General features: G+C 44.9%; 1 protein-coding gene and 1 pseudogene across 1 annotated transcript; one reads left to right on the forward strand and one right to left on the reverse strand.

Moving 5' to 3' along the window:
- Positions 1-15,021: 15,021 nt before the first annotated feature.
- On the forward strand, positions 15,022-102,614 carry BACE2 (beta-secretase 2). The gene is made up of 9 exons (XM_077118951.1): positions 15,022-15,333; positions 61,612-61,700; positions 70,083-70,299; positions 73,272-73,400; positions 74,590-74,724; positions 77,317-77,418; positions 80,927-81,076; positions 91,635-91,803; positions 100,886-102,614. Exons 1-9 carry the CDS (start codon positions 15,022-15,024, stop codon positions 101,137-101,139), a joined length of 1,557 nt encoding a protein of 518 aa, XP_076975066.1. The 3' UTR covers positions 101,140-102,614.
- LOC143648665 (small ribosomal subunit protein eS24 pseudogene) lies at positions 91,051-91,496 on the reverse strand (annotated as a pseudogene).
- Positions 102,615-139,760: the final 37,146 nt, after the last annotated feature.

Genomic DNA, 139,760 nt, shown 5'->3' on the forward strand with positions numbered 1-139,760 from the left:
CCCTTCTCCTCGTGGTCGTGTCTTCCAGTCTGTTCCAGACGTGTTTCCTGCCCATTGGAGGATGAAGAGCCTCTTCCATTGCCTGTGTCACCCCAAGGCATCACCATCTTAGAGATGTACCAGACGTTTCAGCATAACTGCGAGAGAGGCCGCACCCCTCCGTGAGCACAACCCCCCCGCACCCTGGAGAAGCCAGCAGGGCAGGAGCTGACTGGGAGAGTCGCTGCGTTCAGCCCCCATCTACAGCAGCAGTGGCCAAGAGAACATTCAATGGTTGCCAGGAAAAGCAATCTTGGGACCCCTGAAATTCATTCGTTCATTCACTCATTCATTCATTAAGCAAGAAGGTCCTACCCACCTACCTCTGTGCTCAGCATTCGGGATAGGCCAATAGACACAACAGGTAAAGACTGCTGCCCTCCTGGGGGTTGCACGGAGGGGAAGGAGGAGAACAATGGATGGTAAACATAACCACTAGGGATAGCAGATTCATACAGTTTGCTACTGTGCTGGTTTGAAAGGATGTATGTAGCCTATAAAAGTGATGTTTTAATCCTAATCTCATTTTATAAATCCAGCTGTTTCTTCTAATCCCTTCTTCTTATTCAGTACTGTATGCTTGAATCTGTGATTAGATTATCCTCCTGGAGACGTGACTCAATCAAGAGGGGTTGATAAACTGGATTAGGTGGAGACATGTCTTCACTCCTTTGGGTGGGTCTTGATTAGTTTACTGGAATTCTATAAAAGAAGAAACATTTTGGAGAAAGCTGGAGGTTCTGAGAGAGCAGAACAACATAGCCACAAGAAACAGAGAGTCCACCAGCCAGTGACCTTTGGAGATGAAGAAGGAAAACGCCTCCCGGGGAGTTTCATGAAACAGGAAGCCAGGAGAGAAAGTTAGCAGATGACACCGAGCTCGCCACATGCCTTCCCAGATGAGAGAGAAACCCTGACCCTGTTCACCCTGTGCCTTCTCACTTGCGAGAGAAACCCTGAACTTCATCGGCCTTCTTGAACCAAGGTATTTTTCCCTGGATGCCTTAGATTGGACATTTCTAGAGACTTGTTTTAATTGGGACATTTTCTCGGCCTTAGAACTATAAACCAGCAACTTATTAAATTCCCCTTTTTAAAAGTCATTCCAATCCTGGTATATTGCATTCTGGCAGCTAGCAAACTAGAACAGTTACAATGTGTTAAGTGCTGTGCAATAAAAAAAGAAGAGGAAGGAAGGAGGGAGGGAGGGAGGAGGGAAGAAGGGAGGGTGGGAAGGAGGGAACAAGAGAGGGAGGGAAGGATTTGGTAAGCATAAAAGTAGGCAGACCCTGGCCAGGGCAGGGAGACTCGGGAGTGGCTGCAATGTGAAGTCAGATGCTGGTCTTTAGCAAGCACTTAAAGAAGAGAAAGGATGGCAGAGGGTCTATTCCAGCTGAGGAACAGGCCAGGAGGAGGCCTTAGGCTGCAACAAACCAGAGCCTAAAGAGATGAGGAAAGAGGCTGAAGGGCTGGGGTTGAATGAGATGGGGGTCAGGGGGGAAGGGGCCATGGGTGTCCCTGTGAGACCTTGAGACGGGATCCTGCAGTAGTCAAGGCATGGTTTTCAGCAGAGGAGCAACGTGACGTGACCTACTTTAACAGTAGCACTCTGACAGCTGGGCAAGAGCAGAGGCTGGAGGCCAGCCAGCGGCGAGAGCAGTGGGCAATGGCTGAACTGAGGCTTGGGCAAGAAGCCGTGGGTCCCCTAGCACTGGAGGGGCGAGGGGACGTTGGCCCATTGCTGGCACATTTTGAAGGTGGAGCCAGTGTGTTTTCTGACAACTGGATGTACAAGGTAAGAAAAGGAGAAGTCATGGATATCTCCCAAATTAAAGCATGAAGCAGCAGAGTGATGGACAGGATATTTGACGGGGGAGGACCTCAGGCAGAGGATTTGGGTGGTGGTGCTGGTGGTGCTATCAAAGCAGAAGATCCATTTTGGTCATGTCAAAAGTGAGATGGACAGTAGACGTTCCAGTGGCTGTGTCAAAGAGGCAGGGGCTAGAGGAGCCTTGGCACAGGTTGCTCAGTAGAGGTACGAGCTGCTGTACAAGCTGGGATGACATTTGCACCCGTGACATTCTCCAGGTGAGCTTGGACAGTGCCCCAGGGAGGACCCAGCCTGAGCTCTGGTGGAAGTTAAGGAGGAGGAACCAGCTGAAGAAAGGGAGCAGAGACCCAAGAGGTGGGAGGAAAACCAAGAGAGAGAGGGACCATGAAGATCAAAACAAAAGTGGACCAGGGTGGAGGAAGTAGGATTGTCCAAGTAGACTGGTAAAGGCTGTGGCAAGCTCTGGCAGAACCAGCCAGCTCCACTCTGGGGCTTGGAGGCAAAGACTGTGTTCACACTCCCTGATCACCCTTCCTTGGGTGTGGATGCTTATCCCTGAGGTCCACAGTTGGTTTCCAGGTATCCCGTCACATCCAGTGTGCAATGTGGTAACAGCATGGACTCAAGGATATGGGTGATTCCTTTATTCTTGAACTTCCAGTACAAACACCCCAGTCCAAGGTCTTTCACAAGGAGTTAGAAAAATAAAACACTGTGACCATCACATTCCCACCCAAACGGAAAGACAAATTCATCACAGCGTCACCCCATTCATAAACAGAGAGCTGCCAGCCTTCAAGAGCAGATAAGGCAGGTTTGCTTCCATTTCATTAGGGAAAACGATACTGCCCTATGCTGGTTTGAAAGGATGTATGTACCCTTGAAAAGCCATGTTTTAATCCTAATCCCATTTTGTAAAGGCAGCCGCTTCTTCTAATCCCTATTCAGTCCTGTATGTTTGAAACAACTGTAATTAGATCACCTCCCTGGAGATGAGACTTAATCAAGGGTGGTTGTTAAACTAGATTAACTGGAGGCATGTCCCCATCCAATGGGTGGGTCTTGATTAGTTTCTGAAGAAACTAAAAGAGGAAACATTTTGGAGAATGAGAGAAATTCAGAGAGAGCAGAACGACAGAGACACGAGAAGCAGAGTCCACCAGCCAGCAGCCTTTGGAGATGAAGAAGGAAAACGCCTCCCAGGGAGCTTCATGAAACAGGAAGCCAGGAGAGAAAGCTAGCAGTGATGCCATGTTTGCCACCTGATTTTCCAGATGAGAGAGTAACCGTGACCGTGTTCACTATGCGCCTTCTCACTTGAGAGAGAAACCCTGAACTTTATTGGCCTTCTTGAACCAAGGTATCTTTCCCTGGATGCCTTTGATCGGACATTTCTTTAGACTTGCTTTAACTGGGACATTATCTCAGCCTTAGAATTGTAAACTAGCAACTTATTAAATTCCCCGTTTTAAAAGCCATTCCATTTCTGATCTATTGCATTCCAGCAGCTAGCAAACTAGAACAGGCCCTACACCCTTAGAAGGTAGGGATACACCAGAGTACTTTCCTTCAAAACCAAACTAAAGAACAGCTCTTCAATTAAAATAATCTGCAAAGAGTAATAAAGCCAAAAAAATAAAAATAAAAACCCTGAAGAAACATGTTTCATCACATTTTTCCTGAAGTTAAGGACCCAGGACTTCAGCTGAATTCAACATCTACTCCACTTCCAATGGGGGGAAAGTTCCTTGATTTCTCTGGGTCTCAACTGCCTGACCTGTGAATTGAAGATAAAAATGTGCACTGCTCAGGGCAGGGTTGTTTAAGGATGAGATGAAACAAAGGATGTTAGAGCTTGGAACCAGGCCTGGCCGATTGCGGCTGATAAATAGTAATTAATATCTTGGTCATTTTATGGCTTCAAGCCTGCTCCCCAAGAAGAGAAATATCTCCTGGAAGTCCTTCCCTTCTCTCTCCAGGAGGCTCCCAAGTCCAGATTCCTGCGTGGTGGCCGCCACCTGTTGGCCGCCACCAGCACACCCACCCTCTGAGCAGGTGCTTAACTGGATTAACCAGATGAGAGCAACCTGCTCCTGGATCTGGGGGAGAGGCCACTTAGGAAGGCCCTTTTCTCCTTAATATGCAACTGCTTAGGGCTCTTTGCAGGGCCTAAGGGGACCAGTAGGAACAGTTTGCCTTGTGATACAAATCCCATGCCTGCGGTTTCAAAATAATCTTACTTGCAAAAATCTACATCCTGCTCTTTGTTTCATGGGAGAATTTTCATGCAGCAGCTTTGTTACCTGCTTACTTGTCGGCCTCACACCTGCGAGGGAGGGGCCCCAATCTTGCAGAAGAAAGCAAACAACCTCTACCTCACAAACCAAACGAAACCACACCAAACCAAACCCTCAGCCGGATCCGCGTTGCTTGCTCACTGGCAGAGGTACGTCTGCCCACCTCCCCTGAGGCTTTAGGAAAGGGGTTCATTCTGCAGCTTACACCAAGTCACAGGTGTGTCACTGCGGTGGAAAACGTCAAAATTCCAAACCCAAAATGATGACTCAGTAGGGTTTATGGTAAGCTTTTATAACTGCATGCCTGAAACCCTAGGTTTTTAAAGTAAAAAATTAATAAACATTTGAACCTATCTTTTCCTATCACCATCAATAATAATAATAATTATTATTATTAATTAAAATAATAGCTAGTGACTCTTAACGGCTTTAAATTAGGCCTTTTTTTTTGGCCAATTTTGAGGTGATTGACTTTTACTATCTCAATTTTCACAAATATTCCATGATGCATACTTTTCTCCCATCTTACAGATTGGGAAGCTGACACATGAGATGATTTGTTCCAGATCACACAGCTGATGAAGGCCAGGTAAAAGACTCAAATCTTGGTGCCACCAGGAGTGTCCTATATCCCCTCTCCACACCTCCCCTTTCATCTTGTAACCAAAATATTAGGATTTAAGGGATGATTTTGATTACTGGATCATTATATAGGTGCTCTTTTTTTGCATTCTGATATACTGGAGTAGACAAAGGGGAAAACCTGAAATCACTAAATTGTAGCCCAGCTGCCTTGATCTCTGGTCATGATTGCATAGCCCTTATCTTCTGCCCCGTGATTGTGAAAACCTTGTGACTAACCTTCATTTGTACCCACTTATCCAGTTTTTCAACTTTAGAGTCTTGTAATCACTAAAGACAGCCCCTCATGTTTGTTAATGAAGGGTCCTGGGTCAGCCAGAACTAACCCACCCCAAGTCCAGAGTTATCTCGATAACTGACACTGGACCTAACCAAAGTGGACCCTCCTGACATGCACAGTAGCTTAGACTTCAACCTACAAGTCACTTGTACCTCATTCCGCCATTTTCTTACACACATTCTGTGACCAAGCAGGCCATCAGTCTGCGCGTGCTCAATAATCAGACCCCCTCTAATTATACCACTGTACTCCTTACCCTAGACCCTGCCCACCTTTTCTCTAATAAAACTGTCAGAATTACTGCAATTCTAGGAGACAGAGTTTGGGCCACTAGGCCATCTACTCTCCTACTAACGTGCCTAGTAATAAACTCTTTCTCTCTTTGAAACACTGGTGTCTGAGGAATTGGTTATTGAGTGTGTAAAAAGAACCCATGGCCTTTGGCAATAATCTCACCCCCAGCCACACCCCCCACCAAGTTCAGCCTTGTTCCAGGCTTTTTTCCTTCTCCTTTGCCCCTAATTCCCAACCTACCCCTTGCCACCCAACCAAGAAACTTCCTTAAAGTAATCCAGAATTTAGGCTCTCAGTTGTCATATGGTTTTGTTATGTAATTTTGTTTTTCATGCCATGACTCCTCTAATAGGTTCCTCCATTATATCATCAACAATTGTTTAGGGTTAAATATTTAGAGTTAATTCTAAAAGTTTCCATCTTAATTCTTCAATTCTAAATTTTACTTCATCATTGCTCAGTTTTCTCTGTTTTGCATCTTCCTTTTCTTGGTTCCTCCTTCTGATTCATTTTCTTCATTTGGCTTAAGCAGCTCATGAGTAAGAATTTTTCAGAAATGGTACACAGGAGGTAATACTTTTTTTTTTTTACAAGAAAGATCATTTGGACAGATAAAGAATTCTGGCAACCAATCTTGTTTTCCTTGGATCTGTTCTTCTACAATCTTCCACAGCTGAGTCTTCTAGAGAGACTCCCGTGCCTGCCAGAGACTCTCTGCAGGTAACTGCTTTTGGTTTCCCTTCCTGCACACAGGATTTTCTATTTATCCTTGAAATTCCAAAGCTTCTGTTTAAATGACTCCATCCAGCTCTTGATAAGCATTTTTGAGCTGCTATCTTCTTAGGTCATTCCTTTACCTTTTGATACCAATTCACTCCTGACACAGGGGAGTTTAAAATAAGGCAGATGGGAGAAAAAGCCTCCTTTACAGATTTCCTCTGTATTACGTAGCATCTTCCTAGTCTCCAGCTCACTGTAATCTCTGAGGTTGCAACAACTCCTCTGGTCATATCAAGCTCCTTATTCACTCTGATTTAGTTGTGTCCTTGCTGCCATTTACTGCCTCCACTGAGTTTTTCTTCTACTTTCAAAAATTGTGCTTTTATCTCTAATGCCTCTTCTTGGAGCACCAAGTGCTCTTTTTTTTTTTTTTTAACAGTAAAAACTCTTTCTTTGATACCTTCTTGAAATTTTTTGGAGACAAAAAATTGGCATGATTTGTTAAGTTCTCCATTGTCCCTCAAGTCAGTGGCCCCTTTTAGCTGCTGATTCTCCTTGTCTGTCTGGGGATTTCCACTGTCTGCACATATTTATAAATAAAATTCAAGATGGAGGGATCGTAATGCCTAGCGTGGGCTCCCTTGGTAAGAGTTTAGTGGGAGTTTGAGGGGAGAGTAGAAAGAACGGAATTTGGGGGGTTGACTGACATGCTCCCCTTAGGTATGGGACAGAGGTAGGACAGGAGGCAGGTGGGACCACTGCTAGGAACCTGCCCGAGGCTGGTGGCCAGCTTGGGCCCAGCAGGCAGTGGGGACCCTGGTCTGCAGGCAAAGCTTGGGCAGTCACTGGGAGTGGCCTGGTGGATTTCCTAAGCCTCTTTAACCAGTTCTCCCACCACAACTCCAGGCTTGTCCCCCACCAGTCTCTCTCTGCTGGGAGGATCTTAGGGGTATCTGAGGGGTCCCGGGGAGCTTTGTCAGGGGCCGGGCAGCTTGGGCATTGGCCTGCTGCCTGGAGCCCCCTTTTCCCTGCCTTTGTTATCATGCCATCCTAAAGTGAACTCTAGCCCTGCCCTTCCCTTGCGTCCCAGCTGTCCACACCAAGGGTCCTGCCAGTCCAGATGTCCCCATCACTGAGCATGTGGCCCATCGGGCCAACCTAAGCTCAAATGCTGCAGCTGGCTGTGCTGGGCCCCACCACAGGTGTCCAAATCTTCATTTATTGCCTTTCAACTTTCTTCTGTTGTCCCTCCTGCCACCCCGAGATTGGTGGTGGGTGACCTGTACCCTGAGCCAGATGGGGGTGTGTGTAGGGAGTATCCTGCTCCCTGAGCTTGGGGGTGGGGGTGAGTGTGGGGGGTTCTGTGGCCCAGGCTACTTTTCTCTCCAGACAGAGATTGGGCCAGGGGATCTCCTGGGGAGGGCATTAAAATGCACATTTCCAGCCCTACCCTGCTCCCCACTCCCAGACTGACTTGCGTTTTCTCCTGCCCAGTCTTCCTTACATTTTCCTCCTTCACTTCTTCCTTCTTTACTCTTTTACTTGTTCCTCCCATAAACTCATCAATCCAAACAGAAGGACAGGTCCTATTCTCTCAGAGGTCCCTGTCAGAACAGAAGCTTTTGCTGGCTGCATTGCATTTGTCTTCTTCCCAGCTTTTGCCAGGAAAGGAAAGAGGTGAAGACTTTTAGAAAGAGACCAAAATAAATGCAGCACGTTAAAGAAGATGTGTGTGCAGCTGAATGAGTCTGTCTGCTGCTGGCAATCCACTTCTGATGGAGCCACACGCAGACTTTTCTCTGCTTTGCTGTATTAGTATTAATTATGATATTTAAAAGCCACTGAATACTATAGTGAGAGCTGTGAATTCCAGGATTCCAGCTGAATGTGGTAAAAAAAGAATCTACCCTCTCACTTTTAGCATTATAATCAAATGACTTTTCAGGATCTTCAAATTTCAGAGACTCTTGTCTCTACGATGGAAATGGAAATTGTTTAGTGCAATGGGCAAAGACAGGCCAGTGGAAAAAAGAGAGGAATTTAAGCCAAGCTCTAGAAATGAGGACCGAGACAAAGGGTAGAGGCACCCCAAACTCACAGATACACACATCCATGGAGTCATGGACTTAAAATCCAAGACAACATTTTTGGGAAGGGATACTCATATTTATCGAATAACTATAGTGTTTTAATTTCCTGGGCTGTTCAAACAAATACCATGCAATGGTTCAGTTTAAACAATGGGATTTTATTTGCTCATGATTCCATAGCTAAAAGAAAGTCCAAACAAAGGCATCATCAAGGCAATGCTTCTTTCTCAAGACAGTGACCTCCTAGCCTGGCTGTCAGCCATCCTTGGTCCTCAGCTTGCCATGGGGCTAGGCACATGGCAAGCCTTCTGGTCTCTTCCTTCTCTTCCAGGATCCATGGATGTCCGGCTTCTGGCTGCTCCTTCTGTGACTTTCTCTCCATCTGTCTAAATTTCATTTAACTTATAAAGGACTTTTCAGACCCACCCTGATTGAGGTGGCCTCACCATAACTGAAGTCACCTCGCTACGCATATTGGGTTCACACCCACAGGGATGGATTAGGTTTATGAATACGTTTTTCTGGGGTCGATACAGCTTCAAACCACCATATACTCCAAACCTCATAGATGTACCTATCCACAGACTCACAGTCTTAAAATGGGTCTTTATCCAACTGACGTATCCCTGAAAGTGTGCATAGCTTTTTGTAAATGGAAATAAAATTTAAATGCACGAGGGCAGGTTGCGTATTTAAAGGACGTCTGTGGTGAAACGTTAACCTCTCTGTCTCCAGATGCACCTGATTAGTCATTTTAAGAAGGCAACATGGTTTAGTCAAAGGAGCCGAGGCTTTGGTGGCAGACTGACCAGATTCAAATTCTGGTTCGGCATTTACTTGCTGTGATCCTGGACAAGGCATTGACTTCTTGGAGCCTTGATTCCCACCTCTGAATCTTAGAGAATTAGGGAAGGAATTAGAGTCTCAGAATATGGTCAGAACTTATCGTTCCTGTCCCTCATCAATGGGGATACTATTATCTGCCACCCCTACCTCACGTTATTTGAGGAACATAATGGAGCAGGGTTGATGGCACCACTCTGTGAAGTGGATAGTACGATACAAATGGAAATCATTCTTATTCAGATACACACATGAGAGTTCTATAATGCTTCTCCCCTATGTGGCAAAGGATGACTCTCCTACACCCTTAAGGCTAAATCCTCCTGTTCCCTGACCAGCACCATTGCCCTCATGTATCCCTGCGGTAGCCTGCTAATTGGTCCCTCTGTCTCTAGGCTCCTCACCCACAACTCTTGTCCACCGAGAAGCTAGAGTGGTGTTTCCAAAAAGGAAATGTGCTTGTGGGCTGTCTCCTCCTGGGATGTGAGCTCCCTGATAGAAGACCTGCAGCAAGCTCATTCACTTCTGTGACCCAGCTCTGGCTTGGAGCCTGTCCTAGAGGAAAGTTCATTGCATGCCTATTCAATGAATGATTTGAGAATATGTCTGTGGAATCACCCTGGCCATTTTAATTTTTGCATAGTCCCTATGCAGGTGTTGTTCTGGAGATCCTATGCATTTCAACTATCCTGTGAACTTCAGAAAGGTCATGCTGACGGGGTGGCCCTAGCCCGTGGTGAGGAGCATGGGCTCTGAAATCAAGACTCCAATATTTCAATCCTGTTTTCACCACTGACCAGTTGTCATGATTCTTTGCCTCGGTTTCTCATCCATAAAATGGGAATAATAATGGTACACCTGCTAGGACTTTTATGAGGATTATCCAGTTCACTAAGAACACTGGATTTGCCATGAATCCAGATTATTTTGAAACAGATTTCATTTCACCCATAGACATTTCAGCACGTGTCTCTACTAAATTAGTACTCTTAAAACACACACACACAAAATACCATTATTACACTAAAAAATCAACACTAATTCCATAATATCATCCAATCAATGTTCAAATTTCTCTCATAAATGATGTTTTATTTTGTTCAAACCAGGATCCAAATAAGATCCATTCACGGCAATGGATTGATAGGGGTTTTGATTTATAGCAAGGGTTGACAAACATTTCTTATTGTAAAGGGTTAGACAGCAAATATTTTAGGCTTTGAGGGCCATACAGTCTCTGTCACAACTACTTAAACAAATGGGTATAGCTTGTCTCAATAAAACTGCATTTAGAAAACCAGGCAGCAGGCTGGATTTGGCCTGCAGTCTGTAGTTTGCTGTCCTGTAATCATGGCTTGATCGGGTCAGCTTTGATTTTTTGTATGAACATTTCATTAGAGGCATGGTGAGCTTCATCGAGAGACATCCTATGTTGGGTAGTCTCTTTTTTTGTTATGCTGTCCGTCATCTGTGCTCCATGCCTCAATCCGTCAACTCATTAGGGGCTGCAGAGAGACAATATGCTAATTCTTTCATTCATTCTTCATTTATTAGCTGAGATACTTCCATAAAGAGAAACGTGTCCTCATCAACTATTTGGTAACCCTCAGGAATAGTTGATCAGCAAAGCCAAAAAAACAAATGTTTGATTCTTTTCCTTCATGCCAGTTTTAAAAAATAGTAAGTTGGATTCCTTAGCATTCCTCAAAAATAATCAATGTACTTTTAAAAACAACAGTATAAGTGCAGAGATTTCAGCATACTTGAAATGTTTTAATCCACTGCAGATGCTACCTTTAATTGTCCCAGCTTGGCCCCAGCTTTGATAGGACCGTGGGAATCTTTGATAATATCTTTGTTTTCTGCTATGACAACATGATCCAGGGGTGCCTTGTGCATTTTCTGCCCTGGACCTGGAATCAGCCCTTTCCAAGGAGTCCTGATTCTCTTTAGAACCCCTAATTTGGACAGAAGAGAAGCTCATTGTTTCTAGGCCTTTCAGTAGACACAGGAAGGAATATATAGATACATATGTACACATATTAGAGAAGTTGTAGGTTTACAGAAAAAAAACATGCATAAAATACATCGTTCCCACATACCATCTTAAAATTAATATGAGCAAGGAGTATTTTTTAAATATAAAAGCACCTTGGGAGTACAAACTGACATTTCCAAGACAAATTGGGACTTCAGGGCTTCTTAACCTCTTCAATCTGACATCTGTATCTTGTTTCTCTCATCTTTAAATTCTCATTTCACCTGCAGAGATTTAAAAAAAAAACAAGACAGTTTTAGAGCCCCATCCCAAACCAACTGAACAAGGAAGTATGGGGAGGAGGCTCAGGTATGAGGACAGTTTTATAGACACCTAGGGGGGATTTTAGTGAATTGAAAATCCAGGAATAGGGTCTGGTCACCAGGGAGGAATGCAGCTGCAGGACGGATACGAGATAAAGATTGAGAAATGCCTATATGGGCTGCCAATTTCTGGGTTGAGCTCTCTAGAGTGAGAAGTGAGTGATGAGAAGGAAATTGAGATTCGTCTAAGTAGCACTAACAAGAAACGTGGCTATAAATGGGGGTGATATCTGGGCAATGGCCGGCAAGGGGTGGGAGCCTTAGCATATTTGTAGGTTACTGAGACGGAGCAGAGGAGCAGAAAATGAAGTTTCAGAAGCCAGAAGAAACGAATGGATATGCATCTACTAGGCTGCAGGTGGCTGGGCCTACTTGCAGTATCAGGGAAGGTGCTGTGATAAGACAGAGGAAAAATGCTCCTTGATCTCGTCTGCAGGCTAGAGCAAGGACCCTATCTCTTTTAAACTTTTCCTCCTAGTAGTTGAAATAGTGCTTCCTACATAGGACTCAATTATGATATGGTAAAAGTGACTCTAGATGCAAATGTAGAAACCACGGGAATATGGCCCCAAACAACAATTCTCAAAGTGCTGGTCTGATCCTTTCAGGGGATCCTTTAGGTTGGAAGCATTTTCCTGATAATAACAAAATGATATTTGCCTTTTTCACTCACATACTCTCATGAGTGTGGGGTGGAATTTTCCAGAGGCTTCACGGCATGTGCTATGTTAGACTGGATGCAGCGCCAGCTATGAGAATCCAGCTGTTTCTATTAAGCTAGGCAGTAAAAAGGTGTGCAAAATTGTACAATAATGCTGCTCTTCTCATTAATTGTTTTGGAAAATATAGTTTCCATTTAAAAATGTTATTTATGTTGCTGAGTAATAGATTTATTTGTTATTTGTAATGAATTACTACATACTATTAGTTTCCATCTTAATTGCTAATTTTGTAATACTGACAGTAACCATCCACATAAACAAAAGCTCTTTGAGGTCCTCGATAATTTCTTGGATTGTAAAAGGGTCCTGAGCCCTAGAAGTTTGCGAACTGCTGGTATAAAAGAAACAGAACTGATATTTCAGACATTGAGCCTCAGTGGAACACAGGAAAGCAACACTTTCTGCTGAGCGCCCCAGAGGTGGTCGGTTTGCAAAGAGGAAGACAAATCTGAAGAGGAGGCTGGGGAGTGCTGTCCAGGGAATGGGGGCTGGGCTGTGTTGCTCTCCAATAGTTCAGGAAGTGGATTCTTTCTTGGGGAAGTCCTTCAAGGTTGATAGGTAAAAACGCCACCGCCTTTGTGATCACCAACACCTGTGGTTTCAATTAAAATACCTCGAAGGTAAAAATCATGGGTTCCCAAATTCATCTGGCACCATCGACCCTAGAATGGAGCTCAGGAACTTGAACACCCTTCATCAAAATAGAGATGACCAAAAAGACAGTTGCCAGAGGCTGCCACTTCAGCTCGCATCATTTTCTGATGAGACAGCTTTGCCATCCATTAAAATTGCATGTGCCCCTCTCTTGCTATATCTTCGTGAATCCATTTCCCTGCAAAACTCAAGCATTCCCTTTTAAATGAAAACCTCAGGGATATCCACACCAGTTAGAATCAGGGGTTTCATGAGACACAAATCTTAATTAGACTTGATTTCCAAAAATTTCCCTTGTGGTCTTTAACTATTAGGGAGAGCAAATATCTCTAATATTGAGTGTATTCATCCATAGCCCTTCCAGCAACGTCCTTGATGGATTCCATGTGCCTTGCACAAGGGTTATATTCTCCTGGGCACTGTCTGGATAGCTGTTTGAACCCCCTTACAACTGGACACGGAGGAGTATAAACAACCATTTTTGAAATTACACTTCCTCTGCAACCTTGAATTTGAAATGTGGATATAGGAATGCAATAGCTCAGGAATAACTATGCAGATTATTGGGGATATCGATTTAGATTACATCAGTTTAGATTATATCACGGGACCAAATAGGCCTTTGTGTGGCTGGGGATTTGCTAAAATTGGGATGTAGTTTGGGGAAAATGTTGTTAATAGTTAAAGTCATCTAAAAATCAAAAGGCCTCTGACATAAAGGTCCTTTTCTGAGCTAGAATTCTAAAATTGGGAGGACAAGACTAAAAATCAAATCTTTAGTAAAAATAGCTGGAAATTGCAAGGAGTGGCGAAGCTTGCATTTGCCTCCCCACTGTTTGAAGATGGGCTTCTTTGTTTTTAAAACAGCCAACGTAATTCAGCTGGAGGAGGGAGAAAGATTTTTCTATTCCATGTTTCAGTTCAAGTCGATGGACCTCAGCTTGTGTAATGGGTCGCCCCCCACCCCCCCCGCCCCTGCCCCCTGCGTTTAGTACCTAAAGTAAAATAACCCTCATCGCTTGCAGTGCAAGTCTCTGAGTCTTTGGTTAAACAAGTATTAAGTAGATAATCGGCGGAGCGCTGGCAGGGAGCAAGGAGGATGGGCAGCAGCGTGTAGACTCGGTGGCCCTGATCTGGGGTCCTGGGAGCAACTCAGGAGGTGGACGAGGGGAGTCCTGGGGGGAGATGAGAGAGCAGCTCCTGCTCCGTCTGCAGGATGGACAGGGGTGGGGAGCCCAGGCTTTACGCCCCTCGTCCGGCGGGGAGAAGTGGGCGCCCGGGGAGAGCCGAGGGTCTCGCAGGCAGCGAGCAGCGAAGCCTCCTCAGCGTTTCTAGGGAGAAGTCCCCAGAGCTTTCGGTCCTCGCCGGCCTGCCCACACTGGACCCTTCCAGCCTCCAAGCTAACCTACTGAAAGTCACTCGGGGGGCGTTGAGGAAGGGGGAATGGGGCGCCCGGGGTGGGGGTGGTCAGAGGATCGGAACCGCCCTGAGAAGCAGCCAGAACCCCGCGGGCTGAAGGGAGGCTGCAGCTGTACTTGGCGAGGGGAGGCGCAGGCTCCTTGACTCGTGTGGTGCATGTGACTCTTTGCTGATCCCCTAAGCTCCTTTCTGACCCCTCAGGGCTCCCCGGCAGCCCCCGCCCCTGCAGGGCGAGAGGACACCCCGGCGGGGCCCCGCGCGCACGGGGTCAGGGGGCTCATTCCGGCCCTCGCTGCCCCTTTAAGGGTTCCCGAAAGTTTCCCCGCTGGTAGCGGAGGAGCCTCGTCACATCCGTTGGCCGTGGCCGCCCGGGCGCTTTCCGAGGAAATTCGGGACTCGAGTTTCCCGGGGAAGAGGCGCCGCCCGAGACCAGCCAGGGTGGCGGCTGGAGACCAGCCGGGGTGGGCAGGGCCGCCTCCCTGCAGCCCGCGCGCCCCGCCTTGACCTTGGCGGCGGGGAAGGGCCGGTCCGCTGCGGGGCAGCCGCCGCCCGCCAGAGGGGGCAGCGGCCGAGAACTTGCCCAACTTGGCGGCGCGGGCTGGGGCGGGCTCCGGCGCCTCGGGAGCCTCCTCCTCGCGGGCCTCCTCCCCCTCCTCCTCCTCTCCTCCTCCTTCTCCCCTCCTCCCCCTGGCCGCCTCCCGCCGGCCCTGTGCGCGCCAGCCTGCCCCGCAGCCCCGCTGCGCCCTCGGAGTCGCCGAGCCGCCGCTGCCGCCGCCGGACGGGACGGGACGGGACGGGCGGGGCGCGCCCCCCGGGCCCCGCCGCGGGCATGGGCGCGCTGGCCCAGGCGCTGCTGCTGCCACTGCTGGTCCAGTGGCTCCTGCGAGCCGCCCCGGCGCTGGCCCGGGCGCCCTTCACGCTGCCCCTCCGGGTGGCCGCGGCCTCGCCCCGCGCGCCTTCGCCCGCTGCCAGCCCCGGGGTCCCAGCCGAGCCCCACGCCGCGCCCCGCGCAGACGGCCTGGCGCTCGCCCTGGAGCCCGCGGGGGGCGCGGCCAACTTCTTGGCCATGGTGGACAACCTGCAAGGGGACTCTGGCCGCGGCTATTACCTGGAGATGCTGATCGGGACCCCCCCGCAGAAGGTAGGTCGGTGGGTGCCGCGCCGCGCCGCGCACCCCTGCAGTCCGCCGGGTTGCAGCCGCGTGCTTTTCTGGGCGCGTGGGGTGGGGGTGGGGGCTGAGAGACACCTCTGTGCGGCTTCGCGGCGCCCCCAGAAGCATCGGTCCTTGGTCCCCGAGAGTAGAGACGAGGAAACGCCGGGGGCTCGGATGGGCCGGGCGAGCCGGGGCTCGTGGATCTGGGAATGCGGGGGGGATGCCCCGGCTGTAGCCGAGGGGTGTGTGCAGGTGTCCGAGAACTTGGGAGCTGTCGCCCTCCGTGTGGCTGGACAGGGAGAGGAGACGTGTAACTTACCTGAATGTGAGCAACACCTTCCAGCTAGGCAAGGGTGCCCGGCCCTAGGCGAGATGCTCTTAAGACTGGGGAAGAAAACCACTTTGTGTTAACCTTCTCCTTTTCCCCTCCCCAATGCTGTCTCATTGCTAAAGAGGCTGGTGGCCGGCATCCAGCGGCGCAGTACCCTTTAAAGGGGATTTATCCATGAGCTCAGCTAAAAGCAACTCCGGGCCGAAGTGGCTTGCTCGCTGCCGTGCCCTGCACCCGCGCTCGCTCAGCGCCCGCTTTCGTTTCCCCGAGTTGGTCTGGCAGCTGCTTCTTCGCTAGCCCGGCTGCTCAGCCCCTCTGCAGCCAGCGATGCGTCTACACACGCGCATACGGAAAGTATTAAATGCAGGAAAGCTACTAGGAGAAAGAAAAAGTGGGTGGTGGGCTTCAAGGGACCAGGTGGTCTCCTGATGACCAGATGATGCTGAATATTCATACTAAAAGTCAAAGCTCTCTATTTCTTTTATTTTTATTTACATTCACTGGCACTTTCTGTGGCAAGAAACTAATGACCCAGGCATGATAATCTTGGCGGAAAAAAAAATCCTAGGATTTGATTTTGCCTCCCCTCTTCAAACCATCTAATGCCAGTGTGACCAAGTTTTCCTGAATTGAGTACACTGTATGAAGGTATCTTATTTTTAACATTGTCATTTTGGTCTTAATTCAGCTACTATTCCCCCATAAATAGAACATAGTCATTACTTTTGTATAATTCTAATTAAATTATTCATAGCTTTCTTAAGAGGAAAGACATGCCAGGCTATTTTTTTTAAAAAAAGCTCAACTAAAGAACTTCTATGTTGTTTAATTAGTTTCCTTAAAAAAAAAAACATACTTCAAAAGTTTATTCTGCTCAAAACTTTTATTCTAGTTGCCTTTCATCCAAGTCATGGGAATCCCTGTGAGCTTCTGGGTGATTTTCAAGAATGGGTGGTTGCCGGAGGGCAGAGGGTGGAAGGAAAGAGCTGGTCAGCTGAGAAGGCTTAAATTGCCCAGGAGATACTTGGGGCCCTAGCAACAGTCTAGTGTGCAACAGGCCTTAGCAGGGGGGACCTTGGGACTCCTGCCTTCCAGGGCTTGTAAGGAGAAGCCCCTTTTGTAGTCTATTGGGAATCTTTTGGGATAGACCCCAGATGACTCCCCATTTGGGAATTGTGGGTTTTGAAAAAAAATCTCAAGTTTGAGTGGAGTGCATTCTCTCTACTAAGGTAAAATAGATTTTTGACAGTATGAATACCATAATAAAAGGAGCCCTCTGCATCCCTCTTTCACTCCAGAGGAAAAGGGAAGGAAAGAAAGCCTCAAAAAAGCTCCCAAGAAAAGCTTTCATTGGTAATCATTTGCTTTTATTAAATAGTCCAATGATCTTTATTTTATTTTATTTTTGTGGGGGGATTGCATGGGCAGTAGGTGAGCATTCTACCATTGAACAACCCATGTACCCAGACTTTTATTTTAAATGATGAAATTTAATTAATAGGCATGTACTAATGACTTACGCGTCTGTTTTTTGCCGTGGCCAAGAAAGTAGTCCATTGAAAGTTACTTCTTAGTTAAGCATTAGCATGTTTCCAGGGAGGCCTGGTTTCACAATCTGGATTTAATTTTTACATCTGATGAGGAATGAAGTAGTCTCTACCGTCTTCCTCGCTTGATTCAGTGATAAGTAACTTTAGAGCAAATTCCGTGGGTACAGACAGTGTGCAAATGCCTAATATAAACGTTTAGGCATTAGTTACTCGTGCTTCAGAACTTTTCTTGCCTGGCCCCTGCAATATCTCTGAGTGCCAGCCAAGTATTTACAGTAGGCGAGAGGCCAGCAGTGTAGTCACTTCTGAATTCTGAGTGAGTGCTCCTGATCTGTTCATGGACATGGCCAAGAATCGTGTGTCTGTTCTTTATGCATCCTCCACAGCCCGAAATAAAATTGCTGAAGTACAGAGGAGAATGGAATTGTAAAGTCAAGCAATATAGAACCAAGAAGTTTTCAAGAATAAGTAATAGTAATCATGCCTGCGAGTTCCCTGTGCGCCGAGCACGGTGCTATGAGTGTTCGTGTGTCATCTCTAGGAATCTCTGCAGTCACCTAACCATTCTTATCCCCTTTTGTGGATGGGGAAATTGGAAGCTTGGCGAGGCCAAATGCTTGTCCAGGGCAACAGAGCAAGAAAGAGGAAGAGCCAAAAATGGAATTCAGGTGGCTGGACTCCAGAACCCAACTTTTGAACCCCAGGACAAGACACCTGCCCCCAGATTTCTTTGGATTTTGTCCTCAAGTTGTCCTCTCCAGCCATGAATTTCTGACCCTTACACCCCAAGGTGTTAGGGATTTTAATGTGTAACTGCAACTGGACTCTCCTCTCATCCCTGTTCAGCTCCCATCTCCTCCCCTTTCTCTACGCAATACTTAGGCACGAGATGATGAAAAGTGGAATCTAGGTATGATGGGAGAGAAATTGAGGAAAGGATTTGAGAAGTACAGATCACCCCCTTCCTATGGGAAACCAACTGTTGAGAATGTGCTCCATGCCTGAAGGCTTTAATCAAGAACTGGGGGGCCATTGTTCTAGCTGACAACTCTGCAGGAAGTCCAAGGCATCTGCCCTGAAGCCCGAGGGAGAGCCGCAGAGTCCTTCCACGTTGGCATGGAGATGAGGCCGGGTTTCAGGCATTGATAGCCCCTGTGTGACTTCTTCCTAACTGTGGAGAACCAGCATCTGTTTGAACCATGTAATTTGGCCTTATTAATAATAATAATGGTGTTCTAAAGTGATTATAATTACAGCAATTTCCATTATTCAAAAAGAGGAACTTTCATATGAACACAATGAATCCAACAGAAGATGCTAAAGGTCTACTAAAAGCTACCTGTAGTGGTTCAGAAAGGATTCGGGGGTTTCTGTTGAAAGATTTTCTGTCATCTTCACTAATATGGATAAAATGGACAGCGAAACTACTTTCGCATTTAAACATTTGAATATAAAGAGCTAACAAATTGTTTGGGGGAACCATATTTCAATCATGATACCTTTGCCTGATTATCAGCCTATTGGTGCACAATTATTTGGAAGGCTGGTCGAACCTGTGTACCAAGTCTGTTCAGCTTTAAAGCTTGTATTTTTTTTTCAGAATAAGCCAGCCACGTTCCCCCAATTTCACCGTGTGCAGTGTGGGAGAGACTGTAAAAAGGAAGGCAAGGACCAGTAAGAAGAAATCTGATGGAACATAGATGGTGAATGATTAACGGACAATGAAAAATGAAAAATCGCTAAGGGTGAAAGAGCAGGAAAGTCCATGCCAGTTTCCCGTTAGCTGCTTCTATTGAAAGGTGGCAGCTCCTGGGCTTTAGAGAAAGAATTCAACATCAAAAGTCCCTAATGTGAAAGGGGGAGCTAAGGAATCAGCTCAAAACAGACTAGAGGAACAGAAGTCTGATAATTAATCAATAACCACAATAACAATAACTAACCTTTATTTCTTGCTAACCACGTGTTAGGCACCTCGCGAAGCCTTTTGCATAGGTCACCTCATTTAATCCCCACAGCAGCCCTGGGAAGGATGTACAATGATGTAACTTAATTTTCAGATGGGCAAACTGACACACAGAGAGGCCAAGGAATTTGTCCCAGGTCACAAGGCTGGTGAGGGGCAGAGCCAGGCTATCCCACAACCTGCCCCTGGTCCTATCTCTACCACTCTGCCACTGCTGGGAAGGGTGCCTGTCGTTTCATTACAGTGACATTCTTAAAAGAGCATCTTTATTGGCTTGTGAGAGACTTGGGTATTCTGGGGGAGCATCCTGGCTGCTTGCAGAGACCTGTCCCAGTGTGGTCCCCGGGCAGCTGCCTCCCCCACCTCCCTGGCTTCATGAGTCATTCATTCTCAGTATACTATTCTACAGGTTTTCCCCTATTCTTCTATCCCACCTTTTAATTGCCAATAACTTTAATTTGGAATTGCACTATATTTGTCATTAAAGGGAAGCAATGCTGGTTTTGGTGTTGGGTTCATACTGAGACTCAGGCAACACCATGCCCTGAGGGCCAGGTGGGAGGGGAAGTTGAGGGGTTTCTGCTCATTTCCCTACCAGTGAGTAACTGCCTAGAAGTTTTAACTGTCTCCTGATGTTGCAGTGGTTCTAGAATTGCCAAAATTATTGAGTAAAAAGGGGAAAATCCATGCAAATTGCATAAGCTCAGAGACGGTATTTAAACACTTTATGGCTAACAAATACTCATGTTGAGAAGAAAGCCTCGTGCTTCATGTTTTAAAGACTTCGTAAGGCATCTGTTACTCCCTTTTTAATGTGGGTATATTTAATCTGAAATCAACACTTTTTCTTACAAACATTTCTCTCCACCATCCCAGCCCTTTTACCACTTCCCTTTGATTCCCTTTGTGGTGGGTAGGTTAGAGTCCCCTGCCCTGGAGCATGTATTCTCCATTTCCCAGTAGCTTGAGGTTCACCCTGTTCAGCAAATCCCAAAGAGGAAGGAGCTGATTAGCCATTTGTGATTAGCGACTTCTCCTTGGGGTAGCACAGCTTTCACTGGGCCATGAAAACTTAGAGGTGACATCTTCCGCCTTTCCCAGGTGCCTGGCACCTTCTCTCGGGATGTATTTTGTGCCTCAAACCCAAATGTCTGGGTCAGGTGTTTAGCCTCTGGATTTTGTGTCTGCCTGGGCTGGGGTGATCCAGTATCCGGGTGCGCGGGGACTTCTCCATGCTGCATGAGTCTCCGTCTGCATCTCCCAGCTGTCCCCTCCTCCCCGTCACTGTGCTCGGCCCACCCCACCCTGGTGCTCGGTTCCCTTTATGCTTCCATGGTGAGAAGGGGGTGAGTTGGGCTGGTGGAGACTCTGTGTGGGTTCCCTGTAGGTAAGCTGGTGAAGGACACACCCGCGAGGCAGGTGGGTGGACCTCCTGGCTTCGGCAACTCCTCTGGGTGTGAATGCGAATTGATGTTTGGAGTTTGGGTGTGTATAACACGTTCTGGGCAGGTTTCGGGCCACCGTGGAGTCTGTGGGAAGCACAGTTGACCTGGCTGTGACGTGGGGCCCTTTTGCCCTCGCTTGACTCAAATGGGGCATTTCTGTTTTTGTGGTTGTCGGTCTATGGCCGGGCCGTGGCACATGGTCACTTTTCTGCTCTTGGAATTCTCAAAGAGGGGAAGAACTCTCAGAGTGCTGATCTAACCACATTAAGGAAACAAAGCTAGGAGGTTTGATTTTGAGTTAATGCTTTGCTATCCAACACGGGTCTTGGCTTGGATGTTTTCAGATTTCTTATTATACAGCACATCATATACCTGCACCTAGAAATACACAATCTCAGCACTGCCATTTTAGGGAGACAAAGAGGACTGTCTGGAGAGGTGGCTATGCCCAGGAGCCAGGTTCGTCATTCTGGGTGCAGGAAACTGGCTCCTTCCATTTCACACTGGACCAAGGATATCCGGCAGGGGAGGAAAACAGACCTGCCCAGTTAGGACCAGCCTCCTGCTCTCACTGCAGATCAGAATCCCCCGGGCCCCCTCAAACATTGCTCCATAGATGATTCTTAGCCGTGGCAGGGTCAGATTCAGTAGCCCCCCTGCCAGAAGCCAAAGAAAACAGCCTCCCGTAAAGCAGCCCCCTCAGAAAGTGGTGCAGTGGGGGAAAGGTGGAAATTATGGAATCAAAGGGTGTTCAGGGTAGCAGCGACCCCAGGGATAATCGGGTCTGGCTCCATGTCTGGATCCTTTTCAAGGTGAGGTCATGTTGACGGAGAGCAACGTGGCTCCTTCAGGAGGGTGGGTGTGGACCCGCGGAGTCTTCTCAGGGCACCCTGTGCTCTCCCTGCTATATCAGGCTGCCACTGGGGGACATTCACCATCTCTCCTCCGCTTGGAAAAGCCACTGAGAAGCAGGGAGGACAGTTTGGGAATTTGTTTGGGAATTAGGCACTTTGGCTAAGTGGGCTGATTCCAGATCTGCTGCTTGTCCTGTGTTTGATGTTGGAGAACAAGTCATTTAACTTCTCCAGCTCATCTCGTTTGACTCATTGACAAATTAGGGGTGTTGACCAGGTGACTGGAGATCCCTTCTAGAAGCTCAGATACTCAATGATTATAATCCGTTTTGTTTGTAAGAACTTTTGATTGGTCTAATTTCCTCCCCCACCCCCAACCCCCAGACCAGTACTTCTGCCTTTTTATGCACTGCCACCTGGGGATGTGTTAAAATGCAGATTCTGGTTCAGGGCCCCCTGGGAGGTGGATGCTGTGGGCTCACAGACTACTTCTGAAGTTTTTGCTTCCCAAACCCTTTGGTGTGGAAAGAACTAAGAATGCCCTTCAGAATTGGTTAAAAATGCAGATTCCCAGGGCCAAGTCCAGACTTCCTGGGGCAGAGTCTGTGCCATGGTCTGAGAAGATGCATTTTTCATGTTCCCCCCAAACCCTGTTAAGCAGCCAGCCTGGCTCAGTCCTTGCGCTCATCTTTGCAGACCACAGAAGCCAGATTCTGCCTGGTGGTTTCTTGTGTGAAGCATGTACATTCCTTCACCTTCCTAAGCACTGTTGTTTTAGGCGTGTCCTTCTCTTTGCCCATTTAGAAAGTGCACTTCCAGCAGGTTGTGTTCCAGAAGCTTCCTTGTAGTTTGGCAAGTTGGAAACCTGGAATATGTTTTCCCCAAGAAAGTGCTCAGAAGCCTCTGCTGAAGGAGAGATCTCCTTTTGAAATTTCCAGTCTGTCACAGAGAGTATTCTTATAAATCAATAAAAATGAGTTACTAGGAAAACGAAATGAAAAAGAAATAGTCATACAAAATACAAGCCCCATTTTTTAAGTTATTAGATTCCACAGACATCTAATCACTAATGGAAAAGTTTCCTGGCACGTCTTCTCAGAGTCCGCACTTACCTTGCTGCCTGCACAGCGCTCTTGGGTAGTTTGGCTCCAAAAAGTGCACTTGCTGTGTCTGAGGCAGTGAAAATTAGAAGTTGTTACACACAGCTCCAGGAACAAATGCATTTTGCAGACTTCTCGTGTCAGTAGGTGCTCTAGTTTGCTAGCTGCTGGAATGCGATATACTAGAAACGGAACGGCTTTTAAAAGGGGGAATTTATTAAGTTGCAAGTTCACAGTTCTAAGCTGGTGAAAATGTCCCAATTAAAGCACGGCTATAGAAATGTCCAGATTAAGGCACCAACAAGAGGTAACCTTCACTCAAGAAAGGCCGATGACATTCAGGGTTTCTCTCTCAACTGGAAAGGCACATGGTGACATCTGCTATTTTTCTCTCTAGGCTTCTTGTTTCATGAAGCTCCCCTAGGGGCGTTTTCCTTCTTCATCTCCAAAGGTCTCTATCTGCATGGGCTCTCGTGGTTTTTGTGACTCTCTAGGTTTCTCCAAAATGCTTCCTCTTTTCAAGTATTCCAGTAAACTGATCAAGCCCCACCTGGAATGGGTGGAGTCACATCTCCCACTAATGAAAGGTTAATACCCACAATTGGGTGAGTTGCAGCTCCGTGGAGATAATTTAATCAAGTTTCCAGCCTACGATGCCGAATAGGGATTGAAAGAACCGGCTGCCTCCACAAGATGGATTAGGATTAAAACATGGCTTTTCTAGGGTACATCATCCTTTCAGACCGGGACAGTGGGCTAGAGGTTATTTTTGCCAAAGGAAGAAGGAAGCGTGGTGGTGCAGGGGCTTCCCTGCTCCCTGCAGCCCCTTCATGTTGTTAACTTTCCATGGTTCTCCTCACCAAATGCAAAAGAGGCCTTAGGAAAAATAGTGCTTCTTGAATTTTATTGGTTGTGGTTAAGATTGGCTAAGATTTTATAGTTTTATAAGATTGTTAATAGTTTTCTTATCGGATGTAGCTTCCTGCAAAACAAGAATTTGGTTTTCAGTCTTTTAAAATGACAGTGTTTTCTTGGATTATTTGTTTGCTCTTAGTGAGAAGCTATGAAAGTTTTAACCATCAGAGTAATCTGCCTAGATGACAAAGACTCTACGTCTTCTCAGACCAGTATACATATTGATTTGTATGTTGACCATCTCCTTCCTTGTTGTTTTAGACAATGGCTCCTCACCTCAAAAACTTTTAAAATTATGTTAACTCCTCTAATTGCTTTCAAACTTTTATGTCACGTTGATTAAATAAAGAACCTCCTCCCCCCCCAAAAAATAACTGGAAAGGTGGGGGAAGCCTTAAAGAGGAGAAAGAATCTAGACCTGGATTGAAAGGACAGGTGTTCTTTTATTCCTCTGTTCAGTATCTGTTAAGCACCTGCTGTGTGCTTGACCCTCTCCTGAGCCCTGGGTGTGACAGCGAGACAAAGGCAGTGCTTGTGTCAATGGGCCCTCATTCTGTTGGAAAACAGATTGTGAGAAAAGTCAACAGAATGTAGACAAGTGCTGCCAGAGGGTACAGCCCAGTGATAGATACGGGTAAGGAAGGCTGCTTTGGAAAGGTGGGCTCTGCAGGGCAGCTCTGAAAGGACACTGAGTGTGAGCTGAGACCCACGATGCCCAGCCTTCAGGGAGGTGGGGGGGGGGAGCGTGTTCCAGGATGAGGCCGGAAGGTAAGGAGGGCACAGCGTGAGTATACACATGAGGTGTGTGTGTGTGTGACTCGTTGAGGGTAGGGGGCCATGTTCAGCAGGCCCTGCTTTAGAAACAGCTCTTCTTCTATTTTAACATTGTGCTTTAGAGATAGATTTTATTAGAGCACAGCCCTTATGAAATGTGTAAAGACTATTATACTATACTGCTTATAGGCAAAGTGTGTGGGGGGATGGGTGGGGAGGGGTGACATTAAATGTGATTGGTCTCAATTAAAGGGAGAAAGTAAACTCTATAGTGCTGGGGCAGGAAAGATTGGGGGAACCAATCAAGCTTTTGCTTATGTGTGTGTGTGTAAGTTTTTATTGAAGTAACCTATATATAACATAAAATTTCCCATTTCAACCATTTTCAAGTATACAATTCAGTGGTATTCATTAGATTCATAATGTCTTGCTACCCTCACTTTTTTATTACCCCAAGCAGAAGTTCTGTACCCATTAAGCAATAAATTTCCATTTTTCCCTTTCCCTACCCCTTGTAACCTGCAATTTACTTTCTGTCTCTATAAATTTGCATATTTTAGTTATTTCAAATAAGTGAGAACACACAATATTTGTCTTTTTGTGTGTGGTTTATTTTATTCAACACAATGTCTTCAGGTTTCATCTGTATTGTACCAAATAGGAGAACTTCATTCTTTTTTATGATTGAATAATATTCCATTGTATGGATGGACCACATTTTGTTTATCCATTCGTCTGCTGATGAACACTTGCTTATGTTTTCAACAGTGGCTTTGGTTGGGTTCCCCCAGAAACAGAGCCTAAGACTTGGATGTGAGTATGGGTAGTTTGTTTGGAGGTGATCCCAGGAAGCATGAGTAAGGGTGGGGAAGAGAGACTGGGAAGAGAAGCCACCAGAATGTTTGATGGGAGAGGATTACCGCTTTTGGCAACTGTGGCCCAGTCCCCCTGGGGATCTCTAGGAGATGATGTTGAATAGACTCAGCTATCCCTACCAAGGGACAGGAGAGCTGGGGCCTGTGCTTACTTGCTCCTGTCAGTCCTGGGACAGGGGCTGCTTCTAGGGCTTGTTGATTCATCTGCACTTGGGGTCCTGCAGCTGGCCAGAGAAAGTTCCCAGAGCCTAAGGTGCTATTCGTTAGGAGCTTTAGGGTCAGGTACATAGGAATGATGGGGCCAGGAGAGAGTCTGCTGTGGTCACTGCCTCCCCCGTGCCTGCAAACATGCCTGGCGCAGGTTAGGCATCCCGTAAAAGTGCTGGGGAATGAAAGAACCAAAGCTGTCTACCACTGAATGTATTTGAGAGTGTCATTTTGTCTCAGGAATCACAAAACAGAGTTTTAAACTCTTCTGTAAAATCCTAACTTCCTAAAGTCACCCAGAATCTAATGCATGAAGGTCTCTGTGTGCCCTTCTGGAATGAGCCACTTAGTGCCATATTATACTTTTTCTAGAAGATGAAGATGTGGTGTATAGGTATTGAGCAAGAGAAAATGGTTGGGGGCCAGGGGAGATTGTGTGTGAAGTTTAAAACAACCACAAAACCTCCTTTGAAAACTGAGTGTTCTGAGCATGAACACTTTAACACAGTCTAAAGGGAAGTCTTTAGACTGGCTCGTGTCGGTTATAGGATAAAGGATAAGTACCTGATCCAGTCACACTTATGTGGAGTCAACACCTAAGTTTACCAAAGCACTGCTCACTTAGCTTTTGTACACATAAGGATATATTATGTAATGGTTCATTTATACTCTATCTTAGTTTGCCAGGGCTGCTATAACAAATACCACAGCCTGGCTGACTTAAACCACAGCAATTTATTGTGCTATGTTTTGGAGGCTAGGAGTCCAACATGGCGGAGTCACCAGGATCAGGCTTTCTCTGAACTCTGAGTCATGCTTGTGGTGACCCGCAGGTGGTTACTTTGTTTCTGAAAGACATGACTGTCTTTCCTGCCTCCTTCTCTGGTTTCTCCTGTGTCAGTTTTCTTTGTTGATAAGGACTCTAGTCATATTGGATTAAGGCCGAGTAGATCATATGAGATTCAGATTGGCCTCATCTTAATAGAAAGTCTGAAGATGCTATTGACCAGTGAGTCCACACCCTCAGAACTGGCAGTAAGTTCTTAAAGATGTCTTGTGGAGGACACGATTCAATCTCCAACATATTATATATAACATCAATTCTTAAGTGTACGCAAACTTTAATATATATGTTTATCGTCCCTTGATTAGTAAATATTCATATGCTTTGTCTCTTTAATCCTGCAGGGCAGAGGGGAGCCTCATATCTTACCTTCTGGCTCTTTCCACCCAGATAACAAAGGTGATAAAGCTGATAGGGCCCCTAACTTGCAAATCACCGCCTGGGCAATGTTTATGGCGAGTGGACACTCTATGTGCCCAAGGACCACTCTCGCACTGTGTATCTGAGCTGGAACTCCCTTGGGGTCAGTTCCCCTCATTGCCCTGGGTTTCTGAACCCCAAGTCTTGCCGGAGAACAGAAATATTCCAGTATTTGTGTTCAGGCCTAGGGACAGGCGGGACCTCAGTCCACTTCAAATTTAAGTGACATCTTCCAATACAGCACCAAGAGTTCCTGCCCATGGAGGGTGATGGGGTTTAGCACAGCCAATTTCCTTTTTTTTTTTCCCATGTGCTGTTGATCCTCAGGTGTGCAGTCACCTCAAAGCAGAGGAGTGATTGGAGACCCAGGAACCCAGAAGTCTCAACTTCTCCAGCCAGACAGTGTCTCCCCATATCCCTCAGAGTTTTGAAGCTATTGCTACATTATTTTCTAGCTTCTGCTGATCTTGTGATAAACCCAAAGCAATTTGCAATTCCTGATTCTTTGTATATAAACTGTCCTTTCTCTGGAAACTTTTAGGATATTCTTAGTCCTGATATTCTAAAATATTATGGTGTTATTTCTTGGTTGAGGGTCTTTTTTCATTCATTATGCTGGATACCTGGGGAGTCTTTTCTGCCTGGAAACTCATGACCTTTGGTTCTGAGAAATGTTCTAGTGATTTTTTTGTTCTCTCTATTTGAACCTCCTGTAATCCAGGTGTTGGGTCTTCGGGTTTGGGTGTCTCCTGTTTTCCATCTCTTTGCCTTTTTTTTTTTTTTTTTAAAGGAAAGACAGAGAGAAGGAAGGAAGGATAGAAGGAAGGAAGGAAGGAAGAAAGGGAAACATTTTTAAACATTTTCTTGTTTTTATTGTATTCTGTTTCTCCGTTTTTGTTACATGGGCTAGGGCCGGGAATCGAACCGAGGTCCTCCGGCATAGCAGGCAAGCACTTTGCCCGCTGAGCCACCGCGGCCCGCCCCTCTTTGCCTTTTGTGTTTATTTTCTGTACTGGTTTCTTCTACCACACTTTTAATTTCCAGGAGCACTTTCCTTTTTCCCTAAATGTTTCCTCTTTTTTGTACCTATGTTTATTTCAAGCACGTCTTCTCCTGTTTCTCTGAGGAAATTATGATTTTTTTAAAAAGTTTTCTTTTTGCTTCTTGCCTTTTCTCTATCTTCTCTGAGTTCCTTTTTTCAATGTATTTGTTGTGGTCTCTCTCATTCTGGAGGCTGTCCTAAAATATCTGGTGATTATTGTCTATCTGCTCATATTTAAAAGAAAAGTGTTAGAAGACTATGTTTGTGCATAGAAAGAATATAGGTCATATTTTAATTATTTGTATCTGTCTTAGTTTACCGAGGTTTCTTTCACAACGTACCAAAGTCCAGTTGCCCTGATAACAGGAATTTGTTGTCTCACTGTTCTTGAGACTCGAAGTCCAAAATCAAGGTATGCACAGGCCATGTCTTCTCCGAAGGCTGTAACATTTTGGTGGTAGCTTGCTGGCTGTCACTCTGCCTCTGTCATCTGGCCATCTGTCTTCTTCTCTCTCTTCCTGTAAATTTCTGTGTCCAAATTGCCTTTGCTTATAAGGACATCAGTCATCTGATGAAGACGTCACCTTAATAGGATCTTGGAAGATCTTTTTTACAAATGAGTCCATGCCCCCTGGAATGGAATTAAATCTGGAGATCCTGATTACAAATGAATTCACAGCCTAACTCCCCAGGGGTTAGGACCTGAGCTTGCCATTGTGGGGACATGATTCAGTCTGTCACATGCAGTGACAGTAGAGAATCCAGCCATGCCTCCCCCTCCCCACTGCAGATCTCTGAGCTGAAATCAAGTCCATTGAATAAAATGGCAGTTGGAAGCTTTGGTAAGATTGGACTGGACTTACCAGTAAAAAGTAAACATATGTATGACCAGAAAGCTATTGGAAAAATATAGCCTTTATCTAGGATTTCACTCAGCAGTGGGAAAGGACAATTACAGAGTTTGTTTGAAGGCAGCTGTTTTAAAGAGAAAGTTCTATTAAAATGCTATACTACATATAATCTATATTTGGAAATATCTAGAAAATTTACATATGAATTTCCCCTTTATGCAGAAATCCATGTCTAGGATTTTATATAGAAGTTAAATTGGGAGAAATATGAAATAATATATTTGTAAGACTATTCATGGCAGTCCATATCATAGAAAATGATTGGAAAAAATCTGAATGCCCATCGAAGTAGGGCTGGTTGAGAAAGTCATGGTGCATTTACATGATGAAATGCCATGCCATTGTAAATGAACGAGGAAGATCTTTAAATACTACAAGTGAGAAAAGCAAGGTGGAGAAAGAAAACAGCATGTAGTGAGCTGCTGATTGTCTAAGAAAGGGGGCTGCACTGCCTGTAGGTGCTGGTTTTGAGTGTATTCATTTCTTTTGGCTGCTGTAACAAATTATCACAAACTTCTAACAGAAATTTATTCTCTTATAGTTCTGGTGGCCATAAATCCAGAATCCAGGTGTTCAGCAGAGCTGTGTTCCCTCTGAAGGCTCTGGGGAAAAATCCTCCCTTGCTTCTTCCAGCTTCTGGTGACCCCAGGCATTCCTGGTCTTGCGGCTGCATCCCTCCCATCTCTGCCTCCGTTTCCCTGTGTGTGTGTCTCTGTGTCTAGGTCTCCCAGTGATACTGGAATGGGGCCTGCCCTAATCCATTATGGCCTCACATTAACTAGTTAGAGCTGCAAAGACCCTATTTCCAAATAAGGTCACGTTCCCAAGTGCACATGAATCTTCGAGGGACACTATTAAACCTCGTAGAGAGAGACAGTCCAGGACAGAGGTCTCTAATGTTGGAAAGGACACCTCCCAGTGTGCACACAATGACTCACAAAGAAAATAGGGGAGCGCCTGCTTTTGTTTCCCAAAGATATTGAAGATTTAAGCTTTTCTAAGTTGTGATGCTCAGGCAGGCGCAGATAACCTCATGTGGCCCCTCTGCCAAGCTGGTCACTGCACTGTGCCCCACTGAGGGGCTTGTGGCATCTGGACCCCCTGTCTCCGTGACCACAGCAGCCCCTCCCTCGAGCGCTCCTCTGTGACAGCCGTTTCTATGCTTCAGGATGTCATCGATCTTGCTTGTTTTAAAAAATAAGATGCTAAAGAGGAATTACAAGCTTTGATTTCCCAGAAAGTCAAAGTTCCATATTTGCTGAGCTTTATTGTAATGATGGGTAGCTGGCAGTGGTAGGCTACTTAGTAGATATTGGAAAAAATAAACACAATTACGCCATCTTCCTTTAGTGAGAAACTGACTTTCAGAAGGAACTTCTGCTACGGAGAGAGTCTTTTGAAGATGATATCTGTAAATATTTCCATCATTGTTTTCATTTATGTTACCAAAAATGATGTGAGTGTGCTGCTTATAAAAACTCTTTTGCACCCTTGAACCTGGAGACAGTATTTTTTTTACCTGTCTAAAAATCTACCTGTTAAAAAATGTACTTGTTTGAAAATCTAACAAATCTCAATTTTAAAATTCTTAATCTCAATTAAGAATCTAAAGTTCTTAATTATTTAGAACTACTGGAAATAAGTAGTACTTCTGGCTAGTTTTCTAGAGCTATTGATTGAGATGAGGGGGATGAGTATTTTACCCCCTAAATGGGGAAACTTAGTATGTCCTTTTGAAACCGTTATGTACCCTAGAAAAGCCTTTTGCCTTAATCCTCATTCAGTATTGATGGGAGGGATCTTTTGATTAAGTTGTTTCCATGGAGATGTGTCTCCATCCATTCAAGGTGGGGTTAGTTACTGGAATCCTTCAAGAGGGAACCGTTTTGGAAAAAGCTTCAAAGCCCGCACAACTAGAGACCTTCGGAGATAAAGAAAGGAAACACCTCCGGGGAAGATGTTTGAAATGAGAAGTCAAAACTCCAGCAGATGCCAGCCATGTGCCTTCCCAGCTGACAGAGGGGTTCCACACCCATCGCCCCTCCTTGAGTCAAGGTATGTTTTCCTGGGTGCCTTAGTTTGGACATGTTTATAGTCTTAGAACTGTATACTAGCAACATAAGAGATTCTCTTTTTAAAAGCTGTTCCATTTCTGGTATGTTGCATTCTGGCAGCTTTAACAAACTAAAACACTAAGTTATAGCAAAGTTGCATTGTGAAGGAAATCAGATTGCAAGGGGCAGAGCCAGGTTTTGAACCCAGATGGGTTAGCTCTAGAGTAGATGCTCCAAACCAATGTGCTATGCCACCTCTTGTGTATTTTATAAATTTTATAGTGTACATGTACGTAAGTTACAAATATAAACACATATAGGGAAGGCGTACTTAAAAACTTATTTTCTTGATGGGAAGTGTGCTGGTTTGAAACTGTGATGCACCCCAGAAAAGCCATGTTCTTTTTCCTGTTCTAGTCTTGTGGGCGCAGACTTGTTGTTTAGGGTGGGACTTTTGATTAGGTTGTTTCCATGGAGATGTGACCCACCTTAATGGGGGGTGAAATCTTTTCATTAGGTAGTTTCCATGGAGATATGTTTCCGCTCATTCAAGATGGGTCTTAATCTGCTTACTGGAGTCCTTTAAGAGGGGAGCATTTTAGAAAAAGGTCCAAACCAACACAGACAGAGATATTTAGAGATGCAGAAGGAAAATGTCCCCAGGGAAGCTGTTTGAAATCAGAAGCCAAAAAACCAGCAGGCACCAGCCACATGCCTCCCCAGCTGACAAAAGTGTTCTAGTCGCCATCAGCCCTTCTTGAGTCAAGGTATCTTTCTCTGGATGCCTTAGTTTGTACATTTTTATGGCCTCAGAGCTGTAAACTTGTAACTTAAAAAATTCCCTTTATACACACCAATCCATTTCTGGTATATTGCATTTCCGGCAGCTTTAGCAAACTAAAACAGATTGTGAATTTAAAAGTCTTCAGTCACTGGTATTCCTGTTAGGAATTTGGGGCCTCATCTTATTCAAGGGAAACTGCCCCTCAAGCTGTGTTCTTGGAGTAGCACAGGTGCTCAGTAAATATTCATGTGTTTGTTCTTTCACCTGTCTGTTCTTGATGCTCAGCCTTCTGGGGAATACATTTGTTGTCTTCTTTAATAAGCTGTTCTACCAAAGCAGTCCCAGAATAGAATTTAACAATTTAAAGCTTTATCTAAACCAGAAGTATCAACTTCCCATGCTGATCACCCTGTTTTCTAAATAGCTAGCAGGAATTACACCCCCTTGAATTTTAACATCCACCCACTTTCTTTTACAGGGTTGATCACAGAAGTCAAAGTGCTTCTTTTTTTTTTTTTTTTTTTTTTTTTTTAAAGGAAAGACAGAGAGAAGGAAGGAAGGATAGAAGGAAGGAAGGAAGGAAGAAAGGGAAACATTTTTAAACATTTTCTTGTTTTATTGTATTCTGTTTCTCCGTTTTTGTTACATGGGCTGGGGCCGGGAATCGAACCGAGGTCCTCCGGCATAGCAGGCAAGCACTTTGCCCGCTGAGCCACCGCGGCCCGCCCTCAAAGTGCTTCTTGGTGTCTGCTCAAGTGTTTTACTATTTGTGGGGTGGGGAGGGGGTGTAGGGAGGGCACCGGCTGCCCCCGCCTTCCCTCTCACCTCCTTCTTCTGCCTGCTCCTGTAACAGAAAAGCTAGGACTTAACAAATGATTGTCATGACTGAATCATTACATAGATATTTCTTTTTACTTTCTGGTGTATTAGAGGGGCCAAAGGGAAATAACTGAAATTTCTGAACTGTGACCCAGTTGCCTTGATCTCTAATAATGATTGTATAACTAACTAGCCTTTATCTTGTGATTGTGAAAACCTTGTGACTGACCCTCCCTGGTACCCTCTTATCCTGTTTTCATCTTTTGAGTCTTATGATCACAAAGGACAACCCACTAATGTTTATTAATGATAGAACTTGGGTTAAGCCAGAACTAACCCACCCCGATTCCTAACCTATCTTATTAGATGAAGGTGGGTCTAACCAAAATTGGCCTGCCTGATGTTGTGGGGCGCACCGAAAAAGAGACCACAAATTCAAAACTGCAAGCCAATTTGGAGTTTTTATTAGCTGGCTGGCGACTGCCTCAGAAACCCAAGAAGGAGGACTGCCTGTGGGGCTGGCAAGGTGGGCTTATAAAGGCTGAAACCGCAAGCTTCTTCACAGAAGCAGAAGAGGGGTGGTAGTCTTCACAGAACCACATCCTGGTTTTGCAGCTGTAAGCAAGCAAGCTCATCTACAGAACCAAAAAATGCCATTAGCTTTTTGCAAAAACTTGTTGGTTTAGTTCCCACATCCTGGCCCCATTATCGGGTGTTTTTCAGGGGCCTGGGGGGTACTTTTCCACCCAGGCTGGGGTTGGGCCCCTGACTCCTTATTCCTAACATGCACAGTCACTTAAATTTGAACCTTTTAAGTGCCTAAACCCTGCCCACCTTTTGGCACTACAAACCATCAGAGTACTACAGTCCAGAGACACCCACTTCAGGCTGATAGACTGTCTCACCTCCTGCTTCTCACCTAGCAATAAACTCTTTCTCTCTTTAAAATCCCACTGTCTTAGGAATTGGTTATTTGAGCACATAGGCCACAAACCCTTTGCTTTGATCAGTGTCACCCCCAGTTCTGCCCTCTTCCTCCCGTCTTCTAGAGGTGCTAGGGCTGCCTGTGTGGGTGGCAGCCGAGCCCTGCCCTGCGCCCAGGAGAAATCTTATCTGGTGCCTGACGAAAGTGGCCTCACCCAGGGCCCATCACCTGCAGTTGCTTACGAGTAGGGATTTTCCTAGGGCAGCTGGCTTCTGAGCTGTGCCCAGAAAGGCTGACTCCCAGGAGCTGTGCAGCTCGGGCTCCCTTTTCTTCTGGCTCCTGACCGGAATCAGCAGGGGCAGAGAGAAGCCAGCCTTAGCCCCACCCCCTTTCCTGCCTGTGTTGGCTGAATTTCCCCCAAACTGCAGCACCCCTCAGACGGGTCCCCTCCAAGCTCTGGTACCCACTCTGGACCCTTTGAGTCAGGGAGAGGGGTGGTGCCCGCTCTCGGGGTCCCGTGCCCACTCCCTGCCCCTCTGACCCCACTTCTGCCAATACCTCTTCCCAATCACATCCTTTTCCAGGGAACTCATGAGAGAAATTCCTTTTCCTACCGGACTCTGATGAATACACCTGGTGATCATTACAATCGGAGTGAAATATTGTTTTGTTTAGGAGTCTGCTCAAATCTCTTGGTTGTTTAAATTCAGACTTGGGTTTGCTTCCATTGGCATGTAGCAAATAAACAGCTGGAGAAACTTAGAGAAGCCAAGAAGCTGAGGTGGTTGGTGAATGTGTTATCTTCACTTCAGGCTCCTCTTTGGATTTGAGGCCGGTTCATGCAGCGTGTGCTGCCTGCCCCTGCACTGTGGATTGAAACTCTGTAACCCCCGGGGCCTCTGGGCCTTTGCACTGCACTGTTCTGGCCTGCCACCCCCACCCCACCCCACCCCACCCCACCCAGCTCCTGATCGATTCTAGTGCCCGTGTCCAACCTCCCTTGTCTGCATTCTCACCCTCCTCACTCAGCTTTCCATGGTTAGGGGAATTTCGTGACCTCCTATCCTTCCTCTCCTTTCACCACTAGCCAACATGTTTTATGTTAGCTGGAATGAGAGGAGGGAGGGGGCTTCCAGGACGTAAATTGTCCCTCTGCTATAACATCCTCCCTGCCCTTATTTTCTGGGCCATAAACAATATTTGTCTTCTTAAGTCTTTTCATCTGCGAGAAATACTCAATGGAAACCTACTGAGTGCTCAGGGCAAGCCAGGACCCAGTTAGCACTTATCACGATAAAGACAGTTTTCAAAGAAATGCATTTAGTGGCGTGAAGATGGTTTGCTTTTCACAAATCAAGGCGCGTCCACTTGGAGCCAAATCGTGACATTCAGGTGAATCAGAAAATTACAGCCTCTTTTATAGCCAGTTACCCAGGGGCCAGGACCATCCGGCTGCCTGCCCTTCAGAGCACTTGAAACAAAAAGGATTGGAATGTTTTGTACAAAACATTGCACTTAAAAGTATGAGGTTTTCAGGCGCGACTCTCATGGTCTCCTGTCCATCTCAGGAGTCCACTGATCTCAAAACCTAGCGGCCTCCTTGGGGGAGAGAAGATTCAAGACAGAGCAGTCAGCTCAAATCCCCATTTGGTCCAGGAACCCAGAGGTGAAACAGAAACGCTAGTTAGGTTCATATCAACGTTACAGAGTGAGGCTGCGAGACTCTTTTTGCGTATAAATCAGAGTTCAGGAAGTTATGTGACAATGGTTTTTTTTCAAAGTCTGCGCTTAGGCTCTTTTCTGAAGGAAATCTTTTCCGGCTGTGAAGGAGATAAAGTTTGAGTTAATTTTGGCAGTTTCTAACAGTAATAAACACTTTCTGAACTAGCATGCCCAGCGTTTTTCGAGATCATTGTCAGTGATTCAAATTAAAACTTGGTTGTTTTAATACTTCAGTTGGATACTAAGTTGGAAGGTTCTGTCCTGGACGGGGCATGGTGTATTGGAATGATAAAATTTTCTTTATCAAGTGTAAATCTCTTTTTTTGTCTGATGTTAGCTTTATATAATTTCAGGAAATTGTGAAATCCTGTCAGATAATTTTTACTATGAATTGTTTTCAAGGGTCATAGTCCTAGAGGATCAGGTGTGTCCAATCATACATATGTGGGTATATCATGGTATGGATGACATCAAGTTGACATGTGCAGAGATGGAGAGCTAGAGGTTTAATCTATGGATTGTTGGATGGGGATGTGAAGGCTGGTCGTTGACTTTAAAGGGGACCCTGAGGCCCTAGAGAGAGTCCTAATGTGTTCCCACAACAGGGAGAGGTCAGGAAGCCACGTCTCATGGCCAACGGCTCCAGGGCTCTAGAAGGAGCCAACCACCCCAAAGATGATGCTATGGGATCCAGGGACAGTGCACGCTCTCCAGAGGAGCTCGCAGGCAAGAGGGGTTGCAGGGCCAGGCTGAGGCCTCTCTCCAGCCCTGTGTGCAGGCTCTTCAACCAGTGTTCTAAAATGGATTCCTTGAAACTGGAAACAAGTTCAGGCATAAATGAATTTCCCAGCACTTAGGAATCCAGCGGAAACCCTATCACTTGGTCAGTGGTGGCTGCAGACAGCACTGGGTGGTATGGGACCTCATCCGTGGGCCCCAGACTGGGCTGACCATCATGTTCAACTGAGGCCCTTGTCAGAAATGCAGATTCCCAGACTTCGTTCTCTAGGGATGGAGATTCTGTTTTGTTTTGTTTTTAATTCTAGAGGTGATTCCAATGATCATCAAGGACAGAATGATGATCCCGAAGAATCCTTTCAATTCTCCAATTTTTATATTTTAATAGAATCTAGTCCAGTGAGTGAGTTTGGTTATTTTTTTTCTGAGGCAGTAACTGTACTTCAAATGTGATTGTGCACATTCAATAAGTATTTAGTGAATATTTACTACATGCCTTACCCTGTTCTAGGCAGGGAGGATACAGCAGCAAGCAACAGTAACAAAATATCTTATCCTGTTGGAGAACACATTTCACTGATTGACTAATCAATAAGTAAATATATTGTGTTTTGATGCTGGTAGGCAGGAGGAAAAATGTAACACTAAAACAGGGGAAAGTGTTGCTAATTTATATACAACAGCCAGGGAAAATGTCTGTTAAGGTGGCATTTAAGCAGAGAGCTGCAGAAAGTGAGCGAGTGAGCGAGTGAGCTGTGTGGGGAAGGGTGTTCCAGCAGACGGAACAGCTGTGCAGAGGCCCTGAGGTGGATGCTAGCTGTGTGTAGGAGGAACCACACAAGGAGGCCCGTGTGACTTGAGCATGATGAGTGAGTTGTAGGAGATGAGGTCAGAGTAAAGGAGCGCAGAGTTGCTGTTGATGAGAGTTCTATATATCTGGAAGGTAAATTAGGAGCTCATTGTTGGAAATATCAAGTTCACAGTGCCTTTTATAACATCTTAGTGGAGAGGCCAGGGAGCAGCTGAAAATGCATTTGGAGTGCAGGCAAGAAGTTCTGGCCGGACATGTACATTTGAGGATCAACTGTGTAGAGAGGTCATTTAAAGCCAAGAGATGAGATGCAGTCACCATGGAGTCTAGACAGAGGTCCAGGCACTGGGTCCTGGACTCCAAAAGTTAGCAGTTGGGGAGGTGAGAAGGATACAGCCAAAGGCTCTTAGTGAGATGCGTGGAGAACCCAGAGGCTGCGGCATCCCAGAAGCCGAGAAAAGCAGGAGGGATGGTGACCTTTACCAGATCCCGCGTGGGCCACAGAAGAGAAGGTCTGCCATTGTCCCTGCAGAGAAGGGTTGTTTTCCCAGGCAGTGGAGCCAGTGGAAAAGGGCCGGTGAGAAAGGCTATTGTTTGAAGCAATATCAAAGCAGGGCAGAGAGATGGGGCTGGGGGAAGATGTGCGTAAAGAAGGTTTTTGTGTTGTTTGGCTTCTTAGGAAGGGGTGTTTACCAGCCTGTTTGTAAGCAGCGGGGAGTGATCCTAGTGGAGGAGGGAAAAAATCATGATACAGAAGAGAAAGGGGCGCATTGGGGGTGTGCAGTCCTGAGGGGCAACGACTGGGTCTGGTGCTACTTCTGCTTTGTCAAACACAGTGAACATGATATACAAGGGCTCTCATGTGGATGGCAGAGATTTAATATATTGTAATTATTATCAGATTTTTTTTTGCCAAATTTTAGATTGCCTGGTTTCTCCTATCTCTAGAACATTCCAGGAGATTTCCATGTGAATATTCTAAATCCTAATTAGGAAAACAACTGTTTTTCACTGGCACTGAAGCAAAAGCAGAATGCATCCGTCATTTCTTCTCTTGGTTAATGTTCCTTCAGAATATCTGGACATCATAAAAATGCGGAGATCAATGGAGATTTAATGTCTTTTCTGAAAGGAATTTACTTGGAAAGCTTTAAAAAATCTTTTTAGCAGAGAATATCTCTGGTCGCCATATACCTATTAGAATAGATTTTTTTCCCCCTGTGCATTCAAAAGAAGAAAATATCAAAACCTTTTATGAATCACATAGAAATGAACTGTTTCTTAAATGCCTGGCCTGAAGTTAGCAAAGGGTGGCAGATTCAAAACAGTAGCCTTTCTGGGTTAGACGTTCCAAGTTTGCAAAGAATTTATGCAAAACAGTGAAATCATTTCAGGTTTTAAGACAATTTCGTGTAAAAGCTGGGTCATGCATTTCACATTCAGATGAAAGTTACGATTCTTAGATTATCAGGCAGTCCGCATTGAAATGCTCACGTGTATTAGTCAATGTTGCTAAGAGGTCTCTGTGCCTTTGTGACGTGTGGGACCTCAATCACATTTTCTCCCTTCAAAGCACTTAATGCTGGGCACAACTAGTCAACATTTTACACAGAATTTTCATAGATAAAGTAGACACCAAGGGGCTAACCTGGCAAAACAACTCAGCATATGATGGGCATCTTTATGCATCATTCAAAATAAAGATATTTGTGATTGATGGTCGCCTTCCTTTTAAGAATGTACCTTCCTGATTCTGTTGCGTTTTGCACTATAGTATGGGTTATACTACCTGACAAATACAATAAAGAGAGGAAGAGGAAGTTTGTTTGTTACTAAATTGAGTGACAGGGCAAAGACATTTGGAAATTACACTTTTAATTCGTTGGATAAACTGCATACAAATTATTTATCACTGCTTCTGCTATGTTCCTCACCAGTCGTGTAGTCATTTAACAGAGATTGAAAACCATTAAAAAGAGAAGACTGGTGGTATCATAATATTAGACTGTGACTGCCTTGAGAGGTACTGTGCCTTGTTTATTTCCCTTGCCATGCTCAATAAATATTTATACTGACGAGATGAATCTAATACTTAGGTAGTAGAAAGTGGTTATAATACAATTAACAACAACTGGAAATTCTTTCCTTTTGACGCACTTTTTTTTTTCCTTTCAAATGCTGCGAGAGTATTTGAATGTTGGGACTTTAATCCCATTTCCTTTTTGTAAAAGTTCAGGTCTGAAATGGCTTTTCAATCACAGTTACTAACTCCTGAGCAAAAAGGGAACAGTTAGCAAAACTCCAGAAATATCTTGAGTGTTAAGGCATTATGCCTTTGATGAGACTCTGTTTAACTCTCTTGGAAACTGTGCAGAAAGGGCTGAAGTTTAGATAAAATGATGGCTCCTAAAATCCCTGAGAATGCATAAGGTGTTCTTTGGGGAGCCTCTTTCCATTTAAAGGGACTCACCTCTCCTCTGCTAGTAGAAATGCTTTCCTGGTTATCCCCATCTCCCTTCCCCGGCCATCTCCAGAATATGGAAACAAAGCTTCATTTGTCCTTTTTAATATTCTGTTTTCTTAAGAACAGCTTAAGTGTGAATTTTCTTTTCCATGGGAAAAGGGATCAGTATTTTTACTGGCATCGGGATGAAGTCCAACCTTGTGACTCACCCATGACTATTTAAATATCCGTCTGCATTCCTTAATCAGTAGGATTGTATCCTGCTAGCAGGCAGATTGCGTAACCTCAGAGGCTCAGAGGGAAACTCCTTAGCCCCAGGGGGCACGTGGGGCTCAGCATCCGCTTTGGGACTGCCTCTCCTCTTTGTCCGCCTCCTACCTCCAGATGCCTGGTCTCCTGCTGGAGGCTGCCTAGAGGCAGGGCAGGGCAGGGCCTGCAGCTCTCAGCAGCCAGCCCATCTGCTGTGGAATACCTCATTGCAAAGGTCTTTTCTTTAGTGGTTTCCACATTCAGCCCCCGGGGTTTGGCTGGTGGGAGACTGCCTCCCGGGGGCACAGGCAAGGTGTGTGTGGGGGTGGGGGGATGGGAATAAATCTCTCTGCCACACTCTTCCACCCATGGGCATCGGCTTACTGTCTGTCACCAAGAACCGCCTGTGTGTTGTGACATCCCTGAGTCTAAGCATCCGAAAAGGGCGGCAGACCGTTAGGACACTACACAAAGCCAGCTGAGAGGCAAATGTGTGCTGTTCTAGTCTGCCAGCTGCCGGAAAGCAACACACCAGAGACAGATTGACTTTTAATAAAAGGGGATTTATTTCGTTAGTTCTTCAGAGAAAAGGCAGCTAGCTTTCATCTGGGGTTCTTTCTTATGTGGGAAGACACAGGGTGATCTCTGCTGGCCTCTCCAGGCCTCTGGGTTCCAACAACTTTCCCTGGGGTGATTCCTTTCTGCATCTCCAAAGGCCTGAGCTGAGCTGCTTGGGCTGTGCTGTATTGAGCTCTCTCATTTAAGCACCAGCCAATTAAATCAAGCATCATTCATTGCAGCAGGCACGCCTCCTAGCCGACTGCAGATGTAATCAGCAACAGATGAGGTTCGCATACAATGAGCTCATGTCCACAGCAACAGTACTAGGTGCCTTCACCTGGCCAAGCTGACACCTGAATCTAACTACCACATGTACCTACATGTGAGAAGCCAATGAGGAAAACCAGCGGAAGCAGCTTTATGAGTGTTAAAAGAAAAGCTTTGCAGCAACATCAAGTTTAGGATCTCTCAGCTTTATTGAGCAACTCCTGAATGGGGCAGCATCCCATTCAGAAAGTAGAAGGAGCTCTGCTGAGACACACATGTGGAAGCAAGCTGGGAAGTGCTCTGAATGGCTAGTGTGAAGTTTCCATTTTATGTGTGGGGTCTTACCAGGTGGGGAGCAGATATCCATTGATTTAGTGTGGTCTGCTTGTTCATTATGACAAGCTCTGTCTACTGGCACTGATTTACCACCAGTTGTGGCTGATCTGCAGTCATATGGTGTGTTCCATTGCTCCATTTTCTCCAGAAGCCCCTGAAGGGTGATTGCTTTTGTCCTTTGGAAAATCCTTTCTCGGAAAGGGTTCCCTCCAGCAATGCCCAGTGCAGGCAGCCATTTCATTTTACTTAGCATTAGTGTGGTGGACTGCATTGCCTTTGCCATACTACTGATAAAAAGCATCCCCAGAACCTACAGCCAGTGCCCAGACAGGACAGCTTTGTAGCTCTGCTCAAAGGAAGCCTGCTCAGCCTTTTAGGGTGTCCCTGCAGACTGGGGTCACCCGATATTCCAAACAGCCTTTCTTGTCCAGATTATGGAGGTAATAACTAGGTCCAGACACCCTGATTTAAGGCTGAAATGGATCTCCTGTTTTACAGATGCACACCTGGAGGTAAGGAGATAAGCATAGAGCCAGCAGGTGGCAGAACAGAGAGCAGGGCTGACCGCTTTGCTGTGGGCCTTTGACAGCTGGCCTTTGAGAGCTGAGTGGACACCTGGCCACCCGGGAGAGTCTCAGCACTCTCCTGTGCAGGCTTGCTGTTTTTAGCCATGCTTAGATATCCGATATGGTAATATTTGTAAGGAAGCGTGGTGAGACCTCCCTAGCCATTCTTTTGGTAGAGGGGAGCTGGGGAACTGCTGGCTGGGCTCCCTGAGAAGAGATTAGCTGTGGGATGTTTGTGGTAGGCTCTTGGGGTCCTTGCTCAGGAAAAGGAGGGGTAGAAAGCAGGAGTGGGCAGTGGGGGTAACTGAGCCCAAGGATGATCTCGGCCAGCCCACAGAAGCTCCAGAACTGAACTGGCCCTACAGAGCCATCCCCAGTTGGGCCAGGTTGACCAGGCCATTAGATGCAGACTGTCCCAGGAAGGGAATGGCCTTGAGCAAGGCAACAGGTGAGCACTCTCCCAGGGGCTGGGCAGCCCAGCCTTTGCCAAAGGGCTGTGCCCAGTGTTGGCCACACCATGCCTTCTCAGGGGTGGAAGGAGTATATAAAGCTCCTGGGGGCACAGGCAAGGTGTGCAGGGGGAAAATAAATCTCTCTGCCACGCTCCTCCATCCATGGGCATTGGCTTATTGTTCTGGGGCCACTGTCACCAAGTGCCATAAACCGGGAGATGTAAAACAACAGAAGCTTATGCTCTCCCAGCTCTGGAGATCAGAAGTCTGAAATTAAGGCATCAGCAGGGACACGCGCCCCCTGAGACCTGTAGGGACAGAGCCTTCCCTGCTTCTTTGAGCTACTGGTATCTGCCTCATGACAGCCCTTGCTCCCATGTCCATATGTCCATCTCCTTGCAAGGACACTGGTCATCTTGGACCAGGGCCCACCCTAATCCTGTCTGGTCTCATCTTAACTAACACACATCCAAAGATCCTATTTCCGAAGAAGGTCCCATTCTCAAGACTAGGAATTGGGACTTGGATATGTCTTTTTGGGGGGTTGGGGGGGCACAATTGAACCCGTATCAGAGCTGGTTGGAAAGAGAAGAGGGAAAATCTCCAGAGTTCCCCAGGCTGCCCAAGGGGGTGCCCCACATAGACCCCCTTAGATCAGTACAGATGTGGAGGAGTCTTTGCCTGAGAGGAGAGCCAGCCTGAGGGTGGAGAGCTAACTTCCTGCTTGGTAGGATGCGGTAGTTGGAAACTGCAGTGGGAGGTGGGAGGGCAGGGCAAGACTGTGGGTTGGGGTCCAGGGTAGCAAAAGGACTACTGTTTTAGTTTCTTGGCTGTCAGTACAATTCCATGCAATGGGTTGGCTTAGCAACAGAAATTTATTGGCTTGTGGCTCCAGAGGCTAGAAGGTTGGCTTCCTCCTTGGTCGGGATCTCCTGGCTGGTCGATAGTCTCTAGTACTCTGTCTTTTTCTGTCACTAGACAATGCATATGGTGGCATCTTCCCCCTTCTCTTTTGGGTTCAGTTAACTTCCAGCTTCTGGCTGCAACTCATGGCTTCTCTCTCCATCTGGCTTTCACTCTCCTGGAAAGGGACTCCAGTAAAATGACTAAAGCTCGCCCTGAGTGACGCCTGTACACCACCCTAGGCCCCAGGGAGCCTGCTCCCGTCCCAGTGCCTGCAAGATCAGTGACCAGGGATGCGCTCCACACCAAGGGGGCACCTGGCCTTGCAGGGCTCTTGGAAATGGCCAGTGGAAGAGCAGCCCCCGAGGAGCTGTTGCGATCATGGGACCCTGTGAACTTGGGGAAGCCATAGAAGGTATCACCCCCTGAGAGAGCACAGGCCGGAGGGCTCCAACCCATGGGAATAGGGTTCTTGGGACAGGATGACCTCAGGGACGTTATTCATTCAGCCAGCAGTTATTGAGTACCTACTGTGTGTAGGGTGACAGAAAGCCACTGGAGTAATCCAAAGAGGTAGAAGGGGAGAAGGAGGAACAAGGACACTTGAGGAAAGATTCCAGAAGTAGACAAGACTGGACATGTGAATTTGTGGAGGCAGAGGGGAAGGGAGAGAGATGAAGGAGCTTTGGCAACCTGTGAGTGCCAAAGTGGGTGAGTGGCTGTTTGTCAGCATGGGAAACCTGCAGAAATAAATGCAATGTCTTGGTTTTCTGGGTAATAAGATACCACAACCTGATGGCTTAAAACAACAGCAATTTATTGTCTAGAGGCTAGAAGTCTGAAACAAAGGTGCTGGCAGGGCTGGGCCCCTTCTGAAGCCTGTAGGGTGCAGTGGCTGGCCAGCCGGACGTGGCATAACACCATCTCGGCCTCCATCCCTTGGCTGTCTGTCTAGCTCTGTTTTTGTTCCTTGGCTGCTCAAGCAAATACCATGCAATGGTTCAGGTTAAACAGTGGGAATTTATTTGCTCACGGATTTATGGCTAAGAGAAAGTCCAAATGAAGGCATCTTCAAGGCGATGCTTTCTCCCTGAAAACTGGCTCCTGGGGCTGCTACCGGAGATCCTTGGTCCTTTGCTCATGGGAAAGCACAGGGTGGCCTCTCCTGGCCTCTCCTTCTTCTTCCTAGTTCCATTGATGTTCAGCTTCTGGCTACCTCCTGAGGCTTTCTCTCTCTCTTTCTGAACTTCATTATCTTATAAAGGACTCCAGTAAGAGGATTCAGACCCACTCTGATTGAAGTGGGACACACCATTGAAGTAGCCTCATCAAAATGTCCTACCTACAATGGACTTGCACGCGCAGAATGGATTAGATTCAAGAACCTGTTTTTCTGGGGTACACACAGCTCCAGACCACTGCAGTTTCCTACTTCTGTGCCCAGACTGGCTCTTCTGATCCACTATGACACCGGTCATAGTGGATCAGGCCATCCCTCTTCCTCGTCTTAACTAGCCCAGCTTCAAGGAGCCTGTTTTCAAATAAGCTCACCTTCACGGGACTGGGGCCAGGACTTGGACATGGCTGTTTGGGGACACAATTTAATCTGTGACACCCTATGAAGACCTGTCCCTGCTATTGGAAGCTGCCGAAGTTGGCTCTACCTGGGTTCTGCCTTGGATACTTGCTCCCCACGTTTCCAGTTAAGATATTTCAGGGTGTGATCCCAGCCGTGTGAGCAGCACACAACAGCAGGAGCAGCTCCAGTGCCCGCCAGGACCCCTGCTGCCCCCGTACGGCCCAGCTGCAGGGCTTACCCATACCCACTCCCCACAGTATCTAAACTGGCAGTGCTGTGGGGCCCAGAGGCGAGAGTCTGCGGTCCTCGGAGTTGTGTTTGGCACAACGGCATGCTGGAGAGGCCAGCCCTGACAAAGAGGAAAAACAAAGTCAACCACTCCTGAGACATGACAAGTACACACATGACAGCATGATTCCAGCTCTGTGACACTTCTGTTATGTCCTGGGTCCCTCCCACAATGCTCAGTTATCCTAATTTCTTTATGGGATATGATTTGTTATTGTTAACATTTATTTATTAACATTAATAAGAACAATATTTGTTTTCATACTAATACTTACTATTTGTAAATATAATGATAATGCCTATTGCTATTACTATCATGCCCTCTTCTGTTGATGAGGACACTGGTGCTCAGAGACAGTGTGCAGCTTGCCTGAGGTTCCACAGCAATAGGGCTGTTTAGTTTGCTAGCTGCCAGAATGCAATATACCAGAAACAGAATGGCTTTTAAAAAGGGGAATTTATTAAGTTGCAAGTTTACAATTCTAAGGCCGTGAGAATGTCCCAATTAAAGTAAGGCTATAAAAATGTCCAAATTAAGACACCAACAAGAAGTTACCTTCACTCAAGAAAGGCTGATGGAAGTTCAGAGTTTTTCTCTCAACTGGGAACGAGCATGGCAACATCTACAAGCTTCCTCTCCAGGCCTCTTGCTTCATGAAGCTCCCCCAGCGGCATTTTCCTTCTTCATCTCCAAAGGTTGCTGGCTGGTGAATGCTGTAGTTATCAGGTCTCTGCTGCTCATTCTCAAGCTTTCTCCAAAAAGCTTCCTCTTTTAAAGGATTCCAGTAAACTAATCAAGACCCACCTGGAATGGGTGGAGTCACATCTCCCTCTATTCGAAAGTAATACCCACAATTAGCTGAGTCACATCTCTGTGGAGATAACCTAATCAAACTTTTACTCTATAGTATACTGAATAGGGATTAGAAGAGATGGTTGCGCCCATAAAATTGATTAGGATTAAAACATGGCTTTTCTAGGGTATGTAAATCCTTTGAAACCGGCACAGAGGGTGAGGCCAGGGTTCAGGTCCAGCTCTGACAGACCCTAAAGCTGGTAGCCTCTCCTGTCACCCTACTTTCTTCTTTGGAGTATGTGCAGGGGTGGGGGTGGAGTCTCCTGGGACTCTAGGCAGGAAATGAGCAGACTGGCCAAAGTATTTGAAGAAGTTTCCCACCTCTGACATTCAGCCTTTTCCATTTTTTATAGCAGGGATGGGTTGTTAGAAAGGCTTCCAGTGTAGGGCAGGCCACGGGAGCTCGGCAGGCAGAGTTCTCACCTGCCATGCGAGGATCGCATCTGGCGACCTGGGTTCGATTCCTGGTGCCTGCCCATGCAAAAAAAAAGGACAAAAAGAAAAGGTTTCCAGTTTAGTTACAGATCGCCCCCTCCCCCCAGTACCCACAGCTGCAGCCCAGCAGGACGGTTTCATCTGCAGCCATTGGCAGCTGCCACGCTCAGATTCAGAGGGATTCTATTCTGATTTCGGAATTTGACTTTGAGTGACCTCTAACATTCTTGAAACAAGGACCTTCACACCAACCCTCCTACACCGTAATTCCTGCTCCCTCCACCTCCACCTCCACGCAGCGGGTCTAGCCCAGCTAAACCCTGTGCTTCCCCTGGGAAGCTGTTCCCACGTGCCGGAGGCCACAAGGCTGGGGGCCCCGCACGGACCATTCCCTGCTTGTGGTTTTCCCCAAAGGAGTTGGGGAATCCCGTGTCTCTGGACATGTGTTTCCTAGAGGGAGAGACCTTGTGGTAGAACAGTGAAGGGACAAGTGTGTCCACACATGCTCACACATGTGTGCTCACACACACTCCGCCGGGACACATTGTATAACCAAGCTCCTCTCAGCTAAGTTCTGTAACATCTGCTTTTAAGTGGAGTCCTTTGAAAATGATGTTTTCCCCCTCTTTATAAAAAAACAACCTTAATTTTAGATTGTGGCGCAGTGGTATGTGCTTTTGCTTTCTTCAATAAGATGTGTTTAAGTAAATGAGACTCATTTCTGAGATTGACAAGCTGAAAGAACCTGATTAACAAAATCAGCGCCTATAATCACATGTAATAATTGTGGGCAAACAGCCTGGCAGAGCGGGCGAGAGGACCCTGCCAATGGCTTCTGGTTGCTGGAAGATTTCAGCAGATGGGCTGGTAATGTAGTTAGGAATCTAGGAATCATTGTGTTAAATGAGCCGTTATTTAAATTATCTGCTAATTTTCTTATCTATTAACCTGCTGAAAAGGAGACAGTGATATCTGAGCGATCTCCCACTGCTACTGGCTAACTAATGCCCAGCCCAGTATTTCCCTTTAATGCCGCATTTTTCCGTATTGCAGCAATTAGCCAATAGCTTCTGAGAACTCCTTGCCCAGTGCTTCAACTGAAATTAAGCAGGACTCCTGCCTGTTGTTAGGTGTCAGCCAAATCTGTGGTGGGGGTCCTGGGATGGTGCCTGGGTCCCTAGGGGCCCTTGGCTTTCCTGCCCACTTGCTTTGTTTCTTTCAGGATCTCGGGGTCAGCAGATAGCTGGACTTGGGGAGCTACTCTATAGGGTAGAGTGCATGTGCATAAGCCTTCTCTTGCTGCTCCCTGTCCCGAGACACTAGTGGGTGGTAGGGAGGTGAGGCAGGAAGGAGTAGGAGGCCAACTCAGGGCCAATGGATGAGTAAGTTCCTGCAGTGGGTTACCGAGGCGCAGTCCCGCTGGGGACTTCTGGGAGATGGCACAGAGAACACGCAGAGTTGTCCATCAGAAGAGCCACGGAGCCCAGGTTTTAACACCCCAGCTTCTGTTTAAATCACTCCCAGGAACATTCACTCCCCTGGACACTTGGACACCTGGGCAATCTGGACTCTGTGTTCCTACAGCCAGAGAAAGCAGCAGAAGCTGACATGAGTGCCCAGGGGGTATGGGTGGCCCACCAACAACCTCGGCTGCCGGCTTTCTCGGTCCTGACTCTGGTTGTCCTCGGATACCTATGAGAAGAGTTCGTGGCTATACTATACAGCAGCTGAGGAGCTAACTTGGTTTACCCCACCCTACTCGCATCTATAGAATCTACATGCATTCTCCACACAAGAATTCCAGGAGTTGGCTTGTTGAACTTTCTCCAGCTTCTTTTAGCTTCTCGACAGGTTTCCCTTCTGATCTGCCTTCCCTCCACTCCCCGGTAAGGTCCATGTATGTTTTTTCCCACCTTAAGGATTAAGTGTTTAATGAATTCTTTTTAGTTGTAGCTACTATGGGAACATAAAAAATGACTACATTTTCCTCGTTCTCATTGTGGGAAAAGACAAGGAACTTGGCGACGTTAGAGGACAATGAAAGATGCTGAGCTACTGATGGTGCCAAAACCCATCATTAGGAAGAGGAATCACTGGTGCTACAGTCGGGGCCTTCGCAGGGCTTAGGACATGGCCTGACTCAGCAACACTCACTGGGTCAACTTGATGCTTTACTCTCAGTCAGCTGGCAGAAAGGGTTAGAGGTGCTACTGACTGCACCAAAACAAGAGGAAAACAAAACCCCACCTAATGTGTCATTTTGAAAATGAGTAATGATCCTTGGCTAGGCAGAGCGAAGGTGGGGAGAAAGTCCTAACCGTCCCCAGAATATTCCTAAAAAAGGTTTCCTGAAGAACAGCTTCACTTGGAACCCTCCAGAATCAGCCATATACGCTTGCCAGATCTTTATGTTCTTTGGGATGTCTTGGGGCTTGTGAACTCAGTTTCCCACCTTTCTCCCTAACTTGCTGTATTATATAATCAGTGCTAGCAAGCATTTACTGCTCACTCGCCAGGCGCCAGCAATGAGGAACTGGGTGGACTCCTCCCAAGTGCCGTGTGTGAGCAACTGTATCGCCCTCTCTCGCAGGTGAGGGAACAGAGAGGCTAGGGGAGCAGCAGCGTCCTCCCAGTAATGGGCTCGTCTGTAGTGTAGCCAAGACTTGAATCCTGGTCTGCCTACTCAGAGCCCTGCAATGACCAGTCATTCTGCTCAGCTGCAGTGAAGGTGCCAGGTTCAACCTAGACTTCCCCTGGGCTTGCAACACAAGGGGAAAATACATACAGGTTCAAATGATCCCTAGTTCTCACCCATAACATATCCATAATGATCCTCCCTGTTTCACGATTCTTTCGTACAATCTCTCAATGCAGTCAGCAGGAGATTCACCTCAAAGTCAAAGACATAACTTGGTGGACAGTAAAAGGAAGGGACAATATGTACCATGCAAGTAGTAACCAAAAAAGAGTTGGGGTGGTTATATTAATGTCAGATAGAATAGACTATAAGTGAAAAACAGTTATGAGGGACAAATATGGTCATTATATACTAATAAAGGGAGCAATTCAACAGGAAGATGTAACAATTATACTTGTTATATATGCACCTGCATTGGTTTCTTAAATGCTACCAGAATGCACTGTACCAGAAATGAAATGGCTTTTAAAAAGAGAATTTATTAAGTTACAAGTTTACAGTTCTAAGGCCATAAAAATGTCCAATCTAAGGCATCCAGATAAAGATACCTTGATTCAGGAAAGGCCGATGTCTGTCACATTGAAAAGCATGTGTCTGCTGTCTGCTGGTCCTTGTTCCCTGTTTTATTGCTTCCAGCTTCTGATGCCAGTGGTTTCCCCTCTAAGCATCCGTGGGCCTGTACTTAGCTCCTCCAGAACACAGCTCTGGGTTTTGGCTTGCTTAGCATTTCATGGGAAAGCACCTGCGATGTCTGCTGGGCTCTGCCTCTCCAAATGTCTGTATCTAGACATCTCTGTCAGTTCTGAAGCAACTGTATTTTCTCCAAAATGTCTCCCCTTTTAAAGCACTCCAGTAAATGAATCAAGACCCACCTTTGAATGGGTGAAGTCACATCTCCACCTAATCAAAAGCCCCACCCACAGTAGGTATAACACATCTCCATGGAAACAATTCAATCAAAGTTCCCACCCCACAATATTGAATCAGGATTAAAAGAAACATAGCTGCCCCCACAAGATTGGATTAGGAAAAAGAACATAGTTTTTCTGGGGTGCATAACAACTTCAAACCGGCACAGCACCTAACAGCAGAGCCCCCAAAATATATGAAGCGAATACTGACTATTTGAAGGGAGAAATTGCCAAGACTGTATTAATAGTAGGAGACTTTAATACATCACACTCAATAATAGATAGAACCTCTAGTCAGAAGATCAGTAAGAAAATATAAAACCTGAATGATACACTAAACCTACCAGACCTAACAGACATATATAGAACACTGCACTGAATGAAATCAGAACGTATATTCTTAAGTGCACATGGACCATTTTCCAGGATAGACCATGTGTCAGGTCACAAAACAAGTCTCAATAAATTCAAAATTATTGAAATCATACAATGTATATTCTCTGACCACAAGGGAATGAAGCTAGAAATCAGTAACAGAAGGAGAAAGGGAAAATTTCCAAATATGTGGAAATTAAACATCATACTCTTAAACAATCAGTGGGTTAAAGAGGAAATCAGAAGTAGAATTAGGAAATATCTTGAGCTGAATGAAAATGGAAATTCAACATACCAAAAATAGAATGCCGTGAAAGCAGTGAGAGGGCAATTTATAGCTCTAAATGCTTACATTAAAAATATAAGAAATATGTCAAATAACAGATCTAACTTCAAAACTAAAAGAACTAGAAAAAGAAAAACAAACAATACAAAGTAAGCAGAAGGAAAGAAATTAAAATTAGAACAGAGATAAATGAAATAGAAAACAGAAAAGCAATAGAGAGTGTTTTGGTTTGCTAAAGTTGCAGAATGCATTATACCAGAAATGAGTTGGTTTTTTTTAATGGGATTTATTAGGTTACAAATTTACAGTTCTGAGGACATGAAAATGTTGTAATTAAGGCATCAAGAGAAAGATACCCACAACAAAGTTCCTAGAGCTAAAAAATGAACTCAGCAAAGTGGCGGGGTATAAGATCAACGCCCCCAAATAAGTAGTGTTTCTAAATGTAAGTAATGAACAATTGGAACAAGAAATCAAGAAAATAATTTTGCTCACAATAGCAAGTAAAAGAATCATGCATCTAGAAATAAATCTAACCAAGGATGTAAAGGGCTTGTATGCAAAAAACTACAGAACTTTACTAAAAGAAATAAAAGGAAAACTAAACAAATGAAAGCATATTCTGGGTTCATGGATTGAAAGATGAAAGATCATTAAGATGTTAATATGCTAGAAATGGAAAAGCTTTTAAAATGGAATGTTTTTTTTTTATTAAGTTGCAAGTTCACAGTTGCATAAAAATTATCCAAAGAAAGTTACCTTGATTCAAGAAAGGCCAATCTGGAAAGGCACATGTCTGGTGCCCACTGGTCCTTTGGCTTCTGCTTTCAAACAACTTCCCCAGGGGTGTTTTCTTTCTGCACCTCCAAACATCTGTGCCTCCTGTTGGCTCTGTCTGCTCTTTCAAGTATGGTTCCCTCTTAAAGGACTCCAGTAAGCAATCTCACCTTGAGTGGGTAGAGACATCTCCATGGAAACCACCTAATCAAAAGCCCCCACCACAGTTGGGTGGATCACATCTCCAGGGGAACAACTTAATCAAAAAGATCCCACCCAGCAAATAGAAACAAGATTAAAGAACATGGCTTTTCTGGGGTATACAACAGTTTCAAACCAGCGCAGCTACCCAAATCAATTTATAGATTCAGTGCAATTCCAATCAAAATTCCAACAACCTTCTTTGCAGAAATAGAAGTGTCATTCATCAAATGTATATGGAAGGGTAAGGAAATACCTAAATCCATCTTGAAAAGAGCAGCAAAGTTGAAGGAGTCGCACTTCCTGATCTTAAAATATATTACAAAGCCGTAATAATCAGAACAGCGTGCTCCTGGCACAAGGACAGACAAATAGACCTGTAGAATATAATCGAGAGCAAAGAAATCAACCCTCATCATTATGGCCAACTGATTTTTGAAAAGGTGGCAAAGACTACTCAATTGGGAAGGAATAGTGTTTTCCACAAATTGTAGTGGGAAAACTGATCTCCAGTTGCAAAAAAATGAAATAAAATAAAATAAGATGGAGGACCCCATACCATGCCCCATACACAAAAATCTATCAAAATGGATCAAAGCACTAAATATGAAAGCTAGAACTATCAAACTCCTAGAATGAATTGTAGGGAAGCATCTAAAAGACCTTGTCTTAAGCAGTGATTGCTTAGACCTTACACCCAGAGCACAAGCATCAAAATTAAAAACTTTTGTTCCTCAAAGGACTTTATCAGGAGAGTAAACAGAAACCTATACTATGGGAGAAAATGTTTGGAAATAGTATATCTGATAAAGGATTGATATCTAGTATATATAAAGAAACCCATCAATTTAAAGACAAACAACCTGATTTAAAAAAAAATGGGCAAAAGACTTGAACAGATATCTCTCCAAAGAAGATATGCAAATGGACAGAAAGCACATAAAAAGACATTCAATGTCATTAGCCACCAGGGAAATGCAATTCAGAACCACAGATGAGATACTATTTCACACCCATGAAAATGGCCACAGTTTAAAAAATGGAAGATAACATGTTGGGGAAGATGCAGAGAAATAGGAACACTCATTCATTGCTAGAGGCAATGCAAAATAGTGCCATTGCTGTGGAAGACAGTTTGGCGGTTCCTCAGGAAGCTAAGTATAGGACTACCATATGTTCTGGCATTCCGCCACTGGGTATATACCCAAAAGAACTGAAGCAGGGATTCGAACAGACATTTGCATACTGATGTTCATAGCAGCATTATTCACAATTTCCAAAAGTGGAAGCAACTGAAGTGTCTACCAAGCAATGAATGTATAAATAAAATCTGTGTATATATACACAATGGACACACAATGGAATATTATTCAGCCATAAAAAGGAATGAAATCCTGATACATAAAACAGCATGGATAAGCCTTGAAGACATCCTACTGAGTGAAATAAGCCAGACATAAAAGGACAAATATTGTGTGATCTCACTGACTTGAAACAGTTAATATAAGCAAACTCACAGAGTCAGAATCTAGAATATAGTCTACAGGGAATGGGGTTTGGGGGACACAGGGAATGGAAAGTACAGGGTTCCTGTTTGGAAGGATGGAAATGTTTTGGTAATAGATGGTGGTCATCATAGCACCATATTGTGAATACAATTAACAGCACTGAAATATATATCTGAGTTTGACTAAAAGTGTAAAAGCTAGATCGTTTATATGGTAACAGAATAAACATTTTAAAAAGTCCATGGAACGATACCACACCAACTGTGAACTCTAAGTTAAACCATGGACTTTAATTAGTAGTACAACTATAAAAATCTGCTCATCGTCAACTGTAACAAATGTTCACCCCAATGCATTGTGTGGGTGGTGGGATGGTATATGGGAATCCTGTGTTTTGTGCATGATTGTTCAGTAAACCCACAACTTCTCTAATACAGGGGGAAAAAGTCGAAGAGACAAAAAAGTTTTCCCCATCAGCTCTTGTGGTTCCGTCTTCCTAGGTCTTGTGTGACTTGAATGAGAAGGGTTTGAAGGCAGGCACTGGTGAGCGAACTCTTCCTCCCTGGTGGGTCAGCTCTGCAGGGGACAGGGCCACGTCTTGGTCATCTCTGCTGACCCTCCCAAGCCCCAGCTTGCAACTGGGTGTCAATCTGTGTCTTAGTTTGCTGGAGCTGCTGTGACAAAGACGGCTCACTGGGTTGGCTGAACAACAGGAATTTACAGGCACACGTTTTCGGAAGCTACAAGTCCAAGTCCAGGTGCTGCCAAGGCCAGGCCTTCTCAAAGGCTGTAGCCCTCTGGCGCTGGCGTGCTGCAGTCCTTGGGATGGTGGCTTTCTCCTCTGCCTCTGTTGCACGTGATCCCTCGCTCCTCTTGTATCTGTTCTTCTCACTTCCCATTGATGCCTGGCTTCCTCCCAGGGCTCCCAGATCATGTCCGAGTCTGCTCTTCGTGAGGCCACCAGGCCCACCCTCATTCAGTTGGGTCACACCTAAAAGGGATCTGAATGGGACCCTGTTCACCAATGAGTCCACACCTGAACTGATAACAGCATGTTCAGGGGTCCTGTTAACCCACCAGGAGTGCGGATTAAAATCAAGCACGTCTGTCTTTGGGGGTCATGATTCAATCTCCCACAATCTGCTGCTTCAGGGAAGAGACCTTCTGAGACCAGGATGTTCGTGGATGGGTTGGAGGAGTGATAATCCACTGACCTAGGAGCCCAGGACGCTCGCTCCTGTGGAAACTGGTTTTCGTTCTGGAAGGAACGGGAGTTCCGTCGGAGGATACTTAGCGCAGGGACAGAAGCAGAGAATTAGCCTCTGGACCATTGTACCTCTCAGGGTTTCTGTTTCGTTCCTTGTAAAGTGGGGGATAATATCTGTCTTATGTGTCACTGAGTCATTTAGATGTGTCCCAGACACCCCTGGAATTTGAGAACGTGTATGCACTTCACCCCCCACCCCCCTCTAGGGGGCTGAACTGCATGGTTTGGGGCAGGCTGTTGTGTGCGAATGAAGTTGAACCCAAGGAGGCAGGACATGATTTTGGAAATTCCCCGGATGCAGGAAGCAGCAGGTTTTGCTGCTGGCAGGTCAGAGGTGGGGGAGGTGTCCAGAAGAGCCCTGCAGCCCAGTCTGAGAGTTCATCCTTTCAGAGGATTGCTATTTTTTTTTCAATTTGCAGTTACAATTGTTTGCAAAAGGGGAATGATGGCCCTGCAGGAAATGGACTTGAGGAATGTCCCTTTCCGGGGTTTTCACCCAGAAGATGATGCTGGCTCCTGTTTGCCGCTGAGAAACATTACTTGAAGCACAACCCAGAGGATTCGCTGCTCCCTGGAAGTCTGTCCCTCGCCTGACTTTGCGGCAGCCTTGTTCAGTCGGGGTCATTTCTCTCCCCGATTGTGCACCCAGACGAGGTGATTGGAATGATTGAGCTGTGATTCCAAGTCGAATTGGCTTGAAAATTAGTTTTGGCTGAAATACCTGTGAGGAGCATGGTTGCCCCAAGTACGTGGGCAATTAGGAAAAAACCATCCATGTCACATAAAGCTGGCTCCGCTTTGATCTGACGTGCCCAGACTCTGTTGTCTTTTGCAAAAATGCGGCAGAGATGGAGGGGTGGGCGTGGGTGTAAAAGGACTCCCTGCACGGCTGGGTGGGGAGGCTGTGGGTGGAATTCACACCAAGCAGAGAAGAGCAACAGGTCTGGTCAGCATGGCTCCCCGGGTGCTATGGCTACTGTGCAGAGGACAACAGTCTGGGGTGTGCTCTGGCCACGCCGGGTTGTTGAGGAGCATGGGGTGGGGTACAGAGCGCCGGGAAGCAGCGGCCGGCGGCCGGGACGCAGGCTCCCGGGGCTGCAGGCCGCCCCCCACCCCTCCTGGGCAGGGCTGGAGCCTGGTTGCCAACGAGCCCCCATAACGTTCCCAAAATTAGACATGCTCATTCCTGACAGTGAGCCTGGAGAGGAAGGACGTTTGTATTGAGAAATCTGTAGCTTTTATTATATGTGACTTTTCATGACCAAGGAAAAGTAGATCTTGCTTTTGTGCAATTAGGACTTTTGGGGGGGGGTGAAGGGGGGTAGTGATTGATGTCTCTAGCTTAGCAGTCTCTGGGAGTTGCTTGTTTGCCACATGAAGAAACTCTAGGATTTTTTTCCCTCTCCCATTTATTTCTCTACTCTCTTTCACCCAAGCACTTACTTCAAAAGCTCATCTTGCCTGCAGGAAACATTTAAATCCCTGAAATGAAGACAGTGATGGGAAGGCAGGGCCATCTGAGTCCCGCACGTGGGCTGGTGTCACCTTTCGCTCGGGCTCTGGTGGGGGAGACAACAGACTCGGCTTCTGATGGGCTTTCGGTTCATACTTTAAGAAATTGATTTTGGAGCACCGTTGCAGTGAGGTCCCACGAGCCTCGCCTTTTCCACGCCGGTCATAGTGAGCCGCTTTTGCTCCCCTTCACCCCTAAGCTGACTGCAAAGTGTGGGTATCTGTGGCGCGAGCCCTGGGGCGGTGCGGCCAGCCCAGAGGCTGGGGAAGGGGGCGAGCTGAGAGCGGTGGGAGCGGGCAGCCAGCAGGAGGCCCCGGGGGTGGGGGGTGCCTCCCTGTACAACAGGCTGCTCTCAGTGAATTAGAAAACATTTTCATGACAAAGACAAAGGCACATGCATGCTTCCACAAAGGAATGCGAGCTCAAAACCTCTCCCCATAACTGTGCAGACATCCCTGGCATGCCTTGTGGTTTTGGGGAAGGGGACGAGACTGCAGGAGGGGCCCAGCTAGCAGACGTCCTGTAATGCCCCTTGCCTCCCGATCGGCCATTGTTCGAAATGGGACGGCTGTGCCCATTTTCTGGGTGAGGCCCCGAGGGGTAAGTGGCGCTGGTTTTGTCCGCTGCTGCCCCTGCCTGTGCCCCTGGTCCCTGCCCTAACTGCTCGTTCCAAACACCTGGGGGGCTTGTTTAGGATGTGGATTCCTGGGCCCACCCTTTGGTGGATTTGTCTGGACCCTGAAATCCATATTTTTAACTCACTCCCCAGGTGATTTAGGGACAGATTTGGAGAGACCCATAACTCCCAAGGCTGGGTAAATGCAGACCATTCTGACAACTTGCCATTTTAAGCTGATTGAGAATTTGCACAAACTCAGATATTAGCAGTCTATGACGGTACCGGGAAGCATTTTTAATATAGTTAGTCCTTCATTTCACAAAGTGATGTAACAGTTCACAGTCACTAATACTGAAAATTTCCTTCACCTGCCCAATGGGTTTGCCCTCAGATAGCAAGCCCTCTATTTTAGTCTTCATGCAGTTGGGGAGCACAAAGCTCAGCATTGCTCGTATTGCATTTCCTAGAATGACTTTGGGTGTGTTTGCATGTTTGACTATGTACTTAGTGGGTTAAGTGTGGCCCTTACTGAAATGAAACAACACTGGGCTTAGGCAAATAACCTAAGGAAAAATAAAGAAGTGAATAGGCAATAAGGAATTTACTGGTTATTCTTTTAAATATATTCCCCACCCAACCATCCATGAATTACGTTGGATGAAGGGGAGCAGTGAGTGGTGGAAATCCTGAGAACTCGCACAAGCACCTATATTTCCGAGAGAAATGGTCTCGGCAGGTGAGTAGGCAGACACTGAGGACTTCCCGGGCCACCACGTGCCTCCACCTCAACAGAGGTTCCCAGGGCTGCCCTCTGAGCTCGGAGGAAAGGGGAGAGGGAAGGAACATGGCTGAAGCAGGTAGAGCGAGGAACAGGGACAAGCTGAACTGAGAAGGGGTCCTCCAAGGGGTCCCTGGGGGAACAAACCCAGCCAAGAGCCCACCCTAAATGAGGCAGAAGGTCATGGTGCAACTTAATTTCCTTCTGTGGCTGCGGGGGTGGAGGAAGAGCTGCCGGAGAGAGACAGGCAACATGGTGGAAATGGTCCCTGGAGTTGAGTCGACTGAAAGCGGAGGCTCCAGAGTGCAGAGCCGAGGCTGTCCCTGCCCAGGGAAGGGGCCCACCTGCCAGGTCACACCTGCAGTAGCTTGAGTCATGACATCTCAGCAGGGAGAGATGACCGAGAGCCCTCGGCGCCAGGTCTCGGGCTGGAGTGGGGGTCGATGGCAGACAGGTCCCCAGGGAGGTGGGAGAGGAGATTGGGAGATTCCCTGTGGAAACCACAATCTGCAGGAAGTGACCGTGCCATGTGTGAAATGGCACAGCAGTTCTGCAAACCTTCTAGGGAGGAAAAGAAACAAGCATAGCATGCCAAGGAGAGATGGAAAATCCATTTGGAAGAAATCATAAGATAGGAATAAAAGAAAATTCCATGAGTGTTTGTTCTATGGAAGCACTTCACCAAATAGTGAATTCAACAGAATATGAATTCAAAGCTGACAGGAAGGGAATGAAAAGGGATATTGTAAAGAAGCAAGTGGAAGAGTAAAATTGGAAAAAAAATATGACCCAAATCTATTATACCTACACAAATTCAGAACTAAGAAATAAATAAGAAACAAGGAACAAAACCAACATGCAAGAAAAAAAGAAAACATACACATATCCTCAAGTTCTTCCTGTAAAGGAAAGTCTCAAAATAATTCAATGAGTGCAGAGGAAATAATGACGAAATTAAAACAAAAATGTTCATTGATATGGAAGACCAAGGTGGCAATATAGCAACTGGTATCTATGGACAAAGAACCTGACAAATGAAATAGGAAAAATATTCAGAGATAAAAATACTCAAAAATTTTCCTGAAATGAAAGAAAAGTTGACTCTGTCCATTGAAAGGTCAGTCCCTCTCAAGGAGAACTGTATGGGACCAGCCAAAATTAAAATGTATTGTGGTAAAGTTATGCAACTCTATGGATGAGGAAAGAACTATTCAGATATCTAAGCAGAAAAAGAAAGCCACTTGCAAAGAGGAAAAGTAAGGCACGCCTCAGGTTTTTTCACCAATACTCAGTGCCATAAGATTTCGGAGAAATATCTTGAAAAATGTTGAGGAGGGAAAAATATGACACAAATGTATTATTCCAAGGCAAACCACCATTCAAGTGTGAAGGTGCAGAGAGGAATTCCCGATGAGAAAGCACGTGCAGAAGATGCAGCCCATTTTAGGGTTGGGTTGAGGAAACGGTGGGCGCAGGACTGGTGGGAAGCACTAAATCTGTTCCTTCATGAGTTATGATAAAACACCTATGGGAAATGCAGTTATCGAAGATAAGCCTTAATATAAAAGCAGCATTGAAGGTTTGATAGGACAGAGACTCATGGCAATTTAGGCGATTCATGTCCTCACTCTCCTTACTATTGCCAGGTAATAGGTGAAAAAAAGACAAACATAGGCAAGTAGATTTATAATAAGGGTTTAAATGTACTATTTTAAGTTGCAAAGAGACATATCTTGGAGAAAAAAAGAATATTATAATCCAACATTTCCTCCCATCTCTTCCTACCCTGGAAGAAACCCTTCTAAAAGCTTGGTTTTTAGAAGTATGCTAATTGTGTCAGATTTTGTAGTGCGAGTCCGTACATACCATTCTGTGTTGCTAAGTCAAGAGACGAGGTTAAAGGTATCATACGGAGTTGCAAAGAGAATCACGAAAAGAGCTGAACATGTCTGATAAGAACTGGCCTCTGCAAATGCCTAGCAGATTCAGGGACCTGACAACTTTTCTCTAGCCGGCTCATTTGTTTTCCCCCGAATCCATGTTACCTTTGTACCAGGAGCAAAGTTAGTGTCTTTGATTTGATCTTTGAGAATAATTTAATGGTTCGGTGCACACAAAGTTGAGGGTCTCCTGGGTGCCTGGCCCGGCTCTGGGTTCCGAGGACAGCAGTGAACAAAATAGCAAAACTCCAAGCCGCAGAGAGCTACGTGCTGGGGCGGCAGGGGAGAGATAAGAAGCGGAAGGAACACGTCAGTTATATGATAAGTCAGAGTCTGGGGAGTGATTAAGTCAGATTAGGAGAATGGCATTTGGAGCCAGATCCCTGGAATTTGAGCCCCCTGTCTGCTGCTTGACCCTGTGACCAGGCAGGTCGGCCTCTCTGCACCTCAGTTTCCCCATCTGTGATATAGGGATGGTGGTCATGACACCTTCAGAGGGTGGTGGAGTGTTACCCAAGTTAACATGCCTGAAGTGCTTCAAGCAGGACCTGCGCACAGTAGGTGCTGTTGAATGACTACTGCTCTTATCATGGCAGGAGGTGATGTGCTTTCTGGAAGCAAATGAGATAATCCTAGGTAAAAGTTGACCTATTTTGGTTTTCTTGCTTATTATTTTTTTGGGTTTTTTTAAACTTATTTTCAATTTTTTGGGTTATTTCTACATTTTCTATGCTTGTTTCTAAAAGATTTGTTCATTCTGCAAAGAACTGGCTGTGTGTCTGGTCTGAAGTAGATGCCAGGCATAAAAAGATAAATACACACTGTTGGGGATGGAATCGCGTCCCCACAGAAGGCATGCTGGGGTCCCAACCCCTGCCCCTGTGGGCATAACTCACTGTGAACAGGACCTTTGACGGTGTTGTTCGATAAAGTTCCCAGACGTCATGAGGATGGGCCTCCCTCCAAAGTGGCTGAAGTCTTTATAAGCAAAGGAGATTGGATAGAGAGAGAAAGCCGCGGGAAGAAGCTGGAAGTCAACGAAACCTGGAAGAGAAAGGAGGAAACCACCATGAGCATTGCCATGTGACAGAAAAGCCAAGGAGCCAAGGTCCACTGGCACCAGTCCCCAAAATGCTGCATTCTTGAGGGACAAATATCGCCTTGCTGATGCCTTGATTTCAGACTTCTCCTAGCCTCAAACTGTGAACCAATACATTCCCTTGTTTGAGTCAACCCTTTGTATGGTATTTTTTTAGCAGCTGAGAAGCTAAGAAAGGCTCTGTGCTGGTTTGAAAGGATTTGTGTATGCTAGAAAAGCCATGTGTAACTCTAATCCCATTTTGTAAAGACAACTGTTTCTTCTAATCCCTATTCAGTACTGTATGTTGGAAACTTTAATTAGATTATCTCCATGGAGATGTGACTTAATCAGGTGTGGGTATTAAACTTGATTAGGTGGCGATAAGTCTCCACCCATTCCAGGTGGGTCTTGATTAGTTTACTGGAATCCTATAAAAGAGCTATTCTGGAGAAAGCCTCAAAATACTGCAGAACCACAAAACACAGGGTCCCCCAGCCAGCAGCCTTTGGAGATTCTGAGAGAACGACAGGAGAATTAGGAGAACGATGGGAAAATGAGGAGAATGCTGCAGAACCACAAAGCAGAGAGGCCCCCAGCCAGTGACTTTTGGAGAAGAAAAAAAACGCTTCCCAGGGAGCTTCATGAGGCCTGGAGAGGAAGCTCGCAGATGATGCCATGTTTGCCATGTGCCTTTCCAAATGAGAAAGAAACCCTGAATTTCATTGGCCTTCTTGAATTAAAGTATCTTTCCTTGGATGCCTTAGATTGGACATTTCTATAGACTTGCTTTAATTGGGACATTTTCATAGCCTTAGAAGTGTGAACTTGTAACTTACTAAATTCTGCTTTTTAAGAAGCTATTCCATTTCTGGTGTATGGCATTCCAGCCGCTAGCAAACTAGAACAGGCTCCTACCCTTGGATCTTATTGGAAGTTGGGCAAAATAATTAAAATGCCAGGCAACAGCTGAATATCATTGGTCACCAGGCAATTACAAATGAAAACTGCAATGAGATGCCATTCCACACCCACTAGAATGGCTAAAATCTAATAGGCCAGCCACAAACGTTAGGGGAAATAGGAGCAAATAGGCCATCGATATGCTGTCTGTAGCGTTACAACTTGATATTTCCACTTGAGAAAAATGTCCAGCAGATTTCTAGAAATAATTGAAATGTATCTACCCTTTGACCCAGCAAATCCCACTCCCAGGTATTTACACAAGAGAAAAGGAAACGAACACCCACAAAAAAGACTTGTACAAGAATATCCATCGCAGCTTTGTTCTTAATTGCCAAGAACAGGAGACCCCCAGGGGCCCATCAACTGAAGATGGCACAGACAACTTGCCTCATCTGCATGTGAAGAAATGCTGCTCAACAATAAAAGTAAAGTGCCCCTACATAAAACACAGGAGAATCTCAACAATGTTATGTTGAGCCAAAGCAGCCACACTGAAAACACATGCTCTATGATTATTGCACTTAGATAATGCAGAACCTGTAAAATCAATCACTGGGGAAAAAAGTCAGAAGGTGATGGCCTCTGGGGATGAGGAGAGATTGAATGGAAAGGGGCATTTCTGGAAATTTCTGCCCTTTGTTTCACGTGATGGTTGGGTGATGACATTATGTCCAAATTCACCTAGTTAACATTTAGGATCTTGCATTTTATGGTATGTAAATTATACCTGAAGAAATCTAAAAACGACACCTGTTGACAGGTGTTCTGGGTTGCTGTGCTATGGGGTTGCCAGACCAGCAACTGCAGGAGAGGCTGGGAAATGTCCTGGGGAAGGGATAACCCTTGGGCTCAGGTTTTCCAAAGGAGGTTTGGAAAGACAGGAAACGGGAAGCTCCAGCAGGGGCCTCACCTGGGCAAAAAGCCCAGAGGGGAGAAAGGGCTTACTAGAGAGTACCAGTGGCTTAAAGAACTCCCAGTTCCTTAACTGAATTAATGTTCTTTCAGAGTTTCTTGAGGGTAGGTTCAGGCTTGGTGTGTTTCTGAGGCAAAACGATTTCTCCCCTCTGCCACAAGCTTCTTAATGAAGTGCATTTAGATATCAACTTTATAACAGCCTTTTTTCCTTAGTCTGTGGAAGTTTTTCTAGCTAGTAAATTGTTTCGGGAACTTAGCTTTTTATGGGAAGTTAATTATAATCTCATCAAGACAGGCTTTTTAATAGTAAATTTTTATAAAAGCAAAAAAAAAAAAGTATTGCCTTATTCAAATAACCTGATGCTTTCTATTTTTCTTCTCCTTAAAATAAAAGCTGCAGATTCTCGTTGACACTGGCAGCAGCAACTTTGCGGTGGCGGGTGCCCCACACTCCTACATAGACTCGTACTTCGACACCGAGAGGTACGTGACGGGGTAGTGGCTGGTACGGCCAGGTTTGGGGCACCCATGAATTGATATACTTCAAAATATGCTGGAACAAAACTGCCAAATGGCTGTTTCTTGGAAGTTTTTTTGTTGTTGTTTATTTTGCTGGGAGTGGGGGTGAGAAGTGTGTGTTGTGTGCATATGCATATACATATGATCATTCCAAGGGAATTCATGGTGCAAGTCTCCTAAAGCCTTGGTGCATTTATATGATATTTACTTTATAGAAATTTAAGTCAAACACAATTCTTATAGTCACACAAGCTGCAGGGGGCAAGTGATCCTTTGTTTATTGCAACCCTTTCGGGTACCAAATTGAAGGAGGGCTGGAGCTGGGGGAGAAAAGGATTGTTTGGGGGGATGAGACTTTGTGTGGGCAGGGCGTAGGGTTGCTCCCCCACCTGAAGCAATACCTGGAAAACAACCTTGGCATTGCCCCTAGCTCAGAAACAGCATTATGGTGTGGCTGACAGAAACCGCTTCTGGGCAGGGGGGTTATTTTTAGGGGAAGGAATCCATGACTTATTTAGAAAGGCATCAGTGTTGGAAGCAGAGAGCATTCGTGCCTACAGCTGGCGCTCCAGGCTAGCCGTTTGGGCGCAGGATTGTATGAAATGAAGGAAGCCCGGATGGACGTTTCTGGAAGTGAAGAAAGCTCTGGCAGAGTTGGGCCCTGGGACCCCCTTCCTGGATGGGTACTGGGTGAGGCACAGGGAGACCCCCAAGTGAGAAGCTTCTCGTCAGCATTCTGCTATAAGTCCCTCCAGGGAGCCTGTAGCTGCGCTGATGTTGTGCACATTTCCATCTTCACATCTATTCTGTGACCCTAAATTTTAAACTTAATAGACAAAACAAATAAGCTGGTGTGAAATAGTTTTCTTGTTGGGGTCATAAACTCTAATAGACGAGAAACTGCCATATCATGTTTCCTTACGTGATACCTTTCTTTCTTTTTATCCTCATCTACATTCTTTTGTCCCAGGGAATAAATCTCAACTTTAGCTGGGGTGAAAACAAGAGGGAACAAAAGGAGAGAGAATAATGACTGGGAGGCTTCTGAAAGTACTGGGCAATTTTCAATAAGGCAAAAAAACTTCCCCTACGTGAAACATATTGGGAGGGGAGAACCCACCCATTAATTTGTACAGATACCACATCTTGGTCTCCATCTGGGTGGCACAAATAGATGTGATCTTCTCCAAATATTAGGGAGAGGGGGGTTAACATCTAGTGCTAGCTGGGTCCTTGCGGGGCCACAGAGACATGGCTGACCCCTCCCGCAAGGAACCTAGGGCTTCATTTATGACAGAGTGTATTGGAAAAGCTTGCATCATTGTTGTTCCAGGAGGAAACACCTGGCCAGTGGTGACTTTCTCACTGAGAAGACTAAATGTGCCCCAAAGCTATTGCTGCGATCACAAAGATGTGTGTAGAAGTCTCAGGTGGTGTTTCTGTAGGGGAGGGGATTCCTCTTGTTTCACTTTGTGCAGCAATGGGGAAGTTTCTGGAGGCTAAGAGATTTGCCCAAATCCAAGCTTCCAGGTCATCAGTTTTCCAAGCATCAGTACCCCCTGTTTTTTAAAAAATATTTTTAGTGAGAAATATTTGCACACATACAATTCAACCATATTATACAATCAGTGGCTCACAATATCATCATATGGCTGTATATTCTTCACCATGATTATTTTCAGAATGTTTGCATCACTCCAGAAAAAGAAATAACAAGAAAAAAAAAGAGCTCATACATCCCATACCCCTTACCCTTCCCTCTCATTGTCCCACAGTATCTCAATCTACCCAATTTTTACCCTTTATCTCTCCCTATTATTTATTTATTTTTTATCCTTTATTTTTACTCATCTGTCCATACCCTGGATAACAGGAGCATCAGACACAAGTATACATTGTAAAAGCTATATAGTTATACAGTCCTCTTCAAGAATCAAGGCTACTGGAACACAGTTCAACTGTTGCAGGTACTTCCCCTTAGACACTCCTATATACCATAAACTAAAAATGTGTATCTATATAATGTGTAAGAATAACCTCCAGGATAACCTCCCAAGTCTGTTTGAAATCTCTCAGCCACTGACACTTTATTTTGTCTTATTTCTTTCTTCCCCCTTTTGGTACAAAATGCTTTCTCATTCCAATGATATGGTTCCTGGCTCATCCCTGGGAGTCCCGTCCATGTTGCCAGGGAGACTTATACCCCTAAGAGTCATGTCCCATGTAGGGAGTAGGGCAGTGAGTTCACCTACCGAGTTGGGTTAGAGAGAGGGGCCACATCTGAGCAACAAAAGAGGTTCTCCAGGGCTGACGCATAGGCATGATTATTGGTAGGCTCAGCCTATCCTTTGCAGGAGTACGCTTTACTGGGGTGAGTCCTAAGATTGAGGACTCAGCCTATTGAATTGATTGTCCCCTCTGCTTGTGAGAATATCAAGAATTCCCCAGATAGAGAAGTTGAATATTTCTTCCTTTTTCCCCAGTCCCCCAAAGAGACTTTGCAAATACTATTTATTCTAGCCCAAATTACTCTGGGATATATTGGGGCATCACACAAACCCGGACAAACCAACAAGATCTCACGCCCTAGTCAAGATTCCATGTAATTATGGTGCTCAAGTAAACTAACGATACAAGTTAAATTAGATAATGTGGCTACCCAAAATATAAATTTTACGCCAAATGAACATCTCTCCCTTTGATCTTGTACAGAGATTGAAGTTTTTAAAATATGGACCATACCATCCTTTACCCTGTATTCTGATTTACCTTAGTCCTATCCAAATTAGCTTCATTCATATATCTAGTTGAAGTCTGATTGCTTTTTCAGCTTTTTTTAACCGTCCCAGCACCCCCTTTTGATAAGTAATGTTCTGAAATAGAAATGCAAAGATAATAGAACTCAATACACATGTGATCCTAAAATGCCCTGATGGGATGCAGGGGTTGATAAAAGGGAAGTAATCCATAGTCAGTGATCAGGGCCTCAGTGTGCAAGCTCCCTGGCTGAGCTACACCAGGAGCCAGGCAAAGGGGGAGGTTGTCTTTGGCTGCAGGGGAGTTGCCATGAACCAGGCAAGCCCACACTGACAAAGGATGATCGAGTTGACTCAGATGCCCAGAGAGGCATGGGTGGGCGATGTGACGATTCTCAGGCAAGATCCAAACAAATAAAATGTCACCTTTCCTCAACTTACACAGTAGTTGCGTTCCTGGAAAATCCACGTAAAAAATACTTTGTACGTCTGAAAAAGAGTGGGGCTTCCTGTGCTCAGATAATCAACAATAGGCTTTTCACCCATTCTGATGTCCAGAGGGACTTTAGAAAGTGGGGTGGAATGCGGGACAATTCTTTGTTTTGCCTGACTACCCTGCACATTACAAGCCAGCTAGTGCTGGCTCGGGAACAATCAAAAACGCCCTCTAGAAGGCAGCATCGTTGCCAGGGAGAACACTCACCTTGGTGGAAGGCCTTCCTCACCCTGTGTTCTCTTCGCTGCAGGTTTCCACTCTGTACCTCACATTTAGTCATTTTTTTCTACAGCCACCCCGGGGCTTATGAGGCAAAATATCATACTTGGAGCTCGATGACCTATTTTGCAGAGTTTCCCTCTCTGCCTGGAATCATTTTGTTTCTCATTGCACATGTGTAGACACATGATATGGTAGAAGGAAACAGTTAGTCTGGGGGCTGTGTATAGTTCTTTGGAGGAAATAAGCATGCAGATTCATTACCGTACATGACTGTTTCCTTCCCAGGAGGTAAATGGTAGCTCTTTGGCTGCAGGACCTATGCACACAGTAACTCATCCCTATAACTGGGGTTCCAAAAGAGTCAGAGCACAGTTTTCAACCAGTGAGCCTTCTGCTATGTAGATGCAGTGATGGAAACATTCTGGGGTAAATAGTCAGCATTACAAATACTGTGCACAGTGTCATTTGGTATGTGTACAATATTTAATCAGCCGCACAACAAGCCATCTATAGGCTTTGGGAGGACGCAGCTTTCTAACTCTCTTCTGCTCACTTTGCTTAAAATGGCTCTTGAACCCAGAGCCAGGCTGGCACTCAGGTGGCAGATGGTTCATGTTTTTCATGCTGAAAGATTCCTCTGGTTCCTTCACTTCTGATTTAACATGAAAGCTCCTGAGAACATCCACAGATCCTTTGATGGCTGAGCCTTCCCTCCTGCTAATCCCAAACTCCCTGTAGTTAGACTCCCTACAGCTTTCCGAGCACTCCGGGTGCTAATTTATTTCTCCCTTTGTGGATATCTATAAAGAGGACTAACAGAGCCTGCCAATGTCTAGAGGAAGCCCTAGACTTGACTTTGCCAGTTTCACCCACTTGGCACTTCTGCCCTTCAAGCCTCAGCCTACCTCCTTAATTTGCAAGTCACGTTGAAATTTATTAAGTAAATATATAATATTATGCACATTTTGGGCTTCTAACCTCAGCACAGCCTTTCTTTTTTTTTTTAAGAAAAACATTCTTTAACATGCTTATCAGGTTCTTTCTTAGCTAAATCAGATGGGAATTATCCCATTTCTGAGTTTTAGGCAGGCTCTGTTCTATCTGTATTGTCATGCTTGTTTTGCATGGTTTAATTTAACCTTCTTTTATTTCCTTCCCTCTTCTTCTTCCATGCTTTTTATAGGCTTATAATCAACTCAGATTATTGTAAAGATATAAACATTTGTATGTAAAATTTCTGTGTCATTAATATATCTAATGCTCTTTGCTAACTTTGGCCAAAGTTACACTTTCCATCATTGTACTGCATGGAAGCCAAGAGGACGTACTCACTTCCTTTCTCAATTTTTGATAACGGTTACTTTTCTGAGCTGTAGCTCCCTCGCCCTGTGATGTTTCTGCATTTGCTTGTCCTTCTGATCTCTCTTAGTTATAATAAGGTTTTTGGTTGGGTCTGTCAGCCTCTGATTCAAGTGCTCCAATCTTTCAATATTCAGGTTTAATGCTTCCTGAAACATTTTCCAGTAATTGGAGATTTGGCTTGGGGTTCTTTGACAAGATCTCTTTGATTTATGGAATGTGACACCAGGCTACCATTAGTCATTTGTGTAGCTTGTCCCCACCACTCTTTTCATGGTGGTAAATGTTCCAGTGAGTTACTATACAGCAAAAAGAAGGTCATGAATTTTTTTAAATGTACTTCTTTTTTAGCCAATAAAATAGCCTCCAGCCGGTCGGCTTGATGAGAGATGGAATGCACTCATGCCCCTGACTCCTTAGTGATCTATTAAGGAAATTGAGTACGTTTCCATTAAAATGTCTCCTCGCTGTTGTAGTCCATCTAAGGTGAAGCCCCCTGAGAAGCTGTGGCAAAGGAACAATTTACTTTTCTCACCTGACACTTGTAAGGAATTAGGGAGTTAAAGAATTACCTGGTGACCTCATTGAAGGAAGCTAACCTGGATACTTGAGATCAAACACCTCACCTTTCTATGTGAAGAGGACAGATATTTCTGCCTGATTTTTAGATAATTATTTCGAGCTTGCCTGTCATTTGCCTGTCCAGGAGAGGATTTGCCATTTTGAGGCCTATGACCCTAGACTGTTGTTGAGGATATTGATGAATCACCAGGTTAAGCAGGCTGATTGACCATCCCCCAGGCCATCAGCAAGCCCATCTGCTCTCATCTGGTCACTTTCAGAAGTGTAATCAAAGGACAAAAGTGGTATCTGGTCAACAACCCTGCGGGTAGATACCAAACCCTGAAATGTGCAGACTTCCCCAGGGAAGTCTAAGGCTGAGCATTCCCTAGAATGGGTGGCTTAGGTCCAAGGGTTCAACTCTTTTAAATTCTGCCTTTCTACCTTCTCTCTCTCTTTTTTTAAATTCTTTTTTACTTGTCAAATATAACATATATACAAAAAAAGCAAAAAATTTCCAAGTACTTTTTAACAAGTAGTTATAGAACAGATTTTAAAGTTTGGTATGGGTTACAGTTCCATGATTTTTTGTTTTTTCTCCTAGCTGCTCCAAGACACTGGAACCAACAGAAATATCAATATAGTGATTCAACAATCATACTCATTTCTTAAATCCTATCTTCTCTATTATCCTCCTCCTTCTCTTTTTTCCTTTTTGTAATAAATAACATATATACCAAAAAAGGAATAAATTTCAAAGTACATTACAACAATTAGTTGTAGAACAGATTTCAGAGTTTGATATGGGTTACATTTCTACAATTTTAGGTTTTTTAGTTCTAGCTGCTCTAAGGTACTGGAGACTAACATAAATATCAATATACTGATTCAGCACTCATACTCATTTGTTAAACCCTGCCTTCTTTGTATAACTCTTTAGAGGTATTTGGGCTATGCCCATTCTAACTTTTTCATGTTGGAAGGGCTGTCAACAATATGGGATAGAAGATGGAATTATTGATGTTCTGAAAGGCTGGACTCTCTGCATTTCAGGACGTATCTGGTCCAGAGACCCATCTGGAGGTTGTAGGTTTCTGGAAAGTTACCCTAGTGCATGGAACCTTTGTAGAATCTTATATAATGCCCTAGGATTCTTGCAGATTGGCAGGATGGTTTTTCTACCTTCTCTTTTTATGTTCTCTGTAAACAATAGTGGTTGTCTTTTAAAGTGATAAGAAGTTCTGTGGCTATTTTCTCCTCTGTTCAATTTATTTAACTTTCTAATCCTACATTCCCTGAATACTTATATCAGGAAGAACGTCTCCTGAATAAGATTCAAAATATTTTTGTTGCTGTGATGACTTTCCCCACCTACCCAGTTCCCTGATTTATGGCTGCTTCTGAGCGCTAGGCACGGGCGTTGCCAATGTGAAGCCCAATCTGGAGTTCTCTCTTAATATATTCAAGTAATATGCAAAGCAATTGAGGGCCAAAGCATTTTATTGCTAAGAAGTAGGTTAGAAAATTAGGAAGGAAGCATGCATTTTTATTTTAATTTAAGGTGCTGGAAACTATACACTAGCAATCCTTAGAACTGCTTATCATCGTCTCTGGGGTTTTTACTCTTTGAGGTTTAGTTCAAGGAGACTGGGGAATATGAGGTTTTTTTTTTCTCACATTATCTAGGACTGTCTGTGTTCTCCACTAGGATAGCCAGTAACCACTTGTGCTGCTTTAATTCATATTAATTAATGTTAAATAAAATTAAAATTTTGGTTCTTCTGTCACACTAATTATTTTTCAAGAGCAGTAGTCCCATGTGGTAACCATATTGAACAATGCAAATATAGAATATTCCTGTGATTACAGAAAGTTCTTTTGGACGGCACTGTTCCAGAACACAGAAGAACCTTCTAGAAGCCAGTGGCAAAGAGTTTGAAGGCTCCTCCCCTTCCCCAAAATGTCTTAACCAAGTCATTCGCACACAGCCAGGTGCTTGGAATGGGGGTAGTTGGACTTCAGCATGAGATAGTTTGGAATATGCAGTGAGAATAGCTCTATAGAAACACTTCTAGAAAAAGCATCTTTGAACTTTAAAGGAAAAAGCAAGATTGAATAAAGGTAGCAAGTAATTAGAAAATTAAAATGGAAGGAAGTATTTTTGTTGGGGTACCTGCTGGGTTCCAGAGTTCTGTTCTAAATACTCTCCTGTATTAACTTTTTTTCTTTTAATAAATATATTTTGTATTAGAGAAGTTGTAGGTTTAAAGAAAAATCATGCATAAAATAGAGTTCCAGATACCACCCTACTATTAACACCTTGCATTAGTGCAGTATATTCGTAAGAATTGATAAAAGAATTTTGTTACAATTGTACTGTTAACTGTAGTCCATAATTTATAAGAGGGTTCGTTGCGTTGTATAATTTTGTTTTATTTAATTCTAGAACATATATACAACTTAAAATTTCCCGCTTTTAACCAGATTCTAATGCATGATTCAGTGCCGCTAAATCACCACCATTCAACATCAAAACTTTTCCATCAACCCAAAAAGAAATTCTCTACCAATTAATATTAACTCCCCATTTCCTCCCCCACCATCACTCCTAATAAACTGTGCTCTAGTTTTTGACTCTATGCTAATTATTTCACATCAGTGAGATCATAAAATCTTTGGGCACATAAAATTTGGGCACAGGTGAGAGTTCAGCTCAGGGACACCACTGTAGCACCAGTGCCTTCCCTGCCCAAGTTAGCAAGATCTGACCTCGGCGCTGCTAATTATTAAGGCTTCTTTTGGGTAGACTTCTGAATTTAGGGCAGCTGTCTGGGCCACAATGACTGGCCATCTTGTCTTTATGATTAGGAGAACATGGATATGAAGACAAAATACATGTTAAACTTTCTTAAAGGGAGCCAACTCTGACAGCCTTTCCGCTTATTTCTCCAGGTCCAGCACGTATCGTGCCAAGGGCTTTGATGTCACCGTGAAGTACACGCAAGGGAGCTGGACAGGCGTCGTTGGGGAGGACCTCGTCACCATCCCAAAGGGCTTCAATGGTTCTTTCCTGGTCAATATTGCCACTATCTATGAATCAGAGAATTTCTTTTTGCCTGGAATTAAGTGGAATGGAATCCTTGGACTTGCTTATGCTACCCTAGCCAAGGTAATGATTTCAGTAAATCAAACAGTGGAGATGAGATTCTGAAAAGCGGTCATGAAAAGAAGGGCCTGTTTTCCTATCCTGTGGGAACATTTGTTCCAGCACAAGTATCTTAGCAAATAATGGGGGGAAGGTAGCTTCCCCCAACCCCAGGCCTTCACAAGGAGAAAGAGGAGCAATTACTGGGAGTCTATTTGACACCTGCTGTGGACATTAGAAGGTGTCGCGTCACTCAGTTCCCCTGACCATCCCACGAGGTGGGCTTTGGAAAGCCATATTATCCTATTTGAGAAATGTGGGGACCAGGGGACTATGGAGCTCAGACAGGTCGAGGAGCCCCCTTTTCTCTTGGCAGACTAGTAGTAGCTTACATTCCTAGAAACATTTTTACTGGCACTGTGATTTTGGGAAAAAGTTTCATCTTTATGTGTTTTGAAAGTGAAAGATGTGAATATGCTTGATTTTACATTAATTATTCAGAAGATGTTAGGGTCAACCTAAATTATCCAGCGTTAATAACGTGTAAAAAACTCTGTGAAAACAAAATGCTGTGGGGGTATTTAGGGTGACCTTTCTCTATTGTCTGTGTAATTCCAAGATGATTACCAATAATTGACTTCACATCACCCAGGTTTAGGGAGACAGTAACGGAATTTGTGGAAAGTGGAGTGTATGAGTTTCTCAGCTGCTATGACAAATACCATGCAATGGGTTGGCTTAATACCAGGAATTTATTTGTTCATGGTTTCAGAGGCTAGAAGGTTTGCTTCCTCCAAGAGTCAACAGCATTCTTTCTGGCTGGCAATCCTGGGATCCCTTTGCTTTCTTGGCACATGGCTCTGTCTTCTCCTCCTCTTCCAGGTTTCCTTAACTTCCAGCTTTACCTCCTCCACATAGCTTTCTTTTCATAATGCCTCCAGTAACAGGATTAAGTCCCAACCTCCTTCAGTTAGGCTATACCTTAACTACAAATAAGGTCATCCAAAGGTCCTACTTATGATCTTTGAAAGGGCTCACACCTACAGGAATGGACTAAGATGAAGAACATGCTTTTTGTTGTTTCCTGGAGTACATAGTTCAACCCACCACCTGGAGTAGAGCTGGAAGCAGGTCTGGCAAGAGACCCAGAGTGTGGTCCGGGTTGGTGGTCCAAAAGGTGTTTCTGGAACAATTCAGCCAAATGTTCGGTGGTGGTCTTGGAGAGAGATACCCTTGATCTCTCCCAGCTGCCTCCCACCAAAGCTGTGCGTGGACACAACCTGTGGGCTTCTTACACCTCAGTATCCCAGATGGAATCAGACCCTCTCGTAGTTGGTCCTGGGTAACTGTATTTTAAGTCACTCCTAATGAAGAACCACCTAACAGAATAATAATAGAACCTTTACAATATGCAGGGACTGCCCCAAGCACTTCGCACATGCATCTACCCGTGGACACCCAGAACAGCTCCAGGAGCTTTTGTTGTTTTGTTTTGTTTTTCATATTTTTTGTTGTGAAATATATATACCCCAAAAAGAAGCAATTGTGCAAGCTTCAGCTAGCTATAATAGCCATGGTTTGCCATACTTCATAAGGTTTTAATTTACCTCCATTGTACAGACAAGGAACTAAGAGAACAAGTCCTGGTAAACAAGAAGAGGTCTAGGATTCAATTCCAGGCTATGTTTCCTTTGCTTAGCTGCCTTGAGAAGATAGATGAAAGAATCCCAGGCCCAGCCACCCCCAGATCCATCTCATCTCAAGAGGAGACTTTTCCTCCTTCGTTGACTCAAACACCTGTTTCAACAAACATCACATGTAGAGATTGTGCCAGATTCTGCCGGAGAATTCTACCAGCACCAGGAAGGAAACAATTGGCGGCCAAATACAAATGAGCTAAGCAAATGAAAAGATTTATATCTAGTGGATAATGGAACTCTATTCTCACTCCCTCTGGCATTGTAGTTTCAGTTCCTATAGACAATAAATAATCGTCACTTACGCTCAGCTTAGATGGTTAGAGTAGGCCTGTAACATGTATGCAACTACAGTTTTCTGTCATGTTTACATCAAAAATGAACATCTCAGCGTGCACAGGTGGTCTGGTGGTAGAATGTTTGTCTTCCATGCAGAAGACTCCCGGACCGTGCACCACCCCCCAAAAAATGAACATCTCAGTGACTAACCCTGCTGTCTCCCTGTCATCAGAACCAAAATCTAAACCCTTCCTGCATGACCACTCATAGCCCTGGCCCATCTCTGACTCAGAACTCTTCCCAAGAAATCACCCTTCTTGCTTTTGAGGTTTTCCAGATAAATGGTTGTGTCGTCTGAGTGTGTGGTTGTGTGCAACAGAGACACAGAGCAAAAGACCTCCTGAAACATGGCCATGAGGAGCAGCAAGCCTTTTTCTTCAGGACATAACATTGTTCCTTTTGCTACTATTGTCTGATGGCCAGCGTTGAGCAGACAGCCTGGCCCAGGGCTCAAAACCCTCAGCTATAAACCCTCTTTCCCAGGGTCTGGGGTCACTGCCTGCCTGGATCAGTCATCTCGCGTTTGCCTGGTGGGCAGCTGTGGCTGAAAGAGGTAAATAAGGATTTCAGAAGCCAAGCCAGCTCCTGGAGACACTGCTGTCTCCGTAACTCTGAAATGTCTAAGATTAGCCTCCACCACCTACCTCGGTAACCCACTTCTACATCTTCTCACGCCTGCCTCACAAGGCAGTCATGCTGATAAATGGGGTGGTGTCTTAATAGCTTCCGAAAGCACTATCTTATTTTTACAACACAGCCACGCCGAAAGGAAAAATACCAAGTGGTAGGAAGTTCTGTTGGGGGCTTTTTGTCGCTATGCCCTGCGCTTTCTTGCTTACTGTTTAGCCTTGAACTGTTAAATATAATAAAGAATATCGTGCATCGTCCTGGGTTTCCACACTGGAGCTCTCCTTACCTACACAAGTCATGAGGCACTTGTCCTTCTTTCCCGTCCTGCAGCCATCAAGCTCCCTGGAGACGTTCTTTGATTCCCTTGTCACGCAAGCAGAGATCCCTGACGTGTTCTCCATGCAGATGTGTGGGGCGGGATTGCCGGTGGCTGGATCTGGTACCAACGGAGGTAGTCTTGTGGGTATCTTTTAGTCTTAAATGGGAGAAAAATCACAAACTGGTGGGGCTCTTTTATTCTGCCTTATTAAAAACCTGGTCAGAAATATTGGACACGTAGGCATACGTACGTGCCATAAAAACCTGACAGTCTTTTTGTAGAGTCGAAGACAAAGTTGGTAAAATTAGATGTTTTTTTGACCTTCCAAATCATCCTGTCCCCTAAAAAGGTACTTCTCCTTCCACGTTCCACTAGAGCTTTTCTTTATTGTCCTTTGAAATTCCTTGGAAAGGACTGTTGTCTGGGGGGCAGGGAAGAGTGTTCAAGGAGCAGGATGGGAGGACTGAAGCGCTGGGAGGACTGCGCGTCCCAAATCCAGTTAGGGGACAGGGTCTCCTGTGCGTCCTCTCTCTCTGCCCACACAACACGCACACACACACACACCATGCACGCACACACACACCACGCACGCACACACACACCACGCACGTACACACACACCACGCACGCACACACACACCACACGCACACACACACCATGCACGTGAGACTGTACTGAACGCACTGCAGCCACAGTGTGCCCTCAGCTGGTCCTGCCCTCAGAGGTCTGAGGTAGGGGCGACAGGGAGCATGCGGGTGGGGGGCCCCCTGGGGCCTGGGTTCCCCCCCTTGTGCTCAGATTCTGAGTGGCAGACCCAGCACCCCATTTCCCAGCCATTTCATTTGCTAACGGTACATTGGCTTAAAGGGGCAAGAGTAGCCTGGGCTTTGAGGGGCACTGTTTTATGGCCTTGTAAAATGAAGTTGTGATTAGGGAAGTTTTCCATTCAGCTTCCCTCTCCTCTGACTTCTGGGGAGCTCAACCATCGTCAGCCTACATGGTTAATTATTTTTATTTGCCTATTTGTTGGGGAAACGCTCAGTCTTGTGAAGCTGAAATCCTGTGTATTTTCTTTAGACAAAAGGCAACCACCAAAGCTTCTCGGTTTTGCCAGGGCATACTGGCAAATGTATCCCATTTGACTTCGGGATACATGTTCCCTAATGTTCCCTGTTTATTTTAAAATGGGTTTGTTTGTCTGTTTTTGTAACATCTCAATCAAATGAAAGTCCTGGCTCCAGTGGAGCGTCACCTCAGTGTTCATGACTCTAACCAATGTTGTGCCTCTGTATTTTCTCTCCTTACACTATAAATATTCTCCTTCCCAGGTCCTGGGTGGAATTGAACCAAGTTTGTACAAAGGAGACATCTGGTATACGCCAATCAAGGAGGAGTGGTATTATCAGATAGAAATTCTCAAATTGGAAATCGGAGGCCAAAGCCTGAATCTGGACTGCAGAGAAGTAGGTGCAGTCTGATGTCTGTTGTGTCTGTCTGTCCGTCCGTGTTTGCAAGTCACTTTAATCTGACAGCGGAACCCTGTGCATGAAACCAGAAGTTATCCTATCACAGGGGCATTGCATGAAAAGATGAAGGGGCTTTTCATATGGTGCGTTTAACACTGAAGACACCCAACCAAAAGGAAACTGCTTTCTTCCAAGCTTTGACTTACTAGGGGAAATTAGCACACGACGCTTTATGGGGAAAATGATGTGGGGCCGTCACCTTCTACCTTCTCTTCCCAGGTGATCCCTTTTAACTCTTTAGGAGTAGGCCATGAACAGCCTGCTTTATCATGTTGGGTGGGTGGGGGCCAGAGGAGGCTAAAATCTGCAGGATGAACCAAAATAGTAGTTGGTTTTATTGTCCTTTGCAGTGGACCCCCCTGCCTCCCCCAGGACACAATTCCCACCCAAAGAAAAGTTATGTTCTGAAGGTACTCCTGGCTGGATGCTCCTGAGGGGTGATGGCCATGCAGAGCTGGGGATGCCAAGTCCCTGGCGAGCCACGCTGCGCCCCCTACTACTTTTTGGCTTATTGGTGGCACGGGGTGACATTATCCTCTGAGGCTGCGGGGGAGCCGCGAGCATCTGCAGTCCCTTCCCAGGGGTTCATAGGAGGCGCCAGCATTTCCGGTGCTCGTACCTGGCAGCACTTCTTTTCATAGGAACCAGTACATTTCCCCACACATCCTCACACACAGAGATCCCTCGGGAAACCTGTTCGAGGCGAGGGTGATAAAGCATCAGTCAGTCTGTCACCATGGCGCTTCAGGCCAATGCCCACAAATCTGTTTATTGTCAAAATGCACTTATTTGCCACGAAAGACTCCAGTGGTAGAAGAATCAAATGTGAGGGTCTGAGATAAAACAAAACTCTGTTTGTGTGTGTGTGTGTGTGTCACAAATTAGCATACAAGTGCATATTCAGGGATTTGATTTTCCTATTGGTTCTTTTGGTTCCGTCCTGCCCACCTAAGGTCCCACAAAAGGACAAACAACAAACTCAGGTCATCCCACCACAACATTTCCATTTACTGCAGTATTTACGTTACTGCCATATACAAAAAAAAGAGAGAAATCATTTCTAATTAAGTTAAGTTTGCTTCAAAACTGAAAGTAATTTTACATCTGAAAAGAATGCTAATAAATTGGTATGTTTCATTTTCTTAAAATTTGTAATGGCTCCCACCACTCACAGCCAGAATGGAACCTTATTTGCTAGTGGTCCTGGAACTCATGGATTTGCCTTAAAAGCAGGAGGGTTGAGTTGCCCACAGCGCATTCCAGCCAGCCATGCCCCTAGTGCTTGGGTGGGCCTGGGGTCATGCTCACTGACCTTTCTGTCACATGAGGAATGTTAGAGCTGAGGCAGGGCTGCAGTGCCTCTGTGTGTGTGTCTATTTGTATGGTAGTTTGCAAGCTGCTGTAGTGCGATATATCAGAACTGGAACAGCTTTTAAAAAGAGGAATTTAGTAAATTATAAGTTTATAGTTCTGAAGAAATGAAAGTGTCCAACAAGAGGTCAACTTCACTCAAGGAAGGCCGATGGGTCAGGAGCCCCTCTGTCAGCTGGGGAGGCACGTGGCTGGCATCTGCTGGTCCCTTGCTCCTGGGCTCTGTCGCTTTCAGCCTCTGTTCCTGTGGAGACTCCTCACTTTGCTTCTCCAGGGCTGGCTTTCATCGCTTGGCTTCCCTTGGCTCTCTCCAGCTTCTGGCTTGTTTAACATCTCATGGCAATGTCTGCTGGGCTCCAGGCATCTCCAAACATCCATGTCTCTGTTCTCCACATGTCCGCATCCATGTTAGCTCTGCTGTGAAGTCTCAGTTGGCTTGGAGGCTTCTGTCACTTGGTAGGCTCTGTTGCTTCCGTCCATGGTTTCTCCAAAATGTTTCTCCTTTTAAAAACTCTCCTTTTATCAACACCCACCCTGAATGGGCTAAATTGCATCTCAAAAGTCACACTTGCAATTGGGTGTGTCACCTCTCCATGGAGAACTAGTCAAATTTCCAACCTACAGAACTGAATAGGGATTAAAAGAAACAGCTGCCTCCACAGGAGGGAATCGGGATTAAAACATGGCTTTTCTGGGGTTCATAATACTTCCAAAGCAGCCCAGTCTGTCTGTCTGTCTCATCCTTTTACTGAATGCAGCTCTGGTTTTTTCCCTGATGCAAATATGCAAATTGCCTGCCCTTCTTCTCTTTGTGCATGAGTGTGATAATAGAGAATTTTGTGCACTTTGGGTAAATGATGCATAATGTGCCATTTCAGCCCGGAAGGAGGAATGAATCTTCTCCTCAGCTCCAGGGGACGCAGAAGGGGCATCCTTGAGGAAGGAATTTGGGCGGCTCTGAGTAAAGAAAAACTCTGTGCTGGGAGGGCTGCTGGTTTTGGCCACATCTCTTGTGCTGCCGGGGCCTCGGTTTCCTTAGGTGTGAAGTGAGAGTGCTGGGCCCCAAGAGTCCTGGTGGCCTGGGTCTGAGGATGTGGAGTGAGCGGCAGCCAGCAGGACGGCAGCCGGCAGTGACTGTCCTGTGCTCCACCCCCCCAGTACAACGCGGACAAGGCCATCGTGGACAGCGGCACCACGCTCCTGCGCCTGCCCCAGAAGGTGTTCGATGCGGTGGTGGAGGCCGTGGCCCGCGCGTCTCTGGTGAGTCCCTGTGACCTTGGTGAGCCTCCAAGGTCACCACGTCACAGTGCCACGCCCCCAGGCCCCGCACTGGGATCCTGAGCTCCTTGGCGGAGGATGCCCAAGCGTGCTGTCTGGCTTTTTCAAACAATTACTTATTAAGTCTCGGATCTTTATCTTTGACATTAATCTGAAAATAATTCTTGGATCTGAATGTGCAATTCTTTTTGATGTCTCAAATAATAATTTAATTGATAGAGTGTTTTTAAAATTTTATCTAAGAAAAAAAAAGACATGCTCATATAACTATAATAAAGCAAATAGTAAGTCAAAAGTAAGTGTATAACCTAGAAAACAAAACAAACCCCAAATCGTTGGCCTCCACCCATGCTCTGCTGGATTCTCACTTCTATAAAACAAAGTGACTTTTTCCCAGGAGAAGACGATTGATCAGCCAATCCCATAATGATTTTATGGCCTTTCTCTGCAATACAGTTTAATGCCAGGAGTGAGAACTGCAGGTCCTGGGGGACCCAGGTGATGGTCTTTCCAGTGTGACCCCACCTTCCCCTCAGTTCAGGACAGCGGGTGGACCCAAAGCCCTGGAAAGAGCACAGCTTTGGGGGTCAGATGGACCTCTGACAACCTCCGTATTCTCATCTATGGGGCTCCCTGAGGGTTTGAGGTATGCAGCCAGCACCTAGTGAGAACTCGGCAAAGAGTTGCTTCTGTTTAATGTACAAACCACAGTGCTTGGGATACACATTGCTTTTGGCTTTCTGAGTATTTTCATTAGCATCTGTCCACTCAGGGCCATCCTTGCAAGGTCAGGAAAAATACGTGTTTCCTGCCCAGAGCCTTTACCCTAATGCTATCGTGGGACGCGTGTCCCACCCCACCATGGGATCACCACACGCAATGAACAGTTGACGACAAACCCAGCAGTTTGCAGGAACAGCAGCTGCTTTGTTCCAGATTCTAGCAGGGGATTCCAGATACCCGGGAAGCAAGGGGGGGCTTTCGATTGTCCTGAACCAAAATGTCAAAAGTCAAAAACTGCTGTTGAAAGAACAAGTAAACCAAAAGAACACAGAGGGGAAATTAAAAAAGGAAAAAACGTGAGGTGTCATTGAACTGAAAGGTCCATGAAACAGCAGCCCTGTCTGTTCAATATCTGCTGAATCAGAAAGAACGGCAAGTACCTGTGTTAGTGCCTTACAGTTAGAATGCTTACTGAAAACCAGGCCACGCTTCAAATAAGGAGGAGCACTGGACTGGTTTCTTAAAGACTAAAAATGTCGTCGGTGTTCTCAGCACATGTGTCTTCACATTCGGTATTCTGAATTTTATTTTATTTTTTTGCATGGACAGGCACCGGGAAACGAACTATTATGGATTATTACAATATATATTTTTTTATGACTGTCCTAAGGATAGGTCTGAAGTGCCAGCAAGTGCATCAAACAGACTGACCCTTAAGCCCCCGTGTTCTCTGCAGAGCCCTGGGACAGCCGAGTGGCGGCCGCCCGCCGTTAGCACTCGTGAGCTCATTGCCACCTGAGTTTCAGCAGTACCTATGACTTTATAAAAGAACCAGGAGGCAGCGAGAAGGAAATTACGAAATTTGTTTGCTTGTCTAAAATTATCCTCTGACTTCAGCGCCTGCCTTAGAAAGGAGAAACACAGGGAGGTTGTTTGTTTTGGGCAGGGAAAGCTCAACAAGGATGTATTGTGTATCTGTCTTTAAATGTTTGTTCTTTTTATCTACTAAGGTTATCTAAGCTGTCTATCTTGGGTTGGGTTTTCTTTTTAGTTAGGGATAGCGCTGGCTTCAGAGAATTAAGGACAATAAAAATGCTGGGTCCTGTCTCTTGGAGTGAACTGCTCAGATGGGGTTTTTAGAAACCCCATTTTATATTTTGAGATCTCCCCTGAGTCTGGTGGAGAATTTGGGGCAGGGCAGCGCAGCCCACTGAGTCACAGAACCGAAGTGTCCTGTGGCCCAGCTACAGCCCCTGCCGGGCCCCACGCTCCTGGCCTGCTGGTGCAAGGTCACATTTTGGGAGGTAGGTGGTCTCGCAGCCAAACCTGAGTTCAGCCATACGGGTGAGGAACCTAGCCACCTCTAAGCCTCTCTTTCCCAACTCTGCAAACTGCCGATGGTGGCGGTGCCCTCACTGGACGCCCCATGCCCTCGGTGCAGCTAGTGTCACCTCGACTCCTAACTGAATCCAGCAAGGTGACAGTTCCCTCCCAGCCCTGCGGGCAGCGGGCTCCCTGCAGCCCAGAGTTCACATCAACTTCACATCTTTAAAAGTAAAAATAGATCAACACCAGAGTTAGAAATTTTACAAATGAATGAGGGACTCTGTGAGGAAGATGAGCAGACCCTGGGGCATTTCCCCCCCATGTGTCTAGGGAGCGTGCGGCACTAATACGTATTTATTGCATGCACTTTATGATGCTCATTTTCTCCCATTGCATCTCACTTGGCCTCAACAGCACTGCTTCCTCTCTACCTATCTTCCTTCTCAATTTTCCTTTGACTTCCTTGATGCCTTCTTGCTCAGGCTTTCCCGAGCCCTGGGCCCCTCTTCATCAGAGTCTCCTCCACTCCCCACCCTCTTTCCTGAGCTATCACTTCCACGCCTGCATCGTCAACCCCATTCGTGTGAGTGGCCTCCACTGCATGTGTCTAGCCCAGACCTGTCCTTGCATTTTACCCAGACAGCCAGTGTCCCACACAGCAGCACCTTTGGGCACCTTAGGACCATCGTACCCGAGCTGCCTGTGCTGCCCTGAAAGCCTCTTGCAAATGGAACAGGGTCCCCCCATGCCCCTGCCTTAACAGGAACCTGAACAATTGTACCCCCATCACAGTCCCCTCTACATCTGTCCCCCACCTCCCCATCACATGCTCTTCTAGCTCTGCCTCCATCATATGATGTTCTAGCTCCACCCACATTATAAACTCTTCTAGCTCTACCTCCATCCCTTCTAGTTTCTAGCTCTGCCCTGTCACATGCTCTTCTAGCTTTGTCCATGTCACAAGCTGTTCTTGCTCTGTCCCCATTGCAGACTTTTCTACCTCTACCCCCACCACATGTCCCCAATCATATACTCTTCTAGCTCTAACCCCATCGCATGCTTTTCTAGCTCTGCCCCCATCACGTATTTTTCTGGCTCTTTTGTGTGACTTTGGACAAGTCACTTCCCTGCTCTGTGCTTTGGTTTCCTCATACGTGGCCTGGAGGTGACAATGCTACCTCACTGCTGGAGTGTCATGGGGACTAGCTGAATTGTGGCATGTAAGACTGATTTTCAAGCGCTCCAGAGACATGAGTGATTTTGCCAGTTGTTATTTTGCTGTCACCATCCATCTTCCAGAGGACTGACATCCCTGCCGCTCTGTCCAAATGAAGCGTGGTTGAGCTCTGGGCATCTGGCGTGACAACTGGGAGAGCCAAAAGCTGTTTCCTATTGATGTGCCAAACTCGTCATTGTGTTCACTTGCTCTTGTGTTGTCTAGATTCCAGAATTCTCTGATGGCTTCTGGACCGGGTCCCAGCTGGCCTGCTGGACTAATTCTGAAACACCTTGGTCTTACTTTCCTAAAATCTCCATTTACCTGAGAGACGAGAACTCAAGCAGATCATTCCGTATCACCATCTTGCCTCAGGTATGAACGCAAACAGGTGCTTTTCTCTTTTTGACCTAATTGCAAGAGTAAGGCATATGCTGGATCCCACACCTTTGTCACATATCCATCATTGCTGTGATGCTGGTGACAAAGTCATAAGCAGTTAGTATTGCTCGTGAGTCTGAGTCAGCTGGGCAGGTCAGCCCTCCTTGTTCGTGTATTGGTGGTCATCAGCGAGTGCTTACACTAGGGGCTAGTGGTTGGTTCAAATGGTGGCGGCAGGGGTGCAAGAGAGAGAGAAGAAATACCCAAGGGCTCCTGAGGTCAGGACTCAGAACCAGCCACCATCTCTTCCATGTGCCTCCCAAACAAGCCCTCGACCACCCAGATTCCCAAGTGGGGAAACAGAGTCCACCTCTCCATGGGAGGAGCTGTCAGTCCAGTTGCGGAGGGTGGGACTAAAGGAAAGGTCGAAAACTGGGACATCATTGCAGCCAATCTGCCACTGCACCCTTATAGATAAATAAAGACTAAAGCTGAATTGTCACAAATGAAGACATTTTTTCAAGTCATCCTTGATGCCATCTTCAAGTCATCATCAATGCCATCTTTATCTTATGCATCTAACTAAATATCCTGGTCTGGCTTCCTGAGTCAGGTCTTCCCTCTTTCCCCCTCTCCATTCCTATAGCCCTCACCTAGTCTGGCCATCACCTGACCTCAGTTACTTCCAGAATGTCCTCAGGCATTCCAAGCCCCCACCCTATCTTCTTCTTAAAGTTATTGCCAGGTGAAGTTTCTTCAACCACAGCCTCCATCCCTGGCCCCACTGCTGTGAGTGGTGAGTATGTCCCCATGATTTGAATCCTGTGGCCTCCAGCCTTGGTCCCACCAGGCATTCCAGCCTATTTCCTACCATTCCCTCTGACCCTCTGCTTGGTGGTCACTGTGCCCCAGTACATCCCCTGCTCTTCTGACCCCTAATCTCTGTTCCCACCACCCCCACCTCCTTGAAATGCTCTCTCTTTCTGCCTCCATCTGCATATCCAAAGTCTTCCCATCTTTCAAGGCCAAACTCAAACAACCCTGTTTTAAATTAGCTAAGTTGTATTTTAAATATAGCTCCAGGTGGAAGTCAGGTGCTATACATGGAGAAACTGAGGCCAGCATGCTTGAAGAGAAAGTTTGCTACAGGTTCCAGAGAGAGGTCTGCATGGGAAGGTCATCAGCTCAGGTGGCTCAACCAGCAGGTCAAAAGCGTATTCATGGAGCGAGAGGGATGCTGAGCTGTGCCTTTACTGTAATTCTACGGTGGAGGTTAGTAGAGTTCCTGCAGGAATGCAGGATTGGTTAGTTTAAAGCAATTGTTTACTGACAGGTAAAGGGAGTGGATCAAGGACAGTGGAGATGGTTGGCTTATCATTTGGGACCAGTGGGTTTTGGGTAAGGTGTGAGGTTGGGTAAGGGACGCAGATGTGGGTTTGGGCTCTGGGGGAGTTTGTCCCCTGGGGCTAGAAAGCTGCCTATTAACTAAGCCAAAGGTCCACACTGAGGTGAGTGCCTCAGCCAAAGGGAGATTGATGCCAAGGCAGCACACAAAAAAACTTGCATCGTTATGAAAGTCCATCCCCTCATGCCGTGGCATCATTTATTTGGAGGACAGTGGCAGTTTGGGTAGGTGGTATATTGACTGCCCAAGGCATACCATTGTTGAGCATAAAGCATTTGAGAATATTGGTTATTATAAAAATGTCAAAAAATAGGGAAACTAATTGCTAGAAGCCTATGTGTGGCCAGGAGATAGCAAGGAAGACATGGCAGGGTTTTTTTAGGGTCTGAGATACCTGTTGGAAAAACCTCGTTTATATTGTGAGACGCTTTAGCATCTTGAGCCACTTTTTAAGCTGATTTTGACCTGTCTCGAATTATCAGGATACATGCAGCAGGAGATGCTTTTGATGGCACAGTCACCCCCATTTCTGGCCAAAAAGGTGATTATCCAAGGCTACCTGGGGTAGGGAATCTGTTGTTGTAACAACCTTTATTAGTGTACGGAGGTATGGGAGAGCACGCGGGCCTCGGAATGTGGAAGATTGTTCCTGCTGTGTGATATAGATACAACGTTTAGTTTGTCATTAGGGGTCGCAGAGCACAAGGCAGCTTTAAAATCATGGGGGGTGCCACTCACGGCCATAAGTATCAACGAAGGAAGAAGGATATGTGGTTAGCAGCCTGTCCTACAGCCAGCTGGCACTTTGTCAGTTCTCCTTCCCATTTCTGAACACAGCGTCTGGGGTCATTAGCTGTGACTCTGATTTGTGGGGATGACAGGAATGGCAGTGGGTAGCCTTCAGTGGTGGTCTTGGATAGTGTCATCTCCATTGGTGAACTCGTGGGCTGGGGTGGTATTGTCTGAGCTGTTGATCATGGGGGGCCACCCTGGGGCTGGGTATCCCTCCCAAGTAGCAACCCATAAGCACGGGAAGTTCTGGCATGGGCTTTTAAATACCACTGGACATGAAATTTCTGTTGGTTTCTGTAAAACCGTTGTCATCACAGACTTCCATGACCTTTAGGGACACACACCCAGCAAAAACTTTGCTGCATGCTCCTGTGTGGTTCCCCACACTCCCCTACGCAGGGAGAGCTTTGTCCACAATTATATGAGTGGTGGGTATTAATTTCTGTAAGCTTTCTTTGCCATCCAAGCTCTTGTCCTCTGGGAAGGAGGACAGTGAGCCCTGCAGGTTTGATCTGGAGATACTTGAGTCTGCAGCCCTTGGTGTGCATGAGTCTCTTATTTAGGTCATGCCTGGGTGGAGACTCCCTCATGCACAGTGCCCATGGACCCATTTGATGTGTAGTTTGGATACGTTGAGTCCACATTTGGTGGTATGTTGGGCACAGGTGGTTGAGGAGCAACCTTTCTGGGTACAGTTTTAGGATTGCTCGATAATTGTGGGAGCATTCCTGGGCCTGCTTGGGGAAGTCTTGTGGGTGGTAGGTCAGCCAGAGACCCCACAACCAGCAGAATTACTAAAACCCAGAGCCAGGGTGGACATTGGCATCATGCCAGATGGTGAGCATCTGCTGCTGGGACTGCTACTTGTATCATGACAACTGGAGCTAGAGTGGCTTCTCCCTTGCTGAGAAAGGTTGTACTGCTTTCCCTCAGGCCTAGTTCTATAGAAGGACTTGCCAGGCAGGTGCTCTGCCTGGTATGGGTAATGGACACTCATGGCAAGGAACAAGGAGGTCATTTCTGGCATGACTGGCATCTACCAGACGTCGCTTCTCTTCACCTCTAAAGGTGGCCCCGGGGGTGCAAAGGTAATTCAGTGGTAGAATTCTTGCCTGCCATGAGGAAGACTTGGGCTCAATTCCTGGTCCATTCACTTTCCAGAAAACAAACAAGCAAAGCAAACAAACAAAAGTGCAATGAACAGGGCGGGCCGCGGTGGCTCAGCGGGCAAAGTGCTTGCCTGCTATGCCGGAGGACCTCGGTTCGATTCCCGGCCCCAGCCCATGTAACAAAAACGGAGAAACGAAATACAATAAAACAAGAAAATGTTTCCCTTTCTTCCTCCCTTCCTTCCTTCTGTCCTTCCTTCCTTCTCTCTGTCTTTCCTTTAAAAAAAAAAAAAAAAAAAAAAGTGCAATGAACAGTGCTGCAATAATGGATACTCACATGGAAAAAGAATGAAATGTGACTCTGCCATACAGCATACAAAAATAAATAAATAAAATAAAGGTGGCCCTAACCGTTCCACTGCTCAGCCCCTTCCTGGTGGCCCCAGCAGTGATGGGAAGTGACCCCATGTAATTAACACAGCAGAGACAGAAGAGTTTATGGCCCTCCCCCCACAGTGGAGTGTGACCCCATCTATGGGATGCCAGCATTTGGCTTTAGAGGACAAGTCTCAGCCTTTAGTAACTATTTTGGCCAGCGATGGGCCTAAAGGCAATCTCTTTCTATGTGTCCACTCCACCAGGGCAGTGGAGCCTCTGAGTACTGAAGTGCCATGGGCCTGACCACCAGTTGCTGGGGGCCCCTGGGGGCCCTGAGTGGGGTAGGCAGACTGCAAGGGGCCTGCAGGATCTGCCATGTAGGAGTGAGTCTCAGGAGCTAATGAGCAGTGCCACTGAGAGTGATGTCAGTGCAGTGTGGAAAACGATGAGGCTGTGAGGTAGTTCCAAAGGCAGAGCCTCCTGCAGGGGCCTTCCTTGTAGGAGAAAATTACTCTGTTTCCATTGGCCTGACTCCTCTGCCAGCCCTTTGGCCACTGCCCAAGAATCAGTGAAGGTTTGTGGATTGGGCACCTGGCAGCTCTGCCAACTGTGTAGGCCCCAAACGGCCCTCTTGGGAAAGCAGGGTGTTGGAGGCTGAGTGGTCAGGCCATGGTGGCACAGCAAGTTGCGTTGCATACAGCAGGAGTATTACTATTGAGGAGATATACCAACTCCCTTTTCATGTCAGACAGTTTGGTCCCCATGTGGCTAGAGGAAGGGGTACTATATATAGAGAGAGATTTTTATTTGGTCTCTGGAGTCCAGTCCACCAACGCAGGGCTTGGTCCCTAGTAGTCCCCCAGCTATTGTGCACGAAGCCTCTGATGTCTACATCTCCTTGTCCCAGCAGCCAGCACAGGGCTTGCCTATCTCCTGTCCCCAAGCCTACTCCATAGAGCCAAGGGGACCTTCAGGTATTAGCCAGATTGAATCTGACTAGTCATTCCTCTTCTGGGGAGCACTGGAAACCCTCTTGCCATGCTAGGGCTAGCAGTTTACAGCTCCCAGGGAGGACTCAGATTTTCAGGATCCACAGGTTGGGATAGGAAGTTTGGGCACTACTCAGTAGAGTCAACAAACGTCAACAGAACTCAGTGCTGGTGTGTATCAGCAGGTGGGGGGCCCTTCCCCAGCCGTGTTAGGTAGTATTAGCTATCTTCAAGAGCCCTTTAGTGAGCCAGGAGCAGCAGGAAGACTCCAGACCTCATCTGATGGTCCCCACCAGCACACCCTGCCCAGAGCACCACCTGTTTCAAATGGGTTAAAGTGGATATTAAGTTTGGGTCTGGGTGAAAGTCATATGTGATACGGTGGGAAACTGAGGCCAGCATGCATGAGTAGAGACAGTGTGTTGCTCCCAAGTCCTGAAGGGTGCCACAAGAGGTCAACGGGAAGCACCATCCATGAGGGTGGCTCAGCCATGCATGGGGGCAGGAGCAGGTGCAAGCATGGGCTGGTGCCTCTATTGTGTCCGGGGTGTAGGTTAGCAGATTTCCTGGGGGAAGTCAAGGGTTGCTTAGTTTAAAGCAAATGCACACTAAAAGGAAAAGGGACTTGGGGTCCGAGGGCAGTGGGGAAAGCGAGCTTATGATTTGGAGCAGCTGTGCATTTGGGTGAGCCATGCGGTAGTGGTCACAGGTGTGGGGCAGATTCTGCCCAGGCTGGAAAGCTGCTTTTAAAGGCCACAGGTCAGTTTTGGGGGAAATGGCTCTGCCCATGAGTGCCAAGGCAGCTCACAAAGCTTCTGTAGTTATGAAAACCCTCTTCTGTGAAACCTGTGCTGAGCAGAACCCATTGTGAGCTTGCCATTTAAACTCATAATGCATCTTTTCTAGTCCACCCATCTGGCATGGAACCATATCTTTATCTTATATTTTATGCTGTTGCCCTTTTTATTTGATGACTTTGCATTTAAAAAAATATTTCTTCCTCAATTGAATTTTTAATTCCTTGAAGAAAAGAATCATGCATTTTAAAATCATCCTTCCTTCCAGCCACTGAACACGGCCACACAGTAGAGATGTGGGGGGACAATAAGCATTTTTGAGCAGACACACGAAGCTTGTCTCTGTTGTCATTTGATGGATTGGGGATAAAGTTGGGACTGGGGACTTATAGCAGGAGAAATCATTTCAGAAGAACAGGGTAAATGGAAATACTGCCTTTACCCTATTTTCAGCTTCATGCAAGGGTATATGCGCTCCAGAAATGGAGAGGTTTTCAAGAAAGGATTGAAAGCGTCAAAAGAAATACATTCCAACAGGGGACACATACAGCTGGCAGCCCGGGGCTTGAGTTATGGTCTCAGCACTGTCCTTGACTCATGCTGTAACTTTCAGCAAATCACTTAGCCCTTTCTGTGCCTGTGTCTTTAACTGTACAGGGGAAATAATAATTCTTGCCAAAGACATTTTCAAAAGACTGTAATATCCATGGATGAATGGCACTGCATGGAGTGGTGTTAGAATGATATGTTTTCAGCATCTTTGAAATAATATGACTTTATGATTAAATTTGGGTCAGTGGAATGGTGGAATGGGAACATTATTTCATCAATGTGGTTTGTAACTACAGTCTTGAGGACAAAGGTCTACTTGAACAGTTACTAGTAAATAAATATCACAGGGTGGTTGGCAGAGTTCGGGACTCATAAGAAGCAGGAGGGGAAAAGCCGGCATTCAGGGGAAATCTGTTATATCTGGGGCAGGCTGTAGGCTGCAGAGCTGAAGGTTCACCTGGGGGTCTGAGCCCTTTGAGGAGCAAGACTTGGGTGAACTTGGGAAACCATCGAGGGCCAGTTTTGGAGCAGTCCGCTTTATTCGCAGATCTCTGCCTAAGAATTTAGTATTACCCCCACTTAGGAAGGCTGTAGATATCTTTAGATTCGCTTTGACATGTTCACATTTTTTACTTTAAAATCTGTTCCCTTCCCCCTCATTTTCTTACCCAGCATCTCATCCCATTGCCTTCTACTGCCTTGCTGGAGAGGACTTTTAAAGGAAGTTGCTCCAGACCCCCATCTCAGAACCCTGTATGCTCCCTGCCTGTGACACACCTCCTCAGGAACAGCCAGGAGCTCACTCACCTCCTAGCAGCAGGCTCTGTCTGCCTGGCCCTACTCTAGCATTTCAGACAGCTAGCCGGTCTCCTTGTCATCCAGGTTTTGAAACAAGACCCTTACCCAGGACCATTGCACCAGCAGTGAGGAAGGAGCCAGGTCAAAGGCAATTACCTTAAAATTTTGTCTCCCCCCGATATTATTTTTCCAAAAATGCATGGACTAGGTCATATTTGGGCAGTTAGCAAAGCAGCCCCCAGACCCAGTCCACTGACAAATTCTGATTTTTTTCCTTCACATAACTCTAAAAATGTAAATATTTACATACTCATTTATCTATTTGTGCTATTTTTGTTTGAGGCTGACAGTTTCTTCTGAGATCCGGCAATGCTGGAGCTGCCCCAATTTGTTATACAATTTATAAACTGGAATTCTTACAGGAACTCAACTGGACCACTCATAGAGTGGACAGATTAAAAGATACCAATTCCGTTTGCATCAAATTGGATAGCTAATTGTTTGGGGAATATTTTTAAATTAGTTCATTCAAAGGTGTGTGTGTGTGTGGATTTAACCTAGACCTATCAATGAAACCTTAAATGAAAGTGGCTCAGTAGCATCTACGTGTGTCACCCACCTTTGCCTGATTGCATTTGATCTTCCTGACATGACATGTTGTCTGTTTGCTTCAACAATGAGCAAGCTTAGCACCACTCATTCATTTAACACATGGTTATTGAGGCTGTTCTCTATGGCCAGCACTGTACCAAGTGCCAAGAGTCGAGTAGAAAATAGAATGATTCTTGGCCTCTAGGCAGAGTTTACATGATTGAATAATGATAGGGTTAGAACCCATGAAATGGCTCCCTGAGCACAGAAGCTGCTTGATGTCTTCTTGTTAACTGTTCTAAGAACTGCCACTGCCCCATCCTTGCCCACCTCCCGGCCTTGAACCTCTCACCTTCCCTGGCATGCGGCAGAGACTCATCTTCCTTCGGTGTCAGTTTGATCATATACCTTTTCTCCAATACAACTTCTGGTTGCATTTTCTGCAAGAGACTTAAAATATGTTCTTGCCTCCCTCTCAGTCCCAATGACCAGCCCTCCACCCTCCCATGAAAATCTTCACTTTGCCACCTATTTGGCATCCGCTGCTCCCGCCCCTGTTAGTCTCCTTTCAGGCTTTGCTGCTCCCCCAAGATCACCAGCTCCCATAGCCCTCTAGGTTCCCTCCAACCAGAGGCCCAGACTCTAGGTCTCAGCGAGTCTCAGCTTCTTCCTCCAAGTCTTTCTTCCTGCCTTCGCCCTTTAGGGCTAAACAGTCATCCACAGGAAGGTCCTTTTTATTACTCATTTGTGTTTTCTTGCTTTTTTTTCCGAAACATTTGGCATTTTATCATTCTGAGTCACTCTACACTCTAATTGCCTGCATTTGAACATTTTGCTATTAAAAAGCAAAGCAGTCATGATAGCTCATATGATATTATTTTGCTCACGAAATATTTTGCTCTTTGACTTGTTTTCCCACCAAGTTCTTGGATTGGGGCCTCCAGGGCATTTCTTATATTTATTTAACATAGCATAACACCAAGGAGAGGGCAAGATACAATCCTCCTTCATGTTAGAACTTCTCATCTCTTGATACTACCTCTTCTCACTTATTGTCACTGCTTTTTCCTCTTTAACTGAGCAATCCTACTGCCTTAGTCAGGGTGTCTCCTGCTAAAATCACCTTGGGCAGAGGATGACAGGAGAGCAGGGGCTTGGACTGTCACAGGAGACAAGGACAGTCATGGCTTGGACCAGGGGATGGGCAGAAGTGAGGAGAGGCAGACTCAATCATAAAGAAAGACCCGACAGGCACTGGTTATGGTTTCGTGTCGGGTAAGAGGAAAGGGGGGCTATCAGGTTTGGTCTAGCACTTGAGGGCCTACCTAACAGAGCCCATTGTGGGTTTACTGAGGTGGAGAACCTTGAGAGAAGAGCAGTCTCAGAGGTGTCCAGAGTTCAACTTTTAAAAATTACATTTGAGATGCCAATTGCAGGGAGAGTAGGTAGGTGGATATAAGAGTGTGCAGTGATCCTGCAGTTCTGCGCCTAAGATAAAATTTTTCAAGTCTCAGCATAGAGGATGTCATTAAAGCCATGGGCCTTGATGGGTCACTGTGTCCCTATAAAGATATCTTCAAGTCATAACCCCCAGTCCTGTGAACATGACCCTATTTGGAAATATGGTCTTTGAAGATGTGATTAGTTAAGATGAGGCCCAAATGGACTGGAGTGGGCCCTAACCCAATAAGACAGTCATGAGGAGATGGCCATGTGATGAGGGCAGAGTTTGAGTCATGCTGCCACAAGCCAAAGGACACATGAACTGCTGGCCAACCACCAGAAGCCAGGAGAGAGACATGGAGCAGATTCTCACCTTTAAAGAGGAAACAGGGCCCTGCTGACACCTTGACTTCGGACTTCTGGCCTTTGTGAGACAGTAAATCCCTATTGTTTACAGACAGTTCATCTGTGGGCTTTGTTAACAGCGTCCTGTGCAAGACCTAGGGAGTGAAGGTAGAGAGAAGGCCAGAGCCTGGAGTACGCTAATGCTCACAGGTGAGGAAGGTGAAGCAAAGCCAATACAGATGTCCAAGAAGGTTCTCTCTCTCTTAGAGGGCAAGGGAAGAGAGAGTTTCCTGGAGGAGGGAGTAATCAACATTACCAACAGGAGGCACTTTTTGGAGCATATAACCTGCTACATTTACTTGCCTGCCTCCTCTGTAGATGGGAAGGCTCCAGAGGGCAGGAGCAGCTTCTTTTTTGTTATATTTGTAGTACAAGGACAGTATCTCGGCCATATTAAGTGCTCAATAAATAACTGCAAGATGTGGATGGATGGATGGATGGGTGGATGGGTAGATGGTTGGATGGATGGATGGACAGACATCTTCTGTATCTGTGAACCTATTTATAGTCACAAGTGGTGTATACATGGTGTCATGTTTCTGCCATTTCAGTAATGTTCGTTGTCATGCTTATGGTCTTCTCAATTCCTGGATGCAGGAACAATATCATCCTCTTTCTTCCTCTGCTGCCCAAAGCACCCTGGAGGGATCTTTTTTTTTTTCCTCCAAAGTTTTTAGTTTTATTAATCCTCTGGTAAAATATCTGTACACTCATGGATCAAGTCACTGAAGAATCTTTATTCCTTGTATTATCCAATCTCCAGCTCACTTTTTTCCAGCACTGACACTGACCTTTGCAGTGCCCCTGACTTTCTTCATTCTGCTCCTGCATCCCTTTCATTGTTTTCTTGAGGTCTTTTTCTGCTCATACAGGCCATGTCTTGCAAGTCTGTGTTTGGATTCATTTTTATTTGCATAATCCAAGGAATCATAAATCATGCCAAAGCTAGTCATCTTGCCACCACCAAAATGGGTTCTGAATCCAAATACAGAGAGGACATCTGCTATAGTCTTGTACACTTTGGCTAGTTTTTCCTGAATTTCTGTCTTAGGTACCATTGCCTTTCCAGGGTGAAGGACATCAATGACCATTTGTCTGCTGAAGTAGTCAGTTGGTCATGAACTTCCTGGTCCAGATAGATACTGTGTCATTCATGGCAGGTGATCCTCAGGCAGCCAGGGAGGAAAAGAGCACCTTGGAAGGTTTGAAGCTATTTGTGACCTCAACAGTTTTGTGGTGTTGCCTGATCCTTGCTTTCTTTTGTTTCTTTGCCCTTTCTTTTTAAATGCACAGCTTTACATTCAGCCCATGATGGGGGCTGGCCTCAGCTATGAATGCTACCGATTCGGCATTTCACCTTCTACGAATGCACTAGTGATTGGTGCCACAGTGATGGAGGGCTTCTATGTCATCTTTGACAGAGCTCGGAAGAGGGTGGGCTTCGCAGCAAGTCCCTGTGCAGGTAAGCCATTCTTGTATTGTCCAGGCAGCCCTGAAAGAGGATATTATGTAAAATGTCTAACTTATGACAAGTGACCTGCCATTGAATTATGTCAGTCATCATTGGTCAAGCTGTGTGTGCTGGTTTGAAGCTGTTATGTATCCCAGAAAAGACAATGTTCTTTTAATCCATTCTTACGTGAGCAGACCCATTGTGGATGAGGCCTTTTGATTAGGTTGTTTCCATGGAGATACAACCCACTCAACTCAAGGTGGTTCTTAATTCTTACTGGAGTCCTCTGTGAAGAGAATAAAGACAGAAAACACAGAGAGACATAGAGCAGAGAGCTGAAATCAAGTGAAGGATACAGAGATAGAAATGACCCGGAGATGCTAGGAGAAGACCCATACGACACAGAGAGCTCAGAGAGTTGTCCCCAGGGGAGCAAGCAAGGACCCACAAAGAAGCCCAGAAAGAAAGCCACTGGAATCAGAAGCTGAAAGCAATGCAGCCTGGTAACAAAGGACCAGCAGATGTCAACCACATGCCTTCCTATGTGACAGAGGAACTCCAGATGTCATCAGCCTTTCTTTGTGAAGGTATCCTCTTGTTGATGCCTTGGTTTGGACATTTACATGGCCTTAGAACTGTAAATTTGTAACCTAATAAATCCCCATTGTAAAAGCCAATCCATTTCTGGTATACTATATTCTGGCAGCTTTGCAAACTGAAGCACCATATATATTATTTCCTCAAAGAAATCCTCATTATGAAGTAAGAAATACATGCTTATCATTGCTCATTCTCAAAATCCTCAATAATGAGACACAGGCACCATTTTTCTCCAGACTTCTCTTTGAAGGAGTGGTGTGAGGGTGATGCAGCAATGTGTTCCCTGAAATCTGGCTTGAGGATTAGACAGGTCTTCAGAGAAACCAGGGAGCACAGTACAGTTGATAGGATGGCTAAACCCACTGGCTTGAAAACTTCTTCAGATTTAAGTTTGCTAGAAATGGAGAGTTTCACACAGCGTATGGTATAAATGGGAGGATTGGATATTCCTGATTAGTAGTCCCAGTTAGCAAGGAAGAGCCAATCACAGATTGAATCTGCCAAGGACAAGTAGAGGAAGACTGGGCATTAGGAACATGGCCAAGGAGAGCTGTAATAGTTTCAAGTAGAATTTCAAAGGATGAAAATAATTCGGGTACACTAGACTCAGAGTCAGGAACAGAAAAAGTTGTACTAGTAGCATGCTAAAAGAGAAAACATTAAGCAAATGTAAGGTAGAAAAGACAAGATGACATATTAATTGAAGGAAAAGAAATATGAATTTGGCAGAAGGAACACTTGAGCATTAGATATAGTTGTAGGACAGGCAGACATGCTGACCTGGCCCTCATGAGGTCCTCAGCTCTCACCAGACCATCACTGTGATCCCAAACCAGCAGAATTGTCTGGAAGACAGCCACCAAATGAGGGTCAGGAGGCCATGGGTAATTTATTCAGGGAAGGAGAGATTTTGTTACTATTTTTTAATTCCTCAATCATCGTCCTGAAATGGGGGATCCTGGCAGGTAAAGTGATGCTTCATATCTTTGTTTGGACACTCGGCCATTCCTGGAAAGTCAGATAACAGTTTGGAGAATGGGAGAACAGACGTGTTAAAAGAACTCCTTGGCCAGCTCGTCCTGTGTGTAAATCAGGTCCCCCAAACTACATATATATTTGATATGATGCAATGCTACATTCTTAAATATCAGTGCAGATTGGTTTGACTTTATATTATCAAGCAGGCTTGGAATTTGAGGCTGGTCGTTTGTTGTCTTGGTCATGAGTTAATGTTTACCTTTTGGTGGCCCACTGACTGCCAGCACATGTGGCTATGATTGAACGGTCCTTTCTGTGCAGATTAGCTGCGACTGCACTACCCAGAACACTACTCTTTCCCAGTGGTAGACTTCGTTTTAACCCCGAGCATAGAAGAACTAAAGCAATTTTGCCCACAGTTTCTGCTCTCTCGTTAAATACCATTAAAGTAGAGGCTACTATGGCAACAGCGTCATTCCATCCACTTAATCCTGCGGATAGCGTAATAGCCATACGTGTCCGAAGTGAATTGCTGTTGAAAATGGTTTCATAATAAGCATTTCTAAGCAGGGTGGCATTTTTTACTTCATTTCATTATGAATTCTTTCTAAGTTTTTTTGTTGCAATTTCTTTCAAATATATTTAAGGTTTTGGTACTTAAACATTTGCTTTTACCAGCTGTGGGAATAAAGGCTGATGGATGTCCCTTCTTCAAGGCAAATTATTTAGTCATTAAAGTAATTACCTCCCTCAAGGCTGCAATTAAAGAAGCCAGACAGTGCTCTGTAGCTCCATATCCAGTGGACTATACACATGCATTTTTTCTTTTTAAAAAGCATTTATTTTTAATTATAAAATGTTTTTGATGTTTTAAAAATTGCAATAATATGCAGTTGATCTGCATTCTTCCCAGATTCCTTAGTTGCGAATTTGCCTACTTGCTAACATTTACTTGTGACCCCAAAATCAATTCTCACACCCTTTCTCCATCATTTACAGACATGCATAGAATGGGGAAATTTTTGAGTTGCCCAATGTGGACATTTCCAGCCCAGCTTGGGCAAGGCGATGCTCTGTCTTCCTGTTTCAGTTCTCAGGCTGTAAACAAGTGTCCTTTTTGCAGTATGGTTAACATCGTGTTTTTCACATTTCTGTGCTTTTCCTTGGTGGTTTTGCTGCTTACATTGGCCCCCATGGTGTTGCCGGCTAGCGGTCGCGAGTGCGGGAAGCCTGGGATGCGCCTTGCATTTGGTCCCCTTTGTTCAGGTGTGCTGTAGTGCTGTTGATGAGTCAGCACTGTGTATTTGATGCGGTGTCTTTAAACTGAAGCACACAAAAAATGAGGTTATGTACTGATGGGCTGATGAAAATGTGACCAGAGGCTCACAGGAATCTAACCCAGTACATCCCCCCGGAGCAGCAGTTCAGTATTCAATATTTCAGTGTCGACAGTGAATTTATAGAACAATAAGTACCCCAAATAACAAGAATTGGCACACACATGCGTTCACCTATGGAATATCCAGATTTAAGGAACAGTAGCATTTTGTCATAGCTTCTTCAACAATTTGTCATAGAAATAAAAAATAATACGTTTTGCTAAAGCCTCATCCTACCCTCTTCACCAATTAGTCTTTTTAATGACTCAAGTTTACAGTTTCATAATTAGTATTCATTTATAGTTTTATAGGTATAAATATATAAATTAATATCTAATATAAATATATTTATAAATATTTATAAAATTATAGGTATAAATATTTAAGTTTAGATAAATATATATTTTATGCATAGGTGTAAATAGCTATCCATTGCTGCGTAACAACTTCCCACCAGACTTCCAGTTGTTTATCATCTCATCCATTACTAAGGATCATGCACCACAGAGCAGCTTCGCCAGTTGGTGCTTGTCCAGGGTGTGCCTCGAGGCTGCAGTCACCAGAAGCTGCAAAGTCCACTTCTGAGCTCACTCGTGTGGCTGGTGGCTGGAGACCCCCACTCTTATCATATGGACATGGGCTGCTGAACGTCCTCAAGCCAGCAAACCTGGTTTCCCCCAGAAACAGTGATCCAGGAGGGACAGTGCAACAGAGCACCCAAGGCAGAAGCTGCAGTGTTTTTTCTGTTTGTTTGTTTGTTTGTTTTTTGGCTTTTAAAAAGGGGAATTTAATAAGTTTCTAATTTCTAAGGCTGAGAATATGTCCCAGTTAAAATAAGTCTATAGATATGTCCAATCAAAGGCATCCAGGGAAAGATACCTCGGTTCAAGAAGGCTGATGAAGTTCAGGGTTTCTCTCTCAAGTGAGAAGGTACATGGTGAACACAGTCAGGGTTTCTCTCCCAGCTGGAAAGGCACATGGCAAGCACAGTGCAGTGTTTTTAAATCCTACTATTGGAAGCAAGAAGCTAGCCCTTCTGCCCTGTTTTGTTGGTCACACAGACCCAGCTGGTGCCATGTGAATGGGAAACACCAGCAGGCAGGGTCTTGGGGGTACGCCTAGAAGCTACCTACTACACCCCTGTCAAGAAGTATTACTAACCCAAGTTAGGGTTTTAACTTTAAAATTTAAAGGAATGTTATGATACTGGGATGTCCTTTGGCCACTTGCTTTTATTCCTCAACATTAGTGTCTAGGCTTTCCCTATTGATCTGAATATTAGGTCATCCTTTTGGGCTGTTGTATAGTATCCCATTGTAAGTTTATTTTCCTAGTCCCATGGCAATGCACATTCATGTCGTTTCTAATATTTTACACTTATGAATGGTATTGCAGTGAACAGGAATGACATCTAGCCATGGAATTACTAGGTGAGTTGGTAGGCCGCCTTCAGTGTTAAAGCTGGTTACTCGAATTTGTCTTCGAAGTAGCTGGCTCCACCAGCATAATATAAAACTTTCCATTCACACAAAGTATTATCATATTTGTTCAATTTTTATGCCAAGCCGTGTGCAGTAAATAGTTGCACCTTTTAATTGATTAAATGTAACTTTTGATATGTCTATTGGCTGGTTAAGCTTTTTCCCTTAGAGTGAGTTGTTCTGTTAACAGCCTGTGCACATTTTCCTACTTGTCTTTTTTAATTTATATAAATGAGTTCCTTGTATATCTGAGGCATTCAATTTTCTGGGTTATAAACATGACGAATATCTTTTCCTAATCTCTCTGGCTTTCCTCTTTACTAGTTTTTGGTGAATTCTGCTTATATGTTTTTAAAATTAAGTAAAATCAAATTTATCAATTGTTTCCTTGTGGCTTATGCTTGTGTGTCTTATTTAAGGAATTCTTCCTTAATCTAGGGATATATAGATTTTTCTTCAAGTGATACTGCATGCTTGTTTGAAGACCTCTTGTATAGAATGCATCTTAGTTGGATCTGAGTATTTCCTAATGGTGTCATTTAACTTGTTCCTCTAACATCATATTTCCTATAAACTGAAGTTTTGATCTAGAAGCTTGATTAGATTTAGGCTAACGATTTTGTGCGAAGCACCCACTGAATTTTAATCTCATTTCTGTCCTTTACCAAGTCCCATATATACCAGATCTGTTTCTGAGCATTCTTTTGGTCCCATTGGTCTATTTTCTATCCTTGGGCTATACCGTGTGGTTTTAATTTCTATAGTTGAAATAACATTTGATACCTGTATTTTCTATTTTTTTCCATGAATATGTCTTGTAGTATTAATTACCTTTCATTCTTCTTTTTTCAGAATTTCCCTGCTACTCTCCTCATTTCCTTTTCCTTTATGAGCTTGTTTATTTGGAAACAGAAATGCTGTTGCTGTTTTATTGAGTTTTTAACCACTTTAAACACAGTCTGTTTAATCTCTTATAGATTGTCCTATTGTTTGTCATTTATGGAGAACTAATCTCTCTGTAGACTGTCCTCTCGTGTTAGATTTCTTTCTCACTTGGTTTGTAATATTTAATCGTGGGCTTATCTTTCGTGGGAGTACTTTTTCCTTCTCAGAGACTTCAGTGTGCTTTTCACTGTGAACGTTTTGTTATAAAGCAGTTTGGCATTTGTTTGTGCTGGGCCACATCAGACCACGGGAACTTTAGGACTTCTATGCCAAGTAGCTTAAGGTGAAGATTTGGGAGCTCCATTTATCCTAGGAGAGTCTTTCTTGCCCTCCTCCCTCAAACCTTTTCCTCAGAAGGAGTCAGGCTTCCTTGTTGGCAGAGCTTTCCAGCCTCTTCTGCTGGTAAAGGAGCCATTTCAGAGCCAGCCTTCCACAGGCATCTGCTCCAGTGCCCACCTCTTTGGTGCTTGTGGCTAGGTCGCCCGTCCCCACCCGTTCACTGGAACCCCGGCACTAGGACTGGAACCCCAGTCACTGGTCCAGGAATGCCTCTTGTGTCTGAGCTCAACTGCACATTTAAATTGGGGGTTGTATTTTGTCCTCATTTCTGTGTATTATGGTAGGAAGAAGTTCCATCTTCTCTCCAATTACCATCCGATGAAGCCAAAATCTTCTCTCCCAGTGTCTTTTATTTGGATTTTTGTACTAATTTTGTGTTTGTCAGAAGAATCCTTAGCTTGTAGGCTCAGGCTTCTCTATAAGGGTTGGTTGGGAGGGGACAGTGAGTAGGGTCTCTTGAGTCCAGTCGCCGGGCTGCTTTTTAAACTACATATGATCTGCTTCCTCACCAACTCTTCTTCAGCCAGGGCATATGAAAATGGTAGGAGGGAGATGGGAAAACTTCCCCAGATGCATCTGTTAAACTGCCCCTGCCTCTCCTTAACTCGCCCCCACCCCTGTGGAGAATCACTGACCCCAGCTTAGAGCAGAGACAGACAAGTAAGGTGGAAGTTAGGGCACGTTGTTGAGCTGGACAAGTGGCCCCAAAGTCTGGGTCTTCCCACGTGTGGCTTCACATACCTGGGATAAGTGACAGGATGGGAACACTTACACCTGCTCTGTGTTTCTTAGGCTAAGTGTTCGATAGTTGGGAAAATAAGAGTGATAAAATTGACAACTCTCTGTTTTAAGTAGCCAAAGCCTCCAAAATACCACCCATCTCTTCCTATAGCTCGAGAGCTCTGTAGGATTCGGCTTGCACAGCCTGAGACACATCGTGGGTTTTAGCAGTCATTTCTTTGAGAGATTTTCTCACTGAAGGTTGAAAGTGGATCCTCTGGTGTGAGCTAAAGTTTAAAATAGAAAAGTTAGCTGCTAAGAGCAGAGTTTCAGAGGAAAGCCTCTGCCATCCACTTAGGAGGCAATCCAAAGATTCCAAGGCCTGGGAACCTCAGGACTTAAATCTGTCACCACACCCTTCTTTTACAGTGGGGAATGCTGAGGCCCTGGGATTTTTTAAAAATATTTTTATTGAGAAATAGCCACATACATGCAGTCCAACCATATTATACAGTTGGTGGCTCATGATATCATCACATAGTTGTGTGGTCTTCACCATGATTATTTTTAGAACATTTGCATCACTCCAGAAAAAGAAATAAAAAGAACGCATACATACCATACCCCTTACCCCTCCTTCTCATTGACCCACCGTATTTCAATCTACCCAATTTTTAACCTTTATCTCCCCCTATTATTATTTTTTTTTCCTACTCATCTGTCTATACTCTGGATAAAGGAAATGTCAGCCACAAGGTTTTCACAATCACACAGTCACATTATAAAAGCTGTATCATTATACAATCATCTTCAAGAATCAAGGCTACTGGAACACAGCTCTACAGTTTCAGGTACTTCCCTCCAGCCACTCCAATACAACATAAACTAACAAGGAATATCTATATGGTGCATAAGAATAACCTCCAGGGTAACCTCTCAACTTTGGTTGAAATCTCTTAGCCACTGACGCTTTATTTAGTCTCATTTCTCTCTTCTTCTTTTGGTCAGGAAGGCTTTCTGAACCCCAAGATGCTGGGTCCAGCTCATCCTGAGTGTCCTGTCCCTCACTGCCATGGAGAGCCATGCCCCTGGGAGTCATGTCCCACGTAGGGAAAGGCCCTGGGATTTTAAGTGGCTTTCACACAGTTGCAAAACCAAGCGATGGTGGCCGTGGGCCCAGTGCCCGTGTCCTCTGCCCACAGAAGTACACCTTCCCTCTGCAGGAAGCCTCTGAGGTACCGCAGCATCACTGTGACAGGCACGGCACTTTACCTGTATGCTGTGGGCAGAGCCCTGACCATTGTAATTTTATACTTGGTAAATTGGTATTTCCTCCTCCTCCACACAGATGTGTTAGCCATTCAGCTTTATTCTCCTTTTTCAAAGTTTTCTTCATTTCCCAAGGCTGCCAATACAAAGTACCACGAGCTGAGTCCCTTAAAACAGCAGAAATGTCTTCTCCCACAGCCCTGGAAGCCAGAGGCTGAAACCACGGTGTCAGAGGACCACTCCATCTCTGAAGTCGGTAGGGGAGAATCTGTTCCTTGCCTCTCTCCTGGCTTCTGGTGGTTTATGAGCAAGCCTTGGGCTCCAGTCTCTGCCTCAGTCGTCACATGCTCTCCCCTATGTCTGTCTGTCCATGTCGGTTTCTCCCCATCTTATAAAGACACCAGGCACAACGGATTAAGGCACACCCCAGTCCAGCTTCGTGTCAGCTTCCAAGATTATTTTCAAATAACGTCACATCCATGGGGCGGGGGGTTAGGATTTGAACATGTCATTTTGGGGACATGATTCGATCCATAACGGCACATGCCGGAAGGAGAAAGGCATAATTAAAAGTTTAACCTAAGGCATTAAATTCAGAATCAAAGATGATAACGAAGTAACACATGGCGTTTATATAGCACTGACCTTTACCACCAGGCCTCAGCTAAGTGCTGATCCTCTCTTAACTCCTAACATGGTCATCTTCACAGGATTGGGAGTAGGTCCTGCTATCATTATCCCCATTTTACAGATGAGGAAACAAACTGAGGCACAAAGAGGTTAATTATTGGGCCAAGGTCACACCACACATAAGTGGGGTACCAGGATGTGAACCCCAGAAGTCTGGCCCCAGGATGCCCTAAATCACTGCATCTTTAGGCCTCTCCTAAGTAAATCCCACGGTAATGAACACCATCTCTTTGATGGCCCTAGAATGAAGTAGATTGTGTCATAAATGTTCAGACCATCCGGTAAATGGTGTTCCTTGAAGATCTCCTCTAGAAATAAACTTAAGTCAACTTTCCTTTAGTGTTGAGAGCTGAGTAGCTCCTTGGCTACTGCTTCCCAGTAATGCATTATGTCCGATCACCCACATTGGTGCACTTTTTCAAAAGCTTAGAAAATATCTATTTTTCTGTTTATCAAAGTAACATATATAAACTGAAGAGAATTTGACTTTGTTAGCTTTTCCCTGTAAAATACAGCACGTGTTAAAGACGGGTATAAACTCCAGCAGTGGGCCTGGACTGCGGCTCATCTAGTCACGGGAAGTTCCTTTGCTGACTTGGCCGTAGTTTCGTAAAGCACAGGGTTCTCTCCTGAGAAATGTCAGACACTGACAGCTGGGCTCATGGGACTTTTCCGCTTGTGTCTTCTCAGAAATTGCAGGTGCTCCGGTGTCTGAAATTTCCGGGCCTTTCTCCACAGAGGACGTGGCCAGCAACTGCGTTCCTGCCCTCCCTTTGCACGAGCCCGTATTGTGGATTGTGTCCTACGCACTGATGAGCGTGTGTGGGCTCATCCTCCTCATCCTCATCGTCCTGCTGCTCCTTCCATGCCGCTGCCGGCACGTCCCCCGGGACCCCGAGGTGGTCAACGACGAGTCCTCGCTGGTGCGGCACCGCTGGAAGTGAGGAGGGCGCCGGAGCTCGGGCAGCCTTGACCTCAGCCAGTAAGAGAATTCCGTCTCACGCGCAGTGGGCACGGCCGCCTCCTGAGCACGCTACTCTTAAGTCGCTGTCCTTTTCCCAGATGTCTTCCAGGGTCCACTGTATTTTTGATTCCTGACTTTAAAGCTTCCTCCTTTTTCCCTATTTCCAAGAAAAAGAAAATAATGATAATAAAACCACCTCGTTCTAAACCCAAACAGAGTGACATGGGCTTCAGGCTTTATGTGACTAGGTGTGCCACAGAATGAGCAAGCCTTGGCTGGTTCTTTCCTCTCTCACACATCTGGAGAAATGGCCTAGGTAATGTGATAGCCCCTCGTGGCTTAGGGGGACTTTCCATCTTCGTTGCATCTGATGGTGTTTTGCACCAGGCCTTGACCTGGTCGGAGTGGAATAAGAAGGCCCATGGTGGGGTTGGGCGGGGGACAGCACAAGCAGCTATGGGTCCTTCAGCAGGAGCCAGAACCCACTAGGAGATCCAGTGCCTCCCACCAGCCCTTCTGAAGATGAAACCCTTTGGCTGGTCTCCGTGGTAGAGTGGAAAAAGAGAAAGCCTGTTCGTTCATACCCAGTGCTTCTGGGTGTCATTGGTATAAAAAACTACCTCTGTTGAGACTTGCCCCTGGGTGCCGTGCCTGGGCAGGGGTGCATGTAGCCTGGTTCTGGCCGTTACCCTCATTCCAACCTGACAAGTCTCATTCCAAGACTCCAAGCTGCACTCAACCCAGAGACGTCCAGGCGCCAAGCCACTCACGCTCACCTGTGCTTCCTCCTGCTCAAAGTTAATAAACAGGGTGCTGACATGAAAAACTAATTGCATTTCACTGCTTTCATGCATTCTCTTCTCTGAAGGGAGTTTGGTTATTACCCTACTAGTGATTAGGGAAATGACTGGATTCCTGTATTCTGACCAGAGAAAGGAAGATGGGAGTTATGAAATGGAAGCAGAGGGGACCCCCATTTTTTCCCCGTGCTTTGAAACCATGACTTTCCATCTTCAGAACCCTTAGGCCCGAGCACACCCATCAGTATCAGCATAAACAGGTGTGTTTCGCAGTTGGCCTGTACACCCCACCTCTTTGATCTGTTGGGCTTTGGTGAATGCGTTGGCATGCAGTGGCATCCTTTGTGGGGGAACCCCCACCTACTGTCATTTATTTGAGGCCTTTGCCAAGGAAAAGCATAAGCCTTTAACCCAACATAGCCAGCCTCCATCTGACCTGATGCAATTAGGGGAGGCTTCAAAGCCAGCCTCCCTCCTTTCTTGTTTGTGCGCCAACTTTGATGTTCGCTCCATATTGGGATGCTTTGGGGATGGGTTGGATATGTAATAAAATTCCACCAAAAGGGTTAAGTGCTATCTTCTCTGGCTGGAGTGTCCCTTGTGTTCTCAGCACCATGCATGTGTGTGTCTCTGCTCTGCTCCCTCGGTCCCCATGTCTCCTCCAAACTGAGAAATAAATGGCTTGGCCGGAGGGATGTGGAGGCCACCTATGCACATCACAGTGTGCCCAGCGGCCAGAAGGACGCTTCCGTGAGAGTCTCATGAGAGAAGATCTGAGGTGCATCTTTGAAGGAAAATGAATCTGCTGTGCTGTCCTTCAAAACACAGCTTGAGCCCAGAGGGTCGGTGCCCTCTTGGAGTGGTTGGTTGGGATGGCTCTGTTATCAGATGTTCATGACCGTCTCTGTTCTCAGCTGATCAGGAGCTCCTCATTTCAAAATGCGTTTCAGAGTTAGAGATCTCTGGCAGTGGAATTCTCCGCTTGTCCTATTGGCTTCCGCATCAATGATCAATTCCTGCTTTGTGGGCTGTGTTCTGGGTAGGAGGGAATGCAACACCTTAGACTGTGTACCACCCCCCACCCCCCGAACTTGCTGTGAGAAACCCGAACCCTGGAGCACAAGGAGGGAACTGAAGGTGTGACTGGATTAGTTTGGCTGCTCAGCTCTTCATACTGTCCAAGTCTTCTGTTTCATTTCCTCGTGTTAAGTTTCTGAGATGGGAACATTTCCCTCACAGCAGAGTTGCAGGCAGTATTCCCAGCACAGGAGATAATAACAAGTTAGGTTTCAAGTTAGACTGTTTGAGTGAAATTTGCTACGATGCTCTGGATGTTATATCAAATTTCTCTACCTTTTCATTGTGGATGTCATTGGATGTGACATTTTAATGGAAATACTTAAATTACAAAAGCATAACTTAGCAACAAGAATGAAATAGACAATTGAAATGGGACATATTGCTGGCATGCCTTGCCTCTAAAAATTAGATTTTGAGTCAAAACCCTGTTAGTGACACCCACCTCCTCAAGTTCTGTAAATTGATACTTAGCGTGGCAAACAGTCAAGCTTGCTCTGAATGGGAAAGAAAGTAGGAGCCCTTTGAGGTGTCCTTTTTGCCTTGTGATGCACTGTGGAAAATGCCGAAACCCAGGCCTTTCTGAGAAGCCATAGTTACACTTCAGGTTGTTGTCCAAAACCTTGTCAACTCTGCTGGGAAATGGATGCCTGCGTGGTGACAGGATTACTATAAGTAGAATGATGTTTCATATTCTTGATAACGTACTTGGAAGTCCGGAATGAAATTCTGCCTTCAGTAATTAAAAGTGTTCATAAGAAGTAACAAGAAACGAGATGGGGAGTGATTCTCCTTTTTGCCTTGGGAAACACAAACGATTGGTGTCGGTTCTTTTGGTCTGAACATTAGTCCATATTTCATATTTCTTTTTGTGAGCCTAAGACAGAACCCCTGCATTAAAGAAGCAGATGATGGAGGGGAATGTTCTCTGAACAGGTTCCATGTCCATACACTTGGAAGGACCGTTATCTGATTCCTAGTAAAATGCACACAATTCAGTTCCTGATAAATTGGGGGTCAGTTGCTATTCAAACGTAAAACAGTAATTGTCAGCAATATGGCTTTAACAACAACTCCACAAAGCTCTGGATAATGGATTCTGAAAATGGGTGTGATTTGGGGAATCCATTATCTCATTTAAGAGTTGAGGAGGGATGACTTAATTATTTAATAGGCTCTGTGCTCAGTTGGAAATTTGTTAAATTACCCTTAACGTTTCCCCATTTGGTGGGGTCGCCAAGTATTGTTTAGTTTCTAAGTTCTGGCCTTGTGCCACTTAATGTCACTGAAAATAAATCACTGCCTGACAACCTGTTCCATGAAAAGCAGTAATTGAGTTTCATAGACATTATCCTTATTAGTGGAAACCAAATAATTGGGTAGAGTCCCAGTGTGTTTTCTCTTGCATAAACTTATAATTAGAATTGGTTATAGAACTGTTCAGAGGGAAAACTTGGCTGCTAAGAATTTTTTTAATGACAAACAACCAAATATCAAAAAAAGAAAAGTAAAATGATGTTTTTTGCCAAGAGAAATACTAGATTTTTAGTGCCAAGAAAACTCCACACAGCAAAACTTGATGTGTACATTTCTAGTGAGTTTTAAGAATTTCAGATTTGAATTTATAGTTTACCAATTAAATAGCAAGCTGAAAAAACACATTTTGAGAGTGCATAAGAAAGATAAAAATCCAAGTGAATGCTAGAACACCACATAGAATTAGCCCTTTGTTAACGACTCTGTAATTCTGGGCATTCAAGTTTCTTTTATGTTGAGGAATCAGTCAGAGGTGTGGTTTATTTTTCTGGAACCCCAGACCCCAAACTTAAAGAATAGTCAAGCTGGAGCTGAGCATTGGGTGTCGGCATTGACAAAGTGAGAAAATGTGGCCCCTTAGACTTCATGTCATCCAAACCACGCGAGGATTATCTAATTCAAGGAACAGAGAGGAGAGGATGGTTGGGCCTTAGAAGTTCTAGAACCTGGGAAGAAAGTGGGGTAAGAAGTTGCCAGAGGAGAGGTCAGATCATATCCCTCAGCAGAAAGGTCCTACGTTCTAGACATGCTGAGAATTTCCTCAGGGCGCCGAAGCTAACTCATTTCACCATAAATTTTTAGGGCCGCCTATTTTTTAGGGTTTTCCAAAGGAATCTCTCTGATTTTATCATTTGTCAAGGAGAAATAATTAGATAAAAAGAAATTCACCTTGTAGCCATATTCAGAAAACATCTATCCCAATTAAACCCAAGACGTCTCAACAACCAAGCAATAGGTAGTGTGTGAATGGTCCTTGGACTGGAGGTGCAAGGCTAGCACTAGAGATTTGTAGGGTGGGTTCAAGAGGCCAAAGCCGACACTTGGCAGGTAAGGTTACGTTTGGGGCAGAGCATCCGGGAACAGTCCCTGGCAATTAAAAGCCAGAGCAACTCAGAGTCTCCATTTTGACCCAACCCCACTGGGTCATCCCACTGTTTACAAAAACTTCTGACCAGACCTCTTCTCTGGAAACATCATCTATCAGAGATCCTTCCAGAAAGAAGAGCTTGGTGTCCACCAGAAGACTCCCTCCTGGCTCTACTCCAAACCTCCAAGTGAGGTCCTTAGACCACCTGCATCCCCAGCCGACAGGGGTCCCCCGGACCTCACACCTGTCCTGCTCAGAATCAGTGATGTGGGGGGGACGGAGGCAGAAACTTCCATTTTAAGAAGCTCCCCCATTAAGGTTTACACACACAGACTTCTGCTGTCAGAATTGGGCAGGTGCCATGGGTTGGTAATTATGTCACGCTGGGGGCAGGTGAAGATGGCCCAATATCGCCATCTGCCATATTTGTGGACTATGAAGGTGAGAACAAAGTCTAGCCTCTGAGTGAGTCGGGGTGCTTGCAAAACCTCTGGTCGTATTATTTATCAGGATTCATTGCAAGGGCCTGAGGACACCCAACGTCCACCAGTAAATGTAACACTCACTCCCTACTCCTGGGCTTCTTATGGGTTTCTTACAATCAGATGTTACATGCAGCTGCCACTTGTTTCTAAACTAAATTATGCTGCGTCATGTTATAGCACACTTGCTCTGAAAAGCACACGGCAGCTGAAGGCTGGGCCGTGGCGCACCCTTATAGAGTTCTCATAAATTCAAGTCCAGGGCACGTGAAAAGCAGCACAAGTGCAACTTGTTCTTGAGGGCCCAGGGGCCTCCCGGTGAAACAGGACGTCCGGCGTTTCCATAAAGCCCGGGGCACTGTTTGGGCATCACTGTCAAAGTAATGGTTCTGGATATTTCCAGTTAGCATCTCAGGATATGGGAAAGGGTGTGATGTCAACTCTCCATCTCGCTTCTGGAACTCTGCTGGTCAGGGATTGCCCAGGCTGCGGTGCCTCCACGAGAAGCTGGGAGAAGTTGGCAGTTCCCGTGCCAGCTGGAGATTCTTTGTATGGAATCAACGGGCTAACGTCTAAATTATTCAAAACACACAGGTGCCTCAAACAAATCAGTTTGGGTAACTATTTCACGCATAGAGATTTAAAACTAGAAATTATACTCCTTAGTCTAATTATAAATAATTATAAATCTAATTATAAAATAGATTTATAATACAGCTTTCAAAGGAGTTGATATTCGTAAAGGGAGACCGGACACCTTGAACATCCTTTGGTGCTTGTGTTTTTTTCAGTTTCCCTCATCTAGGCCAGAATTTATATTTTATTTCTGACACATGCATAGGGCAGAGGGTCACGAGGGGGCGAGAACCTCCAAAGGGCAGAGCTTATTTTTCTTCTTTGTTAAATGCTGTATGTGGAGTTGTTGAAACTTTCCTGATATAACTAAGGTTTCAGCTTGCGAATTTTACCTATGGAAATGAATTTTTACATGAGACTCACATTCGTTGGGCAAACTCTCCTGAATGAAATATTAAGAAAGCACTAAAAGATTGCTTATCTTTTTGAGATTAAAAAAAAAAATGAACAAAGCTATTTAAGCATCTATTAATCTTAATGAAAATTCCAAAAAATAATAAAATTCCTTAAGTCCAATTTCTTATGCAATTTTGTGTTCTTTGTGGCTAGTGGTAAAAAAATTGGATTTTTTTCTGACTTTTCTAATTATAGATATAATGCTACACTTTCTTATTATCAGTGAGTTTGAAATTCTATTTATTGTTGGAATTACTTGATGACATGTGAGAGGCAAGAGAATGAGTTAGATTTGTCTTGTATCAATAAAATTTAATGATGTATTTTTTGGAATTTCTGTTAATTTGCACAGTTAAAATGTACCTGAAGTTTTAAATTCCTACATACAGTTGTTGAAAGCAACCACTCATTTTTTTCTTACAGAGGTTGAGGTTTGAGCTTCACTGGTAGTGCTTCAATTCTGGTATATTCTAAAATCGATGCCAAAAGTAAAACTTTGCAAAATATATTTTGTGTATTTTTCAGATTGACATTCTTTGATATACTTCAGTGTAACCTGTATTTCAGAAAATGTTCAAAGCTGTTTTGCATTTCCCTTTTGGAATTTTCCTCTATTTCCAGTTTACTGAGTGATTTAAATGAGAGATTGTGCCAGGACCAAAGTTTGGAGTGAAAGTATATTCATTCCTTTTTAGAAATGGTCTCCAACAAACGCTCAGCTTGTTATGTACCCCACAGATTTAAAACTGGAGTTTTCTAAAATAGTCTTATTTTTCTACTTGTGTGTTTCACCAATTTAAGATGTATACCGCTAAAAATGAAATAGAACATTTTGGTTTATTGAATAAATAATACTTTCAACTTGTTGAGTTTGGAATTTTTCTTTGGTGTTTACTGCTCTTGGGTTACGCTTTGATACCCCCGTAGGTGATGTAGCACAGTCCACTCACCTCTGCTTCTTTTAATGTGTGTTCTTGGTAAGTATCAAAGATAAAATCAAACAGGGGGAGGATTTAAGTCCAATCACTAGGGTGCCAAACACGATAAAGATGGGAGGACAAAGTGCTTTATTATCCGAGAACCATAGAGGGGTGGAGGAAAAGCCCATGTAGGAAAAATGGCTAACAGCCTTACAGGTTGGACAGAACAATCCAGTTTGTCCTGGGGTCAGAATCTGACCAAGCTGGGAAAGCCTGTGTCATCAGCTATGACCGCTCTGCAAGGGGCTGGCAGGAAGCCCATCTTTCAGGTGGAGAAACCAGCTCCAAGCCACTCGCCCAGGAAGCACAACTAGAAAAGTGTTTGTCCTAGGACTGGAACCAGCTTTGTCCAGCTCCAAAAGCAAAGCTCTTTCCCTGCGCTACACAATCAACCCACATGGGGGCTGAGTCATGCCCTCCACAAGCCAGATGAGCCATTTGTGTGGGTGAGGATTCAGCTTAGCGGTTCTCTCTAGAGAGCAGCGTGTGCCAACTCGGGTAACACAGAAATACCTAGTAATGGAGATTAACATGATCTATGAGCAGTGATGCAGCTGTTACACTAACCCTTTAAAAACAGGCTTCTTTCAATAATACTGTCACTTTATTTGGCAGTATCTGGAAAAGAAAAAAAAACTTCAAACTGATAGGAAATGAAGCAATGGGGTTACTGGAGCACGGGATAGGATATCTACTTTATACTTTTGAAGGAGCTAATTTGATTCCACTTTTAACTTTGTTTTCCATGCTAGACTCCTAAGTTTATTATTGGTTTTTGCCGTGCATAAGCTGTGGCTGCATCGCAGATGTAGTTCTGCCTGTTTGTCACTAGATGGTGCTATTGTGAAACTTTGTGGCAGACATTTGCGTTTTCATTTTTTTCGTTCTGTGTAGCTTAGATGGGCAACTTCTATCAAGAGTGTGCATGTCCCAGAAGCACCCCAAGGATGTCTACTCTTCCCATCTTCTTTTGTCAGAATCTGAAGACTATGCCAGCTGGCTGTGTAGTAATCTTAGAGGCAATCCCAACCATGATCTCCTGTGCCCGCCTCTCTCTGGGTCCTCTCTGTGCCTGGGCTCTCTCGGCTCACGCCTGCTAGGCTTCGCCACGCAGAAGAAAACTGAGGTTCCGAGAGGCGAAGTCTCGAGCTTCTCGCTAGAAGCCCAGGTTCGCGTCCAGGTACAAAGAAAGACCACTCCTCACTAGAACAGTGACCTCAACCACCTAAGGATAAAAATGCTAGAAATCAAAAGGAAAACTATTTTTTAATAAAAAATTATGTCTGTTAAAACCCAAAATACTGAGAGGCAAAAATATTGGGGAAAATATTAGTAGTAAATATAAGGAGAGAAGCTGACATTTATTGAGCATCAAATTCTGGCATGCATTCTAGATACATCATGACATCTCTTCCTTAGAACAACTCTAAGAGGTACACGCTGTTAAGAAAAACATTTTTAAAACCCTGGACTGGAAAACAGGGGACACAAGGAAGACAGACTGAGAGAAGTCAGGGGGTAGAGGGAGGTCTGATCTCCCACAGGATGAGATTCCAGAGGCCAAGGTTTAAAAAATGTGGTGATATCAAACAACAACAACAAAAACAAAAACTGCCATCTTTAACATATATAAAAAGCTTATAGAAATAAGCCAGGGGAGAAGAACAGCAGCCCAGTAGAAAAATATGCAAACATGCAAAGGATGTGAATCAATATTTTAAAATATAGATGGTCAAAAAAACATGAAAAGTGTTCAATCCTCTTAATAATGGATGCAAAAATTTTAAGTAGTCCTATTTCAAATGAACAAAGTTGTAATGACTCCTAGCTGCCCGAGACAGGTGAGAAAACTCCTTTCGGATCAATAGTTCCAGAAAGCCCTATAAATATCCAAGTCATTTTTTTAATCAGTACTTCTTTTAGAAATCTCTCCTAAAGTAATAGAAACCATGATATAGTGCAGAGTGCTTCTTTTGTAGCCACTTTTAAAGGAAATATTACACATGAATATGAATGTGAGAGCATAGCATTTAAGAGTTTACTGAGTATATGAAATTCCCACTCATCTGTTCCCCCCGAGAAGTGAGAATCACAGATGAGGGGGATGGTTTGGGGATTTCTAAACTAATTTCACTTTTATTAAGGTAATACATTCACGTCATTTTTTTTTTAATCAATTTTTTTTTAATCAGATTGTTCCAAGAGGCTGCCCCCTGCCTCAGCCCTTTCCATCTCTAGATCTCACTGGGAAAAGGCAGCCACCTGCAAATCTATTAGCCCTGAGGCTTCCATATTTCCCAGAAACGTGTTCAGGCAGTGCTTGCTAAATGGTCAGCTAATAGCCTTGATTCCGTTTAGTGAGCAATTGCCAACTTGGACATGTCTGAAATCCCTCCCTTCCTTGGGGCCATTTCTGGACTCAGACCCCCTCCGTGTTTCTGTTCTGGCATCTACCGTCTGAGTTACTGTTGCTTATTAATGTGACTTTAATAAATCACATTATTTATTAAATAATGGTGGGCAGGGCCCCTGGTAGTCTTCTCACATAGTAGTTCCTATCCTACTAGGTATCCTTTATAAATACTGGATGATGATTTTGAGTTTCCTGCTGAGGTTTGTTTTGGAATCAAGCTGAATTTACAGATGAATGTAAGGAAGATTACATGGTTACCCACTCGAGCTTTTAGTTTAGTAGAACTGTACACCTATGTTTGTTTTCTCTTCCATTATGTCTCTCAGAAATATAGATCCATGCCTGTATCTCATTAACTTAATTCCCAAGACTTTTGAATTTACTGTTGTCATTGTAAATGGGGTATTTTTTCTGTTACATTTTTAATTGGTTATTGTTTGTGTATCTGAAAGTACCTATTTTTGTATTTTCATCATGCAATCATCATGGAAGCACATGTGCTGTTTCTAACGAGTTTTTGTGTGTTTTTTGTCAGTTTTGATTCTCTGAGGTTTTCCAGGAAGAAAATCAAATCATCTGCAAATCATGGTAATCTTTTCTCCTGTCTAATATATGTGCTCTTTATGTCATGTTCTTCTCTTTTATGCCTTGCCTAAATGTAAGCCTTCATTTATTTCAATTAATTTTTGCATAGGTAATATATTCACAGGGTTCAAAACTCAAAACAGCTTATTGTGGGAAGTTTCCTTCCCTCTCTCGGTCCCTCACCTGCCTCGTTTCAACCCCTCTCCAAGAAATAACCAAGCTGGAAGGCATTTATTTGGGGTCTTAAAATGGCAATTTGGGGAACACAGATTCAGGTAGCAATTCAAATCATGCCCCATCCTGGCATTTCCAGGCAAGGGTTTTTAAAGGAAAAGATGAGAGAAGTTGTGGTTGTTGGATCTTTAGAGGTGCTCTAATTGTGCTTCCGGTTACATAGTTAACTCAGGTCTTCAGCTTGTGGTTTGTTGATGGTATCGGATGTCCACAAGGTTTTAAGGAACATTGTTACTTGGAGCTTTGTCTACTTTTGTAGTTTGTGATCTCTAGCTGAGGTCTGCATAAGAGTAACCTCCAGAATGAACTTCTGACTCCATTTTGAGTCTTTTAGCCACAGTAACTTTATTTTGTTTTTTAACATCTCTGGTTTTGATCAAGATCTTTCTTTAAAAGGATCCCTGATCAACATTTGGCATTGACCCCTCAGCACCAGAGAGGCTCATCCCTGGGAGTCTTGTCCTATGTAGGTGGAAGGGAGTGAGTTTATTTGCAAAATCTGGCTTAGAAAGAGAGAGACCACTTTTGAGCAACATGGAGATTTTCAGGGGATGACTTTAGGCATTAATTATAATTAGGCTTAGTTTTGTCATAACAGAAATAAGTTTCCTAAGTGCAAGCTTTGAGATCAAGTGTTTGACTCATAAGTATGACTTGGGAGGTAGTTGTGGCTATTTCATTCTGGAGATGAGACAAAAAATAAGACATTGTAGTGACTATAAAGTAAAAAGGACTAGCAAGATATGAAATATGTTACAAATCTAGTCTCCCCAAGATCTAAGAATTAGTGTCAATTGATTAATGGCCTCTGGTGCAGCCAATCACTGTGGCCCCTCTGAAGTCTAAATTACTGTAGATCCAACAATTTGATAGATTGCCCTGATCAGTAGTCCATTGTATTCCTGGGGAAAAAAGGATGGTGAATGCAGTCCTTTGCATAGAGGATAGATTGAGGAATTCCATGAATCTAGCTAATTGACTTTTAATTACATTATTTGTTCTTTCCAGTAAGCTTGAGGATTGGTGGTGATAGGCAAAATGGAAATATTGCAAAAGAGGCCATATTTGAATATTGTCTTCATAGTTTGTTCTGAAAAGTGGATTCCTCAGTCCCTGTGAAGTTCTGAGGAAATTGCCCAATTTGAAATTTTTTTCTAAAACATCTTTGCAATGGTAGCTTCAGTAGCTTGTCTACAAGGAAAGTCTTCACCCCAATGGGAGTACATACAGATCATTATTAAAACATATTTATAGCTTTGGGATGGGGGTAATTGAAAGAGTCCAATTGCCAAATTTTAAAAAGCCCAGTAAGTAAAGGAAAATGTCCTTGAGAGTTATGGAAAAGTTTTCCTGGGCAATTGTATTAGTCAAGGTTCTCTAGAGAAACAGAGCTCACAGGAGATATCTGATGTGAGATTTCTAAAAGTATTTCACACAATCATGGGGATGTAAGAGCCCAGGGTCTCTAGGGCAGGCAATGAGGCTGGCAACTCCAGTGAAGTGTCTTGGCAAACTCCGCAGGAGCGGCTTGCTGGCTGAAAAGGTGAAAATTCTTACAACTCTTCAGCTGATTGAATTCTCTCATTTGTGGAAGACACACCTTTAGTTGATAGTAAATGTAATCAGTCACAGATGCAATCCACTGACTGACGATTTAATACACCAGCCTTGTGCTTCATCAACCAGCCATGAACTACCCCTGCAGTAATGGTCAGGCCAGTGCTTTCCTGACTAGGCACCTGGCTACCATCACCTGGCCAGGCTGACACCTGAACCCAACCATCACAATTATGGTTGGGACAACTTAAATAATTTTCATAGCTACTTTAGGGAATGGTTTTCAGAAATATTGCTTTCCCTAGTTGACATTTTATCAATATTCCAATGAGACATATTAGGAATAATTTTCAAAACAGTTTCCTGGTGGCAGTTAGGGAGGAAGCACTAGTTTTACCATTAGGGTCAAATTATTATTTAATTGCAGCTTATAAAGGCAGCCAGCATTTCCCCCCTTTCTCTATGTTTCCAATAGAGTTGTTTGGGTCAAAAGTCATTATAGGAACAGGTATAAGACTTAAACTCGTAGTTTCATTTTTTATTGCTATATTTGCCATGTGGTTGTCAGTGTTTTCCATCATATCTTCCTGAGAATGACCAGGAATTGTAATTATAGCCAAAATCTTTGGTAACAGCATAGCGTATAGCAATTCCATAATATTGAAGTTGTTTTTTAAAGGAATTTTTTCCTCCATTGTAGGTTAAAAACCTCTTTGTTTCCATAACATCCCCAAATCATGGATGACCCTAAGGGCGCACTGACTCTGTGTATGCATGCTGTTTTTCCTTCTGCAGGTATACAGGTTCTGGTGAGGGTAAAGTGTCAATTTGCTCAGCAGATGTAGACTCAGGTAGGGGACTTATCCCTGTTGTTTTGTAGCTAGAGGAAAGAGCACATCCAAAATGGCAGATTCCTGAGTTATCTTAAGGCGGGAACCATCTGTATACCAGATAACACTTGCATTTTAATTAGGGGTTCCTATAAGCCTATTTGCAGCTAATAGTGGAAGCTATGTTGTTGTGGGAACTTTTGCCAGAAATAGTAGGAAGAAAAATGACAAATTAAGCTTGTGACAAAGAATAAGGGATACACAGGGAAGGGAAAGTAAGAGACTTTCAAAAGAAGTTAATCTGTTAGTAGAGAGGGCTTCAACAGAATAAGGGGCATAAATAGTTAATTTATGTTGTTAATTAATGTCCATAATTAATTCTCCAATTAAGTCTAAAAGTTTGGCCATAGCAGCAATGGACCTTTCGCAAGGGGTAAGTCCCCCGGCTATGGTGTCCAGTTGTTGGCTATGACATTCTGAAGGTCTGTGTGGACCTCTGTGCTTTTGTGTAAATAAACCTAAGACACTTCCTTCTCGCTCATGGTCTGGGACTAAAAAGGGCAGTTTGTAATTAGGGTGTCCCAGAGTGGGAGTGCGAGAAACTATGCTTTGTTTCCTTAAAGGAAGTAAGGGGCTCAATTTGTTTGACTTTAAATAAGACAAATAAAGATTGAGCCACTGAAAACTTAAGAAGCCAATTTTTGTAATATCCTGCAAGATCTAAAAGTTTTCTTAATTGATGCCTGGCCTTGCGAGGAGGGAAGGTTAGAATACTTTGGTTCCAATCAGGGTCTAAGAAGAGCCCCTGTGGGCCGGGAGAGTGTGGTCAAGTGAGGTGGAATAGTAGGTGAAAGAGGGCTGCATTTAAATTTTATTTCTTTGATGGAAAGGACAAGAATATTTATGGACTTAATTCTTTATGCTGATCTGTTGAGTCTGGTCTAAGAGTTCCAAATTAATTTCCCCCTTTGGGGAGAATGATTTGTGTACTCGGAATAATCCAAGTTATTATCTTCCCAGAAGGTTAACTTGGGAAGAGGACACTAATAAAAACTGATGAGTCTGGGGAACTTCCAGGGAGGAAAGCAGAGGAGGGCGTCCCAGGACTCAGTCCTTCCACCAAAACGACTGGTAAACAGGCAGGAAGTATTCGAAACAACTATTTTGAAACTCCGGAGGCCAGAAGAACACTGTACAACATCCAGGGAACTTCAGTTTGTCAGACGCTCTGCATTTTGAAAAATCATTTACAGAAGTTGTCCTAATACTTTAGTCTATCCAGACTTTGGCATGACCTTCACCGGGAGTTATGTAAATTAATTGGTAAAGGTCTGAGTGTCCAGACTTAGAAAATCTGAATAATAAGATTGAATTTTTTAGCAAAACCCACTGGTTCTTCAGTAGGATTCAGGAATTCTTATCTCTTAGAGAAGGGGGTTAGGCTAAGTTAGCATCTGGAGGAAGAGGGCAGGAGGGGTTTAATGGGGGGTTAGAAGAGCCAGAGTCAGGCATTACAAAAAATTTTCAGATTTGACAATGTGTTTAGATACATCTGCTCAGGTTTTGTTAATTTAATATTTTGTTTCTTGACGAGAGGCAGTTTTAGAATTAATTATACAGATGGAAGCCTCCAGGTACCCATTAAAATAATTATCTCACTCATGTTACTTGGTTTGAGAGCCTCTATTTCTAGTTGAGGGTGCAAATATACCAGTTTAGGAATATTGAAAGTTCCCTCTGAGGCCATAATTGTTCAAGATTTTCTCTAGTGTGCCAGATCCAGCAGGATAAGATTTAACATGAGGGACAAACTAATTTTTGTCCATGAAGCCAGTGAGTGTGCTAGATGACAGAGAACACTTAGAGTTCCGAGGTGGATTGGAACCCACTGTTTTAGTTACTTCTGATTGTGAGCTGTCCTAAAGCCTAAGCCTGAGGGGACTGTGTGGGGTGGGGACAGGGGTGATGCTTTCGTGTGCCTTTCATGGATGCTTGTTTCCCTGGAGCACAGCCTGCGCTCTAGTTGTCTGACCTGCAACCAGGCCTCCCTAGTTGCACAGAATTGTCTTGAGGACAGGTGGCCTTGTGTCACCCTAGCCCATCCCTGACCACCTTATCCTTTCACCAGACCTTCCTCTTCAGCAGAAGCCGAGGCTGCCCATCAAACGGTGGCGGGCACTCTACGAGTGTTTAAATGCCAGTCCCGTGCCCACCAAAATAACAGAGGTCAAACTGATTGTTAGGGGAGTCCCTCCACCAAAGAGGGGTACTACAAAGTGGGGAGATGGTCCCATTTGAATACTTTCCAGACAAGGAAGTTGTCCTTCTTTGCCAGAAGGGCAAATGCAAACAGGCTTCTGCCCAAGCTCAGACCAGAGCAGGACTGTTACCAGTCCAAACCAAACAGACCAAAGTTTAAAATGCCCTTCACCAGAAGACAGAGGCTAGGACCGCAACCAAAACGAGGGAGTCTCAGGGCCAAGAGGACTCACCGGCAGGACCTCGGGGCCAGCAGGGAGACGGCAGAGTTCGAGGGGCTCTTGTCATTCCTTGCTTGAATTCAGCGGCGTCTCTGGAGTCAGGCCCCTTCGGCTCCCGCGGCTGACACCACCCAATGTCAGCTGAGCAATGACCAATTAAGCTGCAAGGCAATAAAGGATTTATCTGGGATCTTAGAATTGTACTTCAGAGAGCAGAGATTAAGGAAGCAACTCAAATTATGTTCTATCCTGGCATTTCCAGGCAAGGGATTTTAAAGAAAAAGAAGATTAAAAAGTTGCTTCTGGTTATTGGATATTCAGGGTACTCTAATTGTCAGGTAGAGAGTTAACTGAGGTCTCTTTTTGTTTGCTGTAGCGTCCGATACTCATAGGATTTGAGGAACGGTGTAGCTTGAGGCTTTGCCTACTCTGATAGTCTGTGACATCTGGCCAAGTCCTGCATAAGAGTCCCTTCCTGCATAACCTTCCAGTTCCATTTTAAATCTCTTAGCCACAGTAACTTCATTTTGTTTTATTTCCTTTAGCAGTACCCCCCCCCCACCTCTGCCAAAGGAACCTCTGTTACTAGTTTGCTCTGTAGCCTTCCAAATTATCTGTATGCAGTTCCCAACATATGCTCTGATTTTCCCTTCTTTTGACACTTTCTGTCTCATAGTTTACATTGGAGATTGTGCCATGTCTTAACTTCTGCAGACGCACGATTTCTTTGAATGGATGACCAGGCTGTGTGTGCCCAGCCCCACATTGGCAGGCATCAGGCAGGATCCCCCGTTTTGGTCCTGCAAACACTGCTGCAATGAATACACTTAAATACAAAAGTCGCTAGCTAGGCCAGTCCGTCTGTATGATAAATTTCCAGAACGGGAATTGCTGGGTCAAAAGATGCCTGTGTTAGTAATTTTGACAAGTGCTGTGACACTGTCCTCTTTAGGGATTCTTCCAATTCACACAGCCACCAGGAAAGATGACCGTGCTTGATTCCTAATTCTCTCATCAGAACTGTGTTATTCAACCTTCAAATATTTGTGAAGCTAATAGGTGGGAAACGATGTTTGAGTGTAGTTCTTATTCGTGCGTCTTTAATTATGTGTGAGATTGAGCAGCTTAGAACTTTAAGAGCTAACAGCAGTTCCTTTTCCATGAACCATTCAAATCTTTTGCCCTTTTTTTTTTATTGGGCTGTTGGATTTTTGTTATCAATTTCTTAGGACTCATCATATATTTCACAGGCTTTATCTATTGAGCCCTTTACACAATAGGCTCATTCTAGCTTTGCAACCATAGCTACTTAACCTCTTCCTGCTTTGATTTTCCAGTGAAGCAGGGATAATAAAATGCTACCTTCCAGGGCTGTTATGGAGATTAATTGAGCTAATATTTGTAAGGTGTCAGTTTAAGGCCTGTACATAGGAAGTGCCATATGTGATGATTTTTTTTTTTTAATGTAAGCAGATTGTCACCGGCAAATATTTAAAACCAGTTTATCAGGTCTTTTGACTCTGCTCATGCTGATTTTCATTTGTTTGTTTTGTTTTTGCCTTCCAGAAAGGTGTACACACACACACACACATATTCAAATTTGCTCAATGATTCTAGTAAGGCTTTTGGATTTTAGTCAATTAGAAAAGCTTTCTTAACTCCAGGCTTATAAGGAAATTCTCCCATGTTTTCTTCTAGTGTATTTATGGTTTCATTTTTTTTCTTTTTAATCTTTGATCCATTTGGAATATATCCAAATTTTCTGCATCCTTATCTGTCATGGATTGAGAGAGGTAAATTGAAATCTATTAACGTGCTTCTGTCTGTTTCTGTAGAGCTCACTTCCTCTCCATTTTGAATACTACTATATTGCTTGTCACACTTATTATATTATGTATTATACATTCAATAGCATCCCCACTTTAGTAAATAAGGCAAAGTGCTCATCTGTGCTTTGTTTACTACCTTCACCTTAAAATCTTCTTTGACTAGTAAAGGACCCCCAGACCCTGCTTTATCCTTGTTTGCATCAGCTTGCTGTGCAGGGCCCATCCTTCTATTTTCAGCCTTTCTGAATCATCCTCATGGTTTAATCTGATCTTTTTTTTTTTTTTTTTTTTGGTTACACGATCCAGAAATTTTTAAAAAGCAGAAACAAAAACTTGTACATGAATCATGATAATGGTGTCATTCACAATAGCGGGTGAAAACAACCCAAATGTCCACCAATGGATGAATAAACAGAATGTGCCATATTCATACAATGAAATGTTATTCACCCAGACAGAGGAATAAAGCACTGACGCATGGAATGGCATGGGTAACAGTTGAAAACAGTACACCGAGTGAAAGAAACCAAACACAAAAGGCCACATGTTGTGTGTTTCCATTTATATGTAATATCCAGAATAGACAAACCCCTAGGCCCAAAAAGCAGGTTTCTTGTTGTCAATGGCTGTGGGGAAGATGGATTGGGGAAGGGCTGCTTAATTGGTTTGGAGTTTTCTTTTGGGCTGATAAAAAATCCCTGGAACTAGATAGCTATGACGTTTGCACAGTATTGTGAATGCACTAAATAACATTGACTTATACACTTTAAAATGGATAATACAGTACAGTTTATGTTATATATATTTTGCCACATTAACAAAAATAGATGAGTTCAAATATTTTTACATTCATTGATGTGGCAGTTTTATTTCTGTACTACTGCTTTATGTTTACATTTGTACAAATATTTTTTCTTTTAGTATGTGATCGATTTACTTTGCTTTGTTTTTCATGTATAGTTATTTTATCTAGGAAGTTTGCATTTTAGTATAGAGGTGACCTTATAAATATAGCTCTTTGTAATAGCAGAGAGAGAGTCCCTTATCCTATATTTTTAGACGCTCTATTCCCACCTCCCTCCCTTTTGCCACTACCTGATTTCAGTTTGTCTTAATGTTTATCTTTAATGGTGCAGTCACTGTCGAAAGCATCATGCTATTTCCTCAAAAAGTTAAATGTAGAATTACCATATGACCCAGCAATTCTACTTCTAGATATACACCCAAAGAAAGTGAAAGAGGGTGTTAAACAGACACTTGCACACCAATGCTCATAACAGCACTATTCAGAATAGCCAAAATAGGAAACAACCTGGTGTCTACCGATAGGAGAATGGGGGAGAATTTGATAAATCTGCACAACGGCATAGTATTCAGCTATAAGGAGGAATGAAGATCGGAGACATACTTCAACATGGAAGAAACTTGAAAACATTAAGCTCAGTGAAACTAGCGAAGCACATAATGACAAATACTGTAGGATGTCACTTATAAAACATGACTAGAAATAGCAAATCTGCATAGATGGAAAGCAAATGAGAGACTACCAGGGGAGAGCGTGTTCATTTGTGGTAAAATAAAATAAAAGATCTTTGTATCATTACGTGTGTGTGGACTTCACTCTCGCTTCAGTTATTAATTTTATTTGCTTCTGTTGGCTTCCAGCCATTATATATGAGACAATGAATTTATTCTATCTCCTATGTTCCTCTCTGCTTCCCTTCTCAGTTTTTGTTAGTTGTAGCCTCTCTACATTGCCCAAGCCATGTAACATTTACTTTCTGTTCTATCTCATTACCCACATCTCTGAGTGTCCACCATTTCCTTTTGCCCTGATTTTTCCCCATTACCTCTTAGTTGGCCAAAGTTTTCCTCTAGTAATTTCCTCAAAAATAACTTTTAAACAGAGTATCACCTGAGTTCTTGCTTATTAAATGTGCTTGTAGTCTTTATACTTAAAAAGTGGCTGGATATGAAATACTTACTTCACTTCTTTTCTTGAGTATCTTGTAGGCTTTGCATTATGGGCTTTTGGCTTTGAACACTGCTTTGGGGAAATCTGAAACCAGCTTTAATCAGCCCCCTCCCCATCTTGCTAAGTGACTTGATATTCTTTCCTGGCTGCCCTAAAGAGCTTTTCTTTATCTTTAAAGCGCCCCCCCCCCCCCCAAAAAAAGACAGAAATTACTAGGATATGTCTCACACCAACTATGTGGAATCGAATATCTTGGCACAAGCAAAGTTAAATATTTCTTCTGACCCAATGTTTTAGTCCCTCTCCCTTTTAATGTGGACTTCAGTTATACCTGCTTTGCCTATCTTCTATATCTACCATTTTAATACTTAAAAATTTATTTCTTAATTTCCATTTTTTTTTACTTTCTTCATTTTCTATCCACTGTGTTCTGTACTTTGTTTTCATTTGCAACTACTTTACCAATGCTTCTTCTAGTATTAGTAACTTTTTAGTGTTTCTTCTTCCTACCTATTATGATATTTGTTTTTCTTCTATGTCTGTTTTTGGTTTAGTGAGGTCACATTTCACCTCCTCCTTATATCTTGCCACTTCTTCCCTGAAATTTTTCTCATGGAAATAATTAGTTCAGCAAGTTGTTTTTGTTCTTATTTTCTGATGAAATGCCTACTTACATTTTTTTCATCTGCTCTCTTTTTCATGTGAGTGGAGTTATTTTTTAACCCACTTATGATGGAATGAATTGGACTTTCCTGGGCCAGCTGTTTGCAAGAAGGTCCAATGGGATGGGCAGTCTAGGTAGACTTCCAGTTTCCAAATTCTAGAATTCCCTCCTGCTGCCACAAAGATAGACTATTTCCTGAAAATCTGGAGCATGGATGTACATAATTTCACACGAGCCTTAATTTTTCTGATTCTCTGAGGACTTCTACTGGCCTGTCCACTCCCCTTTTTCAATCCCATTGTTGAAAAGAAGGAATAAGTCTTTTGTAAACCTTTTGAGCCCCTCATTTGGTGAAATTAATTTTTCCTGCCTTCTGAGATTGGCTGCTGCTGGACCCTCTAAGCATTTGCTGTCCTTCACCTCTTCATTTCTTCCCCATGACCTCTGCCCTCTCTTAGCTACTTTTGGCAGCTTCTCCACATTCTTTGGAGTCTGCAGCTTTATCTACCTCTGCTAGTTTCACTGAAAATGCAGGGTTCGGGTCTTTGTAGCTTGTTTTGTTTTGCTTTGTTTTTCTTGTTACTTTTCTGTGATTTCCAAAAGAAAGGCGAGAAGTTGCTGAATTACATAATGCTGTTCATGCTGGAAGTTCTGGCCTTCAGCTTTTATTGTATATACTTTGAATATTTTTTATACCACAGTGATATTTTAGTTTCGTTATTTTAAAATGTTTAAGTTTTCTCATTGAAATTTTGATAGAGATTATTGTAAACATGTCATTGCAGTCTTGTTCAGGATGGTAAAATAGAATGGAAGTGATTGGATCTCCAACAGTTTAAAAAACAGTCAAAGTAATTATCACATATCCATAAGGTGAAATACTCAGTAACTGTTAAAAATGTATTTGAATCATTTTAAGGCCAGGAAGTTAGTATATTAAGATAAAAATGATATAAAATATCCGTACAGAGTGATTAACAATTTTAAATGCACCCCCACACGCACACACACATATACACACTCAGAAAAAGAGAATAAAAACTAGAAAGAAATGCACCAAAAAGTTGAAGTTACCCCTAAAATAATTACAGGTGATTTTAAATATTCTTTAAAACTTTCCATATTTCCTAATTGGATGTTACTTTTATAATCAGAATCTATTTAAAAACAACAGCAACAAACCTAACCCTTTGTTTTCTCCCTCCCCATCACATTTGATCCCATCTTTGTTTCATTCTCTGCCTAGGCTGGAAGACTGACTCCTTCTTATCTTCTCCCTCTCCTTCATTCTCCACACTCAACTCATCATTTACCCCTCTGTCCTACCACTGAAACAGCTCAAATTTTCCCACCCTCACTGTATTGTTCTAATCACCTATCTTCTAAACTCTTGAGTTGGTGTCCTCATCTTCTAGCCTCAGGTTCTCCCACCTCGAAGCTGCCTTCTCCATGGACTGTGCCACTCCCAGCCTAAACACTTCTGATGCCCAAAGTAACCCAAATCTACCTCTCCCATCAGGCACCTGCCACCCTCCAGTCTCTGAGTACCCTGTATTTTGACATGTGATTGGAATCAGAAATGATTATCAAATTATGTAATACTTGGCATGCAACAGGCTCAAAACACCCAGAAGAGATGCCCACCCTGCCAGCTGGAAAGGACTGGATGAATCTGCCCTGCCTAGAACATGAGTGGGGCTCAGTAGATATGGCCTGAAGGCATGAAGTCTTGAGGGAGGTGACTCAGTTCAGCACCTCCTTCCATGCAGAACCAGGTCTCCGTGAGATGATGATTGGTCCCAGGGTAGAGATGTTACAAAGTAGAAGGTCCAGATACCTGCATGACCACCATTACCATATTCCACTAATGTTTTGATTATTGGCATGGTTTTACAGTCAGGAAATATTTGACTTATATGTTCTCTCTATACTCGTTTCTTCTGTATTTTCTCTTTCCATCTTCCTGGCAGCGTCATTCAATAGCTAGAGCAGACAATGTCCCTGTGACATAGGAAACAGGCTCTGTCACACAATTCTGTTGCACGGGTTTTCAGAGAGGTTGTCCAAACTCATACCCACTCAGCAGTGGAGATTGGTCACTTGACATATTGATATAATTATTTTAAAATACTTGCTAGTTTTGGAGGCATCGCTTATTTTTGTTAGTAAGGTTGATTCTTCTTTCTGTGTGCGTCACCTGTTTTGAGAGCTGTTGCTTCACTTCCCTGGCCTGCTGGTTTAGGTTTCCCAGCTTGCTTTGTCATATCATTTGGGTGGGTTTTTTACCTATGTTAAAAGGCGTCAATGTCCACGTAGTGTTCACATAACTCTGTGTATTTGTAAGGAAAGAACAATCTAATAAAAATTCCCATCCTTGGCCCCAAACACTAAATTACCCAGTGAAAGAAAACTGTTCTCTTCTGAGATTCTCTGAATCAATGTGTTTATTGATTGCATTTTCATTCATTTGAAGGGTAGGGAATCACTGCAATGGGGAAAAAAACAGACGAAACACTGTACCGGATGAGTCAAGAAACTTGCATCCCAGGGCTTGCTAGCTTCACAGAAGAGAGAGATGGGACTGATGTGCAAACCTCCCCCTATCTGGCATTCTCGCTTTCCTGCTCACCCTCGCCTTTCCAAACAGGCCCCCAGCCCTCTCTTGCCTCCAGGCTGTTGTATATTTGATTCTCTGCATAGATTTCTCTGAGTCAGGGCTTCTCAAACGACAACGTGCGCACACACGGCGTGGGGCTTGCGAAAGTGCGCAGTGCTGATGCTGTAGGCTTGGGGTGGAGCTTTGCTTCCCGTCTCCCAGCTGCTGCAGGCGCTGCTGCTGCTCGCGGTCTCCCAGCTGCTGCAGGCGCTGCTGCTCCCGGGCTCCCTTCAGGTAGCAAGGTCCAGATTATGCCCTCTTCCCCTACCCTACCTTCAGTAAACACCTCACCTGGTTACTGCCTCTCCTTCGGACGCCAGCCAGGACTCATCTCCACCAGGAAGCCCTCCTAGGGTGGGATAAAAACTCCACTGAGCACAATTTCCTCATATTTGTATTAGGTGGCCTGTGTCCCACACGATTGTCAAGTGTGGAAGAGGAGGCAGTGGGTGAGGTAGCCATCATCCCACCAGGATGTAGCATAGAAGATAAAAGCTATTCTCCCAATCAATGGATGAATGAGTGCTCGTCTGTATTTCTCTACACTTCCTACAGTCTCATTAAAAGGAAGAATTAAGAACTTCAATTCCCCGCCAAAGTTTTAAATGTACCAGGTGTGTATGTGCCTTGAGATTTGTTTCTGTTCATGCACTCTGTAAAAACATGTTGATTTCATTTTTGGGGTGCTGGGGTGAGTCTCCCCCTCAATTTGCCATGGCTGCCTGCCCTTCCCCACTCCTGCCCCGCCAACACACACATATCTGGGTACTTAAGGGAAGACTGACCAAAAGGGCCCTTTGAGCTTATCTAAATCCCCAGGTGAAATAGCGATGATTCCATTTGTCCCCTCCCTCTGCTCACGAGGAGTTATGGGTTGCAGCTCCTCTCAGGATAGCAGACACGCGCAGCCTTCGAGTGCTCGCATTCCACTTCGGTTACTGATGGGGCCTCTTTTCCCGCGTCCTTTCGAGTACTGGGCCTCACGCCCACTCTTCATGAGGCCCCATGGAGCTGCAATCTGACCAGGAAAGGCAGGGACCGTTCCAGATAAAATGAGAATACTGATGCTTGCTTTCCCATGATAGTTCCGGTTTATATGGCTTAGGACATGCTTTTTTTTTTTTTTTTTGCAGTTATTTTACTTTTTAAAATATTTTATTGATTAATCTTAACACACAAACCTTCCATACGTGGTGTACAATCAGTGACTCACAATATCATCACATAGTTGTGTATTCATCATCATGATCATTTTTTTTAGAACATTTGCATCACTCCAGAAAAAGAAATAAAAAGAAAAAACTCATATATACCATACCCCTTACCCCTCCCTCTCATTGACCTCTAGTATTTCCATCTACCCAATTTATTATAACCTTTATCTCCCATATTATTTATTTTTATGCATTTTTTTTACTCTTCTGCCCATACCCTAGATTAAAGGAACATCAGACACAAGATTTTCACAATCACACAGTCACACTGTAAAAGCTGGATCTTAAAACAATCATCTTCAAGAATCAAAGCTACTGGAACACAGCCCAACAATTTTAGGTACTTCCCTCTAGCCACTTTAATACACCATAAATTAAAAAGGGATATCTATATAATGCATAAGAATAACCTCCAGGAAAACTCTGTTTGAAATCTTTCAGCCACTGAAATTTTATTTTGTCTCTTTTCTCTCTTCCCTCTTTTAGTCAAGAAGGCTTTCTCAATCCCTTGATGTTGGGTTCTGGCTCATCCCCAGGAGTCCTGTCCCATGTTGCCAGGGAGATTTACATCCCTGGGAGTGATGTCCCACCCCTGGGGAGGGAGGACAGTGGGTTCACTTTCTGCTTTGGCTTAGACAGAGAAAGGCCACATCTGAGCAACAAAAGAGGTTCTCTGGGGGTGACTCTTAGGCCTAATTTTAAGTAGGCTTAGTTATCCTTTTCAGGAATAAGTTTCACAGGGTGAACCCCAAGATCGAGGGCTCAGCCTGTTGATTTGGTCGTCCCCACTACAGGGCATGCTTTTGCTCACCTTTCTGTCCCAGCATTTAGCACGCTACTCTGCAGATGGTAGGTGTTCAGTAAATATTCTTTCATGGGATGAATGAATGAAAGCATTTGTGAAGCTGCATGCTTAGAATAAATAGGAAGTATTAATATAAGCAATTCTTAATGTCTTTGAAAGAGATAAAAATGAATCCAAGCAGTAGAGCTGTCCCAAAAGAACAGTAAAATTGAAGTGCTTATCTTGGCCCTTTATTAGAAAAATCCCAAGCAGCTTTTTGAAAAGCAGGTAAATGCAGTGGACGCAGTATTGGAGAGAGGGGGAGAAGGAGGTACTTCTTTAACCTAGTATTACAATAAGCCTGACACATAATCAATCTATTCGCTCATTCCTTTATGTCACCGAACACACAATAGGGAGGGCTGGCCATGGCTCAGGCCCTGTCCTAGGCTCTGGGGATTCAGCTGCCCCAAACTGCATGGGATTTACAGGCTGGTGGGGAGGGGATTACACTGTAGAAAAGAAACAAAGAGAAAATTTCTAAAACAATGCTAGGTGGTACTAAGTACTGTGGAGGATTTAAACAAACCAACAAAAAAGGCAGGGCAGTGGAAAGCGTGCTGGGGGATGGTGTGCTGGTTCGAAAGAATGTATGTCCCCTAGAAAAGCCATGTTTTAATCAAAATCCCATTTCATAAAGGCAGAATAATCCCTATTCAATATTGTATGTTTGAAACTGTAATCAGATCATCTTCCTGGAGATGTGATTTAATCAAGAGTGGTTGTTAAACTGAATTAGATGACAACATGTCTCCACCCATTTGGGTGGGTCTTGAGAAGTTTCTGGAGTCCTTTAAAAGAGGAAACATTTTGGAGAATGAAGGAGATTCAGAGGGAGCAGAGCAGAACTACATAGCCATGAAAAGCAGAGTCCATCAGCCCACAACCTTTGGAGATGAAGAAGGAAAATGCCTCCCAAGGAGCTTCACGAAACAGGAAGCAAGGAGAGAAAGCTAGCAGATGACACCATGTTCGCCATGTGCCCTTCCAGATGAGAGAGGAACTCAGACTGTGTTCACCATGTGCCTTCTCATTTGAGAGAGAAACCCTGAACTTCATCAGCCTTCCTGAATCAAGGTATCTTTCCCTGGATGCCTTAGATTAGACATTTCTATAGATTTGCTTTAACTGGGACATTTTCTCGGCCTTGGAACTGTAAACTGGCAACCTATTAAATTCCCCTTTTTATTAAAGCCATTCTGTTTCTGGTATATTGCATTCCGGCAGCTAGCAAACTAGAACAGATGGGTTGCTAGTTTGGATAAAGAGCCCAGAGTCTTTTGCCCCCTCTCATCACGATGGCCCACCCTTTGATGACCCTCACTGCCCTTCAAGGTTCACCTTGAGGTTTATATTCCAGCCAGCTATAAGAAGGACCACATTTGGGAAAGGGAGAGGAAATTCCAGGGCTGGCCTTGTCCAGGACTCAGAGTGGACTGGTAGTGGGCAGGCCTACTGTCTACCCCCACGACCCCACTGCTGTCCTGAAAGCTGGGAACCCAAGTTAATGTCCTTGGTAACTCTTACCTCACCAGGGGACAGCCCTTTGTTCTTGTACCAGGAAACAAGGGCCAGGCACCAATGTCATTTACAAGGTGTCTAGAAGTGAGGGTACAGTATGAAGAGATTGTTTCTGTGACAGATGCAGGCTCACCCTGTTGCCTGATGACTTTAATCACTAAGGCTTTCTTTAGTGCCCTACTGGGCCACCCCACCCCGCCTTAGATACACATCAGTGTCACCAGCCCCTTCCTGCCACTCCCAGTGACAAGCTCTGCTTCAAGGAGCTAAAGCTCCATCACTGCCTTTGTAGCATGGAGCTTAGGTGACATTTCCAAGGTCCTTTTCACCCTGATATTTTGCGACTCTGATCCCATATTGTCTGGAATCAAAGGGTGAATTACACTCTAACAAAGTGACCCTGGGAGGGTGGGGGGTGGCCTCGCAGTGCTTCTAAAGCTTTCATGTACACAAGTTACCTGGCGATCCTGATAGAATATCAAAAGTCAACCCTGACTAACCTGTCCCCTCCCCTCCTTTGATTACTGATGCAATTTAATAGGCCCAATAGGGAGGTGCTTGTGCCAAACCTCATATCAGAAAAACCAAAATCTAACTTTCTATTCCCTGTAAATACCCAACTAGCCCAGAAAACAGAATTTAAATCAGCCAACTAGCTATCGCTAACCCCTATCCTTAGCCAGCTAACTTCCTCATCACTAAGCAACCATCTGCGCTAACCAGGTTAATCAATGTAGTCTGCACTAACCTCCAAGCCTACTCCCTTTTTCTGTCTATAAAGGCCTGTTTTTTCTATTTGGTGGAATTCCTCTCTACCTCGTGGTGATCGGAATCTCCCCAAGTCATGAATTGAATCAATGAAACTCTCTGAGATCTAGCCACATTTTGCCCAAGTTATTATTGTAACATCACCAAACTCAGAGGTTCTCAACCAGGGGTGATTTTGCCCACAGGGAACAGTTGACAATGTCTGAAGGCCTTTTGGGTTGTCCTAGTGCCCCTGCTACGGGCCCCTGCTACGGGCCATCATGTGGACAGAGGGCAGGGGAGAGCCAGCAGGCACCAAGCGCCACTGAGCAGGTGGAGAAACCTTGCTTACTTCACCAGGCTTTCATTCTGTCTGCACAAAAGAGTCACCTGGAGTTCTTTTTAAAGACATCAATTCCTGGGGGCTCCCTGGATAATGACATCAGAATCTCTGGGATGGGGTTGGGGGGTGGGGGGTGGACCTTGGTTCTGGCCTCTTCAGATGCTCCTCGTGGTTGTGATGTGCCAACAAGGCTGGGGATCAATGACTCCAGCCAGCATCGGTCCTAACGGTGGCAACTGTGGGCTGGGTGAGCGGGTTGATATCTGTGGCCTTTTCACGTTCCCTACAATCGTACCGCACAAATCTTCTCCAACCCCGGCTGTGGAGTGAGTTGCTACAATGGGATATCCTGGGAGCACAGGTTCTACCACAATGGAAACTTTCAGCAAATGAGCTCCTTATTATTGCACAGTATAGAGTTCAGAAGGGCAGTCGATCTCTTTGCTACTTACACAGCACAAAGAGTCCAAATGTGCAGTGGGAGGAGTCCCATCGTGCCTGTTCTCCTGGAGAGGCCAAAACTGCTCTGGGTTGGGGTCCTGGCCCGCAGGGGCCTTTCCAGCAGAGAGACCAAAGAAAAGCACCAGGCACAGACTGAGACATGAACCTTTTTTATAAGAACTTACTTACAGGAGTGAAAGAAAGCAGTCAATCGGGGAATCAAGCTGCTCCGATGGCACCGGCGCACAGCTCAGTGTGGGGGGGTTCCACAGTTAGGCAGGAATCAACAGGGCCAGTTATAGGGGCCCCAGACAAAGACAGCAGAGGGGTCTTGTGAAAAAGATTATAAGTTAACAGTAAATGTGATTCCAGGAAGGGGGAGTACGGTATAGATTAACATCTTACTCAGAGAAGGGTCTGGTTTCTTGCATATATCGATCACTTGTGCATTCTTTCTTTGTAAAGAGGTTAGCTTAAACATTAACTGACCCAGGGTATGCAGGTGGCTGCGCGCTTTAGAGTTTCACTAGGGACACAGCTTGGCCCCTGGGCCCCCACAGTCGGCATGGGTTGATGTCAGCTCCGCATGCCCTAATTTATACCATTTGGGTATGGTTTTCACCCACCTTGGGGGGAAGGGGCCCTGCCACTGAGAATTCCTGTTCTGCAAACCATCTGGAGCAGCTTGTTCCTGGTTTCCAGGTTTAAGAACTTTAAACTTTCCATGAGACTTAATGTCTCCCCCAGGTTGTGGAAGTGCACACAGCAGAAAAGGAGGTGGGGAAGCGGAAGGCTGGAGGATGGCTGTCTAGCACATGCTCGCGACCTCCCCAGAGACAGCGGTGGGGCAGGTGAGGTCTGGGCCATGGCCGTGACAGTGTGAGGCTTCAATGCACCCAGATATTGCTCTTTTAACCCACTCCTGTGCGTGCAGACCCCTTGTAGGTGGGAACTTTTGGTTAGGTTCTTTCAATTGAGATGTGATCAAGTCCATTCAAGTTGGGTCTTAATCCCCTTACTGGAGTCCTTTATAAGAGGATAAAGGACACTCAGAAAAAGCCCAAAGAGCTCAGGGAAGCTAAGAGATGAAATTAAGAGAAGCTCACGGAGGAGAGCACCAGAGAAGCTGAGAGAGGAAGCCACCAAACCCAGGAGAGAAGGACAACAGAAATCCCCATGTGCCTTCCCATGTGACAGAGGCACCTAAGCTCAGGGAAACTGGCCTTCAGAGATGTATCCTCTTGCTGATGCCTTAATTGGGATATTTTCACAGCCTTAGAGCTGTACATTTGTAAACTAATAAATTCCCATTGTAAAAGCCAACCCATTCCTAGTATATTGCATTACAGCCCCCTTAGCAGGTGTCTGTGACTTCCCTAAGGTCAGCTGCCCAGGAACTCTGCTCCCACAGACCCCACCTGAACCTGGAGGTCTCTCCCTGGATGCCTGGGGGTTCCAACTCTGGTACCAGGGTGAGGGCAGACTGTTCCCTTCTGCTTCCTTTTCGGAAAACCAATTCAACTCCATATTTGCTTTTATTTCCTTCAAACAGCTCAGGAAGTCCACGGGATTTTGCATTTGATCATTATCAAAACTCTGGAAGTGGGCGGTCAATAAGAATAATCTCAACCATCCAATTTACAGAGAAACCCACAGGCCAAACGAGTCCGAACTAGCTAGAACAGTGGCAGAACTACGGTTAGAAGCCAGGGTTTAGGAACTCAAAACAAATGACATCTCCTTTTGCTCCACTGCTTTCCATGGAGTTCACATTCGCTCGTTCATTCATTCATTCATTCATTCATTCATTCAGAATGCACTGACACTGCACTAGGTACCAGTAGCTTCACAGTTCTCACGCACAAGTAGCTCCTGGGCTCTTGGGAGGGGACCTGACTGGGAAAGGACCTCACAGTGGGGTCTTTTCCACGGGGTCTGGGAGCCTAGAGGAGGGGCCATCACTGTCCTGAGACTAAGGCTCACCAGCTGCAAGACCATGAAGAAATCACACTCTCAGATCCCTGGCTGCCCCTCTGTAACGTGAGTGTGCTCATCCTATCTCCCTGGGCTGCGGGGTGGATCATCCAGGGGATTGTCACTGGAGTGTAACACTGCCAGGAGTTTGATGCAAGGAAGCCTGGGCTTCCCATCAGCTCTGCGTGCAGGAGGCAATCCTTCCGCTCAGGTCCCCAGTGCTTCCCTAGGGCCGCTGGGGCAGGTCCTGGGGCCCAGCCTTCAAGGAAGCCACAGGCCAGCGCGGGGCGTGGCATGCAGAGAAATCATGAGCCTCCCACCCCCACCCCCATGCGGAGTGTGCGAAAGCACCCTGGGTTTATGGAATGGAGGAACTAAGGCTGGAAGTATTTTAATACAGAAATTACTTTTAAGCGCTTCACACCTCTCCCACTCTCCCCCTCTCGGCTGGAGGCCAAAAGCTCTCCCTCGAACAAATCACGCTCACTGGTGGGAGCTAAAATGCGGGAAATCGTGTCCCGGACCACCAGGTGGACGACGCTCCCACCTGCCCCCAACGCCGGCCCTTTCCGAGGCCGCCCTGGTCCTGGGGCCTCTTTTCATTCTCGGAGAGTTTCATTCGGTCCAGCAAAGTTTCAGCAACTCCCAGCCCGGAAGGAGTAGGTCAGCAATCGCAGGGGGGCGGCGAAGGTCCGCCTGGGGGGAAGGCCGCGTAGACGCGGGTGCGCGCGCGGAGGCAGAGGCGGCGCAGGCCCGACGTGGCCCGCAGCGCGGGCTGGGGAAGGAGGGCGGCGGCAGGAGCGTCCCGCACACCCGACGCGCCGACCCGGGGTCCGCGAGGGGGCGGGAGAGGCCGGGGCGACCCGCCTCCCCAAACTCCCTCCGCCGGGAGCCGGCGCGCCCGGGCACCTCGAGGACTCCCGCCCCGGCTGGGTCCGGATGAGGCTCCCCCCAACCCCGGGCGCGGGGACGGCGCGGGGGCGACGGCGCAAACCCCTCCAGGAGCCGGGACGCGGCGAGCGCCGGGCATGCGGTGAGGGGCCGGCGGGCCGGGGTAGCACTGGCCGTAGACGTGGAGGGGTCCCGCGATCCGAGGGAGTCACGGGTGCGCGCAGGTCTCCAGGAAGGGGCGCCTGGGTGGGGGTGGGGATGGGGGTGGAGGTGGGGGCAGCAGACCTCCTGCCCCTCCCCCCCCGTCTTTTGTAAGGCGCACCCCACGCGGGATCCGAGGCCCAGTCAGATGTGGGAGGGGCCGGCAGTTCCCCCCACTCATCCCCCGTGGGCGACCAGGGACCAGTGACTTGGCGGAGGGTTCTAGAAGCTGTCTCAGGGGAGGGCCGAGAAATTGATCAGAGGTTTTCAGCTGGGTCAGACGTGGTCACACCTTCATTGTAGGGGGACCCTGGAGCCTGGGAGGGCACGTGGAAACGGGAGGGTGGCCACTAGAGGGGCCATTCAGGTCAACCAGGCCAGGGCAGGAGCTGTTGGGGTGGAGAGGGGTGGACTCATTTGAGAGCTCTGGAGGAAGTGGAGGCAGCAGAACGTGGCGGACAGGTAAAGGTAGGAGTGCAGGAGGACCCCAGGTGACAAAGGCGTTTTTGCTAAAGGTATTGAGTGCTGGGAAGGCCGTGACTTCACAATGCTTCTTTCTTTCTCATATTCACCCCGTACATTTTCAGTTCTCCAACAATTCCAAAAGGAAGTGTGTTCAAAATAACCCGTTTCCAGATTTGTGCCTACTCATAATGGGTAGAGCTCGTGGAAACAGAACCCGAGACAGAGTAGACGTGGACGGGCTAAGATGGCCGGGATTTCTTAAGAATTTTACAGGGAGGAAGAAAAGAAGGCGTGGCTGATGGGCGTTCCCTGGAGGTCCAGGCGATATGGTCTTGGCTTTATGAGCCTGGTTTGGGGTACAGGAAAGGGGAAGAGGGTTGGTTACTCTCTCTTGTGCACCCCAGAACACTCTTACAAGCTTGAAACCACTGAAATGTTGCAGCTCAGTCCAACTTAGGAATCACTGAGCTTTAGAAATATTTTCCATTGTCTTCCATTTAGTATTTTTGAACTATTAGGTACACATGCCTTTGAGATGTTTTTCTTTGTTCTTTTCCAAAGGGTTTACTTTAAGAAACAGCTTTTCTCCTTGGAACAAGGCAGCTGCCTTGTTGTTTCTTTTTGATAGGTCCTTAGGTAAACGTTTTCTAAATCAAAACTGAAATTCAGCTAGTTTTTGTCTTGATGGCTTATGGCAGTGAGCGAGGAAATAACCCATTAGAATTTTAATGACACTAGTGGCCATTTATGGACTGCCTCTTGCCTCCAGTGTGGTTCTAGGTACCTTCCCTGAAGCTTTTATCTATTTCATAGATAAAAAGCTGAAGTGCATGGATGGTAAATATTTGCCCCAGTTACCCAGCAGGTGAGGAGGAGAAGTAGCAAATCATGTTCAGTCTAATCCAAATTCCAGGCTCTTCCTCCCAAACATTTCAGCACCGCAGTTAGCAAAATTGTGTTAGAAAGTGTGAAATCCAGCAGCAGGGGAAATTCGTTTGGATTTCTGCTATTTTTGCGCCCTCCTGCTGTACTGGGTGGGTTGCAAATGATCAGCAAACTAACTAAACCAGGTTACATTGGGGCAGCTAGGGAAAGGAGGAGGAGAGATGATGCTTGGATGACTCAAAATCAGGAGGTCAGGTGAGCACGAGAGGGTTCCTCTTGGCCCTTGGGGACCGTGTAACCTTTCGGTTAGGATGCGTCTTCATGCGAGAAGGCATGGCTCTTGAGACAGAGTCTGGGAGTGGAGACCCAGTCCTGGCTGAGTGGCCTTGGGCTAGCAGCGTGCCCCTGAGCACTTCATTTGTTTCACTGGTAAAGGAAGGGCTGGCCTGAAACCTTGCATGGAGCCTAGGGTTTCTCATTGCTCAAGGGAGCATACAGTAAGGTCCACCTGCTGGGACCAGCTGTCGCATGATCCTCCAAAGTGTAGTACTGATTTATGTTACATTTTTGGCCCAAACCTTTTTCCATTCTCCAAACCAGAGTTCAGTCTCTGCAGACCCTCCCTAACCCACAATTGACAATGCTCGCTCCAGCCTGCCCCTGGAGCTCTTCTCTCACCTCTTTATCGCTCAAGTGCAGGAGTGCCTTTTCTCACCAAAATGAGTCACCACCTCCCCCCACCCCCATGTAGTGGCTTTTTCCCTGTGAAGCTCACATTCTATTTCAGTCTCCTTTCCCCACAGCGCTGCCCAGGAGCAACAGATGATGCCGAAACCATATAAGAAATGCTGTGAACTGTAGGAAATCAACCTTCCTAGAAACAATCGCAGGAGTAAAAAACAGTCCAAAAATGTGGCCCAACCCCCCCCCCCCAAACCCTCAGTGCCAGTCCCACGGTAGATTCTGCAGCCAGGGCCATGACCTAGCTCTTGGGTTTTGCAGATAACACTTCTTCCAAATGAAAATCAAAGGTCACCCAGGATTATCTGTGCACCTTCAGGAGAAGTACAGAGAAACATTCTCTAAGTAGTGGTTTGATAAGCAAAACCAGCAACAGTTTAGAAGTTTAGACATGCCACGAGGGCTCTTGCCCCCCAGTCCTCCCAGCCCAGGCAGTGGCTGTGTCTCTGTGGCCTTCTCCTTTGCATTGCCATCCTACCCAGTCAGGCTGTGCCCCAGAACAAAAGGGAAGCAGTCCCTGGGGTAGTGGCTGTCCAGCTCTTGGTTGAAAGAAGGACAGAACAGCATATCAGTTTCCCTCTGCAGTTCACCTTTCTAGGTTCTTCTGGCCCAGTTCAGCCTCAGAGATTGCTAGGCTGAGTTGGCTTCTGCCAAGCCAGAGTTCACAGTCCCCTGGAAATTTCTGAGTTATGAGTTAGGAAGGAGAGTGGTAAATTGTCACTGGAGAGCATGCCTTCCCCAGCCCTTCCGCCTCATTTTGCTGCACGGGCAGCCTGGGGTCTTTTCCCTGTTTGGCTAGGCATTGCCCCCAACTCTTTATGGCTGGGTTTGGAAAGGGAGCTGCTTCCTGCATCCTGGCCCCAAAGCGGCACCTTCTCAAGGCCCTGAATGACCTGCATGGGCGGAGCCTTTGGGGACAACTGCATGGACTCCAGCCTTCGTTTGCAGAGGGGTTTCCATTGTCAGGCCTCCATCTGCAGGTCCATCCCCCTTCCCCCCCCCCCCCCCAGGGACTCGTGTGTTTCGGGTTCACTTTCCATAACTTTGCACTGAAATGTCAGTTGCACCAGCCCAGCAGTCTTTGTTTTGTTCACTGTTGTACCTCTGGGGCTTAAATGGCATCTGGCATGTAGTCACTGATTTAAAAGCATCTGTCCATTGACTTGAATTGAACGAGGGTCGGTACCCACCACAGACTGCTCTGCCTGGCTCCTGGTCTCTAGAAGAATGGATGCTTCCCTCACCCAAGGCTGGTAGACTTCTGCAGACAGCCCTTCCACTGGCCCATGCCCTTACCAGGATGCGCCCCAAGGTGTGGAGGGGCCCTTGCTTTCCTTGTGGTTGCTGAGCTGCCCAAGATTCTGTATAACATCACCCTGATGGAGCTGAGTGTCTGGTTGCCTGAAAGCCTCATGGTCAGAGTACGGCACGCACGGATGATGAATGGACTAAGTGCCCGGGAGCCGCAGGTCGTCTGCACTACGCTAGTACTTCTCTGCATCATCTCATTTAATCTTCTCAACAATCCCCAAAAGAAATCTTCTCATTTCACAGAATAGAAAACTGTGGTTCAAGGGTATTAGATAAGTTGCTTCTGTCAGTGTGGTGTGGACCCTCCATTGAAACCCAGGTCTGTTTGACTCCATATTTGGATTATTTGTCCGTTTCTGGTGACACTGCTCACTATTTTGGTCTGCAAGCCTAAAGCAGTAGTTCTCAAACTTTTTGGTCTCAGGACCCCTGTATGCTCTTAAAAATTATTAAGGGCTCCAAAGTGCTTTTATATAGAGAGGTTATATCCATCGATGTTTACTGTATCAGAAACTGAGAAGTTTTAAAAGTATTTATTAATGGATTCATTAAAAAATAACAACACATCTATTACAGATTAACATAAATATTTTTATGAGAAGGAATTATGTTTTCCAAGAAAAACATCTAGGGAGAAAAGTGGCATTGTTTAATATTTTTGCAAATTTCTTTAATATCCTTAAAAGAAGACAGCTGGATTCTCATATCTCCTTTTGCATTCATTCTGCTACATTATGTTGTTTTGGTTGAACTCATGGAGGAAGTCTGGCCTCACCAGATATGGAGTTGGAACAGTGAGGAATACTTTATAGCCTTTTCGGGTAATTGTGGATCTCTTCCTTCGATATTATATCCAAACTCAACAAGTGGTAGTTTCTTAAGGATTCGCTGTACCGTGGGATGTGAAAATGAATTTTTCTCACTCTGTTCTATCGAAATGCCCTGGTCTGACGTGCACTTTGAATGGATCTTTACCCTTGCATGATTTTGTATTGTTAAGACATCAGTCATTTGGAAAATAATGGTTCACTGAGTCAGGCATGCCTTCCCAATCCATAGTGGGGAAACTATTCTCACTCCTGAGAGAATGAGAATGGAAAAGGCAGATAACGTGTTACTATTGCTATGAAAACAGTTTTGACCTCGCAAATTCAGTGAAGTGTTTCAAGGACCCCCAGGGGCTGTGGACAGCACATTGAGAACTACCGGTCTAAAGTATAAATTAATGGCCATTGAATGGAAAGCACTGTGGGAGAATACAAAAAAAAAGAAGTAAACAATAAGTCCCATGATCTTAAAATTTAAAAACAGAAAATAAAATTCAATGTGTGAAACTGGAGAAAAGCAAATGAAGAAGACCTGAACACATTAGAAAAACCATACTGGATCTTGTGTTTGTGTGCACACGTGTATATGCATGTGTGCGTGTGTATGTGTATGTGTGTGTATGTCTAGATATGACTGTCTTGGGGAGCTGCTAATGTTCCCAAGTCACAGAGGCACATTGTGCCCTGATTTTGTTGACCTGCTTCCCAAGAGCTGGAGGTTGCTGGAGAGGCTGGGATGACCAGAAGCCTGCGGGATGGAATGAAGGGGTGGCAGGGAAGAGGAGAGACTTAGGGGAGGAATTGAGGAAGGTCGGTGTTGGGAGGAATTGCACCCAAGTGGATGTGGGACCAGGGATTGGCCACCCCAGCCCTGCTGAGGCAGGGCAGAGGCAGCTTCTTATACATGTGCAAACGGGAGCTAAGAGTAGGTTTTGGAGGAGGCTCCTCAGGGCCTAAAAGGGCCCTTAGCAGGATGACTGTGCACCAGGGAAGCAAACTGAGCTGTAAATAAGCCTCCATGGGCCAATGGCCTGCAAAGGTCAGTGCACCTGTTTTCCTTCTCATTTCTACTCATGTACTTCTTATATTCTTATAACATACTTTATTGAAGTATTTGTGTGCATTAAAATGCACAAATCCTAAACATATATAGCTCTGTGTACATATGTCACTTTTGACATATGGTATTTGTGTATTCACCATCCAGATGAAGATATAGAACTTTTTCTTTGCTCCGGGAAGTTTCCTCCTGCTCCCACCCCCTGTGTCCCACACTCGGAGGAAATCACTGTTCTACCTTGTGTCACAGATTTGTTTTACCTGCTATTGACATTCATCTAAACTTAACCATACTGTACGCATGCGCTTTGCTTTTGAGGGTTGTCCATGTTGTTGCGTTGATCAGTAGTAATCTTTTTTTATTGCTGTATAGTATTCCATTGCATGTAAAGACCACATTTGGTTTATCCATTCTCTTATTGATGGGCTTTTGAGTTGTATCCAAGTTTTGGCTATTAACAATGAGGTTACTGTGAACAGGCGTGCAACATTTTCTCTAGGATGTAATGCTTAGGTGTGGAATTGCTGAGTTGTATGGCAAGTGTGTGTCGAGCTTTATTAGAAACTGCCCAGTGGTTTTCCAAGTGGTGTTCCATTTTACACTTTCACAAATCGTTTGTGGGAGTTCCACTGGCTCCATGAACTTGTCAACACTTGTTGTCAGTCTTTCAGATTTTAGCCATTCTTGTGTGTATGTGTTGGTACCTTGTTGTCTTTTCTCTTACTTTTTTCTCTTATTTTTTCATAGAATTTTGCTATAGTTTATTCTATAATATATTCCTGGCAGCCTATAACTTTTATCTATTGAAATGAGGGGTGAGGAACTGTTATAATGATTTAAAGATGTTTTGTTTTTGATCCTCTTTAGATTCCATTCATGAGCACTGAAAACTTCTCCTTTAAAGGAGACGAAAACATGAAATGTGTAAACATTTTAGGGAATTAAAGACACCTAGTATGTGTTTTGATCCTAAGATATCAAGGTGTAGTTGTAATTGTCATCTGCTCTGACTGTTCTTTGTCTGCCACCCAAGTATTACGAGAAACAAATGTGGGTGTTTATGACCTTTAATCGGATGAACCTCTCAACTTTTCTGATCTTCCCTCTTTCCAGATTGAGTGCTCTATCCCATAACTCCTGCTATTATGGGGCTTTGCCTCTTGGTCAGCCTTCTTCCTTTCACTCAGGATGTCTAAACTGGACTTATTATTCACCTACTCTTGCAACCTGCTGCCCCTCCTGACTTCCTGTCTCTTCGACTGAATCACTGATTTACTCATTAAGTAATTCATTCATTTGCTCATACTGGGGTCCCAGCAATGCACAAGATGAGACCTTACTCATCCCTTACATTCTGCTAAGGGAGTCAGAAGAGACTCCAAACAAGGAAAGGAATTTGAATGGTGATAAGTGCAGTGAAGGATGGTAAGAGAGTGAGGGGTGGGGTTATTCTCTTGGATGTTGGGGAAGGTTTCTCAGAGGAGACCCCCTTAGTATGGAAACTCTAACGTCATGAAGGTCATTCCTTAAGCTCTCCATCACAGTGGTAGACCATCTGTGCTTTACTGTCTTGGATACCTCATCAGTCCACAGGGCCTTTGATGTTTTCTTCCCTTTATCCCTTACATCTCTTTATTCTTTTCCATTCCAGTTGAGACCACCCAAGCTGAAGATGCATCATTCATCATTTATTGTAATATCTTCCTAACATCCCAGCCGTTTTTACTCTTCACTCTAATCTATTCTGTCTGCTCTGATTTCACTATTTCCCTATGTTCCCCAGGGATGCTCCCTTATCTTTGGGTGAAAGCAAAACTTATTAGCATATATTTTGGAGTCACACCTGGGTTTAAAAATCACCATCTAATTAGCTGGGTGATTAGCCAGTACAAGCTTCAGTTTCCTCATCATTAAGATAACACTAGTTTTTCCAGCCTCCCTGAATTATGAAAAGTATGGTTATTTGATGCCAAGGGTGGAGTCCAAAGCCTGTTCAAGGGCCAAACTTGTTGAACACATCCTATGAGATAAGCTCCATGTTTCAGTTTGCTAATGCTGCCGGAATGCAATACAACAGGAATAGATTGGCTTTTACAAAGGGGATTTATTAAGTTACAAGTTCACGGTTCTAAAGTCATGAAAATGTCCAAAGTAAGGCATCAACAAGAGTATGCCTTCACTGTAGAAAGGCCGATCACTTCCAGGGTTTCTCTGTCACATGGGAAGGAATATGGTGATGTCTGCTGGCCCTTTGCTCCCGGGGGTCATTGCTTTCAGTTCCTGGTAACAGTGGCTTCCCTTCTGAGCTTCTTTGAGCTCTCACTTAGCTTCTCCAGGGCAAATCTGGATTTCATCTCTTAGTTTAGCATCTTCAAACGTCTGTCTTGTTTTCATTCCTTTGCTCTCCATGTGGGTTCTTTTAAAGACTCTATTAAACTAATTAAGACACAACTTAAATGGGCAGACTCACACCTCCATGGAGATAATCTAATCAAAGGGTCCTGCCCACAAATGGATGTGTCACCTCTCCATGGGAACAACCTAATCAAAAATGCCAAACTAAACCTAAGCATCTTTGCCCCCCACACAATTAGATTAGGATTAAAAGCATAAAGTTTTTCTGGAGTACATAATAGTTTCACAGCAGCACACCCCATGAGGGTGGAGGGGCCATTAGGGAGATAAGTGGTTTGGAGATGAGACATGACCCATATGATAGCAAACTATGCAGAGGGATATATACTTCTTAGTGCACATTTATTTTTAAATTCTTTAAAGTAGCGTGGCTTTTATAGTATGATTGGGGAAATGCGACAGTGTTTTCATTTTTATGTTTCCTTCTAGTCTGTTTCTATGCATAAATGTTCGGTTTTGATTTTCACTTAACACCCATTTCAAGTCCATTTTCTATGAATATTACAAGTAGTGTGTAACCTTGGTCTCTATCATTTTAAATTCCAATGTATATTTCCACACAATTAATCAGCAATTGATTTAAATAATCTTTCTTCTTGTAGGCCTCATAAGTTTCTTCCCATTTTTCACTGTTATCTGAGTGTACTTAGCATTTCCTCTTAGAAGAAAGAAAAAAGAAGCATGGAACTCATGTCCTCTTTTCTGAAGGCCATGGAATATCTG

Source organism: Tamandua tetradactyla, chromosome 10 (assembly GCF_023851605.1).
Source record: "Tamandua tetradactyla isolate mTamTet1 chromosome 10, mTamTet1.pri, whole genome shotgun sequence".
NCBI classification, from domain to species: Eukaryota; Metazoa; Chordata; class Mammalia; order Pilosa; family Myrmecophagidae; genus Tamandua; species Tamandua tetradactyla.

Bases quoted from the DNA above. Each gene is read 5' to 3' on its own strand.
- BACE2 (XM_077118951.1), top strand. From the start codon at position 15,022: ATGGGCGCGCTGGCCCAGGCGCTGCTGCTGCCACTGCTGGTCCAGTGG. The intron at 15,334-61,611 runs GTAGGTCGGTGG...TTAAAATAAAAG, and splicing joins TCGGGACCCCCCCGCAGAAG to CTGCAGATTCTCGTTGACAC. The intron at 91,804-100,885 runs GTAAGCCATTCT...GTGTCTTCTCAG, and splicing joins CGCAGCAAGTCCCTGTGCAG to AAATTGCAGGTGCTCCGGTG.